The sequence below is a fragment of the Cryptomeria japonica genome, chromosome 4, assembly GCF_030272615.1.
Source record: "Cryptomeria japonica chromosome 4, Sugi_1.0, whole genome shotgun sequence".
Classification (NCBI taxonomy): Eukaryota; Viridiplantae; Streptophyta; class Pinopsida; order Cupressales; family Cupressaceae; genus Cryptomeria; species Cryptomeria japonica.
In genome coordinates, this window is record NC_081408.1 from 609,384,701 (window position 1) to 609,528,879 (window position 144,179).

At 35.9% G+C, this 144,179-nt stretch overlaps 3 protein-coding genes across 7 annotated transcripts; all 3 read left to right on the forward strand.

The window, feature by feature from the left end:
* Positions 1-13,717: 13,717 nt before the first annotated feature.
* LOC131032149 (6,7-dimethyl-8-ribityllumazine synthase, chloroplastic) lies at positions 13,718-100,169 on the forward strand. 5 transcript variants are annotated; one of them, XM_057963079.2, is made up of 10 exons: positions 13,718-13,764; positions 13,878-14,026; positions 46,391-46,521; positions 46,668-46,763; positions 47,187-47,282; positions 55,520-55,598; positions 69,597-69,623; positions 75,271-75,317; positions 75,640-75,699; positions 99,715-100,169. In XM_057963079.2, the coding sequence occupies exons 2-10, from the start codon at positions 13,897-13,899 to the stop codon at positions 99,754-99,756; spliced, it is 708 nt and encodes a 235-aa protein (XP_057819062.2). In that variant the 5' UTR covers positions 13,718-13,764; positions 13,878-13,896; the 3' UTR covers positions 99,757-100,169. The 5 variants fall into 5 exon arrangements, with proteins under 5 accessions (XP_057819062.2, XP_057819061.2, XP_059075979.1 ...); XM_057963078.2 differs by having other exon boundaries at positions 13,720-13,796; XM_059219996.1 differs by lacking the exons at positions 13,718-13,764; positions 99,715-100,169 and adding an exon at positions 75,902-76,018 and having other exon boundaries at positions 13,803-14,026.
* Positions 100,170-103,322: 3,153 nt separating this feature from the next.
* LOC131032148 (uncharacterized) lies at positions 103,323-104,642 on the forward strand. Its single transcript, XM_057963076.2, has 2 exons — positions 103,323-103,752; positions 103,867-104,642. The coding sequence occupies exons 1-2, from the start codon at positions 103,573-103,575 to the stop codon at positions 104,608-104,610; spliced, it is 924 nt and encodes a 307-aa protein (XP_057819059.2). The 5' UTR covers positions 103,323-103,572; the 3' UTR covers positions 104,611-104,642.
* Positions 104,643-114,265: 9,623 nt separating this feature from the next.
* On the forward strand, positions 114,266-116,230 carry LOC131032146 (uncharacterized). The gene is made up of 3 exons (XM_057963074.2): positions 114,266-114,851; positions 114,967-115,403; positions 115,528-116,230. The coding sequence occupies exons 1-3, from the start codon at positions 114,344-114,346 to the stop codon at positions 116,137-116,139; spliced, it is 1,557 nt and encodes a 518-aa protein (XP_057819057.2). The 5' UTR covers positions 114,266-114,343; the 3' UTR covers positions 116,140-116,230.
* Positions 116,231-144,179: the final 27,949 nt, after the last annotated feature.

Genomic DNA, 144,179 nt, shown 5'->3' on the forward strand with positions numbered 1-144,179 from the left:
GGGTCATATAAAATTCTATATCTATAATGCATAGAAATGAAGCATCAATATATCAATGTTATCCAATTCCAGAGATCATATAAAGTTCTGTATCCATAATGCATAAAAAATAAAGCATCAATAATAGTTCCAACATGAAAAACACTGAAATGCTAGGATGGGTTGGGGTAGGGCCTCACACCCTCCCCCTCTAGGCATGAACGTCCTCCTAGAGTTCATAAAAAAGACGAGGGTACTCTAATCTCATACGTGCTGCATCCTCCCATGAAGTTGTAACCTCATCATAGCAATCCCACTGGACCCTAACCTGGTCTAGTTCTCGACCTCGAAGGGCTAATGTTTAGCAAGCCAAAATGTGAATGGGCTCCAAAGCTAGCTGCTCATCCGACTCCACCTGCAAGGCATCCCAATCGAAAATATGAGACTCATCATAGATATACTTCCTCAAAACCGATACATGAAACACATCGTGGATGCCTGATAGGCTAGGTGGCAAAGCTAGGTGGTAAGAAACTGGTCCTATCCTCTCAAGGATCTCAAAAGGTCTGACAAAGTGAGGTGCGAGCTTGGAACCCTTTCCATAACAAATTGGACTCTTATGCGGCTGCACTCTTTGAAAAACTTTGTCCCCAACCATGTAGCTCCGGTCTATCCTCTTTGCATCTGCATATTTCTTCTGCCTATCCTGTGCCTCTCTAAGGCGTTGTCTAATCAAAATTACCTACTGCTCCATATCCCAAACCATCTTAGGGCCTATGGCCACTCTATCCTGAATACGGTCCTAACTCAAAGGTGTCTTGCAAGGTCTGTCGTACAAAGCCTGAAAAGGTGGCATCCCCAAAGAAGTGTGATGCCCATTATTATAGGCAAACTCTACTAAATGAAGGTACTCCTCCCATCTGGTCTGATGATCCATGACGTACATGCGGAGCATATCCTCTAACACCTAGTTAACTTGCTCTATCTGTCCATCTGTTTTCAGATGATAGGCTGTGTTGAAGTTGAGCTTGGTGCCCATTGCTACCTGTAATGCCTTCCAAAAGGAAGAAGTGAAGAGGGAATCCTTGTTAGAAATGATCTTGCGAGGAACACCATGAAGCTTGACAATGTCTCGCAAGAACACCTATGCCACTGCTAGTGTTGTGAAGGTAGTCCGGACTGGTGAGAAGTGGGCCACTTTGGTCAACTGTCACCAAGATAGCATCATGGTGACAAGATGACATGGGAAGACCAATGATGAAATCCATGGATATAGTATCTCACTTCCACTCTGGTATACCATGAGACTGGAGCAACCCACCTGGATGGTAGTGCTCCGCCTTGACTTCTGCCTTGACTTTCTGACACTCAAGGCATCGAGCTACTAACTCGGCAATAAGCTGCCACATACCTAGCCAATGATATAACTGCCTCAAGTTTGCATGCATCTTCTTAACCCTGGGATGTGCTGCATAAGGAGCTCTATGAGCCTCCATGACAATGAACTCTCGCAATCCCCTGGGAGAAGGTACATAGATGCACCCTCTATGGCGTAATAGTCCATCAGACTCTAAAGAGTAATCCGCATACTTCCCCTCCAGGGTCTCTTGAGATCAAATCCTCTGACAAACCTCTAGATACCATCCATCCTCTAGCAACCACTGCAATATACGGTCTCTCAAATCTATGCTCATAGATACGAAGTATACCTCATGTCATTTCCTACTCAAGACATTTGCAACTACGTTCTCTTTCCCCTTGATGTAGTGGACATCAAAATCATATTCGCATAGGAATTCCATCCATCTCCTCTAACGGGCATTAAGATTAGGCTGGGTGAAGATGTACTACAAACTTTGATGTTCAAGATGAAGCTTGAAGTGATGACCCAAAAGGAAGTGTCTCCACACTCACAAGTGCATGTACTACTGCTGCAAGCTTGAGGTCATGCATAGGGTAGTTAAGCTCGTGAGTCTTAAGTTTCCTAGACTTGTATGCTATAACTCTACCCTCCTGCATAAGGACTGCTCCTAATCCATCCAAGGAAGCATCTGTGCATACCATGAAATCGACCATGGGGTCTGGCACAATAAGAATAGGTGCATTAGTGAGTGCCCTTTTTAGATCCTGAAAAGCCCTCTCACACCTCTTTGTCCATTCAAATTTATTTCCCTTTCACTGGAGGGATGTAATGGGGTGTGCAACTTTGGAAAATCCCTCAACAAAGCGTCTGTAGTATCCTGCTAAACCCATGAAGCTCCCGACCTCTGTCATACTGGTTGGCGCTGGTCAATCCATTATAGCTCTGATCTTTAATGGGTCAATTGAGATCCCATCACCGGATATAACATGCCCAAGGTACTTCGACAAACTGCCGAACAACTGGTTGTCCTTCAAACACAGCAAAACCTGCCTCAAATGCTCCTCATGCTCCTTCTCATTCCGATAATATATCAATATGTCATCAAGAAACACAATCACAAATTGGTCGAGGAAAGTGCGAAATAGCCAATTCATGAGACTCATGAATACAGCTGGAGCATTCGTAAGACCGAATGGAACCACAGTGAACTCATAGTGGCTGTATCTGGTGCGAAATGCGGTCTTGTGGATATCACTCTCCACAATCCTCAACTGATGATACCCTAACTTCATATCTATTTTGGAAAACACTTTAGCACCCTGAAGCTGATCAAACAAATCATCTATCCTGGGTAAGGGATAGAGGTTCTTGATGGTTACTTTATTCAGTTGCCTGTAATCCATGCATAACCGAAGGGACCCATCCTTCTTCTTCATAAAGATGACTGGTGCACCCAAAGGGGAGACGCTAGGACAAATGTGACCCTTCTCTAAGAGTTCCTTTAGTTGCATCTTGAGCTCATTAAGCTCATGTGTGGTCATCCTATAAGGTGCTCTTGAAATTGGCTCGACTCCTGGTACCAGATCTATGTGGAAGTCAATCTCTCTGCTAGGTGGCATACCAGGTAGCTCAGCTGGAAACACATCTGCAAACGCCTCAAGGATGGGATGATCGCCTAGGGAAGGCTCCTTCTCATTTTCTTCCTCTCTATCACTGATGGTGATAGCAAACAACTGGCATCCTTTTCGCATGCTCCGCTTAAGCTGCATAGCAAAAATCATACGAAGAGACACAAGCCTCTGAATCCCAGTGATTACTATGGGAGCACCATGATCATCCTCACACTCGATCTTTTTCAGGTGATAAGACATCTTGGCTCTGTGGGCGTAAAGCCAATCCATGCCAAGTATGATGCCATACGATCCGAGTGGTGTAGCTTTAAGGTCTACTAAGGTGGTGGTATTACCAATCTGGAGCAGACATCCCCTAACCTCTGAATCCACTGACATTCTAGCCCCTGATGCTAACTCCACTTCGCAACTGATACCTTGCCTAACTGCCACTAGCCCGCAACGTTCCACAACCAATGGAGATATAAAGGAGTCAGTAGCTCTTGAGTCAAATAATATAGAAATACTGATACCTCTAATCATACCTGCAGCCTCAATGACTGTGGCCTGGTGCTCTGCTTGGCGGTTGTCAACTGCTGCGAAGACCCTATGGGACTTGCCCATATCTCCAACTGTAGGCTCTGATGCTGTCATCCTCTGATTACCTACCATCTGACCCTGCAGACACTCTCTTGCCATGTGCCCCATGGTTCCACATGTGAAACAAGCACCGCATGCCTGAAATTGTGTGCCCTGAGGCCTAAAGTAAGGTTGCCTAGCTGTCTTGCTCGAACCACTGTACCCACCCCTGGAGGACTGCTGAGTCCGTACTGGAGGTGTGTATGTACCCTATGCTCTCTGGTCGCATCTAGGACCCTATGACTGCCACTGCTTGGGCTTAAAGCCCTCCTGTCCCTAAGGGGGCCTCTGCCTCTGACTCTGCTGTGACTGCTATGGAGGAGGGGTTTAGAGGACCCTGATGCATTATGTGGTTGCCTTTCCAGTGGGGTTTTTGAAACCTGAAAGACTAGGGTGTCGGGTTTCAGTTCTGAAACCAACCCCTTGTGTCCTATGGCCTGATCTGAATCTCCTCGGTTATCAAAGCCTTCTCCATGGCAACCCAAAGGCTCCCTAGAGTGGCCATCCTCATCGGTCCTGCTATCTCGACATTAAGTCCCCTGATAAATCGATTGACGAGAAGCTTCTTGTCTTTCAGGTAGTCTACATAAGGTAGCAGCTCAATGAACTTGCTCTCGTACTTGGTCACTGAGAGACCCTTCTGCTAGAGGTCGTGGAACTCATCTATCCTACGTTGCCTGAAGTGCTCTGACAGGTATCTCTCCCTGAACCTCTCTGTGAAGATCTTCCATGTGAGGGTGTCTGTAGTTAGACCACACTTGTATTCCTCCTGTTTCTACCATGTGGAGGCCGTCGATCTCAAAAGGTGGACTGCAACTCGTGCCTTCAGATTGCTTTGGTAAGAACGTAATACGAAGCACCAATCTAGGCTCAAAAGCCAAGCCTTAGCTTCTACCTCGTCGATAGATCCCCCAAAAGATGGTTGTTGGAGGTGCAAAACCTCTCTGATCAGATCCCCTGGTTCTCAACGTGTCCTCTTAATATAAACAGGTGCGGCTACTAGAGGTGGTCCAGGTAGATGAATGGACTCAAGCTCATGCTCAGCCTGACCCTCTAAGGAATTAGGAGGTGGACTCCTACTCCGTTCCCTATCTGCTGATCTAAGGCTCCCTGAGTTTTGGTTTTCTGCATGACGGTCTACTGCTGGAAGCCTATCCTGCACTATCCCAATCAGGTTCTTAAGTGCTAATAAGATGTCTCGGTTTGGGTCAACCAGTGGTTCGGGAGGGGCCTTTGGGTTCCCTTCTGGAACTGGTTCCTCCTTGACAATATCTTTGCGTTCCATACGCGTATGCTTAGGACCCCTTGCGAGCTTGTCACGTAGTCAGAGGCATCCTTATGAGAAAATCAAAATAAAATAAAATAAATAAATAATAATTATTTTTTTGGGGGAAAAATTTAATAATTTAAATAATTAAAGCGAAACGTAATGGAGAAAAGTTCCTAGTGCTGGAAACCTTTCTCTGATACCAAAATGTCATGCCCAAACTTTTGGGCAAAAACAGAACAACAAATTTCAGTTTAAGACAAAATTAAATACGAATAACAACAACATAATATATTACAGGTTTTAAATAAAATTGCTTTTCTTATATGAATGTATGAACTCAAGTTGTCAATCTTTACAAATGGGTAAAATACCCAATTAGTCTCTCATTCCTAATGAATGAGGACTTAACTAAATAACACATTTCTTTCTTTTAAATAATTACAATAAATACATCCTTATTTCTTTCTTTCTGCAACTAAGTAAAATCTGCAACTCCTAGCTTTCCTTTCCAAGCAACCTGCATTCAAAATTTTAAGGCTATGACCATGGGGTGCTCACCTCCGAGCCTAGGCTTACTAGAAGCCATCCCCGAGCTTGGAGAACCAAGTCCTAGACGGGTTACACTCAAACAAACACAAACAAGCAAGGGGAAAAACACAACAAACACATTCCCATTCCCAAGCTGAAACTTCATCACATAATATGATGTTTTACTAGAGTGGAAGTGGACTAAGTACCTTTGAGGAGACCTGCCAGATAGTAACTCATAGCCAACTCATGGCATCCAAGAACACAACAAAACTCGTCTTAACCCCCATATCCTTATGACCCCCAAAGGCATACATGCCATATTTTCTCCCCTTATGACCCCTGAATGCATAAACATAACTATGCAGCAATGGTCACATGGACAAACCCTTGAGATCACTCTCATGATGAGAACCTCTCACTCTAAGGCTATCAAACTCCTTCCACCCCCAAGACCATTTTGCCCTCCCAAGGGTAAGATGGCCTTGGATACTCCCAAAGCACAATAAAATGCATAACAAAAGTAAAGGAAGAAAACACATAAAAACTTTCACAATTACAATACAAAGAAAAATTACAATATTTTTATTCAAGCATTCTGCAAATAGATTTTCAACATATAAGCAAGATAATGCACCTACCTTGAATCTGCCAAGGGTATTCTAGAGAAAGCTTGGAGAAGAGCAGCCCAATTCACAAAACTTTTCTGCAACACTTAGCCCAAATTTCCTATTCTCAAACTGGTTTTTTTTCCTCCAAAAATTGTCCAAAATCTCCAAAGGTGGAGAGTGGGTGATTAGCTCACTAAGCTTCAATCTCTAGCCTAAGAAGACTTCTCTCACTCTTTCCAACCTCTTGGATAGAGTGAGGGACTCCCATTGGTTGGTCTTCCCTAGGTCTTACACACTCCCTAACCAAGGCACCTCAAGAAGAGGAATGAAATGGGGAAGAGGAATAACACCTACCAAGAAGGTTATCTAACCAAGGATGGCACTCCTAAAGATGAAATTCGACCATCTAGGAAAACCCACTTTTTTGGGTGGTTAAACAAGCCCTAGGGGAAAGACACATGGCCAAATTTGGCCTTCATCCATGGTACCCCATGAGGCCTAATAAAAATGCTCCAAAAACTGACTCTAGGAGTTGATTTAACCCTTAGAAAGTCCACCTAAAGTTAACCTATGGGTCAACTCTGAGTTGACCCTCCTTATGGCTCATTATCCTAGATTTCTTGGAACCTTCAAGGACAATTAAGAAATATATCAATTAAACAAAAAGTAAATCTCTCAAAAAGGTGACATGACAATTGCCAACACAACATACAACATAGGTGTCAAGTGACACTACAAAATAATTCCACATCACAAATACACACATGGCAATTGTCCCTTGAATGATTTTAACAATTTAATAAATACAATTTACACTCATGCAACATTTTATGTTTACGAATAAAATGCGATACATACGGGGTGTTGTCTCTCCAAATAGACAACCCCTGGTTTTACGAACGTACATAGGCCTAGGCTTGATTCTCCATAATATTTCCATGGTCACATGGATAATTTCTTACGCATCTCAATTTAAACATTAGTACTTTCCAATAGCCTCATATAATAGTAAACACGTAATTAAGAATACAATTCAATCACTCTGCATAGAATTGACATTATACAATACAATTTGCCACATATCAAAGCAATTCACATAAGCAATTCATTGTAATCCTCACAATTTAATCCATTCATATGATATGCAACCATATTTCTAGCATCATAATAAAGTTCTGCAAATCAAATAATGACATACAACATCTCAATGTTACCCTATTCAGGGTCATATAAAATTCTATATTTATAATGCATAGAAATGAAGCATCAATATATCAATGTTATCCAATTCTGGGGATCATATAAAGTTCTATATCCATAATGCATAAAAAAATAAAGCATCCATAATAGTTCCAACATGAAAAACACTGAAATACTAGGATGGGTCGGGGCAGGACCTCACAACTATGAAACTAAGAGAGGTCAAATGAAACACACCAAGAAACTAGAAACAAAACAGATAATGTTTTTTAGGTTGTGTTGATTGTTGACTTCCCTGGGTGCTCTTGCATTAGACACGTTGGGCAGAAAAAAAATTGTAAGTAGAACTCACAAAATGGTTTGGAGCATTTGGATTACTCTTTTTGATTGTTGGCAACTTGCAACAAACTCTATCACTGATGGAGACATAGATAGATTCTTCCTTCGCCTCTTCTAGCACTTAGCCGAGATACTTGTCGTTCTCCTCCACCAAATGTGCATCATTCTTCTCATCACCCTCATGGAATTACATCCACTGTATATTGTCCTCCTTTGCCAAAGGCACTTTCCTCTCCCCTCTTTCGTGGGATCCAATGCACCATCAACTGGCCTCCTCCACCAATTAACCTCTACTCTCTTCTCCTCTTTTGTGGACTTTTATCTACCATGAATCGTCCACCTCCACCAAATCCTACTGATGTATCCTCAACAATTTCTATATACAAACACTCAACACCCACATGCAAATCTGCAATCACATTCTCTCCTACTTCCAACTTTGTAAATAAAGGCAAACTGAACTCAACCTTTTTAGATTATACCTTATTCTCTTTTGGTTCTCCAACATCCTCTTCATTTTTATCTTTATCATCTACAACCTTTTCACATTCCACCATGACAATCACATCTTCTTCATCCTCTTTAGCCACCACTACTATAACTTTCTCCACTGTTGTACTGAACAAGTGTTCAATCCTCTCGGTCTCTTCCTCAAGAAACTCTCACTCTTCATTAGATTCCTCACGAAACACTAGACTTTTATTCATCATTGAACAATCTATATCAAGTTTATGCTCATTTGTTGCATCCATGTCCTCCAAAGGACATTTCTCCATTGCTACAAATTTTCCTTTTCTAAACTCATGCTTTGTCTCCTCTAAGGGATCTCATGCCTCTTGCCTCAATTTATGTGCTTCCCTCTAAAACACAGTCATCTATCTCTTCTTTCTCCCCTTCTCCAACACATGGATCATTAAAACCTAACCAATCGCAAACCCTCGCTTCTTCTTTCTTTTCCCTATCAATAGGTTCAAGTCTTTCCATCTCTCACCATTGCAGGACTCCTCCACACGTGCACCAGTTTCTCGAGCTCTTCTTAGACTCTCACCGCTTCACTCTCTTCCCACTAGTAGGTCCTAACATAGTGTAATTTGGCTTTACACCCGCCAATTGCATTTGCTTGAAAGTTTCTGATGCCTTATTAAAAAACCATTGTGTGCATCGCCTACAGTTACATGACAACATTTCTTGAGGCACTCAGTGCCTAGTTATTTATGCTTCCACATTTTATATAACTTTCAACCTCTTTTCGCTATGCTTTGATGAGTGTCTGTATTGTAACTGAAAGTTTTCATTTCGGGCACGAGCCGGGAGAAAGTTAGCATTTGTTGAGGATTCTAAAACCTATCCAACAATTCTATTTTGTGCATTCGACTGCAATCCATGAGATGACATTCCTTTGAAGCATTCTGCCAATAGTTTACGGATCATGTCGATGCCTCCCCATTTTGCATGCATTTTACTACCAGGCATATGTAACTCTTAAATTTGATTATATCATTGCCTTTCATAGAGCAACATGTCGACTGCAAAATTGAGAGAGGTCAACTGAAACACGACTGCAAATTGAGAGAGGTAAACTAAAACACGACAAGACATTAAGTTTCTACAATCCATGAAATATAAACCATCCAAAACCAGTTGTTGACTTTCCTGGGTGCTCCTACACCAATGTCTTTATCTATTGGACTAGGATATCTTTTTTATCATGTAGTGGTTGACTATAATAGCCAAGGAGATCCTTTTCTATCATCTGTGGTGGTTTTATATCCTTTGTTCAACCATTACCTGTAATTGTCCTATTCTAGCAGTGGACACTTTTTTAGAATACTAATAGATGATGGTTTGTATTGGATTATACTAGTGCTTGCACCAAATGGAGGTGCAATGGTTACACTGATAGAAATACATGGTTAAATATATGATTGAGTCTAAATTTGTTTAGAATTATGAATATTACAAAATATTTGTACAATGTAAGATATTAATCACTATGTTCGTGGAGTTGGGTACATTAAATCATTTGTTTTTGGATTTTTTCATGCTCTCGTAGATGATTTTTCCGTGCAAAATGGAATATGTTAGAATACGAATTTAAATAAGTAGATTAAGCTAGAATGGAGACTACAGAATGTTGTTCCCAAAATAATATTTTTATTGAAATCTAAAGATAAAAATTTAAGAAAGTGTTTTGAAATTCCACCACCTTCTAGAAATAAAAATATCACAAACCAACAAAACATAAAATATTATAAAAATTGAGAATAATAAGACATAATCATTGTAAAAAAATCCTAAGAAACCTATTTTTTTAAAGTCTGAAATATCAAAATTTTTGATGACTTTTCTCATTTATCAAACTTTGAGAGATGCTAGATTATTTTATGCATTACTACATAATATGATCAAGTTCTAGAATGTTTTGTGAATTTATACAATTAAGACCTTAAATTCTTTTAATGTTTTGTAATACATTGATGTTGATGATTACAAACATGTGTAGAAGCTTGAGTGGTGAATTTGATAAGCTTAATTTCTCTTAGTAATCAAACTATGTTTTGTTTCTTTCATATATTTAGTAGAATATATAAAATAGTAACCCTATGTGCTATGATAGTTAAGAATTTTAATTAATATTTGATATGTTTGTTTGAAATAATTGAATCATTTTTTTATATTTAAAAATTATTATTTTATTTTATTTATTATTTTTGATCGGTAAAAGGTTGAAGTGAGAGAGATTTTATTAATAAAAGAGGATCAAAAAATTAATGTTAGAGATAGCTAGAAACAAGGAACATGATACATGACGTATCCCCTGCCTGAAAATGATAACCTCGATCATGATTGTATTATTTTATTATTTTTATTTATCAAATTTTAAATAAATATTATCATTTTAACAATTAATTGTTATTTTAATGATAAATAAAGTAAAATAAACAAATAATATTTTATATTTCTAAATATAATTTTTCAACATTAAAAGTTCATAATATCAACCCAAAATCTATTAATTATATATTGTAAATTTAATAGATTTATTTTTAATTTTAATAAGTTTATTACTATTTAAAAAAAATTTAGAATCAAATCAATTATAAATAATTTATTATTTAAAGATTTATTTTTAAAACTTAAAAAATAAAATAAAAATAATAACTATCTTTAATAATTGATATATTAAAAATAGTTATTAAGCTTAAAATTTGATTTATAAATAACTACTTTTCAAATATACAATTTTAATCGAAAGTTCATAATACTAATCTAAGCTGTAAATATGTAAATTTATTTAACAATTTTTAATTAATGATTGCTTTATTATTAATTTCTAATTTAAAAAAAAATTAATTAATTTTTATTTTATTTTAAATCAATTATTCATAGGTTTATTTTTAAAATAATAAATATTTTAATGATATTATTTATTAATAATCATTAAAATCTTAAAAATAAAAAAATAAAAGTAATATTCTATAACTTTAGAAGTCACTAAAGTAAAAATATCATAACCGTTCATTTTAAATCCAAAAAATAAGTTCTTTTTTAATATGTTAGTTTTTTTAATTATGTTTCATTCATTTTTAGAAGGGTATAATGCTCCGTGCGCGACCCTCTATAAATTTTATTATATGCTTTTTTGTTGCAAGTGGGATTAACATCTGTCACGACAACATCGTGGTGGCAAATAAAAATCGTTTCAAGTGGACGTGAATGGAACGAAAAAGATTCAGTTCCACCTAGGCGGAGTCAAAGTTGTGCAACTAGATTGTTTATAGAAATTTCTCTTAACATTAAATTTTTCTGGTCCCCACCCAATTAAATATGTTTGTAAGTGTCAACCCAGTCATCTTTCTTTAACGTTTACCCTGGAGTGTAGCGGCCGTCGCGAGAGTTTAATAAACAAAATCGCAGAACACGTTTAACGGAGCCGACGACCGCATCCAAAACTATTCCAACCAAGCGTGAGACAAATTCGGTGGGCAGAGCCCATGTTATAATAGCTTATCAGCTAATTATATTTGAGTAATATGTTAATTATGGTCTATTGTTCTATTTAGTTATGAGAGAAATTGTCTTAGGCCTTGTGACCAAGAGTTTGTCATTGTTTGAGGTAGTATATTATAAGGAGGGCTAAATTTTTATCATACTTGTGTTTGGTGTGACTGTAAAAAAATGAATTGAGAAAAATTACGAATATATGTAAGCAATTTTTTTTATCATTGATTATAATGATTAGATAGTGATTTTATCTAGATTATAGAAAAATGTTTTATTTTTTGGTAAAAGTATTGAATTCATAATAACGAGACTAGGGAATGAAATATATGTGTATTAAATATCTTTTGGATATTTAGTATTAAATTTTTTTGTTTAGGAGATTAGCATCCAAAAGTATAAGTTCACAGTATCTTACAATTGCAATAATTCTAAAAATGAAACATAATTGTTATATATAATCTTATCCTTTGTTATTGGTAATTATCTATCAATTAATAATCCTTATAATTCATCATTGGAAAGCTAATAGTTTATTTTCGGAGGCCAGGTTTGAAATATCATTACTACCTTTCTTAAAGTACACTAGTTTGGAATAGGACCAATTTGTTAAGTTGAAAATTTTAGAAGAAAGAATTTGCTAGCTAATTTTGAACCCTAAAATCAAAAGATTTTAAAAAAGTAAATTAAAATTCTTCACTTTTCAATTAAAACAAAAAAAACATCGAAAATATAAAAAATGGAAGCTTTGTACTAACATGGTGGGAGGCAGAGGTTTATTGGTTGAAACTTGTTGGAGTAGATCATGTTCTCGTTTTTGTGCTGGTCACTATTGTAAAAAAAAAAACTCAATCATTTAAAAAAAATAAAAATACATTAACGAAATGGGATCCCATTTAGTAATAAAAGGGATACCATTTCGTGGATTTAGGCTCAAGATCATGTTGCTCAATGAGATGTTGTTCCCAATTAAGGCTTGGGATCTTGAAACGTAATGGGATCCCATTTTAAAAACAAAGGGGTCTCGTTTTGTTTGACTCATTTTTGCATCTTTGACTAAGTCCAAAACTTCCATGGGAAGTGAAGTCATTTTCTTGCTTTTACATGTTGTAGAGTGGAGTTGATAATGTGGGGTGGTTTTTGTAATAAGGAAGGCCAACAACTCCAAGAAATGTGTGATTCAAACACTTTTTCCATTCTTGCTATAAAGGCTAGATGAGTTAGTCATTTCATTAGAAAATCTGTTGGAATAATCACCACATGCTAGCTTCTTATAAATCCAGATCTTTTAGAGTCACATTGATTGAGATGTTGGTTTGATACAAAAATGGAAGAATCTTGCTTCTGATTTTATTACAAAAGAAATCCCATTTGTAAAATGAGTTGAATTATTAAATACTGTAGCATTAATTAAGGACGAGAGACTTGGTAGATACGATAAAGATGATTAGATTGTGATAGAAACTACCTAATATATCATAAAGGTGGACAATTTTTGTTACACCACTTGCCTCTTAAAGATTGAAGGTAGGCAATGTAAAAAGAAGGCGAACAATAATGGAGAAGGTAAGTGATATTGTTAAAGATGTGATAAGAGTTTATTTGAATGTGATTATATATATCTACTTCAATAACAAGTGCAAGATTATATTACTTTGACTTGGGTTACTATTTAAATTGAAGAATCCAAAAATTATGGGGGTTACAATAAAATAAACAAACATATTGAAGCATGAACAACAAGACACTGTCAAGTTTGGAGAGATTATATGAAAAGTACCTTTCAATAAATTCATATTTATATTTAAAGTGATAGAAGAAACCTATAACGATGAATAAAAGGTGAAGTACATTGTTATAAGAATACAAAATATTCATCTAAAACCAAGGTTTTATTAGATTCAATTGCTAAGCTTTATTATAAAGAGTTGAAAAATAATTAATACTTGTTAATTTTTCTTGACAACATAATGAATTTATAAATAAATGTGAATGCATGGTATATGATGACATGGAAATAGGTAGTCTTGCATGGAGATAGTTGTAACTAAGGTTTACGGTTACCTTTTTCATTTTTTTTTTTTTCTAATTTAGAAAATAAAAAAACTGCATGTAAAAGATTCGTGACATTTTTTTATATAAATTAAAAAAAAAAATATATATATATACTATTTTTTACATAATTCGGTCATTGCCTACACCTATGGGCGTGCCCGTTGCACAGTAAGTGCAGTCGCTACTTAATACTTCTTTAGGTGCGTGAGATTGAATCATTGATCCGAAGACCGTTGATACCACTGGTTTGTTAATACATTTGTTCATTTATATGTTTGAAGGATTTCTTGAAACAAGGCGATGGCAGCATCGGTAGCATGCGGGCAGGCATCCTTGTCATGTATTTCCACAGCAAAAGGATCTAAGATGTTATCCACCGGGATCTTTGCTAGGCATTCTTTGAAAAGATTCAATTCTTCTAAGATTCAAGGTGGGCGCATAACTAATATATTTTCATTTTCTTTACTTCTCATTCCGTGTTGTCTGCTAAATGCAGCTTTAGTTATCTTTTGCAGTACAATCACATTGGGCTTCCTTGTTTTAGTATGAATTATATCGAATCGATTTCTATAAAACCCACGAGTTCAATCGTAGAGAACCGAGGAGGACAGAAAGTAGTTTGACTAACTTAAATCTTAAATCCGCTAGAACATAAGACAGCAATGGCCTTATATATTTCTGTAACCAAATCTAGATTGCTGGGCTTGCATGTGAATTTGATATTAGGGTTTTATTTTTATTATCTTCTGCCTTGTGCATTGGTATGTAGGCTTTCAATGATTGCCTTTTTGCTGTTGCAAAGGCTTCCATTCTTCAGGAGACTGAAGCTAATGGGGATTAAGAGTTCATTACTAAATACTGTCACCATTAATCCAAACCATGCTAAGTTAAATTTCTCTCACGGAATTTTTGGATCCCGCTTACCAAGAATCCCGACTCTAGTGATCTTCAATGGGCAAGAGCTGGAGTGTTGTAAGAACTCATAAGTGCCCTAAGATTTTTTTTTGCTTTTTCTGCTCATTTTAATTCTAATGATGTCTTTGTTTTATATCTCAAAAATGAATTACAAAGAGGAAGATTAAAATCAATCCTAAATAAAGAATTATAAATATTTCTGAATGAAAAGGCGTAGCACTATCCACACAATTTTTGCTTAGTAAATATTGGGTGACGCTGCGGGATAACTTGAAGCACACTCTCAATATTTGTAAACATGGGTTAAACTCCAGTGCAGTTTACTATTTCTAGACTACAAACTCATGACATGTGTGGAGTTACAGACCACCTTATTGTGGTGGGAATATTCAAATCTGGGCATGTTCTTATGAATGCCCCCACTTATTACTATCCACTGTTTTGTTACGGATTATTGCTGGGACTTGTTGGTCTGCATCAAATGAGTTAGGAATCTGAGGAATTTAGAAGCAAGCTGCCATGTCACGAGCTTCTTAGTTTAGTGTGGTTACTGTCTTGACATTTTTAAAATCCAATGTTAAAACAAAAACTCCATGGTAAAAGGATAAATATACAGGAGTTTTGTTGAACAGATCTTGGGTTTTATTCAGTGTAAATAATCAACCAATCAATCAGATCTGCATGGCATAAACAACTGTATCACCTTTTTATTGGGCCGTCTTCAGTTCTAACATTTTCACAAACCAATATCTTAGACAGGATGAGCAATACCAGAAATGATGGGAGTAGTGTTTCTTATCGTCAAAACATATCTCATCAAAGTTCTTTAACTGAACCTGTCAATTGGATTCTTCCTTCTTAGATGAACTGGATGAATCAAGTGAGATTTTGGGGATTATATGAAACTCCCCAAAGTTGGCTTATAGAATGCTCAAAAAGTAAGTGGATGATTAATTTCAAAGTCAGTAGAATGATACATTGATGTCCACTTATACCAAAGGAAATCATCTCAGAAAAACCCAAAGCTCAAAGAAGCATCTGAGCAATCTTCGTTTCGAAGAGCCTTATGAATATTACAATCCATTACTTGGTAAATTACCTTGGTGCAAAATCATTACAATCTCTTTTGCAAATTATTGCAGAGCCTCCAGACGGAAGAAGAACATTGAAACTATAGTATTCCTAACTGATTCACAAATGATCTCTAGAGAAAATTAAGACTCTGCGGGAAAGAAAGTTAAATTAAAATCAATATCCTATCTGAAAACATCCACGGAGCCAGCAAAAAAAAAGTCAATCTATATCTGTGTGCTAGAAACCCTTGTCAAACTGAAGCAAAGACCTTTACCATAACTTTTCTAATGCTTTCATTGAACCAGGGATGATGTTGAACATCATCAAAATTTCAAGTCGGTTCACTGTTTTTACCTCTACTAAAGAACAGAAAACTGAATAAAGCCTCTGGATTAAAACAGAACTGCTATGACTCGAGACCTATCTGCAAGCAGTATAGCAGATCCTTCACAGCGAGTTTGAACAGCTATTGTTATGTTACGATTCTGGACAAAGTTTATAATTTTTAAAATTAAGTGATTGCCAGCACACAATGAATATAACTTGCACACATAGAGCACAACAGAGCATCTGCCAGAATCTTCTAGTGGAACATTAGGACTGAAATAACACATTTCAATACATCCATTACTTCCTCATATCTGCTAAAGATCAACAGCGGACAAAACCTCAGAGAACTGCATTATTTTCTGTATTCTAGACAAGCCTTCTAGGGTCCATTGAGAAACAATCTCAGCACTCTAAGCAATCTTGCCAGTGACCGGATACTCAAATGAATTTTATATCAAGTTAATTTGAAAGCCACAATAAGCCCATACAAATGCTGGCAATGTAGCCACAAACCTTTGACATTAGGAAGGATTTTTTTAAAACTGAAAACATAATTGGCAGTAAACAGCAAACATAGAGAAAAATTATTTTCTCAAAAATTTGTTGATCTTTCAAAGCTTATTAATCTGTTGACTTACTAAATGAAAAACCAACGAGAATCAGAATCTGCAATAGGAGCCATGCCTTCGAGTCACAAATATAAAACATATCCTCGTATGACTCTTGTTAATCGTGTATGATGATTTCCCTACCTCTCGCCAATGGATTTCTCTTTGCTATGATCTCACAATTTTTGCTTTTGTTTGCTAACCATGTTATTAACACGTCCCAACTAAAATTTTTTTTTTGTTCAATTTTTTATTTTTTTTTGACCACTATATCTTATGTTAAGTTTGAAGTCTTCTTCTAGGTTGTATTTCAGGCATTTTAATATTGTAACTAGGGATCAGATTTTGTGTCTTAAAAATGGAAATGTAGTGAAGAGCAATTTCAGTGTCATGAGAGAATGCTTCACTATCGCCTCAAATATAGGGAAAAAAAGATATGCTGAGAAATTATTAGGATGAGTCAGCCCATGCAGAATGATGAATTTTAATGTTCTTTAAATCAAATCTGTCTGAAGGACCTTTGAAACGAATCTTCATAATATAATATAACATGTTTTTTGATTTCACTGTACAAATATCACTAAAGTTGTTATCTTATACATTTATTGCCATCGCTCCAAGCTCCACTCATTCATGTCTGAAATTTGTCATAGATAGAAGAGTCATCATTTTGATTGGTTTCAATGTCACAATCCTTACATCTTTCCTATTAGTGTTTATGCAGATAAACAATATTAATTATAATGCAGAATAAAAGAGGCAAAAATAACAATTCACAATAATACACAAATTTAATGTGGTTCACCCAATATGGGCTACATCCACAAAAAAACAGCCATCCACTTTCTTTTTATTATCTAGTGAAGAGCAAATTACAATTTGATGATTTTTCTCATTACACAGCCACTTATTTATCAAGTCCTTTTTGGTGGTTTACAAAGGTTGATTTACATACCAAAATTTAAGCCTAGCAGCATGATTAGTCGCCACATACCGACATCTCCTTGTTCCATGCCATCAATGTGTTGGGAATGCCCTGTAAAAGGAGAGGGATATAATTTAGTAGCCATTCATTTCCATAGAAGACAAAAATTCCTTACAGCACTATTTCTAAAATTCAACATCTTAGAAGTGAAAGTACTTAAGGCAATTTGATTCTTGTAAGTTAAAAGTTCTGGAATATTATCTGAATGTTGAAGTTCTTTGAATATTCTTCTTACAACGTTATAGGTAGGGCAGTTAGAAGAAGATGTTGTTTGTGCCCAACATCATTACTATTGCAAATTTTACAAATTTGAATGTTCCAAGGAGTTTTGGCTTTTTCCAATGCCCATTTTTATTGTGAAGTTTGTGAACATTAGTCCTTATTTTAACACTATTCATTTTATGTTTCAAGCTGACAATATTGAAAAATAAATTTTGATTAGTCAAACTAGGATTAACATAGTATTTTTAATATCTCTACTTCCTCTTTATTAATAATTCCGTATTTTGTTGAACTCTATAAGGGTGTAAGATTCAATTTTAACATTATTGATGAGTTTTTTGTCTTTACTATTCCATATCCACCCAAGCTTCAACATCCACGCTTTTTTAAGTTTATGGTGAGTGGTACTTATGTTAGAAGCCATAAGAAGCCTATTGGTACTTGAGCAACTTGTATTTATATCTGATGTATCTAATTATTGTGTCAGACTCCATTGAAGTGCAACACAATTCAATCAAAAGAATATGGTATAATGTATGTGACGTCCCATTTTATAATTTTGGCTACTTTCCGATTTTTATTTAAATTGTGCAAACTGAAAGGTATAAATATAGACAGATACAGCTATTTATCACAACCTTGAACGGAAGCAATCCAAATGGAACTAACACTATAGGAAACTCAGCTTATTTATTCATCCATAGCACTGGAACATTTGCAAATATAAATATATTGATCTGGAAATGTAAAGTTCAGAATTACATGGGGTAAATACCAACTAAACACCATACTTCAGATCTGGAATGTTAGATTGATGATTGGATAATGAATGCAGTTAAATTGTGAGCAGATCTATGATATCTTAGACCCTTTCACTGCCCCCCAGATCTCTGTTGATGCGCCCAATGACTCCTGAGTCTGGCTTGCAGTGTGGATGTTGCCTAGTTGATGGTTTGATTGCCCTTCTCCCTCTCCAGACACCATAGAAATCCTCTTGAATACTGTTGGGATTAAAACTCAAAACAACTCTTCTTGGATTTACCATATGGGGCCTGTAAGTTGCCTTAAACCCTCGAAACCTACCCAGATAGTCTATGAACTGCTCCCGATCTTGGCACTGTCCTGAAAGTAAAGCAATTTCACCTTCAGATCAACAAGTTTCAATGATGGAAATGGATAAATCAGGGAACTGAGGATAGGGTCTTCGGCCTCCCTTAGAGGGTTGTAAATCTAGGGTTTTCATCTTGGATTTGCAGATCAGAAAATAGAAAGCCAAATCAATTCCCTCTATGCCTCAAACTGGTGTCCAGGATAACCTTATATCTGCATGAAGAGGTTGGCAATAGGGCCCAAATTTGGCACTAGAAATTAAATTAAACTGTAGCTTCATTTTATTTTATTATTTTATTTATTTATTTTACTAATTAAATTTGCCAAAATGGCGGGAATGTTGTAAAAGACTTTTTTGTTTTCTTTTTCTGAATTGTAAATTTGAGGTTGGCAAGGGAGGTGGGACAGGTGGGACATGACAGTTCTCCCTTCCCCAGATTGCTTGCCCTTAAGCAATGATAAATTAGGAAGCTCCATCATTGAATCACCAAGTGTGATTGTGCCACTTTGCTCATAATATCCAAACCCCACCTCTTTTGAGATTTGTCAAGTGGAACGAATCCAACCAAGAATCATCATAAAATCTACTCCATCCAACTTTCACACCTACAATCTCCCCCTCTATGAACCCTTCTGCCCATGACATGCAAGTTAACTTCTTTAAGGCCAAGAATTGCTCTTGGATCTTAACACCTGGTTCCTATTGTACCCATCTGGTCAACTCATGCAATGAAGTACCCTAAACACTTGCACCATGACTATATCCATGGGCTCCAATGGGTCTCATGATGTCACTATGACACAAATCAGCTTGCATGTAGGTGTGCAAGGAAACCCTCTCAATTTGCACAAATTTACAACTGTCTGTTGATGTGTTTTTTAGGAAACCTCGAAATAAAATACTTTGTATTCTATCCTCTTTTGAACAAAGAAACCTTATATGCTAAAGAATATGATCAAATGAGACAATTCCAAGGTTTACAATGTGAACAATCGACTTTAAAGCTTTGGATAGACTCAGTGTTTTGATATGATCTTGCTGGTAATTACAAAGGGACTTATGCTTATGAACACAGATGGAATGTGGAATCTAACTTATGCACTTGGAAAATAAAAGATAAAAGGAAAAGGGTTAAGGGAGTCAATGCTAATCCTAAGAATGTAAGAAATAATTGCTGATTCGATGAAACCAAACCAAGCTTTGCTTCGCCACAAGGAAACAACTACACAAAGATGGTGTAATCTTCTAAGGATAAGCGAATGATTTTCATTTCACTTATGTACACCAAAATCATGAACAATGAGCATAGAGTAATTAAAGTTAAGCTTTTAGATAAGTTCAGTCTAACCATACATTGCAACTTGCAATCAACAAATTCCAAGGGTATGAACATTAGGCTTCACCATTGATCAACAATAAAATCTTCCACTCAACTAATTAAGAAATTTAAACTTGAGAAGTAGAAACCACGCAACAAGTTGAAATAACACATGAAATCCACCATATCTTCATAGTATGTTTATTCCATCAAGCTTTGGCAACAATCTCCTTTCCTCTTATTCTATTCTTACTGCTAACTGCTACTAACTGTCTATTGATTCACTATCGATCAACCATTCACTATTAATCTTTACAAATGAGAGGACTAAGCCTTATATAGAGGTCTCATGTACAATTCAATTGTAATGTCCCCTGCTAGGAGGCTGCCAGTTTAACAATAATTAACATACATCATTGAATATTATATGCCATAAATTAAGCGTTTGAGAATAGTGAATCACTAATTCTTCATAATATAATCCATAACCAATTATATTAAGGGTTTATCCTTATTACTTCCCTAACCCTAATAGAGGATGGGGGAATTACTATGCTAGGGTGCTTGGAAACCAATCTACAAGCAGGCTCCCTCAAGGTTTCAGTAACACAGGTCCTTACCCCATCTTGGGGCTTCTCTTGTCACTCCCCACCTTTCTCTAGGTGAAACATGACATAAGTCATACCTGTTGACGTGTATTTTGTACACAATCATACACAGAATAAAATACCCAAAGGTACCTTATCCTCTCTTGAATAAAGTCTCTGATTGCTGAAGATATCGCAAAGAAAGGATCAATCATGGTGACTCCAATGTTCTTTTATGTAGGGTCTCTATGTGTGGATAAGCACCAGTGGTCGTTGTGATTGCTGTTTCATCAAGGGGCCTTACGTTCGGAAATAGAATTTCCTATACTAACAAATTCTCAAAAAAAAAATCAAAAGAGTAGGGCTTGCAAGAGATAAACTCTAATCTAATCCTAAGAATGACTTAATGCGGACAGGACTTGGTAAGATTCTACCAACTTCAATATTGCCATAAAATAACAACTCAACTGAAATTGATGCGATCTTCTAAGGTAACAAATGATCTTTCAATTCATCAAGGATCATAGACACTACCACAAAGGTACATATCCAAAGTTCAATGACGATTGAAGGTTTAGGTGATTCAAGTTTCTCCAGTTGACCACGCAAGGCGTTCCTACAATCAGCAAGAAGCTGGTGGTTTGGAAAGTGAATCTCACCAAAGATCAAGTCCAACACTTTGTCCTTCAAACTAAAATACTACCTTGACTGAGAATGATTCAAGAAAGTAAACAACCATGAAGATAACCACAAGAATGGCAATAAAACACCATAACTTCAATATTTTATTGATCTCAAAGCCATCATAAACAACAATTGTTTGAAATTCCTTCTTCAAAGCTCAATCTTGCTACAAAGTAACTTGCTCTTATCTAGCGCCAATTCTGTTGACGTGTATTTTGTACACTATCAAACACATAATAAAATACCTAAGGGTACCTTATCCTCTCTTGAGTAAAGCCTCTGAATGCTGAAGATGTTGCGAAAAGGATCAATCAGGATGACTTCAAGGTTCTTGTATGTAGGGTCTCTACGTGTGGATAAGCTCTCTGTGGTATGATGTGATTTGCTGGAATCACAAGGGGACTTACATTTGATGATTGAACTTCCGATCTGTTTTGAATATTGCTGGAACACAGGCTCTTACTAGCTTTGATTTGAAAAAAGGGAAAAGGATGAGGGCGAGGAAAGAATCTAATCCTAATACTAAGGAATGTAGGAGCGATGATTGATCTTTGATGAAATTCTAACTAAGTCTTGTTTTGACATCTCAAGACCATCTCCACAAGGCTAGTGCGATCTTCGAAGGGAAGCTTTATGATGTTCAAATCATCACTGCAAGCATAGACATCATCAGGTTGATGCATATCAATGAAGAAGCGACAATTGAAGTTAAGCTTAAGCTGAACGATTCCAGTTGACTACACAAGGCAAGTCTGCAATCAACAAACTGCTAGTAGTATGGATATACGAATTTCACCATCAATCAAGCACATTTCTTCCACTCATCTAATAACATGAAATCAAATATGAGAAGTATAAAGACCATGCAAATTGTCGAATCGACCCATAAATTTCACCATTTCTTCAATGAAGTTACAAGTCTTTTACAACAACATCTTGGCAACAATCTTTGCCTTCTCTCTCTACTCTACTCTAATTGCTATTCTATCAACTTCTAACTACGTTACTACTCTCTATCTACTAACTGCTTCCAACTATTTCCAACTCTCTAACTCCTGCCTTTACAAAATGAAATGCCAGGGCTTATATAGTGCCCACAATACAATTCAATGGCTAAGATCAATTTGAGATCAATGGCCAAGATTCAATAATGAAAACCCTAATTAGGGTTTGTTACAACCATTACATAACATTTAATGCTCGACCAATGATAAAATTGTATTGCTTGGACACATGTCCTCTCTAGAAAATTCCACCAATGGATAGCTAGGGTAGGTACATCGGAGTTTGTGCCACCTTCCATGAGTTAGGTACATTGAATCTGGAAATGCTGAGGTGAACCACACTGACTGGAGAAGTGATGACTAGGATGCCACCTCGTCTGACACTTGTAACTTGGTAAATATTCAACTTGATGTTGTAGAGAAGCTAGCTTTAATTAATTCATCTGGAAATATCTGCTTCTTCAATGAACCCTTGCTCTGACTTCTTGTGTCCTTGATTTGCAGGATGATGATGTACCTCGCCTTGGAATGCTAGACTGGAGGAGGTCGCCCTTGTCCTGATGGTGTTGGATCGAAGAAAGTCGTCCTTGATGAGAACCTGCCGACTTGTAGATCCGTTGGGCTTTGGAGTCGCCATCTTGATACCTACACAACATTTCAAAATTAGTAATATATCTTGAAATCTAAAAATTAAACTTTAAAAGGAAGATTCAAGATTTTAATTAGGAAACTTCATGATAAATCTTGAGTTATCATTTCCTAATTAACCATGCAATACTTGGACTTTTCTAAAAAAAAGTCAAAAATAAAAATAAAAAATCAAACCTTGAATAAGGGTGTCAAGATGATTTTGCCATACCTCTTCTTGAGAATTAACTCTAAGAAATGATGTAAAAATAGATGAATTTTGCTAGGCAAAGTGTAGATCAAAGCCTTCTCTTGAACAAATTGCGCCTCCATTAGCTAGCTTCTTCAAGATCTGGAAATTCGCCTTCAAATGTAGCAAGAAATTCGCCTCTCCCATAGCCTTCAATATGAATTTCGCCCTTCTTAGTCTCCACTCCTGGTAGAAATTCGCTCCTCAAATTGCTCTTCCAAATCGCACTTGAAATGATGAGTGAATGATTTGAATAATGAAAACATGCCTCAAATATATAGAGTGCTCACCATTTTATTTCCATGGGCCGACTTGGTGAAATAGGCCCCAGCATAGATAAAATTAATAAAAAGAAAGAGGCCGACTTTGCAAAAAATAATAGATAATACCCCAAGCGCTCTTTCTTTTGATTTTAAATTAATAATTAATTCAAATGCCTTTATAATTAAAAAAAATTCGATTTTAAGGCTCAAAATTAATTATTAAATGCCATGCGCCATCATTAAATGTCAATTTAATTTCAAAATATTTCAAGGTTTTATCGAATTTGCAATTTGAAAGATATTGGCGTCCAAGCATGGGAAAATAATAGATATCAACAAGATCGCTCTGGTCCCTTGGAGAGGGACAGGAGCGCCTATACCTTTTGGACCTCACACTTCTTGTTTTTTACGTCCAAGACCTCATTTTTGACGTCCAAGATGGCATTTTTACTTAGAATTTCGAGTTCAATTTATCCGATCTTTGAAATGAGTGCACTTTAAAGCATTTTCGCCCCGGTCCCTTGGAGAGGGACAGGAGCGATTTCATCTTTTGTCCTTGGTTCTTGTCTTTCAAATCGCCACTTCAAGTTTGGAGGCAAACAATGATCTTCGTTCGTCCTTTAATGCATGTTCAACTCCAAGATCTTCCCTTATTACTGTTTGAGTATTCTCAACTGATTCTTCAACTTTTGTTTCATGGTGTTCCTTTTCAGGTGCAAGGCATGGCGGGCTATCCATTGTAATACATTGACCATCAGGTGCACTTGTATCGTCAACGTACAATTGATCCTTCTCACATTCAGATGCTGGAGCAGTGTCTTGTTCATAGGTTCTCCTAAATTCGGCTGCGAGATGTACACCCCAAGATTTGTTCATAATGCATTCTTCCTCGGACAAAGTTGGCATTCCAAACTGGTTTCTGACTTGATTGATAGCCATTTCACATACTGAGCAAGTAAATTCGGAGTGAGGTGAGTTGTGAATTCTACACCACAATGGTAGCAATATGTTTTCTAAACGCATTTCACCATCCAAAATGAGCTGACTCTCGATCATCCACATGAAGCTTAGAAGTGGATCTTTAGTTTCTGGGACACTGAAGTTGCCTTCTTCTATTTCTGGCCTGGGGACATCCCAAAAGAAGATTTTTCCCTGCGCTGCCTATTCCATCCTTGATAAGTACTTCAAGCAATGCATCTCATCATAAAATACCCAAGGGTACCTTATCCTCTCTTGAATAAAGTTTCCGAATGCTGAAGATATCGCGAAAAGGATCAATCGGAGAAACTTCAAGGTTCTTATATGTAGGATCTCTACGTGTGGATAAGCTCTCTGTGGTATGATGTGATTTGCTGGAATCACAAGGGGACTTACATTTGATGATTGAACTTCTGATTTGCCTTTGAATATTGCTGGAACATAGGATCTTACTGCCTTAGATTTGAAAAAATGGAAAAAAGATGAGGGCGAAGAGAGGATCTAATCCTAATACTAAGAATGTAGGAGCAATGATTGATCTTTGATGAAACTCTAACTAGGTCTTGTTTTGACATCGCAGGACCATCTCCACAAGGCTAGTGCGATCTTCGAAGGGAAGCTTTATGATGTTCAAATCATCACTGCAGGCATAGACACCATCAGGTTGATGCATATCAATAAAGAAGCGACAATTGAAGTTAAGCTTAAGTTGAACGATTCCAGTTGACTACACAAGGCAAGTCTGCAATCAACAAACTGCTAGTAGTATGGATATGCGAATTTCACCATCAATCAAGCATATTTCTTCCACTCATCTAATAACATGAAATCAAATATGAGAAGTATAAAGACCATGCAAATTGTCGAATCGACCCATAAATTTCACCATTTCTTCAATGAAGTTACAAGTCTTTTACAACAACATCTTGGCAACAATCTTTGCCTTCTCTCTCTACTTTACTCTAATTACTATTCTATCAACTAGCTAACTACTCTCTATTTGTCTTCTAACCGCTTTCCAACTCCTTCCTAACTACTTCGAACTTATTTCTAACTGCCTTTACAAAATGAAATGCCAGGGCTTATATAGTGCCCATAATACAATTCGATGGCTTAGATCGATTTGAGATCAATGGCCAAGATTCAACAATGAAAACCCTAATTAGGGTTTGTTACAACCATTACATAACATTTAATGCTTGACCAATGATAAAATTGTATTGCTTGGACACATGTCCTCTCTGGAAAAAACGACCAATGGATAGCTGGGGTAGGTACATCGGAGTTTGTGCCACCTTCCATAAGTTAGGTACATTGAATCTGGACGTGCTGAGGTGGATCAATCTGACTGGATGAGCGATGACTAGGATGCCACCTCATTTGACACTTGGTTGATACTCAATTTGGTAACGTTGAGAAGTTAGCTTTAATTAATTCTTCAGGAACTATCTGCTTCTTCAACGAACCCTTGCTCTGACTTCTTGTGTCCTTGATGTGCAGGATGATTGATGTACCTCGCCTTGGAATACTGGATTGGAGAAGTCGCCCTTGATGATGTTAGTCCAAAGAAGGTCGTCCTTGTCGATGCTAGGCTGGAGCGAAGAAGGTCGTCCTTGTCCTTGCTTGATCGTTCTTGAATTACCTTTAAGGCACAAAACATGCTTTCTCCATTTTATCTCAAGTCGTGAAAATGAGAAATGGTATTTCAATCGTTAGGCACTTAGGCGTTTTGAAGATTTCGCTCTAGTCCCTTGGAGAGGGACAGGAGCGTCGTAGCCAATTTTCATCGATTTGGTGGTCTTTGCAATCTCGTACCCTCTTGAAGCACTTTAAATATCATTTTGACCTTGTGTCTTGGCTTGGATTCGTCCAAATTTGGAGAGGAAGGACTGGATATTAAGTTTTTCGCCTTGGTCCCTTGGAGAGGGACAGGAGCTATTTTGCAAATCCAAGCTTATCCGTCCTTTGTTAGCCTTCCAAATTATATTCAATGGATAAATCATGTTTTCCTTGGTCTCTTCAAATCATAAAATTGTCTTGATCCTGCAAGAACAGTGCAAATTTGAAATTCAAGCTCCGGTCCTTCAGTGAGGGACGGGAGCACTTTTGCAATTCCAAGCCAATTCGTCCTTTGCTAGCTTCGAAAATTATCTTCAACGGATCGATTGTGTCTTCCTCCACCCACCTCAAACGCGAAACTTGCTTTTCTCTTGCCCGAATCTTGTCTTGAGGGAAAATCGCTCTGGTCTCTTGGAGAGGGACAGGAGCGCCCTAGCCAGTCACCTTGGTCCCTTGGAGAGGGACAGGAGCGAACTTGTTACTTAGGCCGATTTTCTTCATTGTGGCGTTCTTAAGTTATATTCAACGGGCAAAACATACTTCCCTTGACCTCCTCAAATCGCGAAACCACTTAAATCTTGCAAGGATAATGCGAAATTGGAATTCAAGCTCCAGTCCTTCAGTGAGGGACAGGAGCGAATTTTGCTCTCTAGGCCAAATCGTTACAATTTTCATCAAAAAATGTCTTGGCTAAGGAAGATATCATCTTACTTCATGCTATGAATAAAAGTTAATGTCCAAAAAAGGTCTAAAATTGTGCATATAAAGAAAAGCGCTCTGGTCCTTCAGTGAGGGACAGGAGCGAATTTGACCTTCTAGGCAAAAACTTCATCATTTCATTGTTTTTGATCAAGTCTGGATGCTCTATCATGCTCATTTTGTCTTTCACCATGCTTTTGATGTCTCAATTTAACCAAACAAGGCCAGGAATGGCTCAAATAAGTATTTTCGCCTTGGTCCCTTGGTGAGGGACAGGAGCGCTTTGCCTTGGTCCCTTGGAGAAGGACAGGAGCGAAATTCGCTCTGGATCCTCAGTGAAGGACAGGAGCAAAATTTGACTTTTGAACTCTCTATTAGGATAATTTTTATGGAATATAACATTTAAGTATAAGAAAGAAGAAACATTCTTATACTTTAAGTTATATTCCATATATACTTTCAGGATGTTTGAGAGTGGTTTCAGACCTCCAGGAGTTATATTGCAAAATCTAGTTTTTTGAGGTTTTTCAGTTTCCAGACTTAGTCAAATTTCAGCATCAGGGCATTCCAGACTTAGCCAAATTTCAGGACATTCCAAACTTAGCCAAATTTCAGGATCAGGACCTCACTCAAGCCGGACTTGCTTATCCATGTGATCCCCCGGGCGACACTCAAAATGCAAAGGCTAACTGACAAAACCCTAAAAAACCTAAAAAACAAACCCTAAAAAGCAAAAAGCAAGGGTCCCCATTTGCAATGGGGCGATGTGTGAAAACGTCACAACATCTAGCGCCACCTTGAATAAATGTTCCTGAAACATTTCAGAGATAAAGACTCAATCGACACCTAGAACCTCTGGAAAATTCAACCTAGCTCATCAAGAGATTAGAAAATGCACTCAAAGTGGAAGGAAAATCCTTAACCAAACCCAGACACTTAGTCTTTGATTACCCAGGTGTGTGCAAGTGTATTCATTCCTCTCGACAAGACAATTATAACCTTCAGGTTCCCCTGTGATTAGCTACGTAGTTTATCTGAACTTCAAAAGCATCCTGGATAGAGCCTCGCTGCCAGCCAGACGTCCATAGTCCCGACGAGGTTATCGCCGCAAGCTCACGAACATTGCTCCATTGCCAGCCAGGCGTCTATAGCCCCGATGGAGTTATCCGTATATTCCCCTTAGCCAATTTTGATATTTCATTTCATTTCACTTTTTTTTTTTTTTTTTTTTGATATTGCTTTTTCTCCGTCACTTCCTTTGGCTCGTAAGCAGTGAAGCTTACTAGGGTTTGAGGATTGCGGTGGCGCTGAAGCCAGATTTTAGATTTTTCACCAATCACAGCTTTGCCTGAAAACCATAATGACTCGGAGTCCATTAATGTGTGAAGATATAGTAATCAACAGATGTTGGCATCAAGACACAGAAAATGATTCCCTTCCAAGTCAAATACACTGATCAGATGATAAAGCTAGAGAGGAACAACCTTGGATTCCGAGCACTTCATGAATAGATATCTAAGAAATGAGTCTAACATAAGATCCAGGATATTGCCAGTGCGTGGGCAACAACACAAACGCCCTTCTCACAAGATGGAGGCTCCTACTCAAGACACCTAAACTAAAGCAAACCGACTCAAAGCAAACTAAACTAAAATGCACACCAAAAGCAAACTATCTAAAGAAAGCAAACAACTAAACTACCTGAGCCACACTAGATCATGAGTCAAATGACTCAAGGCAAATCAAGAACAAGGCTCAAAAGACCTCTAATCTAAAAACACGAAAAGAAAACCTATCTAAACCTATATACAAGACTCCTAGACTCGACACGACTCAAGGAAGCAAAATATATACATAACTTCACATGATTTCTCAGGTTGTGCAACAGGAGCATGGCAAATGTGATGGTTCTTAGTCGGGCAAATTCATCCTTAAATACAGAAAAGCAAACTCTCACCATGCATCTCTCATACTCAAGCAAGTTTTCACTCAAAATGATCAACTGGGGTAATTCATTAGGACCATGATCAATCTAGATACAAGTTGTTTTCCCATAATCCCCATAATCAAAATCATAATAACTTTCAAAGCTAGGATTAAGGAAAGAGACAACCTGGCATATTTCTGGCTCAGACGAAACTGTATTGTCGGAAGCGAGGTCACCAGCTGCTTCAGGAGGTCGCCATTGGTGATGAATCATTCCATGAGCATTTATAGTATGTTGACCTAGATTTGGAAAGTCCTCTTGAAACAAGCTCAGCGCCCCTTCGAATAGCTCAAGATTCTCTGTTTTCACTGAGATATCTTGCATAAACCAAGCATCTTCATGAAATTTTGTTAGCATATCTTCAAAAATGAGAGTCTCCTTGATGGATTGAGCTTCAAACATCTCTTCTAGTTGATCAAATATAATCTCTTGTGGCCTTTCTTCTTCGAGCTTAGTCTCAGGAGGTCGGAGCTGATGATGGATCATATCACTCACAATAGCTGGCTTATCTTGAAAAAAATTTGGCAGTGATTCCATTTGTGTTTCTTCTACAAGATCCTTCAATGTTTCCTCAAATAGCATAATGGGGATGAAATCTTCAAGCGCCCCTTTGAATTGTTCTTCATATTTGGGCTCACTTAACATGTCAACTTGATTGTCTTCTTCAATGAGGCCATTTGAAAACTCCTGCAATTCAATCTCAAGGATCTCCTTTTGTAGCATAAACGAGAATTCTTCAAGGAATGAGTCATCTTCTCCTTTAATTGCTTGTTCAACCCCTGGATCTTCCTTTATCACTGTTTGAGTATTCTCAATTGCTTCTTCAACTTTTGTCTCATGGTATTCCTTTTCAGGTGCAAGGCATGGCGGGCTATCCATTGTAATACATTGTTCCTCAAGTGCACTAGTATCGTCAACGTACACTTGATCCTTCTCACATTCAGATGCTGGAGCAATGTCCTGTTCATAGGTTCTCCTGAATTCGGTTGCGAGATGTGCACCCCAAGATCTGTTCATGATGCATTCTTCCTCGGACAAAGTTGGCATTCCAAATTGGTTTCTGACTTGATTGATAGCCATTTCACATACTGAGCAAGTAAATTCGAAGTGAGGTGAGTTGTGAATTCTACACCACAATGGTAGCAATATGTTTTCTAAACGCATTTCACCATCCAAAATGAGCTGACTCTCGATCATCCACATGAAGCTTAGAAGAGGATCTTTAGTCTCTGGGATACTGAAGTTGCCTTCTTCTGTTTCTGGCCTGGGGACATCCCAAAAGAAGATTTTTCCCTGCGCTGTCGATTCCATCCTTGATAAGTACTTCAAGCAATGCATCTCATCATGTTCCTTTGTCTCGTGAACTCGACACTGCCCTGGTCTTGCAAACTCGGACAATCTGCGTGGATAAAGTTGTGTATCTAATCTCCACCAAAGTTCAGGAAAATCAACTTGTTGCTCCTCGTGAAACTGTTGCCGCTCCATTGAGAAATCTTTTCTTTTTGATTTTTTGATTTTTTGATTTTTTTGATTTTCTATTTTTCACTTTTTTTGGATTTTCTGGAATAAGAGAGATCTTGAATATCTCGGATTCAACTTGAACGTTCAATTGGTTCCAGCTTGCTTCCTTCTTGCGTAAGTCCAACTGACGATCCAGCAATCACCTTCCTTCGAGTGTTTGAGAAAAAGCTTTCCACTGATCTTCCTTGGATTCAAGAGTTCATGTTCGCTCACCTTTCTTTGGTTTCAATTCTGTCGAGCATGGAGGAGGGACAAAAAGCTCTTGAGATTACTCCTTGTAAACATAAATTGATTAAATTTCGAAGTCCAATTGTTCAAGCCCTCCCTCTAGCGCCAATTTTGTTGACGTGTATTTTGTACACTATCAAACACAGAATAAAATACCTAAAGGTACCTTATCCTCTCTTGAATAAAGCCTCTAATTGCTGAAGATATCGCGAAAAAGGATCAATCAGGATGACTTCAAGGTTCTTGTATGTAGGGTCTCTACGTGTGGATAAGCTCTCTGTGGTATGATGTGATTTGCTGGAATCACAAGGGGACTTACATTTGATGATTGAACTTCTGATTTGCCTTTGAATATTGCTGGAACACAGGATCTTACTACCTTAGATTTGAACATCATAAAGCTTTCCTTCGAAGATCGCACTAACCTTGTGGAGATGGTCCTGCGATGTCAAAACAAGACTTAGTTAGAGTTTCATCAAAGATCAATCATTGCTCCTACATTCTTAGTATTAGGATTAGATCCTCTCTTCGCCCTCATCTTTTTTCCATTTTTCAAATCTAAGGCAGTAAGATCCTGTGTTCCAGCAATATTCAAAGGCAAATCAGAAGTTCAATCATCAAATGTAAGTCCCCTTGTGATTCCAGCAAATCACATCATACCACAGAGAGCTTATCCACACGTAGAGACCCTACATACAAGAACCTTGAAGTCATCCTGATTGATCCTTTTTCGTGATATCTTCAGCAATCAGAGGCTTTATTCAAGAGAGGATAAGGTATCTTTAGGTATTTTATTCTGTGTTTGATAGGGTACTAAATACACGTCAACAATACCCTACTGAATTTTTTTTTTAAAACACATGTCGGATCCCTAAATATTATTAGATTTGTCCATAAATCACATTAAAAGCTATCTTATAAAACGTGGCCAACAAGCTAAGGAAATTACAATGCTAATTTGGAACATTGTTTTGATTAAACCATTGCAAGGTTTATTGTCCCAAATAAATAATAGCTATAATTTTTTTTATAATTATATGCAAAAGAATAAAGTTAACCCTTAGCCTCCTATGGATAATATTCATTAATGAAATGACCTTCTTAAATTATGCTAAATATTCCTCCTACATTTTCTAGCTTAAAAAAATAGGAAAGTCAATGTTACCTCTTAAGTTGTTTTTAAAGCCAATATGTTAAGGGTACCTCGCAACATGGTCCCCCACCATGACAATAATTATGATTAACTAAAAATTAAACCTCTATAAGATTTCCAGCCCTAGCCCTAATGAGATGTGCATAAAATCTCATCCATTGGTAGGATTCAATCTCCCAAGAACTGGAATGTCTCGGAAACATCATTTTCTCACTCAGTATTCATGAGATAGACTACCAACCTATAGCATACACAAGATCCTCACAATCACATCCACATTGTTGTCATGCATCTAATCTTCATCTTAATATCATCATCAACATGCTTCTAATCCTCATTTTAATGTGCTATCATCATCATGCTTCTAATCCTCATCTAAATACTTCTAATCTTCATCTCAATGCATCTAATCCTCATCTTAATATGTTATCCTTATTGTTAATTTTAAGCAATCAGATGTTAATCTTAAATAATCAGGTTATAACAGAACAGTAACAGCAATAAAAACACAAAAAAGACACACCAATACCTTGGGAAAACCTCCCTCTTGGAGGTGAAAAACCCAGCCACAAATTACAATGTGTATTATCTCAAATGTAGGCAATTACAAGGCAAGTGTGCTTATGTCAGATTGCTGTTCAATCAGCAAGATAGCAGATCTGAATTCCTCTTTATATGATAATGGAGATTGCAGCCCTTATCATCAGCATCAAATTCGCTTAAGGCAAGTCTTCATTAGCTTCTCAAGATCTTGATAGCATCACCTAACAGCTAGCCTTCACACAATGGATGAGGAGCAAGTTCGCACGAGAGAGAGAGAGAGAGAGAGAGAGAGAGAGAGAGAGAGAGAGAGAGAGAGAGAGAGAGAGATTGCCAAATGTTGGAGAGCAGATTACATGTGCTGACAGCCTTAAGAATGATTCGCCTTGTATAGGAATTGATTCATTATGCTGTGCAAATGATTTGCTTATATACTTGACTTGTGGTGTCAAGTCTCAAGTCGGCCTGCCTTGTTAATTTAATAATAATATTATGTATATCGTCCAAATAGGTCTTGACCTATTAAGACGTTATTGCTTGATTGCCTTTACCACACGCTACATGAGTTTGGGCCCAGCCCAATTACATAACCGCTCAAAATACATATTGGGCCTACCCTATCTACAGGTTACATTCAATATAGGACCACAAGTTACATCGCTCAATTAGGGTCAGACCAAATTACAAGTTACATTTATAGGGCCTGTCCTATCCACAAGTTACATTATATATAGGTCTTGCCCAAGCAAGACATAATTACAAGTTATATGTATTTGGGCCCAGCCCTAAGTTCGATTTACACTAAGTTCGATTTACATGATAGATAATACATGTCTATTTTAATTGCCATTGACAACATTAAAATACAATAGATAGGTATCCGAGCTAGCTACTATTTCAACACTTATTATACCATCTTTGCCATTGAACACATTATCAACATCATCATTTGCATCAACATCATTATCATTTGCATCAATATCATACTGAGTGTAGACATTAGACACCAAGAAGGTGGATATCCACAACACAAAGAGCATTTGCAACCAATACCCAACTATACACCATATCAATGACAACACCTGACAACCAGTGACAGAAATGCCAACATTTCCTCATACACTGACAATCATCATACTGGACATATCTTCAATGACAACACACAAGCTGCAGGTTGACATCAATGATAACAACACAACAACTTCCAACACTTGGCTTAGATGTTGATCCTTAGTTGAGTAAGAAGCAATGCAATAGTGCTGTTTTGTCACCAAGCTAGAGTACAAAGGTGTTGTCTCAAAATGGTTGGAGGCAGTTGGATTTGGGTTGATTTTTAGAGCTCAAATTTTGACAGGAGCAACCTATAATGTTGAGATTGGGAAATTGAAGTGCTATCCGATATTATATTCAATAATTGCTCTTGGGTTATGTCGTTCAAATGGGTTATGCATAGACATCTTTGTCAAATCACTTGATATAATCAAGTTTTTCAAACTCAAAACTTTGTTGGAGTTGAGGAAAGTTAAGGTGGGTGGTAATGTAATGATGTCTTACTTGGTTAAGGTTTGCAAGTCAGCATTAATGGGGATATTCATGTTGTAATTTATTTGTAGCCATTAATTGTCAACGTCATCAGGTTCTGATATTATATTTTACAATTTAGGGTTTCTAATAAGCTGGCATCCAATTAGGCTTTACTCTACTCGTGGTGCATGATCTCTCACCTCCATTTGATCATCTTGTAAGCATGATTTTATTGAACATCCCATTGTTTTTTTTAAGAGTAATAGAATATTTGGTTACATCTGGTGCTCACCTTTTTACCTTTTTTATGTTTCTGCTTTCTTGTTATTATTGTTTAAAGTGAATACCATTGATCCCACTATGATTTCACACTTAAGTATTGCAAGGTGACCTTGGGTTTTTGTGTCATTGCAACTATGATTCAATTCAAGGTAGATTAGACTGTGAAGCTGTCTTAGCATTTGAAAAGGAATTGAGGAACTAAAAAGGGTAAAAGATAAATGTAACTTTTAAGTCCCAGCCTAACCAGCATGGCCACTTCACATATAATTCTCTTGTGGGAACAAGGAAATTTTACTCTTTAACTATAAATATTAGAAGCTATGCCAAAAAGTGAGGAATTGGACATTGCACTATATTTTTTATGGAAGCGAGAGCGACGACATTTCTATCTGTTGTGACCTTTTTCACACATCACCCCATTGCAAATGGGGACCCTCTCTGTTTCATGCTTTCTAGGGTTTTTGTTAGTTTCCTATGACCTTTCGCTCCGATTTTACCAAGCCTTGCTTAGTTTTGAACATTTCAAGTCCTAAGATTGGAAGTTAGTTTTTGCAAACCCAGTGATTCTAGAGTCAAGACACCTTCAAAGCGCTTAGAGAGGCCAAAGGATAAAGATCACAATCGATCTGGATGAATTTAGACAGTTTGCTTTTTTGCTTTTTCCTATTTTTTAGGAAGTTTCGTTTTTGGCATTTCTAGCCCAATCCCCGATATGGCTATTTTTAGAAAGTCTGCTTTTTTTGCTTTTTTCAGAATGGGTACTTAGGGTTTGCACTGCTGCCACTGACCTACCTCGACTAGGATCCAAAAATTCCAAGTCTTGACGCAAAAGGCCAAATCCCTACATTTTAGGGGGTGTGATGCCTCAGATGATCCACCTAGGCACGAATTTCAAATTTCAAGTTAATCCAATTAAATTTGATTAAGCTGTGAAATTTGAAATTTTTCTAAGAATTCTTCTAAGTCTGGCTAATGAAGGTTTTAAAGTATGGTTGCAGGTTCAAATGATGTCATGATGCGGGAGGCCATGAAGAAGAACCCTCCAAAGTCCGCCATGTGTGTGTAGAGTGCATGGGGAGATGTCACCAAAGTCTGCCATGTCTTGGGACTCTTCGAAGACCGCCATGTGGGAACCTAGTAAAACTCCGCCATTGTCTTGGAGAAGCCTTGGGAAAGGTCCTCAAACTCTGCCATAGCCATGTGGAGACCCATCAAAAGTCCGCCTAAGGTCTGCAAATGGTGGGAGCCTTGTCTAAAGTCCGCCATAGAGGTCTCAAAACTTTGCCATGTGTAAGATAGGTTGGGAGGCCCATGGGGTAAGGTCTCAAACTCCGCCATAGATAACATCAAACTCTGCCTAGGCTATAGGGATGACCTCCAAAAGTCTGCCCAAACATGCCAAGTGGTGGGAGCCTTGCTTAAAGCCCGCCCTAGGGGATGTTGCTTGAAGTCCGCCCTAGGAGGTGTCTCTAAACTCCGCCATGCCTTGGAAAGGGAACACAAAAACTCCGCCCTCCTTGGTGACCTTCAAACCTCCGCCCATGGAGAGACCCACCAAAACTCTGCCATGCCTTAGTAGCCCTTGGTGTCCTTAGAAGTCCGCCATGAAGAAGGTGGAGGACTCATCAAAGTCCGCCTAGTAGCACCAAAGTCTGCCCAAGGTGCAAAGGGTAGTGTTGAAGATGCCACCAAACTCCGCCTTGCATGGAGATATCACCAAAGTCCGCCATGGGGAGATAGTTCAAAACTCCGCCTATGGTAGAAGTAGCACCAAAGTCCGCCCAAGGTGCAAAGGGTAGTGTTGAAGATGCCATCAAAACTCCGCCCTAGACCTTCAAAGGTGGTAAAAGATGTCATAAAACTCCGCCATGCAAAGGGAAGAGCATCAAAGAAGACCTTCAAAGTCTGCCTAGGCCATGTAGGGGCCTTCTCAAAACTTCGCCATACCTTGGAGAAGTAAGGAAAGTCCGCCAAAATTCGAAGAAGATGAAGACAAGTCTCCAAAAGTCCACCTACACATGAAAAGTTAAACGAAATCAACATGATGTCACAAAACTCCTCCAACATTTCGAGCCTAAGACCAAAATAGAAAATTTTCGAAAGAGAATATTGGAAGATTAGTAAATACTTCAACTTATAAACCAAATTGGAAACTTTGGAAGATATTTTCTTCAAACTTGGAAACGTGACAACACTTCCCAAAAAAGAGTGAAGATGAAATTAGAAGTATGAGTTTGAAGATTTTAAGGGTTTCCAATTGAAGAGTTAATTTTATCTACAAATACTTCATTACAAACTTCATTTCTACACCAACAAGTTCGAAGTTACCAAGGAGAGCTTAGTAAATTATTTCAGTTCGAAGATCATCTGGAGAAAGTTTTTGACATTGTTGGAAGTTGGATAAGTTTTTTGACCAAAGTTTCGCAGATTTTTAGGCAACCAGTACGAGGAAGGATTATTTAACCTTGACTGAATTTTCTGAGTGTTCTTGAGAGAATTTCCAGTCCTACTTCTACCCATTCGAAGGTGAAACCGAATTCATGATGCAGATTTATGGATTTTTCTGAATATTTTCCATAATTTGAGAAATATTTTTTCGAAATTTTGGGAAAGAAAGTATGAAATTTTTTTTTTGAAAGTTTTAACACTTGGTGGTAACCACAACCAGCCTTAAGATGGAGGGTTTTTGAGGTGAAAATTCAATTTTTATGGCCAAGTATGAGAATAAAAATAGAAAATTTTCCAACACTTAGCCATTTCACAGCCCCGTTATTTTTTTCAAAATTTTGCAAAATATTTTCTAACTTAAAAATTTCATTTTTCGTCTGCAGGTCCTAGACACTATGAAGTTCCAAGTGGACAAAGATGCCCCTCCTGAGTCAAGGATGACCTCAAAATGGAAGAATATTGGCGACACCAACTTCAGACACATCAATCTGAGGGAGTTTAAGAAACGCATGTTTGGTCTGGACAACCTTGTGCCTACCACTACAACACAGAAGATGATGAGGAATGGTATTGTACATGCTGCAGGTTTTCTCCCCACCATGCAGTGCATTGAGTTAGTAGTTGAGTGTGCACGACACTACAACCTCGACAGCAAGGACATTGTCGCACTAGATGGAAGAGTGCTGGCGAATGTCAGCGAGGAGGCCATCAGGGAGGCTTTCAGAATCCCGGAATATCACAACACAGTATATGTCACTAAGGACGAGGCTGATGGCATGTATCAGAACCACTTGGAGGAGTACGATGCTATCGTTAATCATTCCTAGCTGGACAAGCCAAGGAAGGGAGCCTCCAAACTTCAAAGGAAGAGCCTAGTAAGGGCATACTTCAAAGAGGACATCGGGGATATGATCGTGCTGCTGAACAAAATAATGGGGAACTGTTGTGACGTATTCACACATCGCCCCATTGCAAATGGGGACCCCTGCTTTTCGCTTCGTTTGTTGCTTTCTCTTTGCTTGTTCTTCTCTCTGTTTTTAGGGTTTTGAGTGAGTGAGTTGTCTGCTTGGGCTAGGGCTAAACCTTAGGGGTTCTTTTGGATATCATTTAGGCTGAGTCCAGTCAAATTTTGAAGAATTGTTAAGTGTCCCCCCGAAGAATTGAGATGATTGAAATGAGGTAAGCCTTTCAGTGGAGTCAAATAGGTCTTAGGTTAGGTCTAATAAAGGTTTTTAGGGTAAAATCCAATTTTGGCTAAGTGTTAGCATTTTTGAAGGAGAAATTGTGTGTTCTTGCCTGGGTAAGTTTTGTGATGCCTGAAACAGAGAATTCGCTCCTGATCCTTGCTGAGGGTCTAGGGCGAATTTTATCCTGAGTGCAATTTCTTGTTTTTGATGGACTTGCTAACTGGTTCCTGGCCTTGAAAATGACCCGACTTTGCCTTGTGAAGTGGTTTGCGACTTAAATTTGAAGCAGTTTGGCCTAAAAGGGTAAAATTACTCCTGACCCTTGTTGAAGGTCCAGGGCGAAAATGTTGTTAAGTCATATTTGTCACTAACTTTTCTAATTTGTTTTGTGAAGGGTCTCCCGGAAGGATGATTGGACGTGACTTGATGCTTTTTGAAGGTTGAAGACATAAAAAGAGGATGAATTTTGGAGACTAAAGGAAAAATCGCTCCTGACCCTCAGAGAGGGCCCAGGGCGAAATTTTGATTTCCTTCATTTTGCAGTGAAAAGAGACCAAGTTTTGAGTATGAAGGGGAAACGAATGACTTTCTCCACCCACCTGAAGGAGTTTTGACTTGAAATGATGAAGGACCTTGTTGAAAACACAAAAATCACTCCTGACCCTCAGAGAGGGCCCAGGGCGAAAAATCTTATAGAGGTCATTGCTAGCCTTATTTGGTCGATTCGAGATGTCAAAGGCATGGTGGAGGATGAAATGAGCATGATAAAGTATCCAGACTTGATTAAAGATGATGAGATGAAGGAGTCTTGCCTAGGAAAGGTAAAATCGCTCTTGACCCTTGCTGAGGGTCCAGAGCGAAATTCTTTGTATGCACATTTTTGACTTTTCTTGAACATGAGAACTTATTCATAGCATGAAACAAGATGACATCTTCCTTAGCAAAGAAATTTTGAGATGAAAAGTGAAGCATTTTGGTCTAGGTAGCAAAAATCGCTCCTGACCCTTAGAGAGGGTCCAGAGTGAAATTTTCAAATGTGCATTTTTCTTACAAGGTCAAAGTGATTTTTATAATTGGAATGGATGAAGGAAAGCATGTTTTACCCGTTGAATATAATTTGGATGATCAACAAAAGAGGCAATCAGGCCAAAAATGAAAAATCACTCCTGACCCTCAGAGAGGGCCCAGGGTGAAAAACCTAATATAGGATCTTTTCATCCAAGTTTGAGAAAAGCCAAGGCTAGGCATGGGTTTGAAATAATGTTTAAATTGCCTTGAAGTGAAAAGAGATTGTTGAGAGTAAGGATTTTGAAGGCAATTGCAAAAATCACTCCTAACCCTTGCCAAGGGTCCAGAGCGAATTTTCATGATTCTCTCCTTTGTTTGTGGAATTGAGACAAAATCTTGTGTGGATAGGAAGAGGATGTGATGTTTTATGCCTTAGAGGCAATTTGGAGTCCAAAAGATGAAGAAATATGCCTAAAACCAAAAAGTCGCTCCTGACCCTCTTTGAAGGCCCAGGGCGAGAATCACAAAAATTGCATGTTTTCTTCAAAATTGTGCTAGGGCAAGGTTAGGCTAGGGTGAAGAGACCTCCAAGTGCATGATGAAGGATGCTTTGCCTTTGAAAATTGATGATTTTGGTCACAATTTGCAAAAAATCGCTCCTGACCCTCAGAGAGGGTCTAGAGCGAAAATGTTGGAAATCCTCATTTTACCTTGCAACAACGAAGCAAATTTGGATGGAGTGGTTAAAGCAAGATCATTGCTTAGTGGCAAACAAAATTTTAATGAAAAATGATGGAGAATTAAGCCCAATTTGCAAAAAATCGCTCCTGACCCTTGCTGAGGGTCCAGGGCGAAATTGACATTTCCACCTATTTTTCCTCACGCAAAATGTCAAATTTGAAGTGCAACACATTAATTGGATATCAATTTACCCTCCAGGAGATTTTCAAGTCAAGATGTGAAGTATTCAAGGCTAAAATTAGAAAATCGCTCTTGACCCTCAGAGAGGGTCCAGGGCGAAATCATCATGGAGTTTAATCAAGCCTTGTTTTGAAAATTAATATTCTCCAAATTGCATTTGATTGCCGGAATTGCTAATTTTGAGGCATTTGGAAAATTAAAATTAAATTAGCATTAAATTAAAGCATTTTGGCATTTAATAAACTGATTTTAAGCCTTAGAAAATCGAAATTTATTTTGGAGGCATTTAAAATTAATTTTTAATAAAGCGCTCAAGGCCTTATTTTGTTTTTATTAGCCAAGTCGGCCCCCTTTTTTTGAGATTTTACTTATTTTTTACCTCCTTTTTGCCAAGTCGGCCTAGAGGAAGCAAAGGGGTGAGCGCTCTATATATTGGAGGAGTTTGTTTCACATTTCAAATCATTCAATCATTTCCTTAAGTGCGAAATTGGAGAACTAATTGGAGGAGCGAAATCTGGCTTGCTTGGAGTGAATTTCTTTCAAGTATTGAAAGCTAGATGGAAGTGGAGTTTATTCTTTTCCAAGCTAGAGGAGGCGCAATTCGTTCAAGAGAAGGCTTTGATCTACACTTTGCCTAGCGAAATTCATCTATTTTTACATCATTTCTTAGAGTTTAATACTCAAGAGGAGGTATGGCAAAATCATCTTGACACCCTTGTTCAAGGTTTGATTTTTGGACATTTGTTTTTGAAAAATCTAAGTATTACATGGTTAATTAGGAAATGATAACTCAAGATTTATCATGAAGTTTCCTAATTAAAATCTTAAATCTTCCTTTTAAGTTTAATTTCTAGACTTCAAGATATATTACTAATTTTGAAATGTTGTGTAGGTATCAAGATGGCGACTCCAAAGTCCGGAGGATCTACAAGTCGGCAGGTTCTCATCAAAGAAGATCAAGCAAGGATAAGGGCGACCTCCCCCAGTCTAGCATCAACAAGGACGACCTTCCTCTGTCAAGCATCATCATGACTAACCTCTTCCAATCCAGCATTCCAAGGCGAGGTACATCATCATCTTGCACATCAAAGACAAAAGAAGTTAGAGCAAGGGTTTGTTGAAGAAGCAGATAGTTTCAGAAGAGTTAATTAAAGCTAGCTTCTCAGCAACATCAAATTGGCATCAACCAAGTGTCAGACGAGGTGGCATCCCAGTCATCACTTCTCTAGTCGGTGTGGTCCACCTCAGCATGTCCAGATTCAATGTACCTAACTCATGGGAGATGGCACAAACTTTGATGTACCTACCCCAGCTATCCATTGGTCGAATTTTCCAGAGAAGACATGTGTCCAATTAATACAATTTTATCATTGGTCAAGCATTAAATGTTATGTAATGGTTGTAACAAACCCTAATTAGGGTTTTCATTATTGAATCTTGGCCATTGATCTCAAATTGATCTTAGCCATTGAATTGTATTAAGGGCACTATATAAGCCCCGACTCTTCATTTTGTAAAGGCAGTTAGAGAAGAGAATAGAATAGATAATAGAAAGGAGTTAGTGAATAGAGAGTAGTTAGAAGGTGAATAGTCAGTTGATAGAGTAGCAATTAGAGTAGAATAGGAGGGCAAGGCAAGAAATTGTTGCCATTGATTGTAAACAAACTCCATTTTCATTGAAGTAATGGTGAAGTGTGTCGTTTCTTGCAATATGCATGGTTTCTTGTTGAATCTTCAATTCTAGATGGTAGATGATTAGATTGAATGAAGAAAATTGTTGAATGCACCTATGTGGGATCCGTCTAATCCAAACCACTAGCCTCTTGCTGATGGTAAGTGCGCCTTGCATGGTCAACTGGAACAAATGAGCTTAATCATAAGTCGTTACACATCTATTGTTTCATGCATTTTCTTGAATGGTGATCATTGTCAGATGGTGTACGATTTAAACATATTAGAAGCATCCCTTAGAAGATCCCTTAGAAGATCGCATTGAGTTGGTGTTGAATTGTTCAGCTTGATGGTGAGACCCAACCCAGTAGGACTCCACCTAGTCATTCATCCATCTTCTCGCATTCTAGGTAGTAGAGTAGACTTCCTAAACCTTGCATCTTTTGCCATTTGTTTGTCTTCCAGTTAGTTAGTAGGACTTGTGATTCCAACAAATCAGACATTCAGTCATCAAGTGTGAGTCCCCTTGTGATTCCAGCAAATCACATAATACCACAGAGAGCTTATCCACACGTAGAGATCCTATGGCAAAGAACCTTGAAGTCATCCCGATTGATCCTTTTCGCGACATCTTCAGCATTCGGAGGCTTTATTCAAGAGAGGATAAGGTACCTTTAGGTATTTTATTCTGTGTTCGCATGTGCATAAAAACATGTCAACAGGAACCCTCAGGGTGCTCCATTTGAACCTTGGATGTATTATTTCATTAACTAAATAATAAATGGGGTAAAAATGATAAACTGGGCTCGGATGATAAGCAACAATCTGGATACCTAGCTGAGGAACCTAGAAGCAAATAAAACCTTTTTCATGAGTTCATACCTATTCTACTCTTTAGTAAGGACTTACAGATACAGGGGCCTCACCTGCAGAGGGGAAGTAGGGACCAAAGAAAACCAATTTCTAGTCTATGACTGCTATCCTCAACTTCACATGGAGGAGAAATTTCATTTCAAGAGAGTGAATGATACCTTTCTCATGTATATCACTCGGACGCTTCAGGGTGGAGTGCACCAGAGACTCTCTCGAGAATCCATGGATTTCATCAGTAGGTTTGGATACTAGTATATTCAGTACCCGAAGTTCACTTATATCAGGATTCAAGGATTCACAGGATCTCCTTACAAACTCCCCGCCTACCCTACCAATCGAGTGGTGTTGCTCGAATTTGTAAGGCAATTAGAAGGATATATGGCAATTAAGAGAGATAAGCAGAAGAAGGCAGGGACCTCTTCTCTCACAATCAGGAATGGGCTGGAGACATGTCCATCATCACAGGCTGCTGCAACGGTTGAGAAGGAATTGGCTTGGTATCCCTTCTACCAATACAAGGCAAGAAAGAACTTCGACCCGTTCCACAACATAAGAAGGGTCGAAGGGATGACCTTTGAACATAGAATAGATTTGGAAGATTATTGGGCTAAAGCAGCTGATAGCTTCGAGATCAGGAAAAGATTCTGGTCAAGGATTCCTTTAAGCATGGTAAGGGTGACAGAAGTATTCAAAGTTGCTGACCAGGTGAAGGACAACCTTGAGCTTCAGCAACCAGGTTTCGATAAGATGAAGGATGAACCATTGGCCTTGATAGATTGGATAGAAGGGGAGAAGTCGGATTTGGTGGACCTCATGAGGACGGTGGTTGAGTATTCCAAATGGTGGACCTCATAAAGGATGAAACCATTGAAGGCTAAAGGTGTCACCTTGACCTATGATTTGATGGGAGTAGATGACTCCCTACCTTCCAACCCGTGTGCCTCTGCAAGCAACGCTCAGAATCCGGAAAGTGTCGGATCTCGAAAGAGGAAAGAATTAGTTTGAAGCCTGGGGAAGGCCGTTGGGAAGAAGATCGTAGGAGAAAGACGAGAGTCTAGTGGAGGTCAGTCCATTCTAGGTGCCGCATCCGCCGTACTTGATCAAAATGCCATTGAAGAGCAGGAGATGGAGGTGTATATGGTTGATGACGGAGCAAGAGTGCCTTCTCCTTCAGTCGAAGAAGTAGTGGAAACATTTGTCCAAAATCTAAGCAGAAGGCAGGAGGCAACTGTAGAAGTTGAAACGCCTAATCCACTATAGAAGGTAGATGACGGGTTTGATCGGAATGCCATTGAGCAATCGACCGTCCTTGATTGGCTAAGAGAGAAGATAAGGGCAAAGGTCCCCAAGGCAGCCCATTCTTAAGAAATCACCGCAGCCTTTCTGGAAAAGGTGAATGAGCCAGTCGTGATCAAACCACCCAAGCCGGCTAGGAAGTTTTCCTTGATCCAGAGAGACAATGCAAGCTTCAGGACAGTCCAGATAGCGGTGCCCAAGGAAGGGAAAACTAGAGGCAATGTTGCCCTTGATGATTACGAGATCACTACCATAGAACTAGGTAAGCCTACCCAAGATCAAGAGGTCCAGTACTTCGATGATTCTTGTAATGCCCTCAAGACTAGTTTAGCCCAAGAAAAAGAACAGAGGAAGAAGGTTGAAGAAGAGAACTAGCAGTGGAAGAAATATGTTCTTCACCTTACCAGGCCACTCAACCGCAAGATCCCCATCACCCCTCCATAGCCTCTTCAACAGGAATCAATGAAGGAATATGAGGACATGAAGGGTACATTCGCGCAGGCCAAGGAATGGATTTAAGATGTTTCAGTGTGAGCTGATACAATGGCAGAAAATCTGGTGTTAGCGCATGAATCTGCTACTTCATTGATCAACCGTATCCAGGACTTGGCCATAAATTGGGAAGATATTGGTGAGATTCAGGATGAGATACTTCCACATCTGAGAATAATCCGAGGCTTGTCAAAGAGAAGTTTGGTGGATACAGGCGTCATACAGGCTGGGGACAGGTACGACTTCGGTACCTGGTATTATGCACTAGTCACTCGGATTGAGGTTTTGAAAAGATCTGAGGCTAAGTGCTGTGAAACAGAGGAGAGCATTAAAGAAATTCTGAGTAAGGTGTTCCATGTAGCATCTAAAATCTGGAAAAATGAGAGTATAAGGGAGAAGCACTTGCAGGTAGAAAACCTGAGGGCCAAGATCCAGTCCAGCTTCGTCAGGGACTCAGGAATGGTTGACAAGGGCGATCTGTCAAAGATTGCGAACTTTCTCTTCATCGATGAGAATTTTTTGGCTCAAGCAATCGAGTGGGAGAGCATCCTTGCCACGTGTACTGATGATGTGGACATCATCGATTTCCAGATTAGCAGCTTGCCAAGTGTCACCCTGGAAGAAGTCAGGCTAATCGTGTCCAGATACGTTGAATCTGCCAAAGAAGAAATTGGACATTCTCCTCAGTGAAACTAGTAGTTGCGCCACATGTCCTCTTCTTACTCATCCCAACTGGTAGAGTTTTAGGAAACCCTAATTAGGGTTTGTAACTTGCAATCTGGGCCCTTGATCATTGTTTGATCTCGGCCGTTCATTTATTTTTGAAAACTATATAAGGCTACCTCCTCTCATTTGGAGAGTGTGAGGTTTTTTGATGTATTGTTGTGTAAGGTCATTTCCAAATAATATATTGCATGTGCGCTGCTTTGTAATCCCTATTGTTTGAATGATTTGCATGGTTTCAAATTCCTCAACACTTAGTTAAAATTAATATAGATTTGCTTTCATTGTTGTTAATTTGAATGAAGGATTTTGATAAGTGTCAATCAATGGTGTATCTCCGCTCACACTTTTGGTGTATGGATGATTTCCATTTCACTGTGTAAAGTTAGTCTGAGCCCATCCTCTGTGTATCCCAACGTCTCGATCATAAGCACAACCCATTGAAGATTGCACCGACTTTGTGTAGTTGTCCCTAGTGTGGCGAAGCAAGGTTTGGTTTCCTGAGAGCACCCAATTGATACCGTCTCTAGAATTCGTAGGAGTAGATTAGCCTTCTTAACCCTATGTCTTTTCCCTTTTTTTAAAGTCTAAATCCCAGAAAATCCAAAAAAAAAGAAGAGAGCTTAAAATTGCTAAATCCATCTAAGTCCAACAGTTCAAGATACTTGTTAAATGTAAGTCCCCCTTGAGATTTTCAGCATACACTACCCAAGAAGCTATTCCACTAAAGTCGCTTGTTCGCACATATAGACCTTGGAATCAGTAGTGATTTTTCAGGAGAGGATAGAATGCCTTCGGGTATCCTATTCTAATGTTTGGTAGATGATAAAACATACACCAACACTATCCTCATCACATTTTATAATGGCACCATATAAGTGTCTATTACATTTGGTGAAGTAGTCTTCTGGGACTTTGCCATGGAGTTTTTGGCAATATTTTAGTGGTCTGGTTGAGTGTCTTAAGAATGCAAGGGGGATGCGTGTCTATCATCTTAGCCACATATCTTATTTGTAAGTTGCATTGGTACACTGTAAGGATGGCTCCTTGTGGTGTTATTTATCTTTGATACTGTAGGGTGTGCTTTTATTTTTTGAGTCTAGATATCTAACAGTCATGCTAGGTTGGTGGTGCATTATGTAACAAATGTATCAGTAGGGTGTAGAGTGTGCTAAAGACTGATGGTACAGTTATAGTTAAACTATGAAAGTCTTTACGGGTTGGGAGGAGTTCAAGAGATATGTGAATGGTTGTTATGTTATAAATTAGCTATGGCATGCTGTTAATGCTAACTGCATAATTTTTTAGTTTTCATACATATTACTATTTGTATGTCATGTCCAAAAAGAAGCAATAGCAAAGCACACTTTTAAGTTTTTAACTGACCAAATAATTATATCTAAAATATTTTTATCGGTTAATTTTTTTAACTTTCTTTGACTGCAGCTACTCCACCACCGTCAGTTTCTGACAGCAATGCAAATCGTTGGAGAAAATCTAACACATTGACTGTCTATGCTGCTGTTCGACAGCTAACAGGATCCATTACAAAACCAGAGGGCCTTCGTTTTGTTGTGGTAATTGTGTTGCCACATCTGATCTTTTTGTTCTATTCTTAAATGCTATTTTATGGGATGGAGTGGTGCTGTGTAAAAACTACTCATGTTTGATGCTTTGGCATTTCAATTTCCTAATCTTTGATGGCTTTTGTTGGTTCTGCTAGGTTGCTGCTCGTTTCAATGATATTATAACCAAACCTCTTGTTGACGGTGCTTTGGAAGGTTTTAGAAGACATTCTGTCAGAGAAGAAGATGTTGATGTAAGCTAGGTCCAGTCTAATTAGAGTTTTGAATGTAAATGCTAAATTCTGCTTTTCAATGGACAATCGTCAGTTATTAAGTCCAACATGTATAGAGTTGTTTCAATCTAGTGTGCTAAGATGATTGCCAATATTTTATAGCTACTGTTTTAATAAATTTGTTTTTGGCACATTATCTGTGCAGTCTATGCCAAACTGTCAGCAATGTCCCCTTGTTGAACAAATTACTGTCTTCCTAATTACAACAAACTCTACTTTCTGCAATAATTTGGGCTTGTTGAAATAGAGTCCATCTATAATATTTTTTTATGAAGTTCTCTTGCTCTGTTGGCAGACTTAAATCATTAAGCCTATAGCTATAATCCTGCACCAGGAGATGCATTCCCTTAGCTTATCTATATGTTATGATGCCTTGTTGAACAGGTGATCTGGGTGCCAGGAAGCTTTGAGATCCCCTTGGTTGCACAAACAGTTGCAAAGTCAGGGAAGTATCATGCAGTGATATGCATTGGAGCTGTGGTATAGATCTTTCTCACTGCTTTAATTTCTTTTTGCTGATTAAATTGGACAATCAGTGATTGTAATTGCTTTACATGTGTATATTAGTTTCTATTTGTCTTGATTGGAAATTAGGTTAGCCATAAGTTTAATGATTGGATTTTCTTTTGATGTCATTGTTCTTTGCATCTTTTGTAGGAAACTTGGTTAGTTATAAGTTTGATGGTGTATTTTCTTTTTCCCATGTATGTTGCTGATTAGCCTCTGAGAATATCAGCCATAAGTTTAATGATTGGATTTGCTTTTAATGTCAGTCTTCTCTGCATCTTTTAGGGGAAAGTTGATTAGTCATAAGTTTGATGCTGTATCTGTTTTTTCCCATGTATGTTGCTGAAAATTAATCTCTGAGATTATCAGCATAATTTTTTTGATATGGACAATTTAAAATTTCCATAAAAAGGATGGTAATAACTAATATATTAACAGTTTCAGAACTTGTAAAAAATATCACACAAATTAAATTTATGGACAAATTTGGATAATGCAATCTTCCTCTGCATTCTTTGTTTTCTTGCTAGGGCTTCAGTCACAGTATTAGATTTTTCTCTAATCTGCTTGAAGAATCAATTTTCTACATTCCCTTTAAAGGCATAAATAACTCCATTGTGAGCCTGTTTGGGGTTACATTTAGAAGCTCAGCCTCTTCAAAGTTTCAAGGTGTCCTTGGAGGGATCCATGAATGCTCCTGAAGCTTATCTTTATTCATTTGTCATCTGTAAGAACTAAAGTGCTAGAATTGCATGGTGTTGCCTAAAATTTCACTCATGGTTCGACTTTAGTCTTCTCAAGTTTTTTCGAGTTAAGTAGAGATAATTTTAGTCGTCTTTCTAATCTTGTTGGAATTTTGAGTCAGTTCTAGAAATCATGTCGGGGCCTAACAAGCCAAATTGAAGTTTTCGTGCCTTGCTTTCTTTGAAAATCCTTTAGTGAGTCGGTCTAGGACCGAGTTCAACTTCGAGTGTCGTTCCCCGATGTTATCTTTGAAACTTCTTTGAGTCTTTGCCCTTTATTGTTCTATCTTCATTAACTTTGTGAAAGAGTTTCATCCTGAGCATCACGCTCCGACAAACCATTTGGAACTAATTGTTAAGTCTTTCATTTTATTGGTCTTTTATGTCTGAAGTTGAACTTGGTGTCTGTTCCATTTTATATAGTTCTTTCTCTAAAGGAGCTTTTCTAAATTGCATTGCGGGCATTGACAATTTTTCTCCAACTGTTGGTAGAGTCCGATCTCTGAAGTTGCACTTCATCACGAAGAGAAGAATGTTCGGATCTTGTTCAAGTGTCCAAGTGGAGGCCCAACAGCTTGAAGCAAGCATTTTGTGAAGTTTTCAAAACTGCGCTTTGAGTTCAATAGAGTTGGAGGGCTCCGACACAATGGATTGAACTAATAAGGCACTAAGCAAAGAAAGGGAAATTGCGAAGGGCGCTGAAGATAGCTTGTTCTTGAACTAAAAATAGCATTTGACCAAGGAATTTGAATAAACGCAAATGGTGATTTCAAAGACATCATAGGTGGGAAAATACAAAGCACTGATTGCAGTAGAGGCCGAGTAGTTGCAGAATTAAATGCAAGGTACAAATTTTAAAACCTTTTCCTTTAAAGTGCTTTTAGGTGAAATCATTTTCATCACAAGCAAAGGAGGGATAGAGAACGAGGGCACAAGATTTCTCTGCAGTGTTGGCGCCATTAATTACTGAGGTAAGATCCAAAGCTTCCATTCCCTCGCTGTGTGGTAAATTTCAGTCTCTTAAGAGGTTGAGTTTTGTTTGGAGTTGGGCAGTGTTGTGCCTGGTTTGAATTGGGTGAGAATTGTTTGGGTTAAGATTGGGGAAGAGATGAGATTTAAATATACAAGGTATGATTACCTGAATGGATTAGACTGCTCCATACTGGAGATAGGTGATACTAAACTAGGCCATGTCAACCTTGATGATTTTTGGCGAAGAGTAGAGAGCCCCAATCGTCATCCAATTACACAAAAGTTGGTTGAAAGTGGTTTACTCTAGGCTGTAGCTTTCGTGGTCTCAGTACAATGCATTGACTTGGTTATGGAATGTATCAACCAATATGATCAGAATACCAGGGAGATTAAGACAAAAGATAACAGGGTATTAGTTACCCTGGACCGTGCCACCATTCAAAACTACTTCCGGTTCTCAAATAGAGCAAAGTATACACGTTGAGACTTCACCCTATCTCAATGTGAGTTCAACACAAAGAAGAGAATATACAAAAATGAGATAGCCCAAAAATGGTTCGTGAGCCCAATGGCAGGACAATCTAAGCTGCCCAAAAACATTCACAAGTCCTTCTTGAAAGGAGAATTTGCTGATATGATAATTTTACTGCACAGGCTCAGTGGAGATGAAAATGCCCTAAAACCTAGATGAATGGATGTTATCGGAACATCATATTTAGATTGGGCCAGTTTGATAAGTGACCATTTGCATACTGAGATTACTTGCATTAATATTAAATAGATTCTTTTACATGAGCTCAAATTTAATATATGCCCTAACTTGCACTCAACACTGGCCTGGTTTGGAGTTCGTTGAAGAATTTGATGATGATGTTCAGATTTATGACTTCTACCCTAGCCTACAGCTACAAAAGAGCTATGCAAATTACAGAAGGGTGAATGATGTATTCACCATGTTCTTGGTTCGTGAGATGCAAGGGCACCCTGAGAGAAGAATTTCCCCTGAGGCGACTGATTTAATAAATATATATAGAGGTTACTTCTTTCTGTTTCCCATTTTCACATACATAAGAATTGGAGGTTTTGATGGTTTTCCTCTTAAACTGCCCATGTATGCTGATGATAAATTTATTTGATAGAATTGTGTAGGCAGATCAGTGAAGTGAATAAGAGGTGCAGTGAGAGGAAGAAAATAGGCATCCAATTTCCTATTAAATTGGGATTTATTGATTTAAATCTCAATCCGATGCGGTCAATGTTGTTAAGGCAGCTGAGAAGTATACACTTGAAACCTATGATGTCCTTAGGTTGAAATTTGATTCATAGAGTTTTGCCAAGGACAATTTACAATTAGGCCCTTCTTATGATCATGTACCGCAATTAGAAGACTACTGGGCAGATTGTCAAGACGATCTAGAAGTAAGGAGAAGAGATTGGTCAAGGATGACCATTCAACAAGTAATTGATTTCCAAGTGCATATAGATATTTCAGGTATTGTGGATGATAGATACGACTTAGTCGACCCTGTATTTGTCTCCCAAGTTCAAACACAACCCCTTGACCCAATTGATTGGGGTTTACTTGAAGAGGATGGCTTTGATAGAAGAACGGAAGGGGTTATAAGGAGAACACAATTGTGGGTAGCTAAAAAGAAAGGGAGTGATCCGAAATCTACCTCCACAACAAAGGAGAAGCCTTCAGAATAGAGTGGTTCAGTAGACCCTAATCCCACTCATATAGTCTCAATCGCTCAAACTTCATCATCAGTGAATCCTGGAGGAAGCAGAGATGGTGAATCCCCAAAGAAAGACCTAGAACCTAAGAAGACCTGTGGAGAAGGGTTAGTGCCAGATACAGGTAAAAGAGAATCAAGTCAAGAACGAGAGGAGCCTAAGGATGGTATAGAGCAAAACCAAGTACATAATTGATGTAGAGTTTCCAACAATCACAACAAATTAGGGAGATCTTTCTACCAACTCACCTATTCAAATAGGTGTCAACTCTTCTCAATCTCCAAAAACTCACAATCTGATCATTAGGCAATGACAATATAAATGGTACTCATCTACTCTTCAATGCAATAATGCAACTTTTACAAGCACCTATTAACCACAACACAACCTTTGTTTGATAGCATCACCCACCTAACCATCCATAGGACACCATTGGGACTTCTTATACATATAGGATCCAAGAAACTCCAAAGCCTTCTTGTAGCATAACACATTACCCTTACATAAGGACTGCAGATACACAACAGTCTACTCTTCAATCAACTGTTCCTCCAACTACTCTTTAATGTCTTCTTAAACGCAACATTTTTAACACTTCCTACATGCTTTAAATGATGAGGAACAATCATCATAACCTTGATTTCAGGAAGTATCAACTTGGAAAAGAGCCACAATCTGATCACAGTCTTCAAAAGGAAAACACAACTAGCATTTTAAGCCTTCAAGACTTCAATGGTATTGTCTAGATATTCTTCAAACAGGAGGCAACCATATTTTGCACAAATTGAGCCTTCTTACAAATAGAACAGACATCACACAACTTGCTAACTGTTACACTTTGTGCTCACAGGACAGTGACAAGAAAGAGTTCTAAAACTCTGTTGTTTCATTCAAACAAATAATGGAAAGGAGTCTCAAGACCTTTTTCACTACATCCCCCATCAACTCCACTTTTAACAGATCATATCAAACTCATAAAACTCATGGAAACTGTCATTCTTTCTGCCATTACAGTTATCAGCAAATGAACAATTCATAAAGGAAAAGACATACAAATGTTTGTAACCAATGCAAGATCCAACTTGGGATAAGTCCTCCTAGGGTATAGCACATTGTTTCAACCTCCTCCAACACAGATACCTTCGTATTCAATAATCAAATGTCAAAAACCTTACTGATCACATTATTTATCAGTCAAACAATGCAACAGTGGTCGTAGGGCATCATCCTTTCACTACCAAAACTTCTTCAAATCACTTGCCACTTTGGAGGCTTCAAGGACCAATTAAAAACTAACATTTCACCAACTCTGAGATCATTCCACCACGTGGTTTGAGAGATACACAATTTTTAAGCTCTTTGTTTACCCTCATGCAGGGTTTTGACAGTTAATACAAAAATCATCATAACTTGCCCAAAACAGCATGAAAAAGGATGAGAGTTGATCCACATGAGAGCATATTTAATAAACTATCTTTCAGAAACAAAATAATATTGAAATTACAACATTAATTGAGCCTTCATGGATCTGCAACTGCTGCAGACCTGCAAAAATCGAATGACGGTTGGGGGGGTTGATTAATATTCTTTGTCAAACCTCCTCCAAACTGCTCCACTCCCTTGATCTCGACCAAACATGGTTTTATAAACCATTACAAACCATTTCCAACTCCTCCTAACTGCTCTAACCACCTCATGACCGATGGATTGCATTCTTATTCTTTTTTTGTACTTTTTGGCAACGTTGCAACTTTGCAATTTTTTACAATTTTTTGACAAATTACCACTACACTTGACCCTAGCCTTCATGGACACCCCTAACATGTTATAATGGATTAAATTTGCCCAATTACAAAATTTCAAACCTTTTTTTGGATGTTCTTCACACTTTGATCACAATTGACCCTATCAGGTATCTTGGCGCAAAATGGCTCATCAAGCCTTACAACATGAATTGTTTTGATACAAATGGTCTTTTGTGACCGTACAATCATTAATGGAACATTACAAGTAAAGAAGAATGTGGTTTGTCTTCATGATACATCTCCATGGCCAGGTGCCCCTGCACCAATAATGATAAAGGGAAGAAACCAGCCAGAGACACTAAGCAAGATTATGTGGTAAGTGGTGTACCTAAATCTCCCTTCCCTTTCTCTACACAAGATATTGATAGGACGCCACCAGTTAAGAGAACACTTTTCCTAAGTCCCGATTCTATGCAAAGTGCTACGAAGACCTTGTCCTCACCTTCATGGCTAGAGACAACACCGCCCAAGAAGAGGAAGATAGAAACTATTAGGTAGCCGATTGCAGATTCTGTCTCACAGATCCTGCAGTCTCTGTTTATTCCTAAAGCCAACAAGCTTAAGACTAATTCCCAACTAGTAGAAGATGATAACTCAGACCATCGGTTCCTTGAGATTGCTCAACCCAACACTCAGAAAGATCCTTGTCAGGCCACAATTGCAGATTTTGATCTCACTAGGATTGATCTAGGGCCTCCTAGCAGGTATGGTGATCTTCACAATCTTCAGGTTGTTACGACCAAGGTGATGGAAAGGGTGGAGAAGGATAAGGTTGATAAAGAAGGTTTGAAGCCTCTTGTTTGTGCCCTTTCGGATTGTTTAAGGTCCCTGTTAAATGTGTCATCGACACAAACCACAGATTCCTCTATGCCATTATTCGATCCACGACTGGATGCAAATAAGGAATTAGTAACCAAATTGCAAATGGACAGTCATTTCGACAGGATAGCTCAGCAATGGATCAAGAAAGTAAAGGTAAGAGGGCCTTCCTTTATAGATAACCTGAGCAAATCATATAATGAACTAATTATAGCAAGGAACAGTATTTCTTCTGAAATTTCTGTCGCTGATATGGAAGAATTAGTGCATAAGGAAAAGGTGGTCTTATTGCAAGAAACAATTGATATGGGCCTGGATGCGGCGACAAGTAAAGGAATCACAACCTCAAAGAACACTCATTTTAAAATATGGATTCAAAGTCTCCATTGGAAGTGTGAATGCCTCCAGAAAAATATTGTAGAACCTAACAAATTATTGAAGGAGGCTAACAAAATGATTGCACAAGTAATCACAAAATTTAAAGACATAGGTTGTGAATTGAAAAGAAAAAATAATTCAGGTGTGGCATCGACCGATGAACTTAAATTGAAATTTCAAAAGAACATTGATATTCTAGCTGATTCCACTGTGTTTAATGAGGACAAGCATGATGAGTTGGCACGGATAGATACATCTCTCCTTTGGTACACAAAGCATCATAGAATGTTTGTGTTAAAGGCAGAGGAAATCAAGAGAAATATGCTTTCTTGGTCACCAAGAAGCAGAAATGTCATCTTACTGAATCCAGATGAAATTCCAGATGTCCTTCGACCACTCCAAGGTTACAAAGAGTAGTTGCAACAACAGCAACAGGTGGCAGCGATGGGTGACTCTTCAGCTTAATATTTTTTTTTTAATGGTAATGGGCTGAAGCCGATAAGGTGTACATACCCTACCCCCTTGTGGAATTTGAAAAGTTCTCCACCACTAGGCCAACTCAGGCTGTACTCTTCATCTTCTTAATATTTCTTAGTTGTCTTAGAACTATTTTTGAAAGGAATCGGTTCTTCTGTTGAAGGTAACTGTTCTTCAAGATTTGAAAACAGTTATTTTAGTTTTTTCTTAAATAGCTCTATGAGGAACATAGAAAGGGATTGACAATTTTTTGGTTCCCCTTATGCTTTGACATACGAGTGAGACTCAACCATGATTTGGAAGATCATCCTTAGTGATATGAGATAATTTGTGTTTCGGAAATATAGATATGAATGGAAACCATCTAATTTCTGCAGTGAATTCGTGAGTTTACGCAGTATTTGGTGTAATGATCTTTGTGTCATCCTGAGTAATGTTGTGTTTCCTTCTTGGCTATTATCTGATCATCTTTTGTAGTCATATTTGCATAATTCGTTTCTTTAGATAAGCTCTGCTATTTTCATTTGTGTTATCATCTTAAATTTCTTATCATCTTAAATTTCTTTCAATCTGCGTTTATCTCATAGTGATGAATAAGTTTTGGTCTGCCTTTCCTGCTTTCTGGTGAAAAGCATATCCCAAAATTCATTTATGTCAATACGAGGGAGCTGTAGCTCCAAATTTAGAGGAAAATTACCAATCTATTGAGTAATTTCTCCAACTGTCAGTTGCTCATTTGTCTTTAATCTGGGTTTATAGAGTTGATTTTGAGATTATTCTGGAAAAGACAAATCTGTTAACTAACACATGGTCATGTTCAAAGGTATATTGGTGGGAAGCCTCTTACTTTCCAGAAGTTTAAAAGCCAGATTGTTTCGTGGAACAATTTTAATGTTATCCTTCAGAGCATGCAGACTTTTGCTCTAAATTTGAGATAAGTTGATTGATTGTTGTATGGTAAAGTTGCAGTCGTGTTTAGTTTTATAGAAATGATTGATTAGTAAATACTAAATCTAGCACATTGGATGTGAATGGGATGATCAGTGTAAAGTACTGGGTCTTGAATGCATTTCCTAGATTTTTAAATTTGTAGTTTCTTCAGAATTTCAGAGATTAAAAATCTACTGGCAAGGATGAATCTTACATTAATTTCCTTTACATAATATGCATGCATACAGTTGTATGTGCATAAATAGCTGGATTTATGGTTGCTCTATACTTCTACTTAATATTCAATTCCGTGTTCAAAATAAATTAGTAGATTGACTTATGGCTTATTCAGGTAAGAGGTGCTACTACACACTATGAAGCTGTGGCAAATTCTGCATCATCAGGAGTACTTTCAGCTGGTCTGAATTCAGGTTAGTAGTTTAACATGTTACATATTTGTCATTTCATTGATTTATTCCTTCCTTTTATCATAAACTATTCTGGTCAATATTCTTCATGTGGATTTTTTTTTTAAATTGTCCTTGAATGTTTGGGAGTAATTATGTTTAATAGAAAAAATCTTCAACCTGATTATATATTTACATAGATGCTAGTGTAAGAGAATCATTTGGGAGACAAGATGTACAAAAGTGACCTGAGGGTCAGTATACTTCAATAGGGCAGCCAGCCTATGGCCCTGCATTTAGTGCCTAAGTAAATAAACCCACAGCTTTATTCAGTCCAGGGTAGGTTATGAACATCCACATTACAGACTTGCTGAAGGACAAAACCCCAACAAACATAAAACAAAACAGAGGGTTACAACCAGTCTATTTTGTTCAACAATTTCTTATGGAAAATGTTTTAAGTGTCCTTAAAGATTTGATGGTACATCTATTTGATAAATGAGACATTTATCACCTTGACCTGAGAAAATATCTATTTATCTATCTATAGATGAGTAGGGCAGCCGGCCTATTCCCTGCATTTACTGCTTTTAAAAATGTTCTTAAAGTTTGATGGTACATTTTTTGATAAATGAGTCATTCACCTTGACTTGAGAAAGGATCTATCTATATAGATAGATATGAATTGGGCAGCCAGCCTATGGCTCTGCATTTAATTCCTAAGTAAATAAATCCATAGCTTTATATAATCAAAGGTAGACTATGAATGTCCAAGTTACCACTTGCCCAAAGACAAAACCTAGGGAAGAACATTGGGAGGAAGTCAATTGTTGTTCGGATGGAAGTCTTGGGAAAGGGTTTGACAAACATCATCGTCAATGGATGCTCTAGTGCCAATGTATTGCTCTGAGATACCTAATTGTTGTCTACCGATCCCTTCTGAAATCCTTGATCAGTTAGGTACTTGTCTAGTCTTCCATACCAAGCCCTAGGGGCTTGTTTCAGTTCATACAAAGCCTTTTTCAATCTGCAAACAATGTTTGGATCATCTTTCAACTTGAAACCTTCCGGTTGTTCAATGTAAACTTCTTTCAATTCTCCATTTAAGAAAGCTGATTTCACATCCATTTGATAAACCTTGAAGTCTTTAAATGTTGCAAACGCCATGAACATTTGGATTGCCTCCATTTGAGGAACCGGGACATAAGTTTCATCAAAGTCAATGTCTTCAATCTAAGTGTATCCTTTGCAAACCAACCTTGCCTTGTTTCTTACAACCTTTCCATCTTCATCCAGCATGTTCCAGAATACCCATTTAGTTCCAATCACATTCTTGTCTTCTGGTCTATTGACTAATTCCCATGTCTGAATTTTTTCAATCTGATCCAGTTCTTCTTTCATTGCCTTCATCCAATTCTCATCATTACAAGCTTCTTCTACTATCTCTGGCGTAGTTTCAAATAGTAAACACAACAAGACTTTCTCTTGAGCTGCTCTGCTTCTTATTATAACACCTTTGCTCTTATCTCCAATAATCTGGTCTTCTGAATGATTCTTCTGAACATACCTTGGAGTCTTGGATGCAGATGCCGAAGCATCTTGATCATTCTTTTCTTCACTTCTGTTCTCTTCTTCCTTTTTCTCTTCTCCGGGTTCATCAGATTCTTATCCTGTTACTGTTTCTGAATCTTTTGAAGTACTTTCGTTAACCTTCACAGTTGCACTTTCAACAATCTTAGTCAGCCTTTTGTTGTAACACCGGTATGCCTTCCTCTTTGTTGAATAACCTAAGAATATGCCTTCATTTGCTTTGCTGTCAAACTTTCCAAGATTATCTTCATCTCTTCGGATATAACACTTGTTTCCAAATTATATGAAATATTTCACTGTTGGAATTCTACCATACCAAAGTTCATAGGATGTTTAACAATACTTCCGCCGGTACAAAATTCTGTTAAGAGTGTATATGGCTGTATGAACTACTTCTCTCTAGTAGACTTCTGGTAACTATGCTCCTTTTATCATAGTCCTAGCTACCTCTTGTATTGTTCAGTTCATCCTTTCCACTACACCATTCTGCTGCGGTGTTCGGGGCACAGATAACTGTCTTCTAATGCCATGCTTCTCAGAGAAGTCGTTGAACTCATCAGAAATGAATTCTCCACCTCTATTGGATCTTAAACACTTGATTTTCCTATCAATCTCGTTTTCAACTTTTGCCTTGAATATCTTGAACCTCTCTGATGCCAGACTTCTCTCTTAGAAATGCAACCCAAGTCATCCTAGAATAATCATCAATCAGCAACATGAAATACCTCTCACCTTGCAGGCTCCTTGTTTTGGTTGGACCATAGAGATTTGTGTGAACCAAATCCAATAATCCAGTGGACGAGTATTCTTTTCCTCTGAATGTGCTCCTTGTCTGTTTTCCTACTTGACATTCCTTGTAGATGTTGTTCTCCGGTTTAGTTCCGGTTCAGTCAATCTCGGTAAATCTCTTATTGCACTCCTTTAATTGATTTGAACTAAGTTGTCGAAGTTGATATGACACATCCTCCAATGCCATAACCAGCTGTCATCAAATTGAGATATTGAATAGTGTCGTGTAGCTCCTTCCAACTGATACATATTTCCATTTGTCCTTCCAACTGCAATAACTGTTCCAGACTCCTTTCAGATTTCATATCCATTGTCCTGAAAATCAACATTGTATCCATTTTCGCACACCTGTCCAACACTTAAAAGATTATGATGCAAACCTTTCACATGGTAACCATTGTCAATGTTATGTTTTCCATCAAAAGAAATTGAACCAATCCCAACAATTTGTGCTGTTTGATCATCTCCAAACCTGACAGAACCTCCATCATATCTTTCAAGTTTTATGAACTTACTCTTATCGCTAGTCATATGATTTTAACATCCACTATCAATCAACCACTCATTCTTATCTCTTCTAGAATGAAATGCATTAGCAACAGTCTTAGAAATATCAAACTTAGGAACATCCTTTTCTACCAGAAATAAATAATCACCTTCTTCATAGTTTGAATTTTCCTTTGTTTTCCCTAAACTTTTGTCTAGCTCCCTTTTTTGGACATTTAGTAGCTATGTGACCAATTTTTCCACATTTGAAACATTTAAAGGGTAACATAACTTTGTATTTGCCGGTGCCTTTCTTCAATTTCCTCACAAAATTTGCTTCCATCTCATCCGAGCTTTCTTCATCATCCAGACCATCTTCAGTTGCTTTGAATGTTGTCTTTGATTTGTCTTTGTCCTTTCCAAACTTTCTTACTTCAAATACAGTTAGGGTACCAAATAGTTGCTCTCTGGTGAACTTATTCGGATCATAGGTTTCTTCAATAGATGAGATCTTATCATTGTAGCTTACTGGTAAAGTCATCAATATTTTGTCTATCACATCTTCATCATTCAAGGTACCTCTGAGTTCTTTAATTTCATTCACTGTGCTGTCAACCTTCTCAAAATAGCTTACAATGTCTTCACTTAGCTGCTAGCCTCTTTGTCAATTTAACTCTCTCATTTCCTTCATAGATATCTTTCAGCTTTTGCCAAACCTCATAAGCAGTATTCAAAGAAATAACCTTTGTCAATTCAGTCTTTGATAATGCACTAAAGATAGCATACCTTGCCTTCTTGTTTTCTTCATAGGCCTGAATCTCATTCGGAGTAGTAAGACCATTCGTCGGTTGAACATACTTAGTCTCCACAACCTTCCAAGTGTTGCAGCCTAGAGAAACCAGATAACCTCTCATCTTCACTTTCCATAAACTATAATTGGATCCTTTAAAGAGAGGAATGGATGATTTGTGTGCCATCCGATCAGGACCTACCTCAAGCGGTTAAGCTCTATATCAAGGAACCAAAGCTCCGATACCAATTTTTGAATATCCGGGCAACTGAGAGGGGGCGGGCGTTGAATCAGTTTGACAATAAAATCCTCTTTTAAACTTTATTCACAGATCCAAAATTACTAGCAGAGTTAATAAAGCAGATAAACATGAAAGCATAAGCACATAATAGATTGGACACAAGAAACACCAGAATTTACGTGGAAAACCCAAGAAAGGAAAAATCACGGAGAATGCTAATTCTCAATATATAAACACTAGTTAGGGTGGCATCAGTTAAGGTGATTTTTACAAAGGGTGGCTCACTACCCAGAAAGGCTCATTGCCTAGAAGAGGCTCCACTACCAAAGAAGAAAGAAAGATAAAGAGAATCCACCACTGAAACACAATCTACACAGCCGAAATTGCTTCTGGTAACAATCTGCAACACAACTCTAACACATCAACTAGATTCTTTCAATCTCCCATGTCTTCAACACAAAAAGCCATACATCAACTCATCCAAATCATGCTTCTATATGTACTATCTCAGGAAAAACATAATCCTCAATGTCGGCCAAGGTAGAGATCTATAATAAGTTTCGACTAAACATTTCGGTGGTGGGAAGGTATGAGAAGTAGAGCTCATTACAACATTCCTCATTGAACACATCAACACGTTACATACATCGCCAAAGCCGGACCTAAAAATATTATCCACACGGTATACAATTGCCGTTACACAACTTCAATGTTCGGACCAAAAACCTCGACTTTCAGACCGATCCAAACCCAAAAATAGCATCGAGTAGTATCATTAGCACATCTTCCGAGAAACCAAGACATCCGGGAAACCTCCAAATGCTCAACACAACTCATACAAACATTTCTGCTCAACACACCACATCCGGACCTAATCCGGACCACAAGATTTGCCATCAATGACAATATATGACATAATCCTAACACAGTTGTCAAGAATCAAGTCAGGCGAACCACTTGAAGGAGTGAATGAAGACTTTCTTGATGGCCACTTGTTTCAAATTGTAGCATTATCCCAATGGTACGAGAATATTAGATTATATCTTTCCACCTCTACCATTTGGAAGGAGATGCTACTAGGAGAAAGGAGGAAACTAGCCTTGAAGAGTAAATTCTTCCAACTCATTAATGGTCTATTGTACAAAATGGGGTATGACCAAGTCTTGAGGCAATGTGTCATGCAGGAGGAGATACCACAAGTACTCAAGGAAGACAAAGGCTTCACTAGAGGACACTTGGGATTGGATCCGACAACCCAAAAAGTTCTAATGGCAGGGTTGTGGTGGCTGACAGTGCACACAAATGGTCGAGAGTGGGTTGTAGGATGCGACATATGTTAGAGATCTAGTAAGCTTCTCAAGTGGGATTACATGCCATTCGTCCCTTTGCAATCGTAGGATCTCGTTGAGAGGTGGGGATTTGATTTCATTAGTCTACTCAGAGTTAGTCAATTACATCGATGTCACCAAAACGAAAGAGTCATCATTATTCACTTTGTGCGGTTCTGAGAGCGCAACTTCCTTTCAAACACAAAATACAAATTTTTATTTCATTTGTACAACACTCACAATGGTCATGGGTGAAAGTCTTTAGCTTATAACATAGTAATTCATTAGGCATATGACATCCAACTACTAGGAACGTATGACTTGTGCCCAACGTACGACCCCTTGCTATTAGTGTACATTCTTCATATTGTTGCATTGTACGACGACTCTTACATTCTGTCTTAGATGCATGATGTATCTATTGTTGCATCACATGATGGCTCTTAAATTCTATTTTGGATATACAACCTATCTATTGTTGCATCATACAACACTTGCATCCTATTCTAAGTGTATATGATTGACCTTTTGTTGCATCTTACATACTTTTCATTATATCACAGGGCTACTTGTTCACAATGTCGGCTACATGTAATGCATCTGATGTCTTCTTACAAGGTATGAAATGAGCCATCTTCGAGAATCTATCCACTACCACAAATATAGAATCGTTCCCTCTCGGTGTTTTAGGCAATCCAAGTACAAAATCCATGCTTATATCCTCCCAAGGTCTTACCGATATTGTCAAAGGTTTATACAATCCCACATTCTGACTCCTACCCTTTGCAACTTGACAAACTCTACAACTTTACACATATCTCTTAACATCCTTATGAATCTAGGGCCAAAAGTACTGCTCACTCACCAATGCTACCGTTTTGTCAATACCAAAATGTCTAGCTAATCCTCCATTGTGTTTCTCCTTTACCAGATTCTCCCTCATAGAACTCTTAGGTATGCACAATTGAACTCCTTTGAATAACATCTCATCCTGAATGAAGTAATCCAAACACTTGCTTCTATCTACCATAACTGGTTCTCTACATGCTTTCCAAGGTTTTGCAAAATCCGGGTCATCATCATACAAAGTCTTCAATTCTTCAAATCCTAATACTATCACTCTCATCTCTGTCAGCAAATTCCTTCTCCTGCTCTCACCAACAACTTTGTTAGATTTCCCACTTGTATGCTTCAACACAGGTGTAACTCTACAAGAGTTCTACCCATCTCATATGTCTTTGATTCAACTTACTCTGACTGTTTAAATACTGCAAAGCTTGATGATCTGTATACAACACAAACTCCTTAGGCAACAGGTAATGTCTCCACTTCTTCAAGGCTTGAACTATGGCATAAAACTCCTGATCATATACTGAATATCTCCTCCGGGCATCATTCAATTTCTCACTGAGATAAGCTACTGCACTCCCTTCCTGACTCAAGACTGCTCCTATTGCTGTTCCACTTGCATCACAATCCACTTGAAATACTTTATTGAAATCCGATAAATCTAACATAGGCTGTTCAGTCACTTTCTGCTTCAACAGTTCAAAACTTTTGTTTGCTCCGGTGGTTGAATTCCTTCCCATCTCCTCTCATGGTCTCAGTCATAGGGTTACAAATTGAACTAAACTTCTAATGAACTTCCGGTAAAAACTAGCCAATCCATGAAATGATCTTACCTCTCTAATGCTTTCTGATGTAGGCCACTCAACAATTGCTTTTACTTTCTCAAGGTCCATCTTTTATCTCTTCCGGTTGTTCTCCTTCCGGTTTCGGGAACCAATTCCATGCAATGATTGATACTTCTCACAGGTGGCAATCCATCAGGTACATTATTTGAAGTGATGTGTTCATATTTTGTTAGCAAATCTTTTATCTCTTCCGGTTGTTCTCCTTCCGGTTCCGGTTTCTCAGTTTTCTTAGGAATTAGAGCAAAACACACATTCTCATGTCTCAATCCATCCAGGAATTTCCTTCCATCTACAAAACAGATTCTTGCATTCGTACAGACTTCATTCTTCAAAGGTTCCTCCAAAGGCAACAAGGTTTGCTTCATCTCATTGACAACAATAGTGTATGTATTCTTCCTACCATCATGTACTACCTGTCTATCAAACTGCCAAGGTCTACCCAATAAAAGATGACAAATATCCATAGGCATAATATCACACAAGACTTCATCATGATAATTCCCAATTTTCAATTTCACCAAACATTGTTCACTTACTAACAACTTATGTTCATCCCGAATCCATGCTATCTGATAAGGTTTATGGTGTTTCAATCTCTCCAAATTCAACTTATTCACCATCTCTTCTGAAACAAGATTATCTGAACTACCACTATCAATAGCAACTTTACAACACTTACCGGATACCTTACATCTGGTCTTGAACAAATTCTTCCTCTGCAAGGGCTCTTCATCTCCTCTGGTATGACACAAAGCTCTTCTCATCTTCAACAGTTCTCTACTTTTGGTTTATTGTCTGATCCGGTGGGGTTTTCTTCCACCATTGCTGGTCTTCTGGTATTCTCTATCTTCTTACACTCGAAAGAACGATGTCCTTCTCCTCCACACTTATAGCAAGTTCCTCTAAATGTTCTCTTGTCTTGTCTTCCAAAATTCTCATTTTGGTAGCCATCTGGTTCTCTCCTTCTGTAGAAATTTCTACCATCTTTCCGGTATGAATTACCTTCTTTGTCCACTTCCTTGTCCTTGTTCTGATTTGTATAGAACCTCTACCTCCAGTATATCCTTTTCCTCCCTGAAATCTTCCTCTGGTAAACCTTCCACCTTTGCCTCTCTGCCTTTGCTCATGTCTTTTGTTTAGCTTCTCTTTTGCCTTTAGGGCATACTGGTAAGCCTCTTCAACACTCTCCAATTTGATCAAACTGAGTTCATCTTGTATAGACATCCGCAATCCATTCAAATATCTTGCAACTTGTTCAACTTCATCATCAACATGTTTGGATTTGATATTCAACTTGTAAAATGCTTCGGTGTACTCCTTCACGCTAGATTCCTTCTGTCTCAAATTCTGCAACTTTCGGAATAGATTCACTTGATAATCAGTTGGCATAAACTTTGACTTTAACCTAGCAATCATTCGATCCCATGTCTTAATCTTCTCTTTACCTCTTCTCTGTCTATCAACTTGCAAATGCTCCCACCAAAGAGACGCATGACCTTTCAACCGGGTACAGGCTTATTTCATCTTCCTCTCTTCTGCAGTGTTTTCAAAATCAAAATATTTCTCTATCTCCAAGATCCAATCCATCAATTCATCCGAATCCAACTTCCCATCATATTCCGGTGGGGTAAAATAAGGTTTAGTATTCGCCCTACTCAAAATCCTCAAAAACCTTTCCTCATCCGGATCATCCGTTGGTGGGTTTACTTGTTTTGCCGGGGGCTTCTTCTCCTTCATCTTCACTTACATCATTAATATGTCGGCCTCTTCTTTGGGCTGTCTCCACGGCTTCCAACCGGGCTGCTATGCCTCGCAACATCTCCATCACAACAGGGTTTGCATTCCCACGTGTTCCACCATTCCTATTTCCTCTATGCGCCATCGTTCACGCCGGTCCTCTGTAGTTGTAGGTCGGCTCCATAATCCACCACCCTACAATGAAAATTTCAGGACACGCAACCTCCGAAACGAAACTCGCTCTGATACCACTTGAAGTAGCCATCGGTGAGGAGGGACCTAAAAGAGATCAATCCGGAACGGTCAGCAAGAGTAACACAACAGAAACACAAAGATATGGAGGCAATGTAGAACAGATTGTTTTATTTCATGTAAATCGGTTACAACTAACTGGTAACAACCGGGTTATAGCATAACCGACTCACAGGCCTGGTAGAACATACATAATAGGTCACAACTGAGACCTTCAATCTTAAGATCTATCTTCTACGCTCAATTTAGCTGCTTGATTCTTCGATTCCTTACATTCTAATGTGCAATTACAATTATATGTATGATCCAAAGGATCCGGTCAGCCCAAAAAGGGATCAAAACCCGAAGAACAAGACCTAATGTGTAAAATCAACAAGGTTGGCCTCTGCCAAGAGATTCCTCTGGAAAATCCAAAAGATAAAGTGTAGATCACAGGAAAAGGTCGGCCACATGCCAAGGAACATCTGAATCAATGCCCAAGGCTTTGCAAGCTTCGGAAGGGGTTCCGATAGATCACAAAAATAGGTCCAGGCAATCGGTAACAAGAACTGTCAACCTGTAACAAGAAACTGTCAAGGAAACCGATAGCGATATCTTGCCGGAAAATGATCCAAATGCGATGCGGTCTGGAAATAAGAAAGATGATCAAGTCTTCAAGTAGAATCCAACTCCATAGGATCTGGTGAGCCAAAATCGGGACACACAAAAAGAAAAGCTAAAACTGCAAACAGAAAGCAAAATAGAAAGAAAATGTTTTTGGTTGATGCAAGATTGCTATGAACTGGGGATGCCCCTGCATCATAAGGTGACAGTTAAGATTAGACAAGATTTTGACATGTGTCATGATTCTGTGCAATCAGACAACTAAAGTGTTTACCTAGCTAACTAAAAGTAGTTGTCAAAAGATAAGATCATGTGACAACTATCTATCCTCTAGGACACCTAGGACTTAAGTAAACTAAAGTCATTTGAATAAGTCTCTCACTAGGAACTAGCTAAAACATTAGGTACAAGACCTTAGTAGGTCCAAAACTTTATTTACATCAACAGATTTGACAAACCACATTTGGATGATGGAACTCAATCAAAGATGAACAATCATATGATCTACAAAAGAAAAAATTGATTTCCTTTTCTCCTTTTCCTATTATGGTAGATTCTTCACGTAAGATGTGTAGACGTATAAAAATGACCATATTCCTAAATGAATATTCAATGTTCATTTTATTCCCATTTGTCTATTTAGTTAAATCTAATTTAATTAAATCACCCACATTCTTCTATTTAATTAAATAAATTATTCAATTTATTTAGTTAAATTCACTTAAGCCCTTTACATCATTTAATTGAATAAATCATTTTATTTAATTAAATCCCTTCTTCTTACTTTTAATTAAATTTACATTTAATTAATAGTTTATCCCAAATTGAATAAATCTAATTTATTCAATTTCCCAAATTGCAACCAAATTGAAATAAAGCAATTTATTTTAATTAATTCTATTTTCCTTCACCCACTTGCATTTTCCTACATCTCTCACTTGCATCCTAAACCCTATTCCTAATTTCTTCTAGAATCTATCTAATCCTAATCAATTAACCCAAACCCATTCATTATCCCCTTTCCCTAAATTTGAGGAGGTCACTTCTCAAATTTGGAGTAAAGTCTTCTAAAAGCATTAAAGCCTTTATCCATTCAACAAGCTAACTTATTGAATACCCCCAAATTTGGAAGGACTCTTACAAATTTGTCCCCAAAGTTTTCAAACCATTAATGGTTAACTAACCCTTAGTGGCATGGTTAGAGACTTTTTGACTAACTTAACCTCCATCTAACCTAGGGGTCTCATCAAGCATTCATTGCTTTGACCATGGTTATCCCTTTTAACCTTTGCACAAGAGTTTACCCCTTGGATAAAAGCTTTATCCATTGGATAACGCTAACCTAACCTTAACCCTTACCTCCTAAGGTAACCATAAGGTCTTCTCAAGCATTTAATGCTTCTTTCATCTCCTCTCAACCAGTCTTATGTTGACAATTGTCACCATTTCATCGGTGAAAATTGTAAACATGGATTGATAACTTTCAATCCTGACCCTTGATTAGATCCTTCAATCTTGACCATCCGTTGCCCTATTTTCACTATAAATAGAGCTCTCATTCCTCCATTTTGGAGATCCATGCAAGCTTTTAGTATCTCATTTATGCTCAAATTTATCAATACATCTAGCTTCTCTTTGTAATAGGAATTAATCTAATAAGCATTTTAGACTATTTCCTTTATCATTAGCTTAAATCATTAACTAAGTATATCATGGTAGGATAGTATTGCTACTAATCTTGTCATCTTATAATCTAGTTTATTGCATTTGTAGAATCATGCATAGATAGGATGCATTTCATAATTAAATCAATCATAAGCATCCCTCGTTCTTGCATTCATCATCCCTAAGCCACTTTGCTTAGTGATTTGAGAGCAAAGGCATTGGCTTGAGGGACCTTGTGAGATAGAGAACCATGGAACCAACCTTGGGAAGTTGAGTCATTCTTCATGATTCCATAACTTGCACCAAGAAGTCCCGTGGGTGTGTGAACAAGCCTCTTTGAGACCACATTTTTGCATTTTAAGTTTCATTGACCCGCTTTTCCCGCACACAAGATGCAATGGAAAATTTAAAGAAAACAAAGGAGGAAGAGTGAGGTGGTGAGATTGAACACTAAATGTAGTGGGTGGGTGAGGAGGTTTGTGAAGTCTAACATGGGGCCAAGTATAGGTGGGTGTTTGCATTTTGAATACAATAGAGATTTTGTTTTTCCTTTCTGCAAAAAATTGGAACATACAATGAAATTTATCTCGTGTCCAAATTTTAGTTCCCATATGGTTGAGGACTTTGAATGACTATGTGGTGGATAGTTGTCTGTTTTACCATTGACCACACTCCCATCAATCAAAGTTTTTAATGATTTTTCAAGTTAATAACATGATACAAGGTACCATTGATTGTAGGGAATGAGCAGCTAGACAAACTTCTAGAGAACATGTCGCATCAAGCTTGTAGAACCTAGGAGTTGGAACATACCATGTAGATGAGTGACACTATGGGTCACATTCCATCTCATAGATACAAATATATTGTAAGATGTAATCACTAGTAGTGAGGAAACTGGCAATGTAATGATAGAGAGATAGAATATAGAAAGGAATTTAATAAAACATACAATATGAATGTATAGAAGAATATAAGGAGTTACAAGAATGTATATGATGTACTAAATGAATATAATCATTACAAATACTTTTGGGTCTTATAGGATGTGTTATGTATGTTCTTAACATTTTGTTAAATAGATAATCTTCTGTCCGGATTTAATTCTCTGTTTCCCTTAATAGGACTGAGTCCGGGGTATAAGACTACAACACTAGAATAGTGAGGATACAAGAGTGATGTAATGATAGAGAGATAGAATATAGAAAGGAATGTAATAAAACATACAATAGGAATATATAGAAGAATATAAGGAGTTACAAGGATGTATATGATGTACTAAATGAATATAATCAATACAAATACTTTTGGGTCTCAATATTATGTGTTATGTTCTTAATATTCTGTTAAATAGATAATCTTCTGTCCGGATCTAATTCTCTGTTTCCCTTAATAGGGTTGAGTCCGGGGTATAAGACTACAACACTAGAAAGTCATCGGGGTCTAGTCTGTGCCCCTAGATTTCTTGCTAACAACCATCATGAGGTCCAGGCAGAACTCAACCAAGGATGAACAATCTTCTCACCTACATATTATTTTCTCTTCTTGTTATGATTAATTTTTTAATTAATGTTCCAAAAATTTTGGAACTAAGAGCTGGAGAAGGAAGAGTTGGTTGGTGAGATTGAAGACTGAATGTAACAGATGAGTGAATGAGGTTTTGGAAGGATAAGTTGGGGCCAAGTGTAGGTGGCCTATTGAGTACAATAGAGATTTGGCTTTGTTTACTTTATGCTTAGTTTTTCCTGTATAAACGTTGGAAATTTCTATAAATTTTGTCTCTGTGTATTTAATTTGAGTTTCCTATTGTGACTGAGCATCTTGATTGACTTTGGTTGGTAGTAGTTCATTTGACCCTCGACCACACAGCTACCAATTGAGCTTTATCAAGAGTCTCTCATGTTAACATCTTGAGGCACATGCAAAATCCCATGTTAGCCAAACATTAATGTGTAGTTGTGGAACCTTTTTTTACTAAATTCTCATGAATGTATTAAAAATTGTTATGCGTAACTATGTGAGCCCTGGCATGACATTAAATCATTGAATCAACCAATCTTTATGCAGCTATGCTAAATAGCAGAGGTCTAATGTCTCAGGTTCTCTATTTCAAGGAATAAGCAATATGGTCTCTTGTGAAGTAATTGTAGAGGGAGTTCTTATACATAGTAAATCATCTACATGAATTTCACAACAAACATGGTTATATAACAAATCACACTGTATAATGCTAAGAGAGATCATCACACAAAGAACACACAACATGATACACTGCAAAAATCATTGTGTTTGTATAAGCTTTGAGAATATTGAATATCTTCTGAATTATATACATAGTTCCCTAAAAAATGTCATGCAGTGGTATCTGATACAGTGAAATGATATGATTAATGCCTAGGAGCAATGTATAATAAATGAGTCTAGGAGTGGGTTGGGAAGGGGCATGATGGTTGGAACTACCTGTAAGTAGATGATAATTATCTCCTATGTAAATTCAAGTCATAACGCAATCATACTGCTTCTGTTGATAACAGAGCAAAACATACAACTGCAAAATACCTTTATTCCATTGCCATCATCAAAGCTATATACAATCAGAGTCAACAGTATTTAATTGCTACTCCATCTTAGACCAGTATAGGTGTGAATAAAACATGAAATATATTTTAGTGCTGGTCAGAAACAAGATGTGAGTAACCATGAAGTTGGGAATAAAAGCATCGATAACTTATGTAGGCTACATATTATATGGATATAACTCCTCTCAACCTTACCATGGACTGTGGGGTGAAATTCCGATATAATAATGATTTACTGTAATTACTCTCTTGTTTGTCTGTGATGCAGGTTCTCTTAACTCCAACAGTTTTGAAGGTACACACTACAAAGACTTGTATATCTCAACCACAATAGGTGTAATTTAAGCATCTATAATTCTATTCATTGTTGATATTTACAAATAGTGACTAGGCATTCTAATAATAACTATCATTAACTTCCATACTGTTCTTCATTCTCAGTGTAATCATTTGTGCAAAGAACTAATCATGCTAATGCTGAATTGCTCTTTCTTGGATGCTACACCTTAGCCATATTGACTTTAAATTTTAAAATAAGAGCACTATAGCTTGGTTCAGCTTTTTTATAGTCTTTTTTGTTATGAATATAATATATGCTAATGTGGTAAAACCTAAATATTGAGATTTGAAAGCTTGTATTTTTTAAAATAGAGATTTGAATCTCTTAAATGGAAACCTGAATCTGGAAGATAAGTCTGAATTTATGAGACCAAGAATTATGTTTTGTGAAACAGAAAATCTGATTATTGAAATCTAACATGTTTCAATCTTTATCATTGTCAACTGGATCCACTATTGTAATTGCCTGCTTTAAAACACAGATTTTTTGGGAGGACAGGGATATTAAATCTTTAACAGATCTAATACTATTCAGAAAAGACAAAATAAATGGGAACTACATCTAAAACAGTTGAACTTCAGACTAAAATTTTGTAATGAAAACTGTAGTTGAAGAAAACAATATAAAACAAATGAACGACAAAGAAAATACCAATATATTTTAAATGGCACAAGATACATTTATAAACAGATTAATATTATATAAGTACAAACAAAGATTGGTTTGGATTTGTGTTGCAATTCAATAATGTGTTTAAATTTTCAATCAATTATTAACTTATTGTACAATTTTTGTTCTTTGTGTTTTCAAATTGAAATACAGGCCCTATTTAATATGGTGGTTCATTAGAAAGTTCTTAGGCTATTTCATTAGTTCAGTCTGTTGCTAGTCTCAACCCTTTGATAAATTTGATGGCTATATTATTAAAATATCAAACAGCCGTCAGACACAATTTTCTGAAAAATCTATTTGATAGGGTACACAGTTCCCAATAACATTCACTTTGTCATAATCAATTGATTGATAACTCTTTCATGATCTTTGGTATATCTACTCATACTTTTAAATGGGCAACATAATAATTATTAATTTACCTTAGTGGATATCACCAACACAACTGACTTATCCACTCACATTGAATTTATTCATTCACAAGGTTGCCACTGGTTGACAACTCAAGAGGAACCAGTCAAAGTTATACAAACTTGTGGGTTTCACCAACATATCCGAACTAGGCAATTTCTAGCATTAACTTTACACTTCCCAAAGGATTGCCCACTAATATCAGCAACTCATTGGGATGCTTGGTGCATGTATACTTACACAAACACCCTCTAATGGTGACTAACTGTTGGTCTCTCTCATGCTTCTTGCATATGATTCACGTGTAATTTTCCCAAGTTGTGAGCTTCTATGCTTCCATGACCATATCAAGTCCTGCCAAAGATGCAACATAAAAATTACAGCTGGTCTTATATTTTTAAAATCTGCAATTTCTGCATTTTAACCATAAGCTTACAATCCAATGAATGCATTAATGTAAATGGCTGGTAAAATTAAAAAATTCTCAAATCAACCATTACATCAACAGAATACACTAATAATAATATAATATCTGTGATGTTGTGAGTGTTGTTTGGATCAAAAAAGTTTGAACAGATTTTCTGTATACCTTGCATCTCACTATCAAGCTCTAATGTGGGATGATTCTCAAGGCAACAGGCAAAATGGTAAGGGAAAGCATTAAGACCTTGCGCTGTTCTTGGTCCTCTGTATTGCTAGTTTTTGAAATGATAATTGATTGAATTGATTATTACAAAAGGAGATGAAAGCTCCTTATAAAGAGTTTACAAGACAAGCTTTGCATAAGGGAAACAACAAAAAGGAAACTAAACAACTAACTAAGATGACCATTATAGAAACATTACATTATTATTTTAGTACACTCCCTTAATGGTCATCCTACCAACTACCCTACAAAAGACTTAACATAATCTGCAGGTCATTTGGCCATGAATGCATAGAAGGCTACCCCCTTCTCCTTAGAACGCTCTACGACATGAGCTTGTTGTGACCCTCCCTGGTTTTGTAAAACTTCTAGATATGACCATGTTTACCACAATCCTTCCAAAGCTATCGCTCTCCTTATCCAAATACACTGAGATCAGCTTCTCAAAAAACTTCAATTTTGTTGACAAAAAAATCGGCAAAAAACTAAAACTTACTGTAAGACAGTACCCCAGTTTTGTGGAAAAATTGTCAAACCTTGATGTGATGATTCGGAAATCGCACACCTTCGTTTTTGTGGAAAAATTGTAAAAACCCCCAAAACAACACCCTTAGTGATTTTTTGTGGAAAAAATCATTCATCTAAGAAAGAACCCATGATTTTTTTTATATGAAAAAATCACGCAAAAAATGAAAAACCAACCATGATTTTTAGGTGAAAATCATGCAAGACCCTCCAGACTTAGTGTGACATAATAATAGAGACATCGCGTGACAAAAAGAACCTTCAGTAGACCCACGATTTTTTAGAAAAATCATGATCAAAAACTCAAACAAACCCTTCATAGAAAAACCCTCGCGATAAAAAGAACCCATCGTGAGTAGAAACATGCAAAAAAAAGTGGCCATGATTTTTGTGGAAAAAAAGTCTAAACCCTAGCGCTCAACACCATTCACGATCTCAAAAAAATAGTCTTGTCTCAAAGAATAGCCTGAGAACTTGAGCAAACAACACTGTATCACATGGAAGATCATAACTCAGACGGAAAAGAAAGAAATCTGGATGCAGCTGCAAAAATGCAGAAGATCCGTTGTGGAAGGAACCATAACCGCCACGAAAAATGTAGAAGACGGCCATGAAATTTGTCTGAAAATCTTAAGTAGTGGGAAATAATTAATCACGTGAAAATAATCATTGACAATATAAAACTAATGTCATCACATGGAAAATGAATCTCAAATTGTAGAATAGAGAAAACCCAATCTTTTTATCTCGTCATGGTATGAGAAAAGGCCGTCACAATTCTTAGAAAAATAAGGCGACTTGTCGCGATAGGAAACCAGGTCGCAGAAAAACAACACACATAGAACCATCATAGAAGAATGTAGGGTCGTTGTGGAAAACAAAACTTCACACAAACAAAATGCCCGAAAAAATGGTGTGATCAAGAGGATATCGTGATTCTTAGTAGAGAAAGATCACGCAAAAAGTCCATATGATTTCTCAATACACTTGTGTGATTTTTTAGACAAAATCTTTGAAATCTGCAAAAAAATCAGAAACCCTTTGTGTGCAATTCTTTTATTTCCTCCTTGATTGTAACAAAGGAAAACCAGTGTTACCTAGAAGCGCGTTTCCACCCTACAGGCACATGTTTTGGAAATGGAAATGGTTTCAGGTACATGGGGCGGCCAAAAACATTTCCAAGCCGTCCCCGATCAAGCAAAATTTTCAGAAACGGTATTGGAAACTTGAAAACGATCAACTATGTAGTTGGAGACCTTTGACCGTTCCCCGAACGGTTGGGGACAGCCAAGCCGTCCCTCGACTGTCTCGAGGATGGAAAATCGTTTCCGATGACAGGATGGATAAAAAAATATTTTTTTACAAAATTTATTTTTAATATTAAAACGGTAAACCTAAATATTTAAAAAATAATAAAGGCCTTTGCTTATTTAAATATTTTGATATATGATATGATACTTTTCATTGTTTCAATGAATTATATCTATGAATGTATGAAATTGAAATTTGAACTCTTATTTGATTCTTTTTATGTTCTTATTCTATGATGATTCGATTTGATTCATTTGATGCTATGTTCCTAGTTCTATGATGATTTGATGAATGATCATTGATTCAATGATTTTAGAATATAGATTTTGATTTATAAATGTTATTATGTTGCTAGGATGAATGTTACTGTGTTACAATGTTATATAAATTTATAATTCATTAATATATAGCCGTCCCCTGCTCCGGGAAAAAAAGACGTCATGGAAAACCCATTTCCCCATCCCCTTGTCCCTCCATCCGTCTTGGAAACTCAAGGTAACATAGAGGAAAACCCTTTGAAAAAAGCACCCAAGAAAATGCCTGAGAAAACCACGTTTTTCATTAAAAATGATTAAAAAATATTTCTGGAAAAAAAATTCTAGATAAGGGGCACGGATTTTTAAAAATGCATCAAAAGATCTTAATTTTTTTGCTCTGATACCATGAATTGATAATTGGTTGAATTGATTATTACAAAAGGAGACAAAAGCTCCTTATAAAGATTTTACAAGACGATATTTCCATAAGGGAAACATGAAAGACAAAAAGGAAACTAAACAACTACGTAAGATGACCATTTTAGAAACATTACATTATTATTTTAATAGTTTCATCCTTGTCTTCTAGCAAGTCCTACTTATCACTTCCACCTTCCAATCAATTTTCCTTCACAATTTTTATTGTCTGAATCTTTCTAACAACCTTTCATTTATACACCTTTGATTGGTTTTCCTTGCAGCTGAAATAGATACTTTCTGAATGTAATGTATCACTTGTAACAAGATCTAAGATATTATCCTTTGACAATAGGTTTGGTGTAATAGTAGGCGGGTTACCTTCTAATTGAAGCTCTACTTTTGAAGAATGTTTATATTTCAATTCCTCATTAAGTTCAAGTAACTCCTTAAGAATGAGTTTTTGAGTGAGCTTCCTCGTTAAGAATGAATATGCACTTGCAGCCATGTCTATGAAATTATGAATAAAATTAAAATCTGAATATGTAAGTAATTAAAAAAATTTAAAAAAATAAAAAAAGTCATTGAATCCTACCTTATGCTAGAAAAATCCTTCCGAATTGGTGTAGAATCCTTCTTCTTCCTCTTCTTCTTTCTCCTTCTCACCCCTCTTGTACTTGCAACACTTCAATCACACTCTTTCACTCCTTTACTCGCTCTTTGCTCCTCTTCAATCTTGCTGATGAAATGATATTTGTAAGTAAAAATAAAGATTTTTTATTTGCTTTTTGGGTTTCGCTGCTAGGAGAGATTGCCTGGGTGTCTTTGGGATGGTTGACAGATGCTTGGGCTTCTTGAGGATGTCCCAGCCGCAGTGGCGTTGCACCTGGGGGACTTCTCCCTTGCATACCCACGCCTTGGGGACGGGAAACACAAGGATTTTGGGGTGGTGGAAGGGGGTAGGGGGGTGGACATGTCCTCATGGTTCACTGATGCAATCTTATTTGTCATTTCATCCTTGATTCCTCACATTGGTTGTGACAATGTAATATTTTCAGTTTTTATGAGAATTAGTTCTTTAGTCTTCATGGAATGGATCATTTCTCAAGCTATCTACATATGCAAGCTTTTCTAAATCCAGATTCCTACTAATTATTTTTCTGTAGGGCAATACATGGTAAGCTTCTCATTTTAAATATTATATGTAAATTTTGTTTGGATTGTTCTTTCTCATCCTATGACTAATCAAATTCAAATTCTTTAAGCAAATTTTATGAAAACAGTATTAACTTATGAGTTGAATAGTGAGCTTTTCATGTAAGTGGAGAGATTGAATACTGTTGACTCTTTGTTACTATTGTAGGTGTACCATGCATATTTGGTGTCCTTACCTGCGATACAATGGAACAAGTAATTGTCCTGTCTGATTTTGCAACATCAGTCCTTCAGCATGCTCAAATTTTTGGTTCTGATAGAGAACTTTGCAAAGCTCTCTGTGCTTCAGTGTGCCCTCGAGGGTGCCAGTAGCTTAATTCTTTAATATTTGTGGTGAACAGAATTTTTAATCTGATGTGAAATTTGAATGTGTATATGTCAGGAAAAAATAACACTGTTTCTTTCTTCATGTGTAAAAAATAAAACTTATCCAATTTTGGGCTACCATTTGGCTTATGTCTATGTTTGCCTTGAGAGGGGATATTATCAGATTTTTAAGTCATTGTGGATTTTGTAGGCCATGGACAGAGCTGGTGGTAAAGTTGGAAACAAAGGCTATGAAGCTGCTGTAACTGCGGTAAGCTCTACTGAATTGTTTGGATGTAGATATAAGTTCAAATTTGTTCAACTCTAAATAAAAAGGAATTTATGTATAAAGAATACTTGTAAAATATAGTTTATCGTCTCTTCAAATTCCTAGTGCATTTATTCATTTGCTTCTATAGTTTTTCTTGTGATCCTCCAAAACATGTTTAATGTTCTAAATGTTGGAACTTCAGTGTGCTATTCATCTATAGAGAGTTCCTACGTGAGAAGAATGCTGGGATGGAGACTATTCATTACATAAGAGTTTGATTGTAGACTATAAAACAATGTTGGAAGCCTCTGTGGTAAAATGTGGTAAGAGTTAGACTTTGTGGTATATTGTTGGAGTATGTGTGGCAGTGCTAAAGTATGTGTATTAACCCTTGTTACTTTTTTTGAAAATTTTGTTGCTTTTTTCAGAAAAGGAAATTTTCAATTGAAAAAGGCCTCTTCAAACTATTGAAAACATTTCATGTGCAAAGGTCCCCCTTATCTCTTCTAGGTGTCCACTTGAGGGACAAAACATAACACTTTAATAATTAAATACTAAGTGAATAACTAAATGTCTCTTTATTACTTTAGTACAAATATTAAATAATAACATTCACCTTGCGGAAAACTCGGCAAGACATTAGAAAAGGAAACCAATCATGTCGGAACACAAACTGATGCTGAAGGATGATGAGTGATGTTGAAACAAGCACTTATTATAAATAGCAATGTTCTTTACGGATTGAGAAGAACCAAACCCCCAAAAATTGAGCACTTGCTATAAATAGCAGTGCTCTCCAAGGACTGAAAACAAACCCAATAAATCTAGATGACTAGTGCTGAAATGGGAGCTTACTATAAATAATAGTGTCCTCTAAGGATCAAGGAGAACAAACCCAAAAAAGCCTAGGAAAACCTAGAATGCTACAAATAGTGTTGTCACCATCTAGAGCACCAATTGAACTACAACCATTGTCGGATGCCACAAAATCTTCGAAACTAAGCTAACAATCACAGAATGAGAAGCATAAAAAATGGGGACATCACCCTTTATTTTCTTTCCCGTTAACACCAAGGAGGTGGTCAACAAGAAAACCTCTCATTTGTTCAAGTCTTCTTTCACTACATCAAGTTGGAACAATAAACTCAAATTTGGAAATATTTGTGAACTATGCAGCAGTAAACCTCAAACTTTCAACACATTGGTGAATGAATCCACTTGATCAGCTAGGTGGGTTTTCATCCACAAAACTGATCGCCAAAAGGGTTTTCGTCCTTCTGCTAAAGAAGATGAACATAGTTCAATCTTTCACAAAAGAGAACTCAATAATGAACAATGGATGATCAACCTTTTTGCACAAGCCCTTTTTTGTTGCTTTTTTGAAAAAAGCACTTTTTGGTTTCTTAGTTTTTTTGAAAAAGCATTTTTTCTCTCTTTTTTGCCCAAGTGACTTGGAATTCCTCTTATAATCCAACTTTATATTTGGGCCCAAAAGTAAGTCACTTTTGTGTCTCTATATATAACCCGTTTTTAAATAATTAAATATTAGTTGCAAACAAAATATTTAATTATTTTATGCACAACCATCAAAGTTACCAAAAATATTAAAATAGTTTAAAAATGAATTCTGACCACAATGGTATTACAAAAAGTAAGAACACAAAGAATGATTACCAAGATATTTGATAAGGTGTGAAAGTCTCCTTAAATAAGAACTACAAAGATCTATCTGATAAGGATAAAATTGACAACTAAGAAAGCAGAGGATAATAACTTGTGTAAAAATTATAAAAGAATATTTCTAAAGTCTATCCTATCCACTCAATTGTCCATTTTAAACTAATATTACAATGTTACTTCAATACCCTCCCTTAATGGTGAATCTGCCATCTACACCAAATTTATCCCAAAAGTTTACAAATTTGTTAGGACTCGAGGAATCTGTAAGAATGTCTATAGTTCGGTCCTCAGTTGGACGATACTGCAACATCACCGAGATGTCTTCTACAAGTTGCCATATGAAACAACAATGAAGCTACACATCTTTGGTACACTTGTGGAAGATTGGATTCTTGGCAAGCTTTTAGCACCCCTTGATTGTCATAAAACAAGGATGGAGGCTCTACTTGAGACATGTGCATGTCTGGAATGATTTTTCAAAGCTATACTGCCTGTAATGCTGTTTTGAGTGTTCCCTGATACTCTGCTTTGGCCTAGGAAAGGGCTACTGCCTGCTGCTTCTTACTGGTTCATGTGACTGCAGTAGTACCAAGGTTGAAAACAGATCCAAAATTGGATTCTTGTCATCAATAGAACTTGCCCAATCTGAATCTGTGAACCAAATCAGCCTAGGATCTACTGTACATAATGCCAAAGTTAAGTGCCCCATTCACATATCTCAACACCCTCTTCCTTGCAACCCAATATTTTCCTTAAGCGTTGTCCTAAATTTGAAAATTTAACTCACAACATAGCTCAAATCAGATCTAGTGGTTGTAAGATAGATAAGGTTGTCCACTGATTGCCTTATTGCTGACTCATTGATTACTTTTGAGTCTATGTTGGTTGAAGGTTTCATCCCTTTATGTATAGGTGTAGACGAGATTTTGCAATTTGTTATCTTGAACTTGTTGAGCAAACTCTTGACATATTTAGATTGAGAAATAAAAATAGCACCATTTATTTGCCAAATCTCTACACCTAGGCAATAATGTAGGAGGCCAATATCTATCATGTCAAAAGTTGTACTAAATTTACGTTTGATTCATTCAATCAAATGTGCCTCACTACCTGTAATGATGATATCATCTACATAAATGACCAATAGAATGATATCTTTGCCAATGCTTTTTGTTGAGACATGGACTAGCTAGGACTCGAACCTAGGACCTTCCATACGCTGCTGGAGTGCTTTACCACTGAGCTACTGGCCCCTCTTGGACCAGTCCATCGTCGGTCCGGGTGTGGCTTATTTCCAACACCAACACCCCCCCCTTAAGCCACACCTCTCGTGTGCTTGGGGCTCCTAGCTTGGACCTGGCTCTAATACCATGTTGAGACATGGACCAGCTAGGACTCGAACCTAGGACCTTCCATACGCTGTTGGAGTGCTCTACCATTGAGCTACTGGCCCTTCTTGGACCTGTCCATCGTCGGTCCGGGTGTGGCTAATTTCCAACACCAACACCAAGCGAATATCATCTGCCTTAATGCGATCTGTTCTGCTCCAAAAGATCAGTGAACTACATTCTGAAGTCAGCGAAATTGTCTTCTAGCTGGGGCGACATCTTCCTAGGTTTGCTGAACCTGCTCCTAGGTCTGCCGAGCCTGCCCCAAGGCTGCCGAACCTGCTCCAACGCTGCTGAACTTACTTCAGGCTGTGCTACATTTGTTCTAGGGCAAGCGAACTCCCTCACATGATCTGCAATCAACAATCTGGGCGATTGTTCAAATCTGACCTGAACCGTGATTCAGATAAGTTCTTTGTATGCCCTAGAAGGGCAGTATTGTAATCTGCTGCTATACCTAATCTAATCAGATCTGAGATCTTTGGTTGTTGGATTTTTCCTCCAAGAGGGAGGTTTTCCCAGGGTACATGTGTGTTATGTGTATGATTTACTTTGCATTTTGATTTTCTGTTCTATACTGCTAATCTGATCACTAAAAACTAACATGGTATCAGAGCTAGGTTCATATTAGCATAATTAGATTAACAGATTCTGAAGTATATCGAAAGTTTTTGGAGGTGTTTGAGAGGCTTAATGACTGGTGGTTCAGTTCTCCTGTAGCTGGTCATACCCTCATGCTGGCCATACCTTTATGCTGTTTGTGTCATTTCTTCCTACAAGTTTGGAAATAGATCAGAAAGGAGGAAGATTGAAGAGGCCCTACTATTCTGGCAGGCCATAATAGTTAGTAGGTAAGGACGGGTGAACATGGTGAGAATCGCTGCCTTTAATCATAAATGTTTTTATGGCTCCTTGAGTTTACATGTAGTTTCCAGTCACTTGCAAGGTGAACATCTGATGTTTCATTGAATTTAATTAAGTTTGTTATTGGCTGACCTAGCTGTTTGGCCAGATTGAGTTAACAGATCTGCTCTTTCATAAAATAACCCTTACCAAGTTGATATGTCCTTATTCAATAATTTTCTGAGTGTTTTTTTTTGGTAAGCTATAATTTGGTACAGTATTTCCCAACATTGGCATGATACTTGGTTTGTGCAAGTTGACAATGCTGCAAATTAGTATCAAGGTTACTTTTTTCAGTCTGTGTGTTGACAACTTTGAGTGATCCTTGCGTGCAACTCCTACATGTCGTCACTGAGTTGAAGATAGATGATAAGTGATGGTGAGGCCCGAAGGCCACGCAGTCATCATTAGATGCTTCATTATGACCTAAGTGGATGGTAATTTCATTGCTAAGCGAAATTAGGAAAGAATGTTGAGGACGAACTTATAAGATAAGTATTTTTTGAATTTTTCATGCTATTATCAATTCATTGCATAGTGAATCATGTATGATAGTCTTGAACTATTAGTAACCTCTCGTAAGTGCTTTCAGGACGGACTGAGGAGTATAAAGATGATGATTGTATTCAAGAGAGGCAGGTTTTGAGACATCTTGTGAGGAAGCATCACATGCTGAAGACTAAGAGACATAGCTTAGTTGGTGATACTACGATCAGGTTTAGCTTCAGAGGGAGCTTGTTGTATTCAGCTTTAGAGGGAGCTTGTTTGTTGTTTCAGTTTCAGAGGAAGCTATATCCTTGGTTAAGGCAATCTTTCGCGAGAAGGTTGAGGTGAAAGCCCTCGTTCCACCCTTTGCAAGTAGGCATGATGGTATTGCATTCTTCTCTGGGAGAAGTTTGAGGTTAGAGCCCTCGTTCCACCCTCTACGGAGTGCAAAGTGGGATCACCCTCTGCGGAGTGCAAGGTGGTAGTTTCTTTGAGGTGTAAGACCTCTTCCACCCTCTGCGGGCAATGCAAGGTGGATCCATCCTCTGCGGTTGTGCATGATGGGTATCATGGAAAGAGTCCATGATGTACTTAGGATTCATCCTCTGCAGGTATGCATGATGAATATCATGGAAGGAGTCCATGATGTATATTGAATTCATCCTCTATGAGAATGCATGGTGGATATCATGGAAAGAGTCCATGAAGCATGGTCACGATGTAACTTGATTAATCAAGAGGATCCTCCCTATCTAAGAGGGAGTGTTGAAAATGTAGCTAGGTCATATCCCTTGATTGGGCCGACCTAGCTTGGTAAATTTTAATGTGGCCTTTAGCCTTAAAATTTATTGTGTATGGGCCTATTTGGGATATTGTGTAACTTGTAAATTCAATAGGTCAGGACCTATTAATATTTAACTTGTAAAGTGTTATTGGTCAGGTCCTAACCGATGTAACTTGTGATATTGGTTTGACCCTATAATTGCGAATGTAACTTGTGGTTATAAATAGGTCCGACCCTATAATACAACTTGTGAATTTGTAATTTGGCACCAAAGCCGACCTAGGCATAAGGGTTAAGGGCATGTATATAAAGGAAGTGACTTGAGGTCACAAGTCACATAACATAAGCGAATATCATCTGCCTTAATGCGATCTGTTTTGCTCGAAAAGATCAGCGAACTACATTCTGAAGTCAGCGAAATTGTCTTCTAGCTAGGCGAACATCTTCCTAGGTTTGCCGAACCTACTCCTAGGTCTGCCGAGCCTGCCCCAAGGCTGCCGAACCTGCTCCAATGCTGCTGAACTTACTTCAAGCTGTGCTACATTTATTCTAGGGCAAGCGAACTCCCTCACATGATTTGCAATCAACAATCTGGGCGATTGTTCAAATCTGACCCGAACTGTGATTTAGATAAGTTCTTTGTATGCCCTAGAAGGGAAGTATTGTAATCTGCTGCTATACCTAATCTAATCAGATTTGAGATCTTTAGTTGCTGGGTTTTTCCTCCAAGAGGGAGGTTTTCCCAGGGTACATGTGTGTTATGTGTATGATTTACTTTGCATTCTGATTTTCTGTTCTATACTGCTAATCTGATCACTAAAAACTAACACTTTTGATGTACGAATTTGGAAATCTCTAGAATTCTTGTCGAAATAGATACTAATCAATCTTTATGTACCATGCCTTGGGTGCTTGCTTCAGGCTATAAATAGCTTTTCTTCGTCTGCATGCTTGATGGTCCTTTCTTGCAATGTGAAAAGCTCGAGTTTGAGTCATGTACACTTCTTCCTTCAACTTGCCATTGAGGAGGCACTCTTAAGGTCCATTTGATGGACTTTCCAATGAAATTATTTTGGTATGGCCAAAATTAGATGGATGGTGCTCATTTTTACTATAGGAGAAAATGTCTCTTCATAGTCAATAACTTCTCTATGCCCGAACCTTGTGCTTTGTACTTGTCAAGTGTACCATCGACTTTGTACTTGACTTTGTAAACCCATTTGCAACCGATGGGTTTATTCTATGGTGGAAGATCTGAAAGAACCCAAGTCTTATCTTTCATAAGACTTTGATGTTCAATTTGCATCACCCTTTCCCATTTAGGTTTACCTTTTGCTTCCTCAAACACATGAGGTTCATAAACTTCTCAATGTTAGCCATAATAGCAAAGCTAACAATGTTTTTTCTCTTGCCTCTAGATGATCTCCCTTCGATCACTTCATCACCCTTAACATCACTAACAAGTTTTCCCACCACTTTGGTCTATTTTTAGAAATCTCTCCTTCCAAATCAACATTTCCATCATGACTTGGGCTGCTTGGTGCTATGTCATCTAGATGTTGATCCAGGCTCTCCTAGAGGAAATTCTCTAGTACTAGTACCTACCTGGAAGATTCCTCATGCTCAAAATCATCCCCCCCCTTTTGTGGAGCTAGTGGAAGATGAACACTTGAATCCCAAAACTTGATTTCGGTGAGAGCTAAAAACGCCCAACTTCTTCATTGATCACATCCCTGCTGAATGTCAAGTGGTCATTGTCAACATCCTCATGCTCAGAATCATCCCCCCCCCCTTTGTGGAGCTAGTGGAAGATGAACACTTGAATCCCAAAACTTGATTTCGGTGAGAGCTAAAAACGCCCAACTTCTTCATCGATCACATCCTTGCTGAATGTCAAGTGGTCATTGTCAACATCTATCAACTTGTAGGCTTTATGATTGTCATTGTTCCCTATAAGCATCAACTTTCAACTTTTCAAGTTTAGTTTGTGTTAATGCATGGTAGCTTATGCAAGATAAGATCTTCCTAACCTTCCTTGTTCTGTTATTTATCTACATGCTTCATGTCTGATTTATATTGCATATGATTATCGGATTGTACAAACATTGCTTATCATTATGTTATCGGGCTAACAACTCGATAGCATATTAATGTCAATTGTTAATTGGCATTAATATGCTATCGGGGTATTAACCCGATAGCATATTAAATGCTATAAGTTATCGGGTTAAATTCGCTGATACATACTTGCTATCGGGTGCATAAGCATTGGCACCGATTCACATCTGTATACCCCGATAGCATATTAAATGCTATAAGTTATCGGGTTAAATTCGTCGATACATACTTGCTATCGGGTGCATAAACATTGGCACCGATTCACATCTGTTATCGGGCTTAATTATATTGGGCATATTTGTTATCGGGTTTAATGAATACACCGCTTCATTTGGCATTAACATTGGTTAACAAATGCACCGGTTGGATTATATACATCGTGCACTTTGAATCATCGGTGTTTATATGAACTGATTCATTATATTGATCAGTCATTATATTATGATATTACAATATGCTATCGGGGGTTTTTGAACCAATAATCAGCATTGTGTTAATGGTATAATTGTAAAGGCACCGATCAATGGGTGCATTGATCGGTCATGCCTAAAAGGCATGACTGGTCAATACACCAATTGACTGGTTGCCTAAATGATATATATGTCAATTGAATTCATTTGGAGAAGACATAGAAAATATTAAATGATCTCTCTCCTTCAGACCTGCAGATAAAAATCAGAATTATTAGACATTGACATAATTCCTCATATCCATATATAGCATTCATAGTTCATAACTTGTTCTTTAATTGAAATTGAAATAACTTTACATGGTATCAGAGCCAAGGTAATCGAACCTAAGGCTATTCAATTTTGATAAAATTCAAGGACTAAGTTACAAACTACATCACATTTCCATAATGGCCAACGCTATTAGATTTGAAGATAGACTCGGAGGTAGCGAAGATAGACTCAGCTTGGAAGTTTAGAATCAAAATGATTTTAAGAGAAAACAAAGTTGATTCATATGTCCAAACTGAAAGTGCACAACCAGAAGATGAAACCGAGAAATCCACATGGATCGAGGGAAATGATAAGGCTATTAAAATAATAGTGGATGGGGTAAGAAATAATATAATGCCCATCATTAGAAAGCAGGAGACGGCTTATAAAATGTTCAAGGCACTTGAAAGGACATTTGAGATATCAAATGCAAGTCGTACTCTGGCATTAAAACGAGAAATCAACCATATCAGTATGAACAAAGGGGAGACAATTAACTCCTACTTCATGAGGATATCAAGCCTAAGAGATGACCTAGCTTCCGTTGGATACGACATCCAAAGCAAAGAGTTAACACTCATTGCTCTAGATGGATTGCCTAGTGGATGGAACACATTCGTCCAAGGCATCAGTGCTAGGTCCAAATATCCTAAGTTTGAAAGACTAAGAGATGACTGTCTACAAGAAAAATCTAGATTGAACAAGGTAGGAATAAAACAGAAGACTAGCAAGTCCTAAATACAAACATCAATAAGAAGTACAAAAAGAAGCAATTCAGGAAAAGAAAAGCTAAACAAGGCAAGAACACTGCTAAGAAAGACCTATCACATGTTCAATGTTATAGGTGTGACAAATTCAGACACTATGTTGCAAACTGTCTGGAGAAAGGGAAGCAAGCCACATTTGCAAAAGTGAGGAAATCTAGAAGAGAAAATGACTTCGAGAATTATGTCCTCTACTCAGCACTTACAAGCCATGCTTCAAACAAGTCTAACTCATGGGTGATCGATAGTGGTTCATCCAGACACATCACAGGCTTTAGAGAAATACTAGACTCCATGATAGAGAAAGATGATGAGGAAGTAACCATTGGAGACGATTCTTCACATCTAGTCAGAGGAATTGGAACCTGCACCATCAAACTAAAGACAGGGATGTCACTACGACTTGAATAAGTACTATATGTTCGAGGCATCAAAAGAAATCTAATCTCCATATCAGCACTAGAAGATCAAGGATACAGAGTGACCTTCATGGAAAACAAAGTGTTGGCTTGGCCAAAGAGATCCTCCATCAAAGATGCTAAGGTCATTGGTCGAAGACAAGGCTATTTGTATGAGCTATGTACAGAGCCCAATCTAGCATTGATCCATGAAGCAACTAATGCAAATGAAGTATGGCACAGGAGATTAGGCCATCTAAATTATAGAGCTTTGTCAACTATGGGAAACCTTGTTACAGGTCTACCTAAGTTGAAGCAATATCATTCAGAGGCATGCAAAGGGTGTGCCTTAGGTAAAAATACCAAAAGTGCATTTCAGAATAGTACTAGGAAAACTAGCAAAGTTTTGGAGTTAATTCATTCTGATGTATGTGGACCTATGTCCGTACCCTCGCTAGGGGGATTTTTGTACTATGTAATTTTTGTTGATGACTACTCTAGGAAGACGTGGATCTACTTTTTGAAATGTAAAGAATCAGAAGAGATCCTAAGTAGGTTTAAAGAGTTTAAAACATTAACAGAAAATCTCTCTGAAAACAAAATTAAAACCTTAAGAACTGACAATGGGGGGGAATACACATCCGGACTATTTAAAGACTTTTGTAAAAATTCTAGGATTAAGAGGGAGTTGACAATACCTTATAATCCACAACAAAATGGAGTAGCTGAAAGGAAAAATAGGACCATAGTAGAATTTGCCAAAGCCATGATACTAGATCAAAATCTAAACTTGAACCTTTGGGCAGAGGCAACTAACACTGCTGTGTACATACAAAATAGATGTCCTCATTCACACCTTGAAGATAAAACTCCTGAGGAAGTCTTTACGAAGACAAAACCAGATATCAGCCATCTTAGGATATTTGGGTGTTTGGTCTATATTCATGTACCTAAAGAGAAAAGACTAAAACTAGAACCCTCTGGAAAAAGGGGAATACTTGTAGGATACAGTGAAACTTCTAAAGCCTACAGAATCTATGTACAAGGGCAGAGAAATATTGAACTCAGTAGGGATGTAATCTTCGAAGAAGATTTAGCCTTCAAAAGGGCCCAAAATACAATAGAACTTGAAATTCATAATCCTACTCCCAACCTAGAAGAAGAACCTACACCTGAGCTTCAGAGGGAGTATCTTGAGGAAACTATAAGTGAAACACAAGACCCACCTATAGATAATCGCAAGAAAAGACCACTATGGGCCACCAAAACTGTAGCAGAAGCTCAGAAGTTCGCTGCTCCTTCAGGAACCTTCAGGGAAAGCAAGAGGCCTAATAAATTCATCAACTATGTTGCACTTATGAATGATCTCTCTAAAGCTGAACCTAACAATGTTTCAGATGCACTCAAACTTCAAGTATGGATAGATGCCATGACTGAAGAATATCAGTCCATTATGAAGAATGATGTTTGGGAGATTGTTCCTAGGCCAACCAAGAAGTCTGTTGTGTCTTCTAAATGGTTGTTTAAAATCAAGCATGCTGCAGATGGCAATATTGAAAAACACAAGGCCAGATTTGTAGCTAGAGGGTTCTCACAGAAGGAAGGAATAGATTACGAAGAAACATTTGCACTTGTTGCCAGGTACACATCAGTAAGAGTTGTCCTAGCCATTGCAGCAACAAAGGGGTGGAAGGTACATCAGATGGATGTTAAGACATCATTCCTAAATGGCGAGATCATGGAAGAAGTCTACTTAGAGCAACTTGAAGGGTTTGAAATTCATGATGCAGAGTCTCATGTGTGTAGACTCAAGAAAGCTCTCTATGGGCTCAAACAGGCTCCCAGAGCTTGGTATGAAAGAAATGACACCTATCTCTCAAATTTGGGTTTCTTTAAGAATGATGCAGATCCTAATCTCTACCTCAAAAGAAATAAAGGTGATATGTTAATATTAATTTTATATGTTGATGACTTATTAATCACAAGAGATGATCACCTAATAGATCAATGCAAGAAAGATCTATCCACAGAATTTGATATGAAAGACTTGGGGCTTCTTCATTACTTCCTAGGATTGGAAGTATTGCAGAATTCTGATAATATTGTACTGAACCAAGGGAAGTACACCTTGGACATATTGACAAGATTTGGAATGCTAAACTGCAGACCCATGACCTCTCCTATGGAAACCAACTTCCATAAACTTGAAGAAGCAGCAGCAGAATCAAGACCTACTGACCCCACTCAATATAGGCAGATGATTGGGTCCTTGATGTATCTAGTAAATACAAGGCTAGATATCTGCTATGCTGTTAATGCCTTAAGTCAGTTCATGTGTGAACCTAAGGAGATACACTTGGTTGCAGTAAAGCATATAATGAGACATCTACAAGGTACCCTAAAGCTTGGTCTTGAATATGAAAAGGTTGACATAGATCTACATGGATTTACAGATTCAGATTGGGCTGACAGTGTAACTGATAGAAAGAGCACTTCAGGGTGCTGCTTTAGTTTAGGGTCAGCCATGATATCCTGGATCAGCAGAAAACAATCTTGAGTAGCTCAGAGTTCCACAGAGGCTGAATATATTGCAGCTTCAATGGCTGCCCGAGAAGTAGTATGGCTAAGGAAATTGCTCGTGGGATTATTTGGAGAACCTATGAAACCTACAATCATTCAGTGTGATAATCAAAGCTGTATAAAATTCTTTGTAAATCGAGTATTTCATGACAGGTCCAAACATATTGAGATTCCTTATCACTATGTACGAGATATGGTTGACAGGAATGTGATAAAGTTAGAATATGTGTTACAGGAGATCAAACTGCAGATATTCTGACCAAACCACTTTCCAGAGTGAAGGTTGATCACTTCAGAAAGGGTTTAGGTATGATAGAAAGGTAATTTGCTTTGTAATCTATACTTACATATATTTAAGATGTTTAATGTGTAAACTTCTTTGTCATGTTTGGACTATCTCTTGGCTTCTTGCCACCTGTGTTCATATCTAAGAGGTGACGATCTCTTAGATACTGAACACTTGTATGTAGACATCATAAGGTGACGATCTTATGATCGTCAAACTAGTAATCATGTTGGATCACTGGTAAGTCATGGATGTGCCATGACTATGTTGTGATACAACATTTGTATAAATGTTATTGCATTATCACAACTTGGATATGATGAGAACTTGAGCACTTCTCATATGGTTATCCTTGTATTGCGTGTTAGGCAATATTGATATCACGTGTAGGTGATATCTCAACCATTGATCATGTTGGATCTTTGGTAAGTCATGGATGTGCCATGACTATGTTGTGATAAACATTTATAAATGTTATTGCACTTATCACAACTTGGATATGATGAGAAACTAACCTTTCTCATAGACTTATCCTTAAGTATTGCGTGTTAGGCAATACTGATATCATGTGTTAGGTGATATCTTGATGAATCTTACAGATCACATGTTTTGGTGATTTCTCACATGATCAGGTGATGATTCTCTTACTTTTATCACATGTTAAAATAATACTTTATGTCACATGCTCAGGTGATGTTCTTCTATTTTGTATCATATGTCTTGATGGTACTTCTCATGTATAAATGATTTTTGCTGACTGACATTATCTTAGTTATGAAAAGGAAATGTGATGCAGGTTGCCTTATCTATCTTCCAAAGCTAAGAGGGAGTGTTAATGCGTGGTAGCTTATGCAAGATAAGATCTTCCTAACCTTCCTTGTTCTGTTATTTATCTACATGCTTCATGTCTGATTTATATTGCATATGATTATCGGATTGTACAAACATTGCTTATCATTATGCTATCGGGCTAACAATCCGATAGCACTCGATAGCATATTAATGTCAATTGTTAATTGGCATTAATATGCTATCGGGATATTAACCCGATAGCATTTTAAATGCTATAAGTTATTGGGTTAAATTCGCCGATACATACTTGCTATCGGGTGCATAAACATTGGCACCGATTCACATCTGTTATCGGGCTTAATTATATCGGGCATATTTGTTATCGGGTTTAACGAATACACCGCTTCATTTGGCATTAACATTGGTTAACAAATGCACCGGTTGGATTACATACATTGTGCACTTTGAATCATCGGTGTTTATATGAACTGATTCATTATATTGATCAGTCATTATATTATGATATTACAATATGCTATCGGGGGTTTTTGAACCGATAATCAGCATTGTGTTAATGGTATAATTGTAAAGGCACCGATCAATGGGTGCATTGATCGGTCATGCCTAAAAGGCATGACCGGTCAATACACCAATTGACCGGTTGCCTAAATGATATCTATGTCAATTGAATTCATTTGGAGAAGACATAGAAAATATTAAATGATCTCTCTCCTTCAGACCTGCAGATAAAAATCAGAATTATTAGACATTGACATAATTCCTCATATCCATATATAGCATTCATAGTTCATAACTTGTTCTTTAATTGAAATTGAAATAACTTTACAGTTTGGTCCTCTTTGCATTTGGAATCTAGAGATATGCAGTAGAACCAAAAGCCTTTAGATGAGTCACCTTCGGTTTCCTCCCAGTCTAATCTTCATCTTGGGTCTTCTCCTTCATTGGTTGTGTTGGGGACCTATTGAGAGGGAACACTTCTGTTCTTCAACATACATCGAGCCATCTCCATAATAGTACGATTCCTATTACAGATGCAAAAGCATATGGATTTCAAAGAATCGATGTTGTTCAATTAATCAAGGAGACAAAGCTCCTTTAAATAGAGTTACAAAGATGATGTTTCTAAAAGAAACAAATGTTAACTAGAGGCGAAATTAGAAACAACTTAAATAACCATTAATAAGACAAAGAGAAAGATATTATTCTAATACCCTCCCTTAATGGTCATTGTTCTAACTACCAAGAGAAATAACAGAGAAGGTTGCCCCCTTCTTCTCAGATCACGCTGCAATAGAAGACAAGACCCTGCCACTGACTCTATTACTTGAGACGAGTCTGCCACCAACCCTCCCAGAAATTGCAGAACTTCTGGAGATTTTGGAGATACCCAAAAAAACACCAATCGTCCAACCTGATGTTGAAAAATTGTCCCTCCCTGTAACCAGAGACACACCAAGAACAACTGTCACGATTTTGAGGAATAAATCGACAAACCCTCCAAACTATTGCAGATGAGCAAGATGCCCGAAAATAGACCGCAAACAAGAGACTAGTGCAGATGTTCGCACAAGTCCAGGTGCGACTAAAAACAAACTGCAGCAATGTACAATTTTTGAGGAAAAAATCATAAATTCTCCCATGATTTTTTTTTACAGGGACAAAATATTTAAAAACCCATAGATTTTTTTAAGGGAATTTTTTTTTAAAACCCATCATAATTTTTTTCAGGTAAAAAAATATTAAAAACCGAAACAAACATCGATGCCCATAAGCCATCTTCACGCTTTTCGAGGCATGAAAAACAAGGTATTGAGAAGATGTTGAGTGCACAAAACTTGAGGTACGAGGTTCAATGCACTGAGACAAGTACAGACACACATTCTAAGGCAAATTTGTTGGCACAAAATTTGAGGCATAGAAAACAAGGCACCCAAAAAAATATGAGACCAACCCAGAAAAGCTCTTGAAAAACCCACCAAGAATTTGAAATCAAAATGCAAATTCGACGACTCAAAAATTGAGGCACGGAAAACGATGCACCCAGAAAAATATGATGATGACCCAATTGAGGTCTCGAAAAACCCACCAAGAATCTGCAACTAGAATAAAATTTTGACTTGAACTGAAGGGTCAAAACCCTAGTCGAAAATTGCAGAAACCCTAGGTGGCCATGAATGAACCAGATCTAGCAAAAACATGTGGAGAATAGACGCGGATCGAGGGCAAAGAAACGCGATGCGATTTGTAGCAAAAAATCCACGAACTGGAAGCAAACCACTTTGAAAAACTTTTGAAATTTTTCCTAAAAAATTCCTTTCGAAATATTTTTAGAATAGCTAAAAATCTCAAAAATTATCTCTGCTCTGATACCATATTACATATGCAAAAGCATATGGATTTCAAAGAATCGATGTTGTTCAATTAATCAAGGAGACAAAGCTCCTTTAAATAGAGTTACAAAGACAATGTTTCTAAAAGAAACAATTGTTAACTAGAGGCGAAATTAGAAACAACTTAAATAACCATTAATAACACAAAGAGAGATATTATTCTAATAGTTCCTTGTCTCAACTACTCCATTCTGTTGTGGAGCATGGGGTGTTGTGAATTGATGTTTGATATTGTGTTTAGCACAAAGTCATTGAATTCATTTGAACAAAATTCACCTCCATTATCAAACCTAAGAATGATTATGTTTGAACTTTTGGAATTACTGAAACAGATTTTGTTTTTAGGAAAACATTTTCTTAGTAAAATCATCTACAAACAAGCGAAAATACCTGGCATCAGTGACCGATGCCACATTGATTGGTCCATATACATCAACATGAACCAGCCAAAGGACCCTTTGTGCTCTCCAAGCTTGTCCTTTTGAAAATGGAGTTATATGTTGCTTCCTTGTTTAATAGGGAGCGCAAACACTGTTTATCTGTTGTAAGATTTCCAATAAACATTTTACCATAGGTTTAGATGCCGGTAACACTAATGCCATAGTGTACCGATATTTGATGCACTCTTAGCTACAAATGCTCATTCTTGAACTTCTCCAATATCAACCATTTGATCTAACCAATGATCTTCTGTGCCAACTGCAATGATGTACTTAGACTCCTATGTCCAACTTGAGACAATGTTGTATAATCCGACTTATTGAAACAAAATGGAGCTTCATTCTCGAAACATAGTACACTTAGAGGAAAATTAGATTTTTCTCTTGAGAGGCTATTTGAGCATCATGTTTGCCAACAATTGTGTACCTCCTCACTACCACTAAAGATCATTGAATTTGAGCATGTCGTGTACTTGGTGAACCAATATTTTCTTTGAGTAAAATGTTGAGATGCTCCAAAATAAATGTACCATGCATAAGACTTCACCTGGTTTGTTGGTTGTTTGGCAATGAAAGCATAGGAAGCTAACTCTTTTTGTGGAGGCCCTCCTTGGTTGGATTTCATCTTTCAGCCAATTGCTTCCTACAATGATTCTTCATATGACCAATTTTTTTTCAATAGTTTTTGAGATTCTTCAAAGTATCATTAAAATTTGTTTGACCTTTCTTTTGAGGCCACTTGCCTTTGCCCTTGTCTTTGGTTGCAAAGGCTTGTTCCTCACTCGATTAATCATTGTTGCTACCAAACTGTTTCTTCCATTTGTCGTGCTACAAGAGGGTATTGCATAAATCATCAAACATATGGTTAACATTGGTAGATGCAATGTTGATGTTTCTATGAAATGCTCATTTGTCCATACTAAGCTCTTCAACATAATTACCACCAATACTTCTTCCATATTGCGACCATTAGTTGCCAACTTATTGCTAATATCATTGATCTTCGTCAAATGTTGTTGGAAGGATAACTTTGTATCCATCATGATGGAGAAAAGCATATTTTTTAGGGAATGGCCTCGCCTTCATCTAACATCTTGTGTAGATCTCATAGGTGCTTCCAAATCTCCATAGAGGTTTTTCTTGATGGAACCTCTAGAAGAATTTCATCTGTTAGTGATAACTTGATGTGCATGGTAGCTTCACGATTATGCTTATCAAACTTGTATTAGTTCTTTACTTGCAACTATTGGCTAAGTTTTAGTATAAAGGAATAAGGATGATCTTATTGAGGCATCTATACTTGAAGATCATGAGCATATGTTGTTTCTAGGTGTTATAATTTTTGATAGTGAATCGTTTGTTGACTTCCAACATGATGTTGGGTAGTGATGCCATTCCTCCCACAATACAAAATCATAGAAAACGAAGGAATTCGTTTCTTTTGAAAGAAGACCACTGATATTTTTAGGATTTTTTTTTTCAAAAAGCCTTGCAATAATCAACACCCATGATTTTAGCAGATAATCGACAAAAACATGCAATAAAATGTTTGAAAACCATGATTTTGTCCAAAAATTTTCAAAACAAATGGTAGAAACTCACCTAAAACCCTAGGTGTTGCTGAAAAATAGGAAATTGCGCCAATAAACCTCTCCACAAATTCATTACTTGTGGACTGTTAGTTTTATGTTAAACTTAGCAATCAGATTGACAGAAAAGAACAAGAAAACACAAATGCACACATAACACAGTGATACCCTGGGAAAACCTCCCTCTTGGAGGAAAAACCCAGCAACTATAATCTCAGATCTGATTTGATTAAGCAGATTACAAGTTTACCCTTCTAGGGCATAAATCAACTATAGCAAAACTTATCATAATCTGGAAGTCAGGGAGATGTGCAGATCGCCGTCAAACTTAGACAGCCTTTGGGCAGCCTTGACACGCTCCAGCAGGCCTAAGGCAAATTTGGCAGCCCAGAAGATCTTCGCCCAGCCTAGTAGACAAATTATTCACTGCCCTAAAGTGCAGCTCCAGATTTGCTGATCATGGATGCTGATCAATGAAGGAAATTGATGATGTCCACAGCCTTCAATGACAGTTCGCTGACCTTCAAGGGTGTTCGCTATGCTTCCAACGGTGTTTGCTGTGCATCTACAGATGTTCACTGTTGTATTGCAGAGATAGCTCACTGAAGATGATGTGAACAATGATAAGTACTTTGTACTTATAGGCGACTTGACCTTTAATTCTTCAAGTCGGCTAGCATAAATCAAATGTATTAAAGTTGGCGCCCAAAATAGGGTCTGACCCATAATAATTACAAGTTACATATTATAGGGTCAGCCCTATCACATCAACAAGTTACATTGTATCACCCATTTAGGGCCCAACATGAATCACAAGTTCCAATGCTCATTTAGGGCCAGACCCAATTACAAGTTACACAAGTTGAGCGCCCAAATAGGGCCTTCCCTTTAACATTCACAAGCTACATAATATAATCACATAAGAAGGCCCATCAAACATTTACCAAGCTAGGTCAGCCCAATCAAGGGATACGACCTAGCTATATTTCAACACAAAAACCTTGTTGCATGGCCTTGCAAATCCTTGATGCCACAAGTTGGCTGGAAAATTGACAAAAAAATATAAACAAATCTATTTGCATCTATAAAAAACTACATCATGGTTTGCAAAGGAAAAAACCCACGATTTTTACCAAAATAATTGTAAAAAAATTATTTAGTATTAAAAATGTGTTATTTCCTAGCTATTTGCTGTAAAAATGCCCATGATTGACCTTAAAAACCTTGACTTTGGTAAAAAAATAGGTTGCAATTTTGTGAGTAAAAAACCCACACAATTTTTTCAAAAAATGGCATGTGATTCTTCCAATAAATCCACATGATTTTCAGATAAAATTGGTGTGAATTTTGCATTCAAAAAATTCCAGGATTTCCAACAAAAAGCCTAATGCAATTTTTCCAAAACATCATTTCAATTTTTTTTTTATAAATTCTACCAAAAAAAGGTATAAAAAAATAGCCACAAATTTGCTGAAAAATTCACAAACACTTGTACAAATCTGTACAATTTACTTTGGCACATTCTTCTATGTTACATATGTGCAATTTGTCATTGCCATAGTTTTTGGAATCAATGCACTCATCAATCCCAAGATTTTACAAAAAGCCCGAGCTGCTATACCATATTACAGAAAGTAAGAACATAGTGAATGATTACCAATATATTTGATATTTTACTAAGGAGCGAAAGTCTCATTAAATAAGAGATACAAAGATCTATTTGATAAGGATAAGATCCACAACTCAAAAAGTAGAGGATAAGAACTTAATTGTATATTCCTAAAGTCTATCCTAATAACTTAATTGACCATTACAAACTAATAAACTAATATTACTTTAATAACTGCCAATACGTTAAGTGCATAAAATATCTGTCTATATGAAAATTGACGGTCTTCCATGACAACTATCCAGTAAAGTACGATTGTACTCATCTTGACTCGTCAAACTCTCTACCGATGTCATAATACCCCTCCAATAAAGTTGGTACTCTCCAAGAAAGTTGGGGGTTTCCAAGGATGTCATAATGGACCATTAAAGGGACATTACATATTAAAAGAAATTTAGTGCAAGTGGTAAATTAGAATGGTACAAGGCTAATAAATTGGTGGCAAAGGGTTATTTTTATGTTGAGGGAACTTTGGTGATATATTTTCTCCTCTAGTTAGAACTTTATTAGAACGTTGTCTATTGTCATTGCATTTAATTTATAAGAAGAGGAAATGTATATCAAAACAACATTCTTGTGTGGAGATTCAAAGGAGAAAATTTATATGGGCCACAAAAGTGAAGTCTCACTTGATAATACGAGCTCTCAAAATTGATTCTACACTCGTTACAATTCCAAAGATAGCCCCCATCTCTTGGAAGTTGTTCAAGCATTGTAGTATGTCTCCATAAAGGAGATCCTTTATCAATTTTTATATTTTTGGTTTGCACCCACTCCCATTGAGCTTGAACTATTGACCATTCTTGCAATCTGATTTTGCTATTATGAGAAATTGCACAATTCTAAATTAGAAAAAATAAAAATAAATGCAAGCCTACAATAAAAGAAAAACTTGAAAAAAATCAAAATCTTGAATTTTTTTGTTAAAAGACTACAAAATAGGGTTAAATGCTTACCTTGGATAATGAAATCTCCTTTATGCAAGCTATCTTCCCTCCTTTGCCACTCGTCGATCAATCCCCTTGGAAAAAAACCAACCGCCCTTCAAAATGTCAAAATGAGAAAAGAGAGAGTGAAGAGACAAAATGTGCTTTGTCTAGGGAGAAATGATACCTTAAGGGGCAAATTAGGGTTTTAGTCAAACAAAAAAGTAAAAAGAAATGTTTTTTAAAGTGATTTGGGCTTCTTTTTAAGTTTTTGGACCTTTTTTAAGGGGTTCATGGGTTCACTTTGAGTACGCTCGGGTGCACCCAGGGTATGCCCTAGGCATCCTAGTTATGCTATGGGTACCCATTTGCATACCCATAGCATACTTGGGACCTTTGGGCGTGCATATTTATATAGCATGGAATTGCATATTTACTAAGTTACTCGGGACCTTTGGAATTGCATATATATAGCATGGAATTGCATGTTTACCAAAACTTATTTTAGTTGAATTTTGTTGAATCTCTACCTCAAATTTTGGTTGAACTTCACTCTATAAATAATTTGTCTCCTCTGCTCTAAATTTTTCCTTTGATTCCCTTCTTCGCTGATTTTGACTTTTCTCTTCAAGCTCAAATCTAGCTTCTGTTAGAAGAGACAAAGCTACCACATCAAATGCTCCTTCCTCTTTCCATGGTTGTAAGATAGTTTTCCTTCTTTCATGCTGAACCTCATAAGTATTCTCTCTACCTTGATGGATTTCATTCTGGTCATATTGCCATGGCCTACCCAACAATGAATGGCATGCATCCATCGACACATCTTAGATGACTTCATCCTCATATGGACTAATTATAAAAGCAACAAGACAAGATTTATCCATGAGCACACTATAACTATTCTTTAGCCAAGAAATCTTGTAGGGCTTAGCTTTTGTTGATTTTCCCAGGTTTTATTGGATGTATTTTAATGTATATATCTGATTCAATCTGATACTTGCATTCTTGGAATTCTATGTGTTCTCAAATTGAATAACATTATACTATATATATTCCTTTGGAGAGGCATGTCCTTGAACGGACATGTCTCTCCTTTAATTATAATAATTTAATCAATATTATAATGTTTCATCAATCAATTATTAATTTAGAATAATATAATAGATTAATATAGAATATTAAATTTTATATGATTAATAATAATATAATAATATAACATAATAATATATTATTATTAATCAACATATATTATATGTATTCTAAATGATCATTCGACTCAAGCTACAAACATTAACAGCTTTTGGAACACAAGAAATCTATAATTTATCAACCATTTCTGTACTTATGAGATTGTCAATAGATTTACCATCTATGATCACCTTGCACACTTTGTCCTTACATTTGCATTATATTCGGAAGACGCTCTTCCTCTTCTAATCAACTTCAAGGGTTTCTTTGTCGTTAGAGATTAAAGTTCTTCTCAACATCAAGTTCTCTTCTAACATAGCTTTAGCTTCATCTAACTAGGGTTTTTTTCTCCTTGGGCTACTATCACCCTTTTGGGGTTTTGAGAGCAATCTATAGTAATGTGGGCATCATCACCAATAAAACACTTCAAGGGCCTTGCTCTCCCGACGATAGTTGTCGACATTCTCTACTTCTAAAGCTTCACCTTCCTCTAAAGTCAACTTTCACATTCTTATCTTTTCTTTGATAGCTTTCACCTCTTTTACTTGTTATTTTGTTTTTCCGATTTAGTTTCTCCTCATCCTTGAGGAATATTTATATGCCTCATCTACAATAGGAATTTTCACCATGAAATTTCATCATGAAGATGAAATTTGAATCCATTCACATGCCGGGCTGCTTCTTGTCCTTCACTCTTGGATATCCGTTCAAATTTGAAGCCTCATAAACTATTCAGTAAAATTTGCACTCTTGATCGATTTGTTTAAAATTTTGAAATTGCTTAAACAGTTTTTGTTGGTAATTTGAAAGCAAAAATCAGGCTTTCAGATGTTTCACCATCTTAGGCAAAGTCGACTTTTATCTTTTCCTTGTCTTCTTCTTGAACCTTGCACATTTTCCCACTATAGGGCTGCATGTGACTTCAACTTGGAAGCAGCGATCTAACCTTTTTGGATCATCTTTGTTTCCGTCATCCATCTAAATCTTGGACCCAATCTAAAAATGCATCTGGGTTGAGCTCACCTTTAAAATGAGAAATATCAACCTTTATCTTAGAACTTTGTTTTGACAATGCCTCAGTAAACCTCTCCATAGGATCTGATATCCTTGTAGCATTCAAGTTCCATTGTTCTCATCAAATTTTAATCTTGCCTCAAAGCTCTGCTCTTCATAGCAATTCACGACTGTTCCTTTGAGGGCCTGCATTCCTTTTGCTCCTTCACCCCCAATTGACACGAACTTCCCTCTGGGCCATTGCGGATTTCTTTGATACTATAACTAATTTAGATAAAGGCCTTTGCCTTGCAAATTCAGTTCTAACAGAATTCCAAAGAAAGAAGGAACAAGAAGAAAATAGTTCAACAGAGTTAAAAAAAATTTACTTATATTAACAATCTCTTCAGATCTGCAATACAAAATTAATACACAGCCTAAAAATTTTGTGAAAAAAAAACTTCTTGAACTCCTTACCTAAATCTACATCTCTAAAGCCAAAATCTCATATAAATAACTGGACCCCCACCTCACCACTAACAACCCAAAAAAGGACTGTTGAAAGAAACAAAATGACGGGGACAGTTACATGCCTTAAAAGGGAGCACTAAAAAAAAGAAATACAGGAACCTGACAGATATGTCAGCTTGGAGAATCATCGGTTACATTACTCATCATCATAGGTGGCAATGGATTTGAAAAAAATGATGGGATCTATAGTGTAGTATGGGATGATCTGGAATTCCTTTTTAAGGTAGGATATAAGGGCTTGTGTTAGTGAACCAAGCAAAGGGGAAGATGCATGTAGTAAGGTTGCATCAATTTCTCTTTGCCAGCAAATCACTCTTTATATTTGAATTATGTATGAGCTGATGGCTATGTGTATATGTGATTTATGCTCGAGCTAATTATAATGCGTAGATGTGATGTACATATGAGTTGGACACTGGTTTTATGTAACTACTTGCTGACATTGTATTAACATCTATCCGATGTGCTTGATATCTTACTATTGTAAATGGATTGAATTGGAAACATAAGCTCAATAAATGTTTGGGATTTAAAAGAGAGGTTAGAGATCTCATCCCAATCGTATGGATGAAGTCTTTGTTTTTTGTGCATGAACTGCGTAGCCCTTGATTCCTTGAATGAACACTCAAGGAATTGGTTGTCTAAAGATTTGTTGTCATATAAGAGCTTATCGTATTTAGTGCAAGCATGTAAGATTGTGGCTTAGAATTGCTACCATTGCTATGGTTTGGTAAGGTCATGAAACTTGCACTTCTAATGTGGAAAGAAACTGCTTAGTCGATTAAAATTGTGTTTGAATTTAATGAAAATGATAGGGAAAAGAAAAAATCAGTAGTAACCAAAGGGTGGTTATTACAGTATAAACCTTGAAAGGTAAGATTGCATTCTTTGTTTAAACAAGAATTCTCCATTTATCACAATCAAGAAGATTGAAAAGTTTTCATGTTTTGTAAGGGATTACAAAATAAGAAACAGGATTTACTCGACAGTTGAGAATGACACATGTATTATATCATTAGTTACTTCATCACTCTTAGCAGCTATGAAGCAAGGATTTTGTTAAGGATTTCTTTTTTGCAATCTAAAGAACAAACTTAATCGTAATTACCTACTGAACCAAAAACAACATTCGATTGCAATCAAGTTTATCGTCTCAAAACATTGATTTCACATTTCATGTTCTGTTCTCTTTTTTGTGAATTTATTTTATGGAGGTCTTCTAGGTTCGTTAACTGTGCCAGTTTTCTTGCAAAAATATGAACAAAATACATTTAAAAGTTCTTACAGTCTCTTCTTTGCACCTTCTTGTATATCTTTTTGTAATATCAAGCAGTATTTAATCATCACTTTTATTGTGTTTCATGCAGATTGAGATGGCTTCATTATTTCAACATCATCTGAGATTTTGAAATCTGCAGGATTATTGGTTCAAGGAATATGGTTGCTGCACCATCATGAAATAATTGAATGATAATTTTCTAGGTCACTGTAACCATGAGAGATTTTATGGCTTTTTCACAGGTCCGTGAGTTATCTACAGTGCTCTTTGGGTTGAATCTCTGTACTCCCACACCCACCCCCCTAATATGATCTACCAAATCTGGCTGTTAACATTAAGTTTGTTAGTATAGAAATCAGATGGGACATTAACACAGTTAGAAATATGCATTAGAAGATATGTTTGTAGCAGACAAAAACGAGAATGCCAAAAAATGTTGCCGAATAAATTGTTCTATGTAACTTCCAAGGTAGTGTTAAAGAAAATAAGTGACGTCAATAAAATTACCATATGTCATGGTACAAATCCTATTTCTTTTTAAAATAGTTTTCTATCCAAATGATATGATTTGAATCTTGGAATAAAAATCTGAACTGAAACAAAAGATATTGTTATGTAAAAGCTTTTACCATCAATGTTTTGGACTATGGTTCTATATTAGGATGAATGGAAAAATGAAAGATAGATTGGAGATCAAGATATTCAAAAGAGGAAGGAAAAAACAGAAGCATGAAATGATAAATAGAACAAAAATTAAATTACAAACAATTAAAAAATAGGTACAATAAGATGAATCAAACAATATTTAAAACAATGATAAAATAGATAGAATAAGATGAATCAAACAATACTTAAAAATAATAGGAAGAAATCATTTAATTATCATATTAAGAAAATATATTTTAAAAAACTTTCATATTGAATAATCTAGTTGTCTTTTAAACGTGTACTATTTGTTAAATAACATAATGTTTTTTAGTTATATTTTCAATCATTTTAAAGAAATTTCTTATTTATTTAAAAGATTGAGAACTTTTTAAATTTTATTGCTCTTTATTTTTTTGTTACTTTGTATTTCTTTTTAAACAATATATTTGAATATATAAATATAAAACAATGATCAGCACTATTTTTTAATTAAAATAAAATTTGTATATTTTTTTAGGTTGGATGAAATTTTTTTATAATAAAATTTAAAATAAATCTTTTGACAACTAAAATATTCTATAATATTTAATATCCTATACTTTTCCATACATTTTATATTTAAAACAATTAGAAATATAGAGTAAGAAACTTCTCTATTCTTTTGTTAATTTTTTTTAGAGTTTTAAAAAAAAATGATAACAAAAATATTTTATGATCGATTTGAAAAGAATCTTGTTTAGGGAAGAAGATCTAGTAGTTGAATGCATTTCAATTGTTGTAATAAAAGCGTTTGATTCAATATCCATATTTGTTGATTTAACATTCATTTTTTTGACAATATTGCACCAATAGTTGTGACTTTTAAATTGTTAATTGTTGATGATGACTATCCATATTTAAATGAAATGCACCCTTAGTTGTAAAAAGTAACCAATCATGTGATGTCACATCAACTGCACAAGTATGGGCCCTTTTTTTGCACGACTATTGGTCTCATCTTTTTTTTTGGGTTGTTTTGGACACCTTGTCAAAAAGCATGTTGACGTGGCATCATATTTGATGATGTGACCCTGAAACATTAGTTAGAAGTAGGGAACTTGCCAAGTAAGCAGCTTTAAAGAATTGAGAGTGATATGAAATTTTTACTTAAGATTTTGAGAAGCACAAGTTAGGGTGCACAACAACTGAGTCTCCTTTCCTCTTGTTTCGCCAATTTTTTGTCGTTTGACATTTCTTTTCCCAATTGATAAATTTTGAGTCTGTATTGTACTTGTATGCCTTTTCATTCACCTAAGGCAATAAATACTTTACCCATTTTCTTTTTGAGGAGGTGAACTTGAACAAGGGAAACTTTTCTTTTGATAAGAATCTAATATGTGTGTGGGACAAAGAAACCAATTGTTTGATGTTAGTCGAGGTCTTTTTCACATTGCTCGTAAATCAGCTTGAGCATACTTTTGATAGGCTCACCTTTAGCGAGAGAATGGAAACAATAACCACAAATCTCTAGAAAGCAGCCTGAACATACTTTTGAATACGCTGAATGGAAATAATGACCACAAGAGCTGAGCTGTACAAAGCAAAACGCGAAAGAAAATGTTGACATTGCAGCAGTAGAGAAGATGAAACAGAGTATTGCTGAATTTTAAATGTTGTTACAAGATTTAAAATAGATGTTTTTAAAAGATAACAAAACAAAATATTTTATTATATTTAATAACTTATACTTTCTTATATATTTAACATATAAAAAAATAGAAAATAGAAAAGTTCTTTATTCTTCTGCTAATTTTCTTCCTCTTTTAGAATTTTTTTAAAAAAAATGACCAAAAAAATATTCCATTAGGGGAAAGGACCCAGTAGTTGTGCACCCTAACTTCGCGCTTCTCAAAATCCTAATTGGAAATTTCAAATCACTCCGTTTTTTTACAGCAGCTTACTTGGCAAGTCCCCTGCTTATAACCAAGGTTTCAGGGCCACATCATCAAATATGATGCCACATCAGCATGCTTTTTGCCAAGGTGTCCAAAACAGCCCCACAAAAAAGTGAGACCAATAGGCATGCAAAAGAGACCCCAATAGTTGTGCAGCTGACATGGCATCACTTGGTTGGTTACTTTTTACAATATTAGTACATTTCTTAACAACTATTGGTACATTTCCTAACAACTGTTGGTACATTTGCTAACAAAAATTGATATTTTTTGTTTCAAACAAAAGATTTTATTTGTTCAATTTTGGGAACAAAAGGTATCAACAACCCTCACAACAATTGGTACATGCTCAATTACCGAGTCCTTTCCCCTATATACTCTCCTAATTTTTTCAGGATTTGAAAAGAATCTTCTTTACCCTTTTGCCAAATTTTCATAGTCCGACATTTCTTTTACCAATTGATAATTTTGTATTGTACCTGTATGCCTTGTCAATAACGTAAGGCATTAAACTAGTCAGCATTTACCCATTTTATTTTTCCACAGACGAGCTTGAACAGGAAGAGAAACTTCTGTTTAAATGGGGACACACAAACCATTTGTCTGACATCAGTGTCAGCTTTTCTTACATTGCCCGTAAATCAGTGTCATTGGCTAAATGGAAAGAATGAGCACAGAGCTGTACAAAGCAGCCGTGTCGGGCGAAGTTGCAGCACTGGAGGAGATGATGCAGACGCGGAATATTAACATTCTCGCGCACAGGTTACCCACGGAGGGGACACAGCTTTACATGTATCTGCCTTTCATGGCCGTACGAACTTCGTAGAAAGGCTTCTTCAACACGTCAGAGCGCAATCAGATGAAGAAGCAAATCAAGAGTACTACGCAAAATGCACTCAAAATGTTGTACCCAAACACAGATCCTCGTTACTACGCAAGATTTGACGGCCAGACATGCTTGCACCACGCCTTGATCTATCAGGAAGATGGTACTATTGAATGCAACTTAGAAAATATTTTTTTAAGATTTTTTTTTAAAGCATGTCTAAGTACTTTCAAGAGTTATCTCTCATAGTCATCCATTGTTGTATGTGTTCTTTTCCTGCATAGGTAGCTAAGACATCGATAGAAAAAGCCCCTAAACTGTGCGAACTAGCGGATTACTTTTTGGGGACGATACCACTGCATATTGCAGCCTTACATGGGTGTAGGAAGAGCATTGCTCGTAAGCTGTTAGCATTGTGATACTTCTTCTTCGTTTACAAAGGATAAAATCAAGCAACAGACTGCACTTCACTTAGCAGCACAACATGGACATACGGATATTGTGAGATGCATACTCAACTTTGCAGAAGACTGTTGAAATGAGAGATGAAGACGGTAAAACTGCTCTCCACTACGCCGTTGAAAATGCTAAAGTGGGTGTTGTAAGATATTTGGTGTCTTTCGCAAGGGTAATTAATAAAGCTAACAAGAATGGGTACACTGCGCTAGACATAGCAAATCAGAAGTATGAAGAAGAACCATTGTCTCCCTACTTTGCAGTACGTAAAACATTTTTTTTTTCTTAACTTCACTTCCAGTTATTTTGCTTTCAGTATGGTTTTATATGGAACTCGCATAAGCCTTATTATTAAACCGCATTGATGTTGCTGCAGATTTGGTGGTTCCTGAGCAGCAAGAATGGGATCACAGGATTGGAGGCGGCAAACCAGATCAGAGAAACATCAAAGCCATTTCCAAGTGATGAAAAGTATTCGACAAAAATCAACAGTCTTTCTGTATGTGCCATATTGATTGCAACGGTCACATTTCAAGCGGTTTTCACCCTGCCAGACCATGACAAGGACAAGACGGCCCTGTCCGCGGAGATTTCTTTCCAAAGTTTTATATTCTTCGTTTGGCTGGCATTTTGCTTTTCAATGGCAGCAGCAATCCTTCTAGCCTACGCAACCTCTTTCCGTCGCTATCGTAGTTTGGCAGTAGTCGCAGCTATCTTATCAATGGCCCTCTACAGCATGATGATTTCATTTTCCTTGGCCATATTTCTACAACTGAGGAAAGGGTATTATAAGTTGGCAGTTTTCTTCTTCTGTGCAATGTTTTTGCTGGCCCCGATTGCCATTGGGGTGATACTAGTGGTGTTGCATAATGCCATCGGTTTTCGAGTCTCCGAGTTCATACAACCAGGGCTTTTGAGAATAGGCCGCTTTTTCCAGGCCAGCTTTAAGAGGGACGCGTCTATTCTGGTTGTAAAATGGCAGTACGGATTGACTAACACGTGTGTTAGTCGTGCATTTTACACTGTCGATTTTGCAATAAACGACTGCGATTTACTAACACATCGCTATCACGCTGTACAAAAGGTCTGTTTTGGAGCCAAAATAGCTTCGGCCCTTTAAGAGATGCTTCCACTGATTTGACCGGAAATTGATCGTCTAAAATAGTGCAATTGTTATTTGGTATCTTTACCTGATTCCTCCATATTCTACTATTTGAGCAATTTGTTATGGAGCTTTTTATTTTTCATATAAAATAATATCTAATCAAGAACACAAAATCTACAAATCATAATAGATTTTAATGCGATTTCTATTGATTCGATCTTCTTAATCTACCTTCTCTAAAAGTACAAAAAATATTTTAAAAACAATTATGTTATATAAATTTGTATTTTTGATATTTAAAAATGTTTGTTTTAGTAATAATTTTTATTTCTTAAAGTTAATAATTTTTTAAATATTAAAAAATAAAATAAATATTTTATTTTATGATATTGAAAAGAAATTTAACTTTGTATTAAATTATTTTATAATATTTGTATAGTTGAAGAGTTTTGTTTTGTGTTGTTTTTATGATTATAAAGTTTGTTAAGTTTTCAATGGACTTAATAGAGGCAAATGTAATTCTTATGAATTAATGATTTGTTCAAAGTATTTTAAATATTCTTAATCTTTAACAATCAACAGAGTAGAGAACATAATAATTTAGATAACAAAATATTATAGTGCACTAGATGAGGGTTGTGGGTCAAGGAATATAGTTGTGTATCATTATATCCATGGTCATAGAACTGACTCATGGAGAAGATTAAGACACCACTTCTAAACAACCATAACGAGGACATCTATTTTTGGATTCCTAGACAAGTAGAATCGAGTATTACATCAAATTTATTCTTCTTTGTTTTTCAAAATGCTGAGTACACAGTCCATTTCATTTTAATTTTTTTAATTAAAAATTATATGAATTTTTTTTTCTTACAAAATTTAAAATAAATCTTTTTGAAAAGATAACAACTAAAATATTTATAATATTTAATACCTTATACTTTTCCATATTTAAAAAAAAAAACAAAAAAAAACTTCTTTTTTCTTTTATCAATTTTCTTCATCATTTAGAAGTTTTGAAATAATGACAACAAAAATTATGTATAATGCCACCCATTCTCTTCAATCTTCGACCATTTCAAAAGAATCTTCTTTACCATTTGCCAATTTTTTGTCATTTGGCATTTCTTTTCCCAATCAATAAGTCTTGTCTTGTTTTGTACCTGCAAACCTTGTCACTCATGTAAGGCATTAAATACGTCAACACTTTATCCATATTCTCTTTAGAGAGGTGAGCTTGAACAACCAAGTAAACTTTTTTTTTAATAAGTATTGTGTGTGACAAAGAAACCAATTGTCTGATATTAGTTGAGGCCTTTTTAACATTGCTCATAAATCAACTTAACTTCACTGAGAGAATGGAAACAATGACCGCAGTTCTACACTAAGTAGTTGTGTCGGACGATGTTACAACATTGGAGGACATGTACAAGCAGAGGAATGTACTAATGGAAGGATTTGAAGTATACTCGTGTGTCCTTCAGTATAAAACCTACTATCTATTGAATCTCCTCCTATTCTTTTAGAGATGAATTCTTCTCCCCTTTTTGGGGATTCTTACTTGAAGTCTATCTCCTTTCTTTGATCCCATTAGGTTTCCAATGTGATCTTTTTCTTCCACGTGAACGATTTAGAAACAAGATCTAATTCCTCCCAACATCCACCATCCAGATCTACTACCACACAAATTCTAACAAATGATCTATCATTCCCTACTATTGAATCCTCTTCAACTTTCATGAAGGAGCCCAATTCGTCGCCAATAAATCTGAGCGTCCTCATTCCAATATACCATGGGTAAATTGTTAAGCTTAATCCACATTATTTTCTTTCCCATTATTTTCTTAATCGGGTCAAAATTATGTTCCTACTCCTTGATAAAGAAATCCAAGCCCTCCATTTGAGGCCCACTTTGCATGATTTCTCTTTTCCTTTTGTGGGATCTACATTCTATCACAAAGAACTCATTTGGGAGTGCCCTAGTTGTTAGTACTCTCCCCCAAATTTTTTCCATCGATCAATCTTGGATTTTTAATATCCCTCTTCCATACCATTTGACAAGAAAATCTATGCCTCTTTTTCTAGATCTATGTTGTTCGACGAGATACGCACTATTTTACAATTTGACATCTTCATTTGTTTGAATCCTTTCTAGTTTAAATACTTCTCCCTATTGCAATTATACCATGTCCTCCAAAACCTAAAGGTGTCATTCTCCTTCAACTCTTCTCCAATTTTCTGATGCCACTTATTCTTCTCTCTATGATTGCTGAAAGTCCTTTTCCTAAATAGAATTTTGGCAGTGCTAGTTGCAAAGGGAGGAATGCTATTTTGTTCCTCTCATCTCCACAAACCTCTCTTCCATGCCTCCCCTACGACTGCGTGATTTTATCACAAATCTTTCTCTACCGTTCTACACTCACCACAATCCTCCCAATGCACCATTGTTATCCTAAAGATCTTCAATTCATTAAATGGGATTTGATATTTTTTTGGGCTAACTAAGCATAAAATTATATGACGTGTCATGTTGCACTGCATTTAAATAAATTTAATGGTCTAATTTTAATACTCAAGCAATTGCATCATCATAAGGAGAAATCATTCATTTTACACCCTCTAGTTGTAATCTAAAATTAAATGAGATTTAAAAAATGTTTATATAGGCATATGCATGATCTAATTTATAATTTTCAATAATTTATTCACATTAGTGAGGTTTGATGAAGCAAAATACATCCCCTTGTAACATATTGATAGTCCTTCATTGGTTTGTATAAATATGTCTAGTTAATAGGTATTAGGATGCATAAAAATAGAAAATATATATCCAGAGAAATGAACAAAACTAGTATGCAAAACACACATTTTCCTAGATAGAAAACTAATATGTGGGCCCCACAAATTGTTATTTGGTGTCAAATTTGTTCTTACAATGTCAAAATAATACTTTAATTTTAAGACAACTAATAAACTATTATACATTTTTTAAAATTCTAAAATATATTAAATAAATCCACATCAACCCTACTGCATTTTCTATTATCAAACTATATATATACTTATTTTCATTTTTTTCAACGATATATATATATTTTTATTTTCATTTACATTGCTAAGAAAATATTGTATTTCAACTCATAATTAACTATGCGTACACATATGCACATATTGGAAGGGTTTTTTTCTTTATTTAAATGCAAAACTAAAGCCACACATATTTGATTTGTTATATTATTATATATTTATTTATCAATAAAAAAGTTGAAATACTCAAATCAAAATATAAAATAAAGAGTAATAATGAATAAATGGTCACAATCTTATTTACAAAAAAAATATTTCATGCTAAATAATCTATTTGAATTTTAAACTTGTATAGATGATAAATGTGTTTATTATTAATATTTGTTATAAATTACATAATTCTTTTTTACTCATGCTTGTTTGATTATGAAGAGCGAGTAAATGAAAAAATGAAGGTGCAGAAAAACAGAAAGGAAGAAAGAATGAATAAAGACACAACACAGAATTTTATGGTGGTTCACCCAAATTGGCTACGTCCACATTAACAGGGGAATTCTCTATTAATCTCTGTTCTCTTGTTACATTTAATAATACACAGTAGCAAACATATATAATGGCTCCAATACGTAAGGCTCAGGAAGCTGAACAACCAAGTGAATTGGAGGGAAGAAGACTATTGGTGTTTCATCTTCCACAATCTCCCACTTGAAACCCAATCGCTGCTGCAGAGATTCCCCTACTTGCCCTGCTATCAGAGTTTGACAAGGCCGAGAGAAGTCCGACAGAACTCGAACTTCACCCTTGTCACAGCCTTCGTGAGTGCATCAGCTGGATTCACCTTTGTATCAATCTTAGCAACCTGTAGCTTGCCTTCTTCAACTACATGGCGAATGAAATGTTCCTGTATATCAATGTGTTTAGAATGACGATGAGATGAATGATTATGAGCCATAAAAATGGCACTGCTACTGTCACAAAAAAGAACATAATCGTTCTATTTACATCCCAGCTCACTCAATAAGCACTGCAACCAAATCATTTCTTTGGCCCCTTCGGATAGAGCCATATACTCGGCCTCAGCAGAAGAAAGAGCAACTGACTTTTGTAATCTAGAGGCCCAACTGATCGCTGCTCCAACAAATTTGAAAACATATGCTGATGTAGATCGGCGTGTGTCCAGATCACCACCCAAATCAGAATCAACTTAACCCTGTAGCTGAAGTTTACCTCCACCAAAACATAAAGAATAACTGGAAGTCCCTTTCAAGTACCTCATAATCCACTTAACAGCATCCCAATGAGCCTTGCCGGGATTGCTCATAAATCTGCTAACAACTCCCACTGCATGAGAGATATCTGGTCGGGTGCAAATCATGGCATACATAAGGCTACCAACTGCAAATGAATAAGGAATACATTTCATAAAGTCTTGATCTTCTTGTGTCTTAGGACACATATCAGAAGATAGACGAAAATGATCAGGTAGAGGAGTGACAACAGGCTTAAGATCCTTTATACCAAATCTGTCCAAAACTTGATTGATATATTTTTCTTGAGACAACCTGATTTCTTTGTTCTTCCTATCCCTGATTATATTCATTCCAAGTATACGTTTCGCAGCCCCAAGATCTTTCATGGCAAAATTACGAGCTAATAGTTGTTTCAAATCACAAATAGTTTTCATGCTAGAACCTGTAACCAGCATATCATCAACATAAAGTAGTAATAAAACAAATTCACCGGAATCAAGCTTCTTGTAGTAGACACAAGGATCAGCCTCACAACAAGTGAATTGATGCTCAGCCATGAAACGATCGAACTTACGATACCACTGTCGTGGGGCTTGTTTGAGCCCATACAAACTTCGTTTCAGTTTACAGTATAAGTGTTCCTGACCCTTTTTGACGAAACCTTCGAGCTGTTCCATATAGAGTTCTTCTTCGATATCGCCATGAAGAAAGGCGGTTTTAACATCCAACTGTTCAAGCTCAAGATCATTAGCTGCGACTAAACCCAACACAGCACGAATGGAAGTCATTCTCACAACTGGAGAGAAAATTTCATTGAAGTCTATCCCTTTTTTCTGATCATAACCCTTTACAACTAGCCTGGCCCTGTAACGTTTCTTACCGCCTTCTTCTTCCTTCAATCAATACACCCATCGATTTTTCAAAGCTCGTTTATGAGGAGGAAGTGACACCAAATCCCAAGTTAAATTGGTCTGCAGGGAATCCATTTCATCTCGCATTGCCTCCATCCATTTTTCACTATAAGGATCATGACAGGCTTGTTTAAAGGTAACTGGCTTTGTCTGATCAGTGAATAATAATTCTGGACATTCAATTAGCAATAATTCATAATCTTTAAACTTTTCTGGAAGTCTCCTCTGCCTGGTGGATCTTCTTAACCCAGTAGTTGAATTTAAATTTTGAGACAAATTTTCATTTCCCTGTCCATTGTCAACATTGTTTGACAAAGAATTCTTTCCATTAGTACAGGTATGTTTCTGGTTCAAATCCACAGAACCCTCCTGCATTATCTCTGACAAACCACGATTTGGGAGTGTCTGTTCAAAACCGCCCCCTGTGCTTGAAGACAAATCTGTTGACTGGGGCAAATACGCTGATGAAGATCTTGGACTGCGTGTGAGTTGTGAAGAGAGGCATGGAGGCAGAGGACGTTGCACATTATTACATCCCACGCTAATGTCCCTTGGCAATTTCAATAACTCAAAACCTGCGCTGCGTGAGACTGGAGATGATGGTGACCTGCGCGATGGGAGAGGCAAATGATCCTCGCCAAAATTCCTTGGTAAACCTGCGCGGGAGGAGTCTGAGTCATGTGCGTTTCTCTCATTTGGAAGTGGCTGTGATGTTTCAAACCCCACGCTGCCAGAGACTTGGCGAGAGGAGTAGGGATCGATGGGCAAAGATTCTGAGTTTGCAACTGGGCACCGTGGAGAATTTTCAGCCTCTGGTAAGATTTCATAATCTCCTTGTAAAGGATGTATAACTGTTCTCAAAGATTCAGATTTCTCTTGTGAAGTGACTTCACTAGGCTGGGAATTATCAATCCCAAAGGAATCAGATTCATTCTGACTGGAGACATGTGATGAAGAAACAGGTCCAGACCCCAAAACAGAGGTTGGAGAAGTAATCGAGGTAGAAGACAATCTCAAGGGCTCCTGTGAAACATTGTTATCAAAAACAGAGAGGGGGACATATTCTGTGGTATCAATGGGTTGTGCTAGCATTGCTGGAAAACAATGTTCATTAAACACCACATCTCGACTTCGAATTATCTTCCTTTGAAGCGGATCCCATAACCGAAAACCATATTGGTTTTCACCATAACCAACAAAGATACATCGTCTTGATTTGGAATCAAGCTTGGAACGCTTTTCCTTAGGAATGAGAGCAAATGCTTCACAACCAAAAATTCTAAGATAATGATAACTAATTTTCTTACCCAACCAAGTCTCCTCTGGAATGTCAAAGTTCAAACGAGATGAAGGTGCTCGATTAATCAAATATACTGCTGTATTACAGGCTTCAGCCCAAAATTCCTTACCCAATCCAGCATTCGAGAGCATGCAACGAGCTCTCTCAAGAATTGTACGATTGAGTCTTTCAGCTACACCGTTCTCTTGAGGAGTAAAGGGAACAACTTTAATCTGATGAATACCATTGTTAGCACAAAAACTATTGAACTCCGAGGAGCAAAATTCTCCTCCATTATCTGTTTGCAAACACTTAATTTTGCAGCCACTTTGATTTTCAGCGAAAGCTTTAAATAGCTTAAATTTTGAAAATACTTCAGATTTTCTTGATAACATGTAAATCCAAACTTTCCTTGTGCAGTCATCAAGGAAAGTTACAAAATAATTAGCACCTCCAATTGATGTTACCTCCGTGGGACCGAAGACATCGGAATGAATCAGCTCCAAGGGCACGCTCTTCTTCTCATGACCAGTCCTTAAGAAGCTAACCCGCTTCTGCTTGCCATAGAGACAATGTTGGCAAAAATCCAAGTCAATTGATCTTAGACCTGGTAGTTGTTCTCTCTTAAGCATAATGGAGAGTCCCTTTTTACTCATGTGACCGAGTCTTTTGTGCCAAAGTGCAGTCCCGCTGTCTTCAATTGTCATAGCAGCTCCCACTTGATCATGATTATTAAAGACATATAAACTGCCAACTTTATTTCCCTTTGCTACCACAAAGGCCCCTTTAGTTATTTTCCAAGAATCAGAAGTAAAAAATACATGACAGCCTTGATCATAAAGTTGACTTACAGAAATTAAGTTCCTCTTGAGTTTAGGAACATGACGAACATCCTTCAAGAGCCATTTGCTTCCATCTGTCAGCTGCAACAAAATATTACCTTTCCCAATAATTTCACATGCTTTATTGTCGCCTAAGTACACTCTTCCAAACTGCCCTTCTTCATAATTAGTGAAGGCTTCTATGCAAGAAGTGGCATGAAAAGAGGCTCCGGAATCAAGTACCCATGAGTTTGATGTAGTGTCGGTTGTAGAAAGAATTAAAACACTATCATCTTTATCATAAACTGCATTAACTTTGCTGTCCCGCACTTTTTCTTGTGCTTTCTTGTAAGATCGACAATTCCTTTTTGTGTGTCCAGTCTTACCACAAAACCAACATTCGCCATCATGACCTCTAGATTTCGATCTCTTTGCAGATTTAGATCTATTTCTGTTATTATACTTGCCTCTTTCTTGAGGCCTTCCTCTTTCTTGATGCCTTTTAGTGCTTACTACCATCAAAGCTTCTCCGGAAGAAGGCTCTTGATTCTTTCTTCTCATATCTTCACTGAGAAGAGTACCTGCAACATCATCAGAATTCAACTTGTTTTGGGCTACCACCAAAGTGCTGACAGCCATTACAACGCCTTCCCAGCTATTAGGTAGCGAACATAATAACAAAATTGCCTTAATTTCATCATCTAAAGTGATGCCAACTGAATTTAATTGATTCACTAAGGTGTTGAATTCATTCAAATGGTTTGACATAATTCCACCTTCCTTCATTTTCAGATTATAAAGTTTTTTCATAATATATACCTTATTAGATGCTGAAGCCATCTCATACATTGATGAAAGTTTATCCCACAAATCTTTAGAGGTTTTCTGCAATGAGACATTAAACAACACATTGCTGGACAATGAAAGAAAGATCGTCGCTCTTGCCTTTTTGTCCATTTTTTCCCATTCTGGGTCAGATAGAGTGCCTTGTCCTTTGGCCTTTCCTTCCAACGCTAATGCAAGATCCTGCTTAATCAGGAATGACTCCATCTGCACCTTCCAAAGTCCGAAATTCTGGCCTGCGAATTTCTCAATTTTCCACTTGTCTGCTTCTTCCATAATTCTGGAAATTTTACACCGAATTTCCAACCAGCTTCACCACCGAGCTCTGATACCAATTGTTTGATTATGAAGAGCGAGTAAATGAAAAAATGAAAGTGCAGAAAAACAGAAAGGAAGAAAGAATGAATAAAGACACAACACAGAATTTTATGGTGGTTCACCCAAATTGGCTACGTCCACATTAACAAGGGAATTCTCTATTAATCTCTGTTCTCTTGTTACATTTAATAATACACAGCAGCAAACATATATAATGGCTCCAATACGTAAGGCTCAGGAAGCTGAACAACCAAGTGAATTGGAGGGAAGAAGACTATTGGTGTTTCATCTTCCACAATGCTTTCAATCATTTTTGAAAGAATTTATTTTTTATTTAAAAGATTGAATTTTTTTTTCTTCTAAATCTTATTGTTCTTTATTATTTTATTATTTTGTATTTACTTTTAAATTAATATATTTAAATAAGTAAATGTAAAATAATAATCAACATTAATTTTATAAAAAATTTAAATCTACATATTCTTTTTAAAAAATTATGTTTTTTAATAAAAATATTTATAATATTCTTTGAAAATATATTTAAAATATTTATTATATAATATTATATATATTATTAATTATTTGATATTTAAAAATATTTTCATTAGTTTTAAAGAATTTTTCATTATTTGAAGAACTAAAAAATATTACTCTTTTATTCTTTATCTTTTGATATTTACTTTTTAAAATTAATATTTTAATAAAATAATGAATATTTATTTTTATTGTTAATTATTTAAATAAATTTAAATATTTTTCAATAAAAATTGTATAAATTTTTTTCTATCTTTTTGAAAAGATGACAAATAAAATATTCTATAATATTTAATATCTAATATTCTCTCATATTTTTAATATTTAAAAAATAAAAAACTAAAAAATCTTCTTTACTCTTTTGTCAATTTTCTTCACCATTTAGAATTTTGGAAAATATGACAACAAAAATTACTTTATAATGTAAATTATAAATCACCCATTCTCTTTTATCTTTTTTACCATTTCGAGAATTTTCTGTCATTCCACATTTCTTTTCCCAATTGATGAATTTTTAGTCCTGCATTGTGCCTGTATGCCTTGCCTTGCCCTTCACGTAAGGCATCAAATACGTCACCACTTTACCCGTATTCCTTTTGGAGAGGTGAGCTTCAACAACAAGGGAAACTTTTCTTTAATAAGAATCGAATATGTATGAGTGGGACAAAGAAACCAATCGTCTGATATTAATCGAGGCCTTTTTTACACTGCTCGTAAATCTGCTTGACCATACTTTTGGATTGGTTTTCCTTCACTGAGAGAATGGAAACAACAATAATCACAAATCTGTACAAAGCAGCTGCGTCGGGCGACGTTGCAGCACTGGAGGAGATGGTGCACAAGCAGAAAATTGATATTCTCGCACTTGTTTTCCACGGAGGAAACACTGCTTTACATATATCTGCCTTTCATTGTCGCAGAGAATTCGTGGAAAGGCTTCTGCAGCTCATCAGAGCGCAATCAGATGAAGAAGCCACCAATGAAGACCGACAGCGTAGATTGTTGAGAGCTCAGAGTAAAGAGGGGAACACTGCCTTGCACGAGGCGGTGAAAGGAGGAGATCATGCCCAAATCGTGCAAATGTTAATTGCAGCTGATTCAACGCTCTCAGCCATTCGCAACAAAATGGGCGAGTCTCCCTTCTTCACAGCATCCGCCAGTGGTCGTCTCAATGCACTCAAAAAGTTATTGCCAATCACTGATCCTCTCTGCTACACAAGATCCGACGGCCAGACATGTTTGCACCATGCCTTGTTCTATAAAAAAGATGGTACTATTCAATGCAACCTAGAAGCGGATTTTGTGTTAATTCTGTTTGTAGTATGCCTAATTTAGTTTCAATAATTCTTTCTCATATACCGTTGTCTGTATTCTTTTTCGTGTAGAGGTAGCTGCGGAACTTATAGAAAAAGCTCCTGAGCTTTGCAAATTAGCGGATTCCATTGTGGGTAACACACCACTGCATATTGCTGCGTTACGTGGGTGTAGGAAGAGTATTGTGGAGAAGCTGTTGCAGTGTGATACTTCTTCTTCGTTTAAACAGGACAAAATCAAACAACAGACTGCACTTCACTTAGCAGCCCAACGTGGACATGTAGACGTTGTGAATTGCATACTCAGGTTTGCAGAAGACAGTGTTGAAATAACAGATAAAAATGGTAAAACTGCTCTCCACTGCGCCGTTGAGAATGCTCATGCGGGTGTTGTGAGATGTCTGGTGCATTTCAAAAGGATAATCAACATAGCCGACGAGAATGGGTACACTGCACTCGACATAGCAAATCAAAAGCACGAAGACGAACCATTGTCTCCCTACTTTGCAGTGCGTAAACCTTTTTTTAACTTCCCTTGCAAGTTTACTTTGCTTTCATCAGTATAATTTTATAGGGTAATTCACATAAGCCTTTAAAGCTTTATGATAAAAAACTCCATTGGTGTTGCTGCAGATTCGAAGGTTCCTCCGCAGGAGGAATGCCATCGAGGGAGTGGAGGGGGCAGATCAGAGAAGAGAAATATCAGAGCCATTTCCAAGTGAGGAAAGATATTCGACAACAATAAACAGTCTTTCGGTATGCGCCACATTGGTTGCATCGGTCACATTTCAGGCAGCTTTCAGCCTGCCACCAAATGAGAAGGTTAACAAGATCCTCTCCACCCCTTTATCTCGCCGTGCTTTCCAAAGTTTTGTATTATTGGATTGGCTGGCGTTTTGCATTTCCATCTTAGCAGCGATTCTTTTAGCATACGCAACCTTTTTCCGTCGCCATCGGAGCTTTGTAGTTGGTGTGAGCGCATTTACTTTACCATTGGCCCTGTACATGATGATGTTCTCATTTTCGTTGGGCATATTCCTACAGCTAAGGGATGACTATTATATGTTGGCGGCATACTTCTATTATGCAATGTTTATCTTGGCCCCCAGTACGATGAGTGTAATATTTGTGGTGTTGTATAATGCGCTGGGGTATCGAATCCCGGAGTTCATCCGGGTAGGGCTTTTCGAAATAACATCGTTCGGCGTGTTTAAGCGAATAATCCGCTTTCCCCGGCCCAGTTAGAAGAGATGTTAAAGTGATTTCAACTGAAATGGATTGTTGCGTGTTTGTGTAGCGAATTTTTATATAAAAATGTGCAATTGATATTTTTTTATCTTTACCGATTCCTCCCTGTTCTACTTTTTGATATTGTTTGAGCGATTTAAAATATTTATATAATTATTAATTTATATGTGAAAGTTATTAAAAGTGTTGAATATTAAACAATATAATTACTTTAGGAATATTTTATCTTAGAGTATTAAAAAGAAATTGAATTTAAGTTAAATTAGTTAAATAGTATTGTAGACACCTAAAAATGTCTCATTGATCGCATACTAATTATTCGTCTAATTAATTGAACAATTCTTTAATTATTTGATTAAACTAATTAGTTCTTCTGATTATCGCATTCAACATTGCTAATTATTCAATTTCTATCCTCAAATCAATTTAATCAATTAATCCTTTTCTACATATTAGCGAAATTTTTCTTAGTTAAATAATCTTTATTATTTAATTGAATTCAATTTCTAATGTTTAAATAATTTCATTTAAATTATTTAAATTAATTAATTATTTTTCTAATTCCCCAAATTCTAATTCCAATTAATTCCATCTAATTTCATGTCATTTTCCCCAAATTCGAAATCATATCATTTCACTTAATTTCATTTCTTTCAAATTAACATTTCACCAAATCTGAATTTCAGTTAATTTCATGTGCATTTTAGCATTCGAAAGTCCAAATTCAAATCCAAATTGAAAATGAAAATCAAATTCAATTTTAAAATCCTACAATGCATGCTGAAATCAAATTGATTGATCAAATCAGTTGACTAATCAGTTAACTCCACAATCTCCCATTTTTACTCAAAAGCAACTTTTTATGACTAATCAATCATTTCAGTCTTCTAATCCATCTAATCAGTTATCTTTCAATCAATTTAGTCAACTGACTACTCTATTCAGTCTACTGGTTAATCAATTGAGTTCACTCTCCAATCAATTTTGTTAACAAATCAATCTATTGAGTTCACTGATCAATCAATTTTAGTTGTCTATCAATTAGGACTTGAGTTCAAATTCTCACATCCTTTGTGTTGAAAATCTATAAATTCAATCCCTTTTCTCATTTTCAAGTTAGAATCACAATTTTCAAAGTTATTGTCCATCTTATGGATGAAATCAAGTGCAATACCTGAGAGCCACCTTCACCAACAATATGGAAAAGAGCAATGGAAGCTTCATCACATCAATTAAGAGAGTTTAAATTAGATTTAATTTCATTATGCAATTGATTTGATGTTAATTCATTGTAATTTAGGAGTAATTTGATTAGATTAGAGTTGGTGATTCGCTCTAATAATCTAATTATGTTATTTACGCTTAATTTACCCTTGAATACATTTGGTGAACCTGATGTGAAAAAATTCTAACCTTCATTTTCTGTTTTGATTGATTTTGCAGATCCATAAGTACACAAAAAAGCTGAAATCTGCAATTGATTAGATAGAATTCGCAATTGCGGATATTTGCTATCAAAATCTATTGCAATTGATAGTAAAATCCAGCGTAATTTCTCAAAAAAGGGGAAAAGTTAATTTTTATTTATCGTTTCTTAATTAGTTGATCTTGCGCAGCTAACCCATAATTTTTTTTATTTTTGGCATAAAATGTGTCTAATCTGATGGCAGGAAAGGTGACCTTCAAAATTGCAGGTGCAAGGAGGAAAAGACATCATAAGAGAGCACAAAGAACATACCAAGGGCTACTAAAGGCAAAAAGACAACTTCATGAAATTGAAGAGGGAGAGGAAATTGCTCAATACCATAGAACTATCCATCGATTCCTTACCAAATACAAATTTTATGATGACATTGATGTGTTGGCTCATGTGATTTGGAGTAACATCATTGCAGAATAAACCTCTATTTTTTGTCTTTTACTTTTGTTTATATTCAATTTTTTTGCCACTTAATTGATGAGAAATTGACCTGATAATGCTATGCAATCGCTCAGACATCAATTCACAATTGCTAGCATATTAGTTCACAATTGAGCAGAGGTTAGTTCACAATTGCTTAGTGGGTAATTCATAATTGCCAATTTAAGTTTTCTGCATTCTGTCTTTAGTTTGTTCTGATTCTTATTGGAATTGCTCTTTGGTTGTGAATAGACAAAACTCTGTAGCTGAGAAAAAGATAGGCTAGATAGCCCACCATATGTCTACTAATGTTATTTTCTCTATAGGGTTAGAGTAGAAAATTTATTTTGGTGTTGTTAAAAAGAACAAAGTCAAATTCCTTTTCCTTCTTTCATCATTGCTATGATGGTTAAAATGAACCCCATGCCTTTTTGGAGCAACATCTCCAATAGTTTAGAAAACATTGCAATGAAGGTTTAAAAGGAATCATTGTTCTTCATGTCTTCAAGGTGATAGGTATATGCTCTCCCCTTTTTTGGGTTATAAAAAACCCAGACCCACCGTTTTCATGCTTTATTTCATTTTCTGCATTAGGATAACACCTTTAGAAGGCCTGCCTTCCAAGTAGCCCATAAGGCCAAGTGAGAGGGAATGACCTAAGTGGAAATGACTAAAGCTAAGTAATCCAAGCCACTATAAATAAATGTGTATGTGATGAAAATCATATGCAACGAGTGATACATGTTGTCACAATGATGTTATGCCTGCCTCAGTGCCTATACAATACATTAAAATCTGTAGAGTGTAACCTCTATAGATTGGGAGACCTCCCTCAATGGAGTGTAAAACAATGCTTATTGTGACCACTTGAATGGAACCCTTTCTAAACACCTTAGAAATTAAAAGCCCAATTGAGTCAGTAACCAGACACTTGGATTATCATAGTGCAACGGTGGGGAGGAATCCACCCCCAAGACACTCACCATATATCTCCCAGGATAACGAGCCAATTGAGGAGCAATCTTCTTTGGTCTAATTTCTGGAAAAAGGCAAAAAAATGGGCGCACCCTAGGGTGTGACAGGGCTGTTTGAGCTGACAGAGTATCAAGATGTGGGCTGTGGTAATACTTGTGACCTTTTGACCTTAGGAGAGTCTGATTGATGTGATATCAAATTGCCAAAATACTATCAAAAACAAACTGGGCTCTTGAAAAAAATCTCAACATTCATGATGATTTGAAAAAGTCCTTTAAACAAGCACTCTCTTTGTTTAGTTTAGATTGTTTTCTTTGCTTGCTACCGTGTCTTTGAAACATCAATATCAACAAAATAAAAACATCCACAAAGTCAAGTTTCAACATCAACTTGAGATCAGATTCCTCAACAAAGTCAAGTTTCAATATCAACAAGATCAAAACCCCACAACAAACAATCTTGTCAAGATCAACAAATTAATGAAACATTGCAACAATTCTAGAAGTGGAGAAAACATCTTACATGTTGCAATCTTAGGTCCAAACCAATCAAGCAAACACCATGGGTTGACGTTATGCATTTCATAGGGAAGGTGAAGAATTCATCCCTTCTATTCCTATTCCATCACCATCCATAGAGATCTTAGCTCAACAAATCAATACTTTGTAACAAAAAATAAGAAACATGACTAGTCCTAACAACCATAGGGTTTGGTTAGAAAAAATGATGAGAGAAGTGATAACCATGAGGGAATCAATATCAGGACAACCTTCTTCTTCTTGTGAGACCATTCAAACATGCCAACCTTCGTTCTTCAACAAAATCATTCATACCTTAGTTCAACCAACATTAGAGTCATGTCAACCTTCTGTCAACCCAATATATCAAACATACCAATCATATCGACTCAACATTCAACTTTCTTTCAACCCAACATATCAAACATACCAATCACATCAACCCAACATTCAAACTCCTTTCAACCAAAACCAAAACTCTTTCAATCCAAACCAAACCTTTTTCAACCAAAATCAAACCTCTTTCAACCTAAATCAAATCTCTTTCAACCCAAATCAAAATCCTTTCACCCAAAATCATACTCCTTTCAACCAAAATCAAACCCCTTTCAACCAAAGTCCAAATCAACCATATCTATCCACTATTTCATCATCCCCTGAAGTCACACAAGACCAATCCATGCCATCTCTACCCAATAACACAATCTCCCAAGGGGTATCCATAACACAAATCCAATCTAATTCAATTCATGATTCTGAGGATCCCATTCAAAATCCTTCCTCATCATGCCAAAGTGTTGGAACCTTCCAAAAATCTCCCATGCAAATTCCTTCCCTATGTCAGGAGGACAATCCAAAAACAGAAGAAATCGATCATTAAACAAATCAGGATCAAGAATAAACCCTTCCATCCTACCCAATTTTTGATCAAGATCCCACCAACCAAGAATCTTATGATGATCCCCTCATCCTTTTCTATTCCACTCATAATAAAACCCTTGTTTCTCAAGAGCAAGATGTTCTTTCAAGTCCCATCCAGTATCCAGCTCTCAAGCAAGACCACGATATACCTTCCATCCTTCCTAATAATCTCTTTCCAAGTCAAGATCAAAGAATCCCTTCACCTTCATGTCCTAAACAAGATCCCATTATTTCTCCAGATTCTAATCAATATCCCTCCATCCCTACATTTTCATGTCATAATCCTCCATTTCTCTCAAAATATTACCTCTCAAATGAATCTACCATTTCTCTCACAAGATTCCCTCATGATCCCAATGCCTCTACACAAGTTGTTCATGAACCCTTATTAAGGAAATCACCAATCTAGATCATACTACACATGATAGCTTGTCAACGATTGTATGTGCACCATCATCAAATGCCAATGTGGTGACAGAAACAAACATAGCACCAGCCAATGAGATTGACACCTAGTTGGCTTCATCATCCTCTTCAAGTGCATCAATAAAAACAGGCATATCACCTGCTCATGTGACAACTTCGAAACCAAAATCTATTTGTCTCATACACCCACACTTGAAAGACTGGGGGCAAGAAGATCTACCACAACTAGATTGGTTTGAAAATAAGGAGGCTATAGCAAAAAGTGTACATGGAACACACCCAAATGAGTCCTTATATCCTATTGAAAAAGGCAAATTCATCCAACTCTTCAAACAAAGACCAATGAATTATCTACACAAATTTTATACCAACTCAATAACAACATGCACCTAAAAAGATATTACATCTAAAGGTGGGTTCATTTCAATTTTCACTACTGCATTTACATATTTCTTTATTGCATTGCATTTCTTCATTTTAGAGTACATCATAGTTGCTTGTATATCACTATTGTCTAACATATAGCTGCATATCATTATTGCTTTCTCTTATAGTTGCATCAATAAAAACATGATGATTGTCTAAGTCATTCACCTATCTTTACTGAAAGGAACAAAGGTTGCCTCATTTCCTAGATACTTGTTCATGAAGTCTTTAGGATGCCTTTAGTCATTTATCTTCAATGTCACCTTGTGATTGATCTTTATCCATGGTTGAGTAGAAGTTTCACTATCAAGTATTGTTACCCAAAATCTATGAATTGCTATATCTCACATATTCATCAATAGCTCTAAGTCATTACAGATACCTAGTTGGTCATGTGGCTAGTGAAAAATCCAAAGTTCTACTTTAGCGTCACTGTAATTGTCATACCCAAGAAGGTTTCATTACTTACAAGTCAAGGCAAAAAATAGAAATAAAAGAAAAAGTGTTATGCCAAAATCAATATCAAAACATCAAGGCAAAAGAGAAAAGATATATAACTGAAATATCATACATACAAGTGCAATAAAAGATTGACTAAGGGAACATGCAAATAAATCCATCAGGGCTATGGATGCTTGCTAGCAATGGAGCAATATTTGAGAGATTGCAGTCCATAACCTCGTCGGAGCCCTAAAATCTTGCTGGTAGCGAGGCTCTATCCAGGGTGCTTTTGAAGTTAGAATAACCTACGTAGCTAGTCACATAGGATTCCAAGGGTCTTTGATGGTTATAAGAGTCAGAATAAATTCAATTGCACACACATGGGCAAAAAAAGATCAAAGTTTCAAGAATTGATGGAGAAGTTTTCCACAGCTTCATTCATAAATCTTAGTTACATAGTGTGTTAGGTTGGATGGTCTAAGGTTTTCTGAGAACGGATTGAACTCCTATCTCTGAAATGTTTCCTACCTTTGATTCAATTAGTGCGTTTCAGAATGAAGAACGCACACAATCATCTGTGTTCGAACAAGAAATGCATCTTCATCTTGCATACTGCATTAGCATACCTCATGTTAAAATTCATTGTCTCCATGTGCATGTTATAGGTCATCATGTCATCATAGGTCTGCATACTTGGGGGCATAACTAAAAATCTGAAAAAAATAAAAAAATAAAAAAATGTCATGAAAAAAATCCCCAAAAAAATAAAAAATAAAAATCCAAACAAATCGAAAAACCAAAAATACAAAAAACATTCACAAAAATGTCATGAAAAAATCTAAGAAAATCAGAAAATATCATGAAAAAAATTAAAAATCACAAAATGTCTTGAAAAAAGCAACAAAAAATCAAAAATCAAAAATCAAATCCAAAAAATCCAAAATCCAAAACTGAAAAATCAAAGCAAGAAACCATAGACCATCCGTCAAATCAAATCAATAACACACAAACTCTCAAAGTCTACAATCAAACTGATCACATGTCTTGTTAATCAATCTATCGATCAAACTTTATCAAACATGTCTTATACAAGGAAGGGTACACTCAAAACCAAACATATCGGTCTTATATGGGGTACTCACTCTTTGAAACCAGACATTCCTATCAATGCTTACAGAAATAAAAACAATGACATAGATTAGTACGACTGCTAGATTTTGTCCAAGTTAGTCTTATCTTTATCAATTAATGGCAGGTCATGTTTCAAAAAAATTCAAAAAAATCAATCAAAAACATCAACATACCAAAAACATTTGAAAACCATAAAAATACCAAAACATTCAGATAAAGTCCCGAAAAAATTTAAAATATAAAAAACATCAAAATCACAACAAAACCATTCAAATACGATCCTCAAAAAAGCACAAAAACATTGAGAAAATACCCAAAACCCTAAACATCGAAAAAATCTCCAAAAACAAACTAAAAATCGAAAAACATAAAAAACTTGCAATAACATGTCTCGCAAGAATCAAATATCCTAGCAACTATCCAACAAACACTTCACATGAAGTTCACAAAGGATATAACTATTTTAAGCCAAACATCTGCAATCAAATTGAACAAGTCTTATCAATTGTATCAACTATCCATATCAACGTGATCATTATCTTGTCTTAAACAGAAGAGGATACACTTGAAACCAGACTTGATCATCTATCTTTGTCTTATATAGGATTTATCCTTCCTGAAACTAGACATGATCTCTTATCTTTGTCTTATACAAAATTTATCCTTCTTGAAACCATACATGATCATCTATCTTTTTTTATACAAGATTTATCCTTCCTGAAACCAGACGTGCTCATCTATCTTTGTCTTATACATGATGTATCCTTCCTGAAACCAACCATGATCATCTATCTTTGTCTTATACAGGATGTATCCTTCCTGAAACCATACAGATCAATCTTATACAGGATGTATCCTTCCTAAAACCAGACATTTTGATCATTTTTGTCTTATATAGGATGTGTCCTTCCTGAAACCAGACCTTATCTTTATTAGATCAATCAGATTAATCCTATCAATCCTATTAATCTTCTCAATCCAATCCTATCAAATCAATCAATCTACAAATCACTTCAACCATTTCTTTTCTATGATCAAACTCATTTGCATCATCAAGTCAACCATTCTTCCATCTTTCATCTAACATTCTTCTTTCGAGAGATCATTCATGCCTTCAATACACAAACAATCTCTTGAGGGGGTATTATACCCTAGCATACTGGGGTAGAAATTTTTTTTTCGTTCTTTGAAATAATGTTGTTTCGACATTGTGTCAAAGAGAGGCAAATGTAGACACCTAAAAAATGTCTCATTCATCACATACTAATTATTTGTTTAATTAATTAATTAACTCTTTATTATTTGATTAAACTAATTAGTTTTTCTGATTATCACATTCAACATTGCTAATTATTCAATTTCTATCCTTAAATCAATTTAATTAATTAATCCTCTTCTGCAAATTAATTATTTAATTAATCGCGACATTTTCCTTATTTAAATAATTTTTATTATTTAATTAAATTCCATTTATAATGTTTAAATAATTTTATTTAAATTATTTAATTATTCTTCTAATTCCCCAAATTCTAATTCCAACTAATACCATCTAATATCATGTCATTTTCCCCAAATTCGAATTTCATATCATTTCATTTCTTCCAAATTAACATTTCACCAAATCTAAATTTCAGTTAATTTCATGTGCATTTCAGAATTCGAAAGTCCGAATTCAAATCCAAATTCAAAATGAAAACCAAATTCAATTTCAAAATCCTACAACACATGTTGAAATCAAATTGATTGATCAAATTAGTTGACTAATCAGTTAACTCAGTTAACTCCTCAATCTCCCATTTTCACTCAAAATCATCTTTTTATGAATAATCAATCATTTCAGTCTTCTAATCCATCTAATCAGTTATCTCTCAATCAATTTAGTCAACTGACTAGTCTATTCAGTCTACTGGTTAATCCATTGAGTTCACTCTCCAATCTATTGAGTTCACTCTCCAATAATTTATGTTAACAAATCAATCTATTGAGTTCATTGGTCAATCAATTTTAGTTGTCTATCAATCAGGACTTGAGTTCAAATTCTCACCTCCTTTGTTTTGAAAATCTATAAATTCAATCCCTTTTCTCATTTTCAAGCTAGAATCACAGTCTTTATAGTTATTGTCCATCTTATGCACAAAATCAAGTGCAATACTTGAGAGCCACCTATACCAACAATATGGAGAAGAGTAATGGAATCTTCATCACATCAATTGAGGGAGTTTAAATTAGATTTAATTTCATTATGCAATTGATTTGATGTTATTTCATTGTAATTTAGGAGTAATTTGATTATATTAGAGTTGGTGATTCGTTATGATAATCTAATTATGTTATTTATGCTTAATTTACCCCTGAATACAAGTATTTATATATTTTCATTTTTTTTTATAATTATAAAGTTTGTTTAGTCAATGGAGTTAATCTAGTTGAATCTAATTCTTATGAAGGAACAATTTGTTAAAAGTATTTTAAATACTATCAATATTTAACAATCAATAAAGAATAGAGAATATAATAAATTGTGCAACAAATGAGTATGGGACAATAGATGATTATGTCTCAAGGATTATTGCTATATAGCATAAAATTGATCCATAGTCATAGAATAGTCTCTCTAGCAGCTAAAGAATCCACTTGTAAAGAATAAACATAATGAGTGCATCTACTTTTATGTATCTAGCTAAGTGGAATCAAATGTTGCATCAAATTTATACTTTATTGTTCCAAATGTTAAGTACGATAATTGTCTCATTTTGATTCTAAATTTAGGATTATAATTATTCAGTTTTACATCTAAATTCCATTTGTTATCACTTTAATCTAATATTTTTTAGTGATAAGTTGAACAAATTTATTTAATTAACCTAGATTAAAATATAAGGGAAAGGTTAATGTATCCATTACATTTTTGGTGAAACCATCCATTCTTACATTCCATAGGGTTTGATCTTAAGAGTATAATCCTTTCTTTTTCTTAAATATATTTATTTTGAATTACTTTAGACATTTTCACTCATTTTTTAGGTTTCTTATTCAGGAACACATGATTTGTATATCTTGCAAAAGATTTGAGTATATATATAAGGAGCTATAGAGAGAGAGAGCTAAAGAGATGAAAAATGGAGAGTGCAGGAGATAGACAAATAGAGATGGAGAGAGAAGTAGGGAGAGATAGACATATATGAGAAGAGAATGAGAGATATATAGAGATATAGAGGAAGAGAAAGGGAGATAAAGGTAGAGATAAATAGATAGTTAGGTGTTGGCATTATGTTGTCATTAATGTCAACGGTATGGAATGGTCATCGGTGAGTAGGTAGTGGTGACCATTATGGGTGAAGTATGTAATGATGTCAACCGGTATGAAGGATAGAGTGTGTAAGTAGACAAAAAAGGCATGTTACCGGTACACATGAAGTGCAACATCTATCGGTAAAGCAAGACCACCGATAAGCAAGCAAATAAGAAAAGAAGAACAAAGGGATGTGATCATTGATAAACAAGAGAAGTATAATAAATTCAGTAAATGGATTCAGTGGATGGACCAACATGTTTGATGGAAGGCCAAGTTGATCCACCAACAACGAAGGGGTCAGCAAGTATGAAGGTCCACTAGTAAAGTTAGGTTATATTGGTAAAGTGAGTTGAACCAGTAGTGAGTCTTGGTCGGTGAAGGATGTCAAATAGACTTTGTAGTCTGAGTAGAGGTGGATGTTGACAAGGATGATAGGTGGACACTAGGTGGCGAGCACATAGAGGTCGGTGAAGTATTCATTGACGTAGTTGTTTGACTAGCAGGTCGACATTAATGAAGAACCCACAAATTGTGGGTTGATGGCAGGATGTTGTAGCTTGAGGGAGACAAAGTGGCAAGGTGATTGAACTAACCTTGCAAGACGATCTGATCCTTGTACTCGTTGGCTAAAGGAAACATCCAAGCCATTAAAGGTGACTGATAGAGAAAAATAAAAAAGAATGTTGCAGACATCTAAAAATAGAAAACGTGCATTGAAAGGCAAGGATATGATGGTGCTGTTTGATATGATGCATATCATCTTCCCAGAAAAGCAGATCCAATAAGATTGGATACGAATTGAGTTGGTAGAGGAAAACACTAGCACGCTACCATTTGAATGTTGCTTTTGGCGGGAACCCTCACATATAAATATGTGAACTTGAGACTGAAGATGATGATGTTGGATGTGAGTTGAGAGGAAGAAGAGAGCTTGAGCAATAAAAGAGACTATTTGCTTGAGATTTCTTTACAGAGAGTCAAAGTGTGGAGTTAGCAGGCTGAACTAGTGTGAGGCTCTAACTGACAGAGATAGAACAACCGGTAAACTGTTATAGTCGTAACAGTCAAGCGTACAGGTAAGGAGTAAATGGTTAGGAAAGAATCCAAGTGTGACACTGTGAAGGGTGAGGTTTAGAAAAAGAGAAGAAAGGCTGGAAGTAACTGGTAAGTGACCAGAGAGAGAAATCTGATAACTGGTAGTGGAAGAACTAGTGAAGAAGAGGAGGTTGATAACCGATAGACATCAGTTGATCAGGTGTTGCAGAAGTCATTTGCAACTAGGTGCTATCATTGCATTAAAATTGTATTTCATTATATTATATTGAGTTGGTGCTTGGTGTAGGAGTTGGTGCTCCTTGGGTTGGTTCCCTAAATCAGTAGGGGTTGGTGCCCTAAATCATTGTAACTTTTTGTTTTATTGTGAGGTTGGATTAGATAAGAAGACTCCAACATCATTTCTCATGGGAGTTTTTCCCATATTGGGTTTTCCTTGTACATCTGGTGTTGTGGGTTATGCATTTGTGTGTTTATCTCTTTTGATATCCTCTCATATCTTACCAGTTTGATTGATTAATGGTTAGGTTGTTAACTGGTACTCAAGGCTTGGTTTAAAGAGAAAATATTTTTAGCAACCACTGATTCACCTCCCTCTCAGTGGTACATTGTGTTCAATAGTAGGGAGATATGGAGGGAATGGGGAAGATATAAAGAGATAGAGGGATAGAGAGAAGTTGAGATATATGTATACAAAGAGATAGAGAGTGAAGGAGTGAGCAATAGAGAGAGAGAAATAAAGATATAGATATGTTCTACGAGAGATATGGAGTTAATAAGAGATAGAGCTATAGGTGGAGATAATAATATATAGATAGAGAGGGGGGGATATATGGAGATGGAGATAGAGGCCCGAGGAAGAGTGAGAGAGGAAGAAGGTGGAAAAACAAGTAATAGGGAGAAAGGTTTATAGAGAGGAAGAGAGGCAGAGTGAGATAGATATATGGAGGAAGAAAAATAGTGTGTTTATGCACTAGAGAGAGAAAAAGTGAAGAGATATAAAAAGAGTGAGTGATGAGGACAGAGGGAGATAAAGGGATAGAAATGCCAAACAACAAAAGATTGAAAAAAGGATAAAGAAGATTATTTTGAAATGATAAAAAACACAAGGAAAGTAGAAGTATGAGGTGATTTATAATTTACACCAAAGAATATATCTCTCTTCCTCTATAGATCTCTCTATATATTCCTCTCTATCTCTCCCTCTCTACCACCCTACCTTTCTATCTTTCTATCTTTATCTCTCCCTTTCCCTCTCTCTCTCTCTCTATCCCCTCCCCCCCCCCCCCCGCCTCTCTCTCTCTCTCTCTCTCTCTATATATATATATATATATATATATATATGAGTAAAAGCATAAAATTGTGTCACATTTCAGGCCAACTTATCAACACAAGTCCATTTAAGTAATTCTAACTATATATATATATATGAGTAAAGCATAAAATTGTGTCACATTTCAAGCCGACTTATCAAGAAAAGTCCATTTAAGTAATTCTAACTAAAAATTAATTTTAGTGAAACATATGGTCTATAGAGATTCATTATAGCTATCTTATATATGAGACACAACTTTTTCAATTAGAAACGTATATTTTATACGACTTTGGGTCTAATTGCCATTTTTAAATTTTTTTTTGAAAAAATCGATGTTTCAAGAACTCCTACTCTTATAAATATATTTTTTTGAAATGTAAAAATACCCTTTTATAGATCTACAAGTGATTTTTTCAATATATATATATATATATATATAAATTAGTTTTTATATTTAATATTTTAATTTTTATCGAAAGTAGGTCATCAACACTAAAATATAAGGTTGATTATCTTGTAAAGGAAAAATACTAAAATTTATTTAAAATCTTTGAAAAAAATGATGCATTAGAGAAAAAAGTCTATGTCAAGATGATATAATTATTCTTTAATTTGGATAAATAATTAAGAAAAAAGGTGACGTTGTGTGGAAAGACTTATATATTAGTACATGCAACTTTTAAAGTTTATTGAAAGATATATATACATAAAAAATAGTAAAAAATATATTTTTGCACTAAAGTTTCAAGTTATTAATATACAAAAAATAATTGAATAAAAAAAGGTCAAATTCACTATATAAAGTGTGACGCCTCATGTAATTTCAATTTCAGTATTTTATCAACAACTAAATTATAGTGTTTACTTTATAAAAAAGTATATTCAAATAATTTTTTTAAAAATTACAAACATAAAATAAACAAAAATATATACATTTTATTAGTTAACATCATTTCAAAATTAAAATCATATATTTCACTTTCTATTGATTCAATTTAAAAAGTTGAATCAACATTAACCATTTTCTTTATAAAAGTGTGACACAACTTTGTGCTTTTACCCACACCCACACACACACACACACACACACACACACACAGATACATACATACATACATACATACATACATACATACATACATAAATAAGCTTAGGTTCGCCCGATCCACGTGGCTTGCGGGCGGTTGCGTACATCCCTAAAGGACTTGTCTCGCCTTAGCTCGCCCATTCCCAACCCCAACTTGGCAGTAAGTAAGACCAAGGTAAGGTGGGTTGGGTGTTGGGATGGGTGATGAGGATACTTCTAGAGTATATATATATATATATATATAGCTCTATCTCTATTTAGTTATCTCTCTATCTCCCTCTACCACTATACCTCTCCCTCTCTATATATATCACTTCATATCTCTATCTCTATCTTTACCCTTCCATCTCTCCTTCTCCCAAAATTTATTTCTCTCTTCCATTTATATCTATTCCTCTCTCCCCCCTCTCTTTGTCTCTTCATATCTCTCTCCTCTCCATCTTATTCTCCTTTTACTCCATCTCTATCTCCATATCTATCTTGTTCTCTATCTCTATCTATATATCCATCTCTCTCCTTCTCTTTCCCCTTCTATCTCTCCCTCTTTTCTATCTCCCTCTCTCACTCTCCCTATAACCCCACTACAAAAATGAGCATGTTCGTAATGAAACTTGATTATTTTCTTGATTCAAAGGTTTTGTTCCAATAATGATTGGATCCTTGTAAGTGGATGCATAATTGATTTGAATCTATCACTTGTCCACTAAGACCTTTCTTGCACAAACATAATGGCCAACTAATTGACCTCATGTACTACCAAAATTTATGTAAAAAATAGACCAATTTTTTTTCTAATTATCTTTCCACACCTCTTTGGCATACCCACTACACACCAAGGTGCACCAAGGTGCAATTTATAGTATTTATATCTATTTTTTTAATTTTATATGTTTATTTTAATTTAATTTAATAATCATTCAAAAGTTAGAATTTAGTTTAATTTAAGAATATTAAATAATTTTCTTACAAAAAAGGATAAAATCAATCGAGTAATAATTACTTATTCATATTTTGGATGTATTAATATTTTATCAATGTTTTGATGACCTAGGCACAAATTCTACACATAAAGCTCTTACAAGAGTTATTCCCATTGTAACATGAAATCCTTATTAGGGTAAATGGAAAATTAACGCTAGAGTTACTAGAAAGACTCAACTTCACCATTTCAACAACACAAAAGGAGATGATTTTTTTTAGTTTTGAACTACTTGATTCTAATGGTGTTGAAACAAGAGTAATATATTTTAATGCTATTATAGAATAATTCTATGATCACATAAATATTGACATAGTACTTAAGATCATAAATGGTATCCTCAAACATACACAAAACAATTTTAACCATTGAAAGAATGATTGAGAAACTTTCTTACAAAATGATTCCATAGTTTAGTTTTGTTTGAAGGAGGGTAACTTGATATCGAAGAAACACTTCAATTGTAGACCAATAAGTTAACTTGAGAAAATGGAAATAAAATATGTGGTTGATATCATTGTTTTTGTTTAATCAATCGATTCAATGAACACAAAATTTAGAAAGAATGCCACACAAACTCATAAATTAACTCTCCAAGTCAAAGACATGTTAGGATGTATAGTGGAGTTGACCATGTGGGGTGGTTTTCACAAAAAGCAAGTGGAACAACTTCAATGACTATGTGATTTAAGAACTTGTCCCATTCTTTCTCTCAAGACTTGATGGATTAGTGATTTTAGTGGAATATCTATGAGAACAATAAACACAACCCAAATTATTATAAATCTAGATCTTCCAGAGTCACAATAACTAAGATCTTGGTTTGATGCAATAGGGAAGAATATCACTTCTCATTATATTATAAAAGAAATATCTTCTCTTACACAAGCTATAATGTTTAGAACCATTGCACAAATATTTCATTAAGCTAGACAATTTCTATTACACGACTTGTCCATAAAATATTGATGTTAGGTAGTGCAAAAAGAAGGTGAGCAATAATGGAAATAGTAATTTTTATTGTGAAAGATGTCATAAGAGTTTCCCTAAATGTGATTATAAATATATGGTTTAATGCAAAGTGCAAGACCATACTAATTTTACTTGGGTTACTGCTTTTGAAGAGGTGGGATAACAAATAATGGGTGTTATAGAAAAGGAATTAAACTGATTGAATAAAAGAGAACAAGATAATATCAAGTTTGAAAACATTATACCAAAAATCTTTTTCAATAAAATACATATTTAAAATTCAAGTGAAATAAAAGACTTATACTGATGAAAAAAGGATTAAATGTATATTACTAAGAATAGAAAAAAAGATTATTCATCTAAAAGAAAAGTTTTATTAGATTCTATTTCTAAACTGTAGGTTTTACTACATTCAATTTCTTGAATGTATATCTATCCTTTAAATAAGGTTTCAATTTTTTATCAATTGATCAATGCAATATGATCCTTATATCTATCTTGTAAATAATGCTTCAATTTCTTATCAATTGATCAATGCAATATGATCCTTATGTCTTTTTTAATTATTTTAAATAGTAATCTTGTCATTTGTAAATATTTATGAATGCTATTTAGATTTTTAAAATTTAATCTCTCAACATAGATTCTACATAAATTTTATTTATTAAATATTTTTTTTATTGGATGATGAAGAAGAAATCAAATACAAGAGTAGTTCATAAGAGCAGATCAATGATTTCTGAAAAGAAACAATTTAAAGCAGCGATATCGTCCAACTAGAAAGTTACAAGCATCAAGATACCACTAACAACTTCAATGTTTAGTGAACACAACTTAGCCTATCCCTTTAACAAAAATAATAATAACTTGTTGGAAATGCTGAAGCCGATGAAATAAGGTTACAACTTGGTGACATAATACATAGAAAATTAGCTAAAACCAACATCCCACTAATAAGCTACATCAGTCACAACAACTTGAAATCATCAACTAAGAGCACAAACTTAGCTAAGGAACTCTCCATTGTAACAAGTTGAACAAAAAGATAAAGATGCAACAACAAGAAAGAGAAGATTACAGCTAGATCACTGACATTGAAAGCTGCAAGAAGGATTAAACACCTCCCCTTTCCATATCTTCAGGGTCTCCATCAATGTCTAGTTACCTGAATAGTCTCAAGGTGAAACCTTATGCCTGAGATGAGAAAAAATATCTTCCGCTTGTACCTTGACAACATTGTCTTGGTCCTTTAAAGAGTTGAGTATGAGCATCATTTGAGTTATGAGGCTGCAACATATGGTCTAGATTTCAATCTCCCCAAAAGAAAAGGGGTGAGAAAGAGCAACCAAGCATCTAACTTTCTAAATGTGCTTGATTATGGTTAACCAGCAAGAGCTAGATATCAAGTTGTGCGCCTTGTTAGGATTCCCAAAGATACTGAGGGGGGGGGGGGGGGGGGTGTGAATTAGTATCTAACTGGTAAATATATTTTTTGACCTTATTAAATATATTGCATTCCAAAACAGTGTACCGGTAAACAAGAATTAATGCAGTAAATATGAACAATAAACACAACATAGAAAGCACACCACAACACAAGATTTTTGGCAAGGAAACCCGGTGTGGGAAAAACCTCGGTGGGATTTGTGACCCACAATATTCACTCACTGGCCAATGAATGGATATTACTTACAATAGGTGGTGTCTGCACATGCAGGAAGGCCAACTACCTAGAGCTTACTGCTCAATTACAAAAGGAAGTCTCACCGACTTACAAAATGGATTATGGAAATGCAATGTGATGTACTGCTACAAAAAACATCTTCTATACCAGGTTTTGTATTAGTTTAAGCTCATACGACAACCATAAACCTTACTCCAAAGTCTACCTTAATATTCGCTCATCATATCATTCCTTAATATTCGCTCATCATATCATCCTATCATCTATGTGTATCTCTTACCTTACAAAATGGTCTACAAGATCTCATACCTATATATGAGTCTTATTACAATATGCCATGTCGGCTTACAAAAAGATATTACAATTAAATACAATATACAATAATCAAAATCCTATCGGCTAGGGTGTCGGTAATCATCTTTGTCGCTGCTGGTGAACTATCTGCCGGTGCTGGTGTCTACCAGTGCCATAGGATTGCAAGGTTGCCATCAATGACAATATCTTCAATCACCTACAATTCCATTGGAGTGTGCAATGCCAACATGCCTTTGAGGATCCAAGAAGAGCATCTTTCGAAGATGAGGGAAAGTGGAAAAGGAAAGCTAAGGAAGCAAATAACTCATTCCATAGCTTTTTAACATGAGGACAAAACCAAAAGCAATGCTTGAACACTTCGATCGTACCACAAAAAAGATAGGAGGTGGGAGGGGAGGGGGGCAGCAGGGGTTTTGAGGAATTTAAGGCAGAGTCCAATAGGGATTTTCAAATGAAAAAGCTTCCATGCAGTGAGTTAGGATTGGGGATTAGCTTTAGCTTTCTAGATTTGCAGGCTGAGTTTGTTCCAACTGGTTCATTTAAGCTTGCATCTCCAAATAGAATTAAGTCTACAAGATATGAGCATATCAGGCACAAGTTGCTTATAAAGAGTTCTAATAGGAAAGAATATAAGGTTGCTACCATTAGGCCACCTCTAGTCTTTGAGAAAGCAAGAATGACTATTAGAAGAAATTAAAATAGTAAGATCAAGGATCTCAATATTTGAACTTCCATCACCGCAAACTTACGTCTATAGTTTAAATTTAAGCATATTTTGAGTTGGTGCCATGATTTTCATGAGAGGCAAATAGGGTCCCAAAGATATCTGAATCTTTGAATGCGTTTCTTAAATATGCATTTAGCTTTAAATCTTGTAATCATACCCAACGGGCTATTATCTTCCTGAATCAGATGATTCCACCAAATTGAAGAGTTTGCAAAGCTGAGACCATGACTAAATGATTGATATGCTAGTTGTTAAAAACATTATCGATTCGCTGAAGGCCAATTTTCCTGATGGCAAGAGCAAGGACAAATCAAATAAATATCGACAACAACAGAAAAGAACAAAACTAGTAAGATTTTTTACCCAACTTACAAATTTGGTATCTTGTACCTTAAAGATGTATTCCATTCATTTACCCAATTTGCAAGTTTCGTATTTTATCCCTTACCCCTGTATGACGTTTCTTTACCCAGTTTGTAAATTTTGGATCTTGTACCTCTTGTTATTCACGTAAGGCATTAAGTATGCCATTTTCTTTTCCGAGACACGAGATTGAAGGAGGGAAACTTTTGTCGAAATGGGCACAAAGAAACCAATTGACTGATATTAGTCATGGATTTTCTTACATTCCCCTTAAAATCAGCTTTATCATCAATGGAAACAATGAGCCCAAAGCTGTACAAGGCAGCTGCGTTGGGCGACGTTACAGCACTGGAGGACATGCAGAACCTGACGAGTGTTTCACATGGCGGAAACACTTCTCTACATATATCTGCCTTTCATGGTCGTACAAACTTCGTGGAAAGTCTTATTCAACACGTCAGAGCGCAATCAGATGTAGAAGCAACGAATGAAGAGTGACGAGCGACAACGCAGTTTCTTGAGAGCTCAAAATAAAAAGTGAAACATCGCTTTGCACGAGGTGGTGAAAGGATGAGATTATATTAGGAATGTGAAGTCCAACAGTAACATGATTATTAGCTTTCTCATTTCATGACTAAGGTTATCAAGAAAAGAGACATCTTGGCTTTATTAAGCATTTTCAAGATATATAAAGTGAAATGAAAGAGCAAGTAGATAAAATAGGAGAGAAAAATATCGCATTTAATTAGATCGATAACCTAGATACAAAGGTAGAAGTGGATGTTAGGTATCTTCTGGTAGATTTTCTTGGAATTACCAATAGTCCACAAGTGGAATCAAGGGAGGATGTTCTTGCAATAAATCTAAAAGAGAAGGTAGGGGATATGAGTTTTATGGAGCAGATGGGGGAAGTTGAATTGGTAAATCCTTCTAAAGATAGAAAGGGGGATGCTACAACAAATGACAATGGCAAGAAAATAAATTAATTGTTGATTATTCAAAAGAGATCTATTAAATCATCTTCTAATTATGCAAAGAAAAGGAGGATAGGAAGAAAAACAAATTAAGAGTTCAACTAACGGTGGATGGAGATGCAAAGGGGACAAGTGAAAATTACAAGCATTTTGAGATCAGGGAAGGGAATCCCTCCTTCCAAGGAGCCATGAGGCTCATACCATAGAATTTTAGGAGGTTGAATGCCTGTAACAAATAGTGGTTTGTCAAGGGTCAACTGGAGAACTCTACAGTAGACTTGATTATCATACAAGAATCAAAGATGACCAATGTTAAAGGATATATTCTTATGAAAAAATAAAAAGATGGCAAGGTGTGTGAGTGGATTCAAATGGGTTGTTAGGAAGTCTTTCCACCTTTTGGAAACCTTAATCTACTCTTGTGGAAAACATAAAAAATAGGAAGAATTAGTTGTGCTATAGAATTAGTAAGAAGTCTAAATTTAAATTTATTATTTATCTTAACCAATGTTTATGGACCTATAGCATGTATAAGTAAAATATATACTTGGATGAAAATTGAACAAGCTATAAATTTATGGTCAAAATACTTTCATATTATTGGAGGGAATTTTAATGCCATTTTTACATGGAAATGATAGAAGGGGCATAATTCAAAGGAATTTGCTATTACAAGTGTACATGTAGAATGCATGACTACTTTTAGATCAATAGTTAAAGGGTGTAAATTGAAAATTTTCTCCTTGTTATGAGGTCAATGCTTGATAATTAAAATGAGTGAATTGAATACCATTAAATGCAAGTAAATAGTGACACATCATGAAAATTTATGCTTATTTATCCCATAAAAGGTTAAGCTCCCTAATAAATTCATATCTTTGAGATAACATTGGCCATGTTAGCATTAAATTACCTAGGTAAGTGCTTATGCACTGATCATGAGTTCTTGACATGTGTTATGACCCTAATATGATATATTCCTAAGTATACTTTTTATATTCCTAATTATAATATGGATAAGCACTTGTGGCATGCTTAACCTTGACATAAATATTAGTTAATATAGTAAGGTCTCTTAATTAAGATGAAGGGGTGTACCTAATTAGTGAATCATATAAACAAGGAGGAAATATTTCTCACAAACCACCATATCATAAAATATTGAATTCAAATAATATTATCTATTTATTAGAGGTCATCCCCTCAAAGTGGTCTACTATATTTCTGATTTTTATATTTATTTTCAAGAAATATCACAACGAGTGGCATTTGTATATGGTGAAAATGGATGAATGAAAACAACAATATTGAAAGACTAACAAGGATCCAACCACAAAAACCCTAGCCTAACAATGGAAACAATCCACCATACACGAATGAAGATACCTAAGACCATGTAAATCAATAAAATAAATCAAATATATCATTCACATGTCTAGTAGGGTTTCAATTTCCATTTATTCCTATCTCCATTGATCTTGTTTGATGTATTTGCTCTCAGATTTTATGTGTGCACAAGAGCTCAACAAAGAACGTAAATGTGGTTGACAACTTGATCACAAGAAGGCTTGATTGCATAAGATCAATTAGACAATTAGACGATTAGGGTCGATAATGAAGGAGAGTATCCTCTTATATAGAAGACACTTTAGGAAATGGAGGGATAAGATTGAAAGGTGTAAAGATAAATGGTCAGCTAGGATTAAAGGGTAGGTAGAGGAAATAATTAAATGATAAAGGGGTATGTAAGAGAAGAATTAAGAGATGAGTGACATGTGTCATGGGTAGAAAAGGCTAATTAATTAATTAAATAAATAAAGATTTGTTTAATTAATAGAGGAAGTGAATTTATTTAATTTAGGAAAAGGATAATTTAATTAATAAAAGTATTTATTTAAATGAGGAAATGATTAGAAGAGGATTAATGAATTAATTAAATAAATAAATATTTATTTAATTAATAAAAAACTTAGCAAAAAATAATTAAACAAATAAAATATTTATTTAATTAAAAAGGACAATTTTAGGTGTCTACAACATCAAATCTATAAGTAGGATCAATCATTTTGTTTCCATCATAACTTATAAACCATTGTGACTTTGGAGTTTATTTTATTGGTTTTTAAGGTATGTATTAGATAAATTATGAAATAAATCATACTTTGAAGGTAATTTTAAAAAATTTATTGGTTTTTTTTCTCTATCGGAATAAAAAAAATAAAAAAATAATTTTTTTTACATTTTTTAAAACCTTCTCAAAAATTAGGTGGGAATAGATCTTTTTAATTTGCTATTAGATTAAAAATTATATCCCTTAATTTAGTGGTCAAAGTTTGATCAAATTATGAACATTGAATTCTATCATAGTCTAATGTTTTGAAATTTTATAGTTATACCCCACACTAGATATTATCCTTATTATCTAATAAAAATAATAATCTAGTGTTTGAAGTAAGAACACTCTTGAAAGCATGACATCTTTAGGATTAAAGGAGTAGAGGACCTTTCTACACATACCAAATCTAAGTAATCTTTTTTATTTTCCACCACCTAAAATTGAGGAAATAATTAACTAAGAATAAATTATTTGACCCATTTGTAACATCCTTAATTGAGGGATTCAATAGGTTTAAGCATAAATATGTATGATAATACTAATTTAATTAATTAACTATGAATTCATTTAATTAAAAATGGTATGAGAAGTTTAGTTTGATTAATTGAATAAATATGATTTATTTTATTAATTGATGAAGGGAATTTAGTCTAGTTAATTGAACAAATAATTAGCTAGTAGAGAAAAAATTATCCAATTCATTAAGTAACTATTTAATCAATTAGTGAAGAACCAATTATATAGGTGTAAGTGTAATATATTATTCACCTTGAATATGTTTTATCTAATGTGATGTTGCACTATTTTATTAAGTTTACATATGTAAGGATAGGATAATGAGTTTTACATTCTCCTTTCATGATATTCTATTTTTTCATCATCCTCACAAATTTTTAAAAACTTAAAGAATCAAATCCTTTTTTTTTTTTCATTTTTTTACATCTTCCTCATCCTCATGGATTTAGAATCTTAAAGGTCCAATATATTGTAAATCTTTTTCTTCCTTAATAATATATCAAAGAAGCTAATAGTAGATAGTAGTATTACACACTTCTCTTTCAAGAAACTAATTATATCATTCTATTTTAATTTTAATAATAATTTGTATTTAATATGTTAATCATCTTTATAATTTATGTTAGTTATTATGTTAACATGGGATTTGCATATTTTAATATTATATTAGACTTTTTGTAATAGGATAAGCTTTTTATTTTATATTTTTAAGAGAATTTAACGTTTTCTATTTGGAATGTATATTTTTATCATGCCTATATTATCTTCTCTTTCATCCTTTGATGATTTGGAAAATCTAAATAGTTTAAAAAAAAATCTAACCTCTAAGGTTTAAATTTATTTTGGCTAAGGTTTAGGTGATTACTTATTTTTGGTAATACCGAGTGCATTTTTTGTTGTCTTGTAGCATTTAGAAGGCTCCTAAAAGTTAATATTAGATCTCATTTAACCTAAATAAAAGATCAATAATTGATTTTTATAATGGTTTGTACATAGCTTCAAACAATTATCTTTTTTTGGGAGCATTTTTAGGCCAAACAAACTTTACTATTGCACTTAGAAGGTTTAAACCTCTCGCCTCCTTATAAAATTTATCATAATATGGTGTAGAAAAAATTGAGGTTACTCATTATTTTTTAGGCTCATATAACCCTACACAAGTGATTCCATATGACTATTTAAAATATTTATAAAATAAAAAGGAGTATAATAATGCATTACTCCTATATAATGCATTACTTACACTTAAATAATTATAGTTTATATACTATTCAATAAGTCATTCCAACAACTCAACTTAGCCTAAGTATAGATCATCTAAATTACCACCAACTCACTTCTCAATTATTAACAAATTATTAAAAATCCTCACTTGATTGATCCACCACCTCATATTACCCCTCTCTCATTCCTTGATCACCTAAACACCACCAAAGTACTAATTTAACTAGTGGATCAACAAGTCTACCACCCACATGACACTAGTCCGCCATCAACTACATCTCCTTTCAACTCTTTTAAAATTTGAAGAACTTTGGGAAGCCCATTCTTAGTCATAAAAAACACAATTTTTTGAGTATTTTTTATATATGAATATAATTTTACATTACTCATAGTTATGTAAGTGGTTTCTTGGTATCATGATCTTCATTTATATGATTTTAGTTTTATCAAAGATTTAATGGCTCTAAAATGTTTAAAAAATTCAATCACATCTAACTTTCATAGAAAAGATCCTTTTGGGTCCTTTTTAAAAAGTTGGTATTTTTCTTGCTTTACACAATAGTATAATGTTTTGAGTTCTTATTCTATAACAACATAGTAATTTTATTATTTTGGTCACTTTTGGGCCCTATAAAACTTGATTAAATATGAAATCTTAAATTACAATCACACTAACATAAAGTGATAAACACTTAATTTTTAGAAACCCATTTTAATAACTTTAGAGTGTTAAAATTGAACAACTTATTATATTCATGCACTCAAATTATAAAGTTTCAATTTCATGTACTATTGTCCATGGCTTATACATAGACATTTTGTAATCAACAAACACAAATAAATTTTAAATTTTGGGGTCTCATATGTACTTTATTCTTAAATTCCATCATTCTACTGATAAAATAAATTTAGAGAACCATTTGTCTTGTAAATAAGGGATAATGAATCACTATATTATGGAATATATATTTCCCTATTTTTTTAGACTTATTTTTGAGTCAAGTGACTATTAACATAACCATATATGATTTACCAATAATGACATATAGTCTATATATAAATATATCTCAATACTTACAAGGATATTATGCATTAGTTGACCTAAGTATATTTAGTGTACTTTGATTGTTTTGACCCTTATATGAGAGATACATTGAGACTTTGATTCTTCATTTTAAAGTGATTCTTCCTTGGATAACCTTAAACATATGGATGATGCTGCTTTTGGTCATCCTTTTGTTAGGATTAAGGTTCCACCAACCTTGTAAATCTTGTTCTATTAAATCTTTTATAATATCCTAGTCCATGTGTCTCTACGTGCCTATTTTGTTATTTAAAAATAATTTATATTAATATTCCATGTATATTTTATAATTGCATTAATAAAGGATGAAGGGGTACATTGCCTATGATAGTTAATCACATATGATAAAATTGGTTATCTCTTCGAATCACGCACTCAGAAAGGATGAAAATGTTAATTATGATATTCCATATATGTGAGGTCATTGGCTTCTCCAAGTTGTGTTCTTGAAAAGGATAGAGGAGGTATCTTTTGGGATTTAAATATTGACGAATTTACACATTTGAGAGGGAATTACAAGTATTTGTACATTTCATTTTTCATGTTTTATCATGGCTTATACATCTCTTTGTCTTAAAACTCGCAATGATATCCTTTCTCTAAAACTTTAATAAGTTAGAGCCGTGGGATGGTGGTAAGGTATCCTATTTTGGTTATTTCATTGAGATTGTATAGGTGAATAGGTGTTGTTAGATTGGAGTCAATAAAAGAGTGAAGGAAATGTGTTTCTTTATAGTATTTTTTGAAGAAAATGATATACACTTGGCCTCTCTTCTTGGTGGAGTTTTTTCCTAAAAGGGTTTGTCCACATAATTATTTTATAATTTTTTTTCTCATATTTGTTAATTTATTATATTGTTGATATCAATTCTACTATTTTGTGAAAAAAATAACTAAGTTTCATATTTGGTAGGAAATTATATGATGAAGGGGTTCATTACCTATGATAGTTAATCACATATGGTAAAATTGATTATCTTTTCAACTTGCACATTCAGAAAGGATGGAAATGTTAATTATGATATTCCATATATGTGAGGTCATTGGCTTGTCCAAGTTGTGTTCTTGAAAAGGAGAGAGAAGCTATCTTTTGGGATTTAAATATTGATGAATTTAAACATTTGAGAGGGAATTCCAAGTATTTGTACATTTTATTTTCCATTTTTTATCATGGCTTATACATCTCTTTGTCTTAAGACCTGCAATGATATCTTTTCTCTAAAACTTTTATAAGTTAGAGTCTTGGGATGGTGGTAAGGTATCTTATTTGGTTGTTTCATTGAGATTTTATAGGTGAATAGGTTTTGCTAGATTGGAGTCAATAAAAGAGTGAAGGAAGTGTGTTTCTTTGTAGTATTTTTTTGAATAAAATCGTATATACTTGGCCTCTCTTCTTGGTGGAGTTTTTTCCTAAAAGGGTTTCTTCACATAATTATTTTATAATGTTTTTTTCTCATATTTGTTAACTTCTTATATTGTTGATATCAATTCTACTATTTTGTGAAAAAAGTACTTAAGTTTCATATTTGGTAGGAAATGATATGATGTTTCATTATTTAATTACACTCTAGATATCTTTTATAATGTAGAAGATAATTGAAAGTGTCTGTATAGGTAGAACAATTCCATGTATGGGTATATTAGAAATAAAATCATTAAACTCTTTAGTAGGTATATGTTTATCAATACGAAACTTCATTGATGAAGTAAGATCAATATGAGTCTCATGGCCAAGTGAAGTGTCTTTAAATGGTAAGGATGAGCATAGAATATATAAATGAAAGATATACATACACACAAACTCATGCATACACATACTTTTTGAGAGTACATCATCATCTGTAGCATAAAAGTCATGCAAATATCAGGGATCAAAATATTATATGTGATGAAAGGTAGAAAATTATCAAAATTGAAGATATGTGGATGTAGCTCAATTAAGAAAAAAAACATAAATGGAAATGTAAGATAATATTATTCTAGGGTAGGATCTATAGGGACAAAAATCTGTTATAATATGTATAGCCAAATCGTACCTAAGTTACAATGTTCGTATGGTCACAAAAATATTCAAACCCTAACTAATCTAAAAAGAAAAGATAATATTAGAAGTAACTCAAATATTAAGACTGTTAGTAAAGAAAAGCTATAACCTTAAGGTTAAACCCTAAGGGATGTAAGAATGGATGGTTTCACAAAAATGTAATGAAAAATAATATTGAACCCTAATATTAATCAAGAGTAATTAAATAACTATATACAACTTAAAAATATTCAATTCTCAATTAAAGTAATAACAACTTGGAGTGATAAATTAATTAATTGCAATGCTAAATTTAAAATTAAAATGAGATGGAATGTGTACTTGACATTTGGAATAATATAGAAGAATAAACTTGATGCAACATTGGATTCCACTTGTCTATTAATAGAAAAATATATATCCTCATTGTGATTGTTGTTTGGAAGTGGAGGCTTGATCTTCTTTATGAGTCAATTTTAGGACTATGGACTAATTCTATGATACACAATTATATTCCTTGACACATAACCCTCATCTTGTGCACTATATTCTTTTCTTATGCAATTTATTATATTCTCTACTTTTGTTGTTAGTTAAAAATACTTTGGACAAACCATTGATTCATAAGAATTACATTTGCCTATGTTAACTCCATTGATTATTTAACAAACTTTATGATCATAAAAATGATTCAAGACAAAACTTTTCAACTATACAAATATTATAAATGTTCAATGTAATGTAAAAATAAAATTCTTTATAGTTTCTTAAAATATAATATTATTGAAAAATAATTATTTTATTTTATATTTTAAAAAATAATTATTTTATTTTATATATTAAAAAATAATTAAGTTAAATATCTTCAAATGTTAAATAATAATAATAATAATAATAACAAATTGGTCAAATAGATATCAAATTGTGGAATAGTGAGAAATCTGACAAAGATATAAGATATCAATTATATTATTAGTTCCTGCCTGCAGGTACTATAGTGGAGGCATAACATTTAAACAGTGATTAATCTATTGCCATTGAACCAATCAAATTGTTTAGATCTTTCATGAAAAACTATTTTCGAAGATGTTTTAGGTACAAGATGCATATTGTTTATGCAATATTTTTATGTAATGTATTTTGGCGGCCCGTGATTGGCCCTTCAGATGGCTGCCAGAGGAATTCACTTTTACCGATAGGAGAAAACGCACAACTTCCGATGCTAGGGCTGACAAAATAATGGTCTCGGGGTATTCATTTCTCGTAATCGACATCCGTGCAGGAGGTACAGGGCAAGAATTGTTAAAAATGAACAGTTGGCATTTGGGGTTTTATATCTGGGCATTGATGATTATGGCACCTGCAGTCTCTTCAATTGCGCACTATAATATGAAATCAAGTGCTCTTTCTCCCAGCACTCTTGCACTATTTTCACAAACGCCCTTTCCTCGCTAGCTGTGCTATCATTTTGTAATACCACTTTTGCTTTATTAGTTTCAGCCCATTTTACAAACCCTAACGATTTGCAGTGGCGAGAAACTTTTTCTACTAGGTGTGATCTCTTCCAGCCTC

Coding starts and splice junctions, on each gene's coding strand:
- LOC131032149 (XM_057963079.2), top strand. CDS start 13,897: ATGGCAGCATCGGTAGCATGCGGGCAGGCATCCTTGTCATGTATTTCC. Junction 47,283..55,519: donor TGATATGCATTGGAGCTGTG/GTATAGATCTTT, acceptor TGGCTTATTCAG/GTAAGAGGTGCTACTACACA. Junction 75,700..99,714: donor ATGAAGCTGCTGTAACTGCG/GTAAGCTCTACT, acceptor TGTTTCATGCAG/ATTGAGATGGCTTCATTATT.
- LOC131032148 (XM_057963076.2), top strand. CDS start 103,573: ATGAGAGATGAAGACGGTAAAACTGCTCTCCACTACGCCGTTGAAAAT. Junction 103,753..103,866: donor CATTGTCTCCCTACTTTGCA/GTACGTAAAACA, acceptor ATGTTGCTGCAG/ATTTGGTGGTTCCTGAGCAG.
- LOC131032146 (XM_057963074.2), top strand. CDS start 114,344: ATGGAAACAACAATAATCACAAATCTGTACAAAGCAGCTGCGTCGGGC. Junction 114,852..114,966: donor CTTGTTCTATAAAAAAGATG/GTACTATTCAAT, acceptor TTTTTCGTGTAG/AGGTAGCTGCGGAACTTATA. Junction 115,404..115,527: donor CATTGTCTCCCTACTTTGCA/GTGCGTAAACCT, acceptor GTGTTGCTGCAG/ATTCGAAGGTTCCTCCGCAG.